Source organism: Anopheles nili, chromosome 2 (assembly GCF_943737925.1).
Source record: "Anopheles nili chromosome 2, idAnoNiliSN_F5_01, whole genome shotgun sequence".
Taxonomy (NCBI): domain Eukaryota; kingdom Metazoa; phylum Arthropoda; class Insecta; order Diptera; family Culicidae; genus Anopheles; species Anopheles nili.
In genome coordinates, this window is record NC_071291.1 from 68047115 (window position 1) to 68191293 (window position 144179).

General features: G+C 46.4%; 5 protein-coding genes across 5 annotated transcripts; 4 read left to right on the top strand and 1 right to left on the bottom strand.

The window, feature by feature from the left end:
* The first annotated feature begins 2447 nt into the window (after positions 1–2447).
* Positions 2448–7727, top strand: LOC128721271 (unconventional myosin IC). Its single transcript, XM_053815006.1, has 8 exons — positions 2448–2573; positions 3010–3125; positions 3279–3741; positions 3837–4043; positions 4111–5847; positions 5950–6260; positions 6341–6440; positions 6519–7727. The coding sequence occupies exons 1-8, from the start codon at positions 2448–2450 to the stop codon at positions 6531–6533; spliced, it is 3075 nt and encodes a 1024-aa protein (XP_053670981.1). The 3' UTR covers positions 6534–7727.
* An 18117-nt stretch (positions 7728–25844) lies between these two features.
* LOC128720798 (uncharacterized) lies at positions 25845–30764 on the top strand. The gene has a single exon (XM_053814493.1). The coding sequence runs from the start codon at positions 25845–25847 to the stop codon at positions 30762–30764; it is 4920 nt and encodes a 1639-aa protein (XP_053670468.1).
* Positions 30765–34844: 4080 nt separating this feature from the next.
* On the bottom strand, positions 34845–36429 carry LOC128720138 (mannose-1-phosphate guanyltransferase alpha-A). The gene is made up of 4 exons (XM_053813785.1): positions 36343–36429; positions 35403–36277; positions 35215–35335; positions 34845–35141 (listed from the first exon to the last, which is right to left on the bottom strand). Exons 1-4 carry the CDS (start codon positions 36380–36382, stop codon positions 34897–34899), a joined length of 1281 nt encoding a protein of 426 aa, XP_053669760.1. The 5' UTR covers positions 36383–36429; the 3' UTR covers positions 34845–34896.
* A 3863-nt stretch (positions 36430–40292) lies between these two features.
* LOC128728996 (RNA-binding protein fusilli) lies at positions 40293–94185 on the top strand. Its single transcript, XM_053822649.1, has 12 exons — positions 40293–40404; positions 46270–46469; positions 69408–69719; positions 79531–79816; positions 83654–83746; positions 83886–83940; positions 91001–91111; positions 91698–91830; positions 91924–92061; positions 92131–92346; positions 92589–92831; positions 93025–94185. The coding sequence occupies exons 1-12, from the start codon at positions 40293–40295 to the stop codon at positions 94183–94185; spliced, it is 3060 nt and encodes a 1019-aa protein (XP_053678624.1).
* Positions 94186–103244: 9059 nt separating this feature from the next.
* Positions 103245–104664, top strand: LOC128729008 (uncharacterized). The gene is made up of 2 exons (XM_053822660.1): positions 103245–103409; positions 103471–104664. Exons 1-2 carry the CDS (start codon positions 103245–103247, stop codon positions 104662–104664), a joined length of 1359 nt encoding a protein of 452 aa, XP_053678635.1.
* The last annotated feature ends 39515 nt before the right edge of the window (positions 104665–144179 follow it).

Genomic DNA, 144179 nt, shown 5'->3' on the forward strand with positions numbered 1-144179 from the left:
CGTGACAATTATATCACGTTGCATCTTATCTTTACTTACGATAGTTGACCGTGTGCTGTTCGCTCAAATGCTAGTCTCTACGTCTTGAGCACATTTCTTGGGAAAAACAGCTTGAAGGTCGATCATTGGGGGAAAAAAATACTCTCACTCGATGGGCAGTGAGGTGAGAATTCATGTTCGAATATTTATGCTTCGCTCAAACCATCTCACTTGCCGTATCATAACGGGCGTCGTATTAACTTTACAATGAGATTTATACTCCCGTGCGGGCTCGAAAGGGACAGTCCCATTGTCCGTGAAAGCGAAACCTCTTTGCGTCTTGCGGTGGGAGCCTTTATTGCACATGCACCCGAAGCCGGTGCATCGCTCCATAAACCGACGTCATAAAGAGAGATTTGTCGAAGCGTTTTTTTTTAGATCTCTGTTTCGCTTTGAGGTGTGAAATGATCGAACAGGCATGATCTGGCAACCGGCCCGGAACTATTAGATACGCCTCGTTTATGGGCTACCCGTTGTGCAGTAAATAAAATGCATTACACGCATCATGGCGCTCTCTCGTTTTATCTGCCGGAACAGTGTAGGGCATTCTCGTGAGAACAGAAATGTAATCATGGGAAAATGCATTTCTTATCAGAATGTTTTGTACTGTTGCGGAGGATCACTGCTAGGCTCAATTATACATACAAACAATGGAATTAGTTTATAATCTTATATGCAAAGAATTGTATTATAACTCGTTTCGTGATGACTTAATCTGCAATTTAGACACTCTGTTTTATAATTTTAAAAATATCTGATATTGCTGTTTTAAGAGTATGTTTAAAATTTCATAAAGCAGGTCTTGTTTGTTTAAACTCATACTCATCACGCCACCAGCTACCACGTGCGGAACGGTGCCGTCATCTATCGTACCATGTAACCTACCAATTAGTATGTCCGCGTAAATTAACGTCCTTCTTTCGTAGTGAGGGTTCACTATTTTTGTCGACATTACCGTAAACATATGACATACCGTTTTCTTTCCGTTCTGCTAAAATCTCTCGATTACGCTACGTTTTGACATTTGTCTAATTATTTTGATATTTTTAAGTTTACGGAAGGCGTTTTAAGTGTGTCAACGTTGCTTTTTATTTTCTTTCTTTTTCCCCGTGCATTGACAGTCATTGTCGTGCAGGAGGCACTGTTTACTAGATTTGGAAAGCAAACAACCACGTTAGTTATTGTTCATTGCGCTTGCGCGAGTGTAATAAAACGAGAAATAATCCAGTCTCATCGGACGGGGTCCTGTTGTGAAGACGATTATCGCATTAAAAAACTCAGTGCGGCGCTAACAACGTGCCGAGATAATAGGTCCAATAATATTCGTATGCCCAGTTGGCGATCAATTGAACGTGGAAAATATGATGGGGTACGATCATTATGCACACATTTACGTGTTCTCTTGTTGGGGTCCTCTGCGAGGGATGAAAAATGATTGTGAACCTGAAACTCCGATCCGAAAAATGTGCCATGGACTTTTGTGGTTAATGTCGCCTTTACCTGTCCCACGACTTGCTCGAAGGGTCGTATATTCCAAGCATACGTGCATGTAAGGGGCGTTCATGAAACTAATCACGTGACTGCAATTTGTGGCGTTCGCAAGGAATATGGCCATCCATAATTTTGGATTAGATTTATTACCGTCTCGTTTGGGGTTGGTTGTGGAAGCTACTTATCCGTCGCTGAACACTCCCCGATTCAAGGCATAACAAAGTGCAACCAAATTGGTACCCTGCTGAACATTTCGAAGTTACGGTAGAATAATTTTTTTTTGCTCATACTTGATGGGTCACATTACACATTACTTGATAGACTCCATTAACATGATTAATTTTATAATTGTATTCCCTTTAGACCAGCTTGTGTTGATAAGAAAAATAGGCTACCGCATAAAGGACACCATCATAACAAACTAGGATGGTTCTCAACTACGTTTGTTCAATTTTAATAGTATAAATGTTTCATCCTGAAACGGGTCGTATTCCCATCAAACAACCATTAGGCCTGCGCGACACTTTCATGTTATCAAGAAAATCATTAAACCATTTGAAGTGCTTATTCAACAAGTGCTAGCTGATAAGGTCCACGCGTGATCAATGACGGGCGGAAAAGAACTGCTTTTCTTGTTGCCTCCTGTGTCCGCTGTTTAGTTCCAAAGAGTCACTGATAACGACCGGGTTCCTCCGTCAACACCTGAATACCGAGTGACATAATCTGTCCCCGATCGGGTGCATGGTTGATGGTGCTCGATTATTCCTCGGTCTTCGTTTATGGAGAGCAATCGTGTTGGATTGATTGATTTTTTGAACTGATAATAGAATGAAAAGTACCCTTTTATTGATTGTTCATTTCGACACATTCTTTCGTCCAACAGAACACTAAGCTGCCAGCAGTGGATCGAAATCATAATGGAGCGAGGACTACACGATCGTGATCGGGTAGGTCTGCAGGATCAAGTGCTGCTAGAGAATTACCAGAGCGAGGATGCGTTCATCGATAACCTGCGAAAACGGTTTCAAGAGAATCTAATTTATGTAAGTATTTCTTTTACGTTGCTATATTCGTCTCTCTTATTTCCATTATTTTACATCAACGCTAAACAAGATTTATATTAATGTTTCGCTTAAATTGATTAAAAGAAACCTTGGATAAGAGCTACATTCTAAACAACCCACCCTATTGTTCGTTAATATCGATTTCATTTCGGAAGGGTAGTGCTTGCACTTTGCTCGTACATTTATTGCACCCTCCACATATCTACCGTTCAGTCACATTAAAAAGGGGAAAATGTGTCCGAAATCTGATATTTTAAGCTTTTTTTGAAACAAAAAAGGCTGGAAAGCAATACCGAATTGAACTTTTGCCATCTCTTCTTGAGCGATCAAATTACCATCATGCAATGTTACACGAGGACGTCCGTCTAAGATGCGTTACGATTCATGTGCGTAATATGTGTCTGTTTCATTTTAGACCTACATTGGCCATGTCCTGATATCGGTAAACCCATACAAGGAGCTCCCGATCTACACCGAGGACGACGTCAAAGAGTACCGGAAGCGACACTTTTTCGAGGCCCCGCCGCATGTGTAAGTGTCAACGAACCTGGCTTGCATGTTGCAACACTTGTCAAGTGCAATCCACGAGACAGTATGGCGACGCGGGCATTTTCGCCGAAGGTTACACTTGGCTGCAAAAATAAACTTACGAGTCGCGCATCGATGCTTTCTTTTTTTTTCTAGCTTCGCTCTCAGCGACAACGCGTACCGCTCGCTGACGGAGGAAAACCGAGGACAGTGTATTTTAATCTCTGGCGAAAGTGGCTCTGGGAAAACGGAAGCCTCGAAGAAGGTGCTACAGTTCATAGCGGCTGCCACCGGTCACACGCACAATGTCGAAGGGGTCAAGGATAAGCTGCTGCAGAGCAACCCGGTCCTGGAGGCGTTCGGAAATGCAAAGACGAACCGCAATGATAACTCATCGCGTTTTGGCAAGTACATGGACGTGCAGTTCGACTTTGCTGGTGTTCCTGAGGGCGGCAACATTTTGAACTATCTGTTAGAGAAATCACGCGTCGTGCATCAGAGTGGTGGAGAGCGAAATTTCCACATCTTCTACCAGTTGCTTGCTGGCGCTGACGATAATCTGCTGCGTGAGCTGCATTTGAAGCGTAATTTGGACACGTTCTACTATCTGAGTGATGGGGTAAGGGAGGCAAAAATCTGAAGGAAACGAAACTGAAACGAGATGATCACAAATTTATTATATTCGGTTATTTTTATCTTCACCTTCACATTAAGGCCAACGGTAACGTTCCCAACATTCGCGATGCTGACAATTTCCGAGTAGTTCAGAAGGCGATGACCGTTATTGAGATTTTGGAGCAGGAGCAGCGACAAATTCTTGACATCGTGGCCGCCGTCCTTCACATGGGCAACGTTGGTTTCACGGAGGAGGAAGGCAAAGCAAAAATCCTAAAGCCGGAATCGGTAACGGCGATTGCGAAGGTATTTTCTGCAACATTAATGTTTAACAAACCGGCATGTGTATTTAATTGTATCCTTTCAATTGCAGCTTTTAGGATGCAACGAGGAGCAACTGACGAATGCATTTACCCATCGCACGATTGAGGCTCGAGGTGAGATAGTAACGAGTCCGTTAAACCGCGATCTTGCGATATACGCTCGCGATGCCTTGGCCAAGGCGGTGTACGATCGCTTGTTCTCGTGGTTGGTGTCGCGTATCAACACCTCGTTGCACGCGGCCAATCTCGCGAAGAAAAACAGCGTAATGGGCATACTGGATATCTATGGTTTCGAAATATTCAAGAAGAACAGTTTCGAGCAGTTTTGCATCAACTTCTGCAACGAAAAGCTGCAGCAGCTGTTTATCGAGTTGACGCTGAAGCAGGAGCAGGAGGAATACTTGCGAGAGGGTATCGAATGGGTACCAGTCGAGTACTTTGACAATAAGGTGATCTGTAATCTGATCGAAGAGAAGCACAAAGGTATCGTGGCACTTATGGACGAAGAGTGCCTGCGACCGGGAGATCCGACGGATCTGAGCTTCTTGTCCAAAATGAACGATAATCTTGGTTCGCACCAGCATTACATCTGTCATAGTCGCGCCTCAACCACAGTACAGAAGACGATGGGCCGCGATGAGTTCCGACTGGTGCACTACGCCGGTGACGTAACGTACAGCGTGCACGGGTTCCTGGACAAGAACAACGATCTGCTATTTCGCGACTTGAAAGAAGCAATGTCCGAGTGCAGTAATGGCATCATCAAAAGCTGTTTCCCAACCTCGGATATCGGCAACAAACGTCGTCCTGAGACGGCCGTGACGCAGTTCAAAAACTCGCTCAACAACCTAATGGAAATATTGATGTGCAAGGAACCGTCGTACATCCGGTGCATCAAACCGAACGACCTGCAAACACACAGTCAGTTTGATGTGGAGCTGGTACGGCACCAGGTGAAATATCTCGGGTTGATGGAGAATCTGCGTGTCCGGCGGGCAGGTTTCGCCTATCGGCGCACGTACGAGTTGTTCCTGCAGCGCTACAAGTGTCTTAGTCGGCAAACCTGGCCGCACTATCACGGTCCCGCTAAGGATGGTGTGCAGATACTGGCGAACGAGCTGGGTTACGAGAAGGAAGATTATCGGATGGGCAAGACAAAGATCTTCATCCGGTTCCCAAAGACACTCTTCGACACGGAAGACGCATTCCAAGCAAAGAAGCATTACCTTGCCTCGATCATACAGGCTCGGTGGAAGGGTCGCCGCCAGCGGCACGCCTATCTTGCGATCCGTGCAAAAATTATCGTCGGGCAGACGTATATCAGACGGTACCTGGCGATGCAGGAGTTGAAACGGCGCCGAGAAGCCGCCGCCAAAATACGGTTCTTCATAAAGGGATTCATCACACGCCACGATGCACCGAACGAATGCAACCGATCGTTCATTCAACTCACCAAGCGTCACTGGTTAGTGAAGCTGTCTAAGAGCCTGCCGAAGACCTTCATGGATCACACATGGATTGGCGCGCCCAAACACTGCCAGGAAGCGTCGGTGATACTACGTCGGATGCATAAGCTCCACCTCGCTCGATGCTATCGTGTCGGGCTGAACGCAGAGAAGAAACGGCAGCTAGACCTGAAAGTCCTTTGCGAAGCTGTGTTCAAGAACCATAAACGCAACTACCCGGAAAGTGTGGGTCCATGGTTTGTGGACGATCGCATATCGAAGCAGCACGCGACGCAGATCTCCAACTTTACCGTCACGCAAATGAATGGGGAAAAACTGCATGTAAGTTGGGAATGGATAAAGATAGATGAAAAGGAAACCATACTTTCGCTATTTTCTCTCGTGCATGTATAATGAATCATTTTCGATTCCGCTTTTCCGTAGTATTCCACTCCTGTCGTCAAATATGATCGGCGGGGCTACAAACCGCGCGAGCGGTTCTTCCTGCTGTCCAACAAGGCGGTCTATCTGCTGGATGGAAAAACGTACAAGCAAAAACATCGGCTACCGCTGGATAAGATAGACTTTTGTATCACCAACGAACGGGATGGCATAATGCTAATTCGTATTCCGCTCGAGCTGAAAAAGGATAAGGGCGATCTTATACTGGACATTCCAGATATTATCGAGTGCTGCATATGGATTCTGGACGTAACTAAGAATCGCAGCATCGTTAACATCGTTGACACAGGATCGTAAGTTGATATAATAAAACGTGCAACAGCATGAAATGTACTGGATATAAAGGCATTAATTCTTAATCGTTCTTTTCCAGGCTATCCCACAACCTAGTCAGAGGAAAGACTGGCGTCATCGAAATACAGACAGGTCCCCAGCCAAGCATAACGCGTGCCAAGAGTGGCAATTTGTTGGTGGTAAGTGGACAAATGTTAACATGACAAAAATAATGATATGCAAAACATATGTAATGCCCCGCATTTTTTTGCTCTCAGATTGCTGGCCAATAATCAAACGGCTGTTCCGCGGGATGCGGTACAACTAGAAAAGGCAGGTACTTAGATACGGAAGTAAGTTATAGATTTGAATCGCGTAAGGAATGATTTTTGAACGGCGATGATTGGGAACAAGTACGCTCATACCATACCCTGCTACGGACGGGCGGTGCACATATGCACCATTGTACTGTAGTAAACCTACAACAGCACGCAAGCCGTAACGGGGTAACTAATTTATACTGAGAAGCACCACTGTGCTGTGATGTGATTAGGTTGCAGTTTTAACCCTAAAAATGAACGAAATTTAACGAAAAAATTCAAATCGGCACGAGATTGCTAGAAGTGTTTAAAAAAAGGGTCGTTTATTTTCTAGCAAACGCAAGGGCGAGAGAACTAGGGGAACTGGGATCCCTAATTTTGCACATAACGCATGTCACTCTTTCCCTATAACTAAGGACCAAGTAAATTTCGCAAGGGAAATTTGAAAACGTAAAAAAACGTCCCATAACCAAACACATCGAGGCAACAAGGGAGGGAACAGAAACTAGGTCGACGCCCTCATATGCTTTGTTAGGGAAGGGAGAAAAAACACACGCAAGGATACATGTGCGTATGTACGTTACGCATTTGGAACTGATGGATAAATTCGCGAAAGGATAAGAATGAGCAAGAATAATAGCGCCTTGTCCATGTAAAATAGAAAAGTGCCATTAGCATTAGGTTTTTGTCTGAGAGAGAGAGAGAGAGAGAGAGAGAGAGAGAAAGAAAAATAGAAAGATATACAAAGAAGGTAAACGTCGAAGATGCTCCGTGCGATCCATCCTTTCTGACTTGGGCGTGAGGAGAATTATCATACACTTTTGCACAGAAAAGCAGCTACTATTGGGCGCAAGTGATTCTTATATTAGGTAGCGTTATCTATAGCGCAGGGGAGAAAATTCAGACGGTAAGTAATAATCTATGTTTAACGATGTAATCGATTGAAGTTAATTAATTACAAAATGGCATGTACAATACTTTGGCACCAAGCAGATAGGTCAAATTGTAGACAGTTTGGCCAGGATGATCGTTTGTTTTCTGGAGTTAGTTGATTCTTTTGTTTTACTATTGCGATCACCCTCGGAGGACGAAGGAAACCGGTAGGAGCAGAGACAGTTTCAATTAATTTCCCATTTTCGTTTTATTATTACATTTTTATTTCTAAGACGTTCCTTTTCATACTTCATTTCGTGGCAATATCCGAACACAAAATACAGTGTTTTCTCAAATAAACAAGGACAGGGCTCATTCTCGCATATTCGAGGCATGTAAACTAACACAATACGAACGCGTGCCCTTGCCGTCTTCTCCCCTAGCGTGGCTGTGCTAGATTTGATTTTCTAATACGTCTGCAGACGCAAAATCTTCTAGAAGATAAGGTGTGAGCGCGCCTGCCATGTGCAGCTGCGGCTACAAAGCGTGCCTGGTGTGCGTGTATGTGGAAGGATTTGTCCTGCCTAAACTAAGCACATGAGCTACAGGGGTATCCGCTTTTTAATGACGCGCACGAGCCAAGTATGTGCTTTTTTATTACATTTTTTACGGCCCCGGGCTCGTCCTGACGTGCGTGGAAAACAGCGGTACCATTGGCCTTCGACAACTAAAATCAAATATTCGAGGGAATATCCATCGTCTCTATTTCGCTCCCGTTGGGCCATCATACACATCCGCCAACCGGAGCAACGTAAGGGAAGCAATGAGAGAAAACCTATATTTCCTATCAATAAATTTTCCTTCGTACTCCCCTAATCTAGCGCACTGTGGCCATACACTTTGAGTTTTGTGCTGGGTGGCGACAATGATCGCGGTGAGATAGGCTTATGAGGCCTGGACGCGCCCGGCTTAGACACGGCTCTATGTACCGAGTGTCCTTTTTCCCAATTTTTTATTAGTCCCTATACCCGAGGGAACCTTACGGCACACACATTTTCAGCACGTCCTGGCTGTGTGATGAACCATAACAACCATTAATTATTGTGCGATGCTTTTATTTCGCCGTTTGCTCCCGCCGTTCGGTTTCCTGTGCATCCTAATGTCCTGTGTCCCCTTCGCACAATTATGCTCTAACTGGTAGGTTGCGGAAGACCATCGGAGGCAATGTGCAGCTTCCAAAGCTTTTTAATAACTTCCATCAGCACAAATTACTGAACAACTCAGTCTCTAGGTTGCATAAAAAAATTAAACGTTTCTCCTTCAGGTTTGGTCCGATGGTTTGCAAATGGCTATATTGTTTCATTTTATACAGAAAACCGGTTTTTCTTCCACTTCCCATCCTGATCCTTTCGAGTTGGTGCGTTGAAGTATGCTTCAAATTCTTGTACTTATATCCTGTGCGCGCTCCGCTCGTCGCCTAGTCCATCTTTGTCGTCGAATGATTTGTAAACAAAAAGCGATGTAACGAAACGAACGGAAAGGATATTTACCAACCACCAGCCCAGCTAGCAAAGCGAACCATGAAGCGGAAACATGATGGATGATGGATAACGTTGATGAACGAAACCCGGGAAGACAATGGCGAAGCTATGGGAAAGCGGAAAGCAGAACGGATGGACGGAAAACGGGACCGAAAGGACACTCTCAATGGAATGGTTTAAAATTTACACCAAATGATCATTTCTTGTTGCCAGAACCACACGAACAGGGGTACGAAAGGTGCCAAAAAAGAAGGAAAACAGATACGGTAGACGTGCTGTTTCATTATGTACCCTTTGTTAAAGCATTAATTATAAAAAAGAATCTAAAATCCAGTCCCGATGGATTCATTGGGAAGGCTATTCCTGAATTCAGCGTTTGAGAATGCTACTACATTTTATAAGCATTTCCTACCGCAACACGTTTTGGAATCTACTTTTGAAAAGGATACGACGAATCCCGCCATGGGACTCGTTTTGGGCTCTATACATTCAGCTGGTTGGCCGTGTGACAACATTCGTATTTCTACAGCCATTTATATTCTGGAGGAAATAAAGTTGCCTATTTCATATGTTATAGAGGAGTTTTATTGTGCAATGAAACATCGTTAAAAATTCATGTAAAATTAGCCCTGCACGCAGAGAGAAATGTGCTTCGTTATGTGTCAAGAATATTGCACACTATCTTTGGCTGTCAAATCCGTCAGCCGTTGAGATGCGAACCCTGCATTACACACTCTGATTCAGTACGTTCCAATGATCAATTTTGCGTAAATTTTTAGTGCATACTAAAAATGTAATCCTTCTGTTTTTTACAATCGATCGGTGTTGCAATAACCATAACCATAAATTGTTTACAAATGTTATTTTGTTTGATGTTTGCCATCTAAAACAAATCTGTGAATTAATAAAATTTGGTGAATAATTATTGAGATTTACACGACCGCAGGTAAGTTGATAATTAGTATTTTCAACAGCTTTTCATCTGTTTTTGAGCCAAAAACCTTGGAGATTGCAACTAAACAACGTTTGTTTTGAAAATGCTGCACGAAAAATGCGCTCATGCCTTCCACACGTCGGTCAAGCAGCAACACTACTACACTCTCAGCGTACGCATCCGCTCCGTCTGTCGCTCTCAGCCGCGCTCCGAAAGAGAAAACGAGCGAGAGCGGCTGGCAGCTTTCTCGCTCCCACCAACACGCGCTACCAGAAGCGACTCAGAACGGAGTGCACGGATGCCATCTTCAAGCCCGGCTTGTCTCTCTCTCTTTTTCATTCTCTTTCTAACGGTCGCTCGGGAAGGGCGCGCTTGCGAGCCGGACCGCGTCTGTCGCCTCACGATCGCTGTGCTGTTTTTGTTTCCCCGTTCGCATTTCCGGTGCGTTACCGTCTAACGGTGTGTGATGTTAGCCGTGTGCGAAAATTAGCCACACAAAAAAACGGCACGCCACGGACGCGAGTGACAGGAAGAAGTAAAGGTGCTCTCCAGTGTGTGGCGGCATCAATCAACTTGCGGTTTCCTCCCAACCCCGAAGTGTTGTTTGCGCAAAGATCCGAACGGGGCAAATTATCCAAATTGATGCGTGTTGATTCGGGGCCGCTGCTGCCACACGGGCGCTGGGTGACGTACGGTGAATAGGCGCCAAAGGTGAATGTGTGCAAAAGATTAACAATTTCCGGGCTGCTCGACTGTCACGATGGTGTGAGAAAAGCAACCCTTCCTTGTAATCGGACACGGACGGACATCGCAGTGTGCGAGGGCGCGTGTGATCCTCGTTCGAACGAGCAAAAGTCCCTTCGCGTCTTTGGTTGCAGCAAGAACCGAACCAACGGCGGCAGCCCTTTGGTGTGCGGGTGTTGTGCGGAATCGAAAATCAAGGTGAATATTGAGTACGTGCTTGCGTGGGGGTTTGCGAAAAAAAGAAGGGAGCGTAAGTAAATCGGGAGAAAATGAAAAGAATGGTACCAGCCACACACACCCAGGATTTATTCGCTGGAACCGCGGGTGTGCCACGGCCACGGGAGGAGCGGATAAATTCCTTGCCGTTGTTTTATGTGCCCATTGAAAGTTTTCTTTGAGGAGTGCGTGAATAGAGCATGAAAAAAAAAGATTGCCGAAGGAGAAGAAGAACCAGAAGGCCCGTTCGGCATCTTGGATTTACGTTTCGCGCAAGGATGTACCGAATGAAACGGCGCGAGTAGCTCGCTTGCTCGCTCATTCACTGCTTGTGGGAAAGAGAGCAACACATTCGTTGCCACACTCGCACTCTCTCGCGCGCTCGGCATCCCTTTTGTTTCTCGCTCTGCTCGGTTGCGTGAGGTCCCGGCTTTGCTTTCTCGCTCTCACCCCATCCTGTTTCATCTGTGAGCTGTGAGTTTTTTTTTCTATATCCGCTGTCTCTTTTTAGGGTTGTTATTCTTCTCCGTGCCAAAGTGCAAGTGTAGCGCAAGCCGAGAAACATCGGTTCGCCTGTTTTAAGTGCACGTGCGTGTGAGTATGTGTGTGGCGTGAACGTGTGTGTGCGCGCGCGTGTGGAGAGAATGCAGAAAGTGCAGTGAATTGAATGGCGGTGATGAAAAACGAAAAAAAAAACAACTCGTAAAAAGGAGAAGTATGCAATTTTCTGCCAACGAAGGCACGAGAGAGAATAGAAGAGAGTAAGAGAGAGATAGCAGGAGATGCGAGGATATAACTCACGCATTACGCGAACCAAGTGCGAATTAAACAAAAAAAAACACATTTCGGTTCATTATCATCCGTCTGCCTTTGCGTCTGCTTCATGTTTGAGTGTCTCTCGCTTGCTCCCTTTTTTGCCCTTTTTTGTTCGTCTCTTTCTTCCAAACAATCCTGGTGCATCACCGCCGGGCCCACGAGATGCATTATGAGAAATGCGTGCATCTGTAGGAAATGAGCACAAAATTCAGTGAAACATTGTAAAACAGTGCTCAAAAAATAATAACCCCACATAAAAGGGTCCTCCGTTGGTTGCCTAAGGGGCAGCTTTCTTACCTTAAAATAATGCCAAAAAATCACGCAACAGTATGTGTGCATTTTTTACAGCCAAAAAAATGAAGAATGGTTCTATTTGCACTTTTTTTATATTATAATTTCCACTCGCCCATTCGCGCGAAATGTGCGCAAAACAGCACGCGCGCGAGTGTACGTGCGGAAACGAGACTTCCATAAATCGTCTTCGACATAAACCGTCGCGCTCGTTCCATCTTCATACCCCCATGCGCGCCCATTTTTTTTTATTCCATTTGCCCTTTGCTTCCCCGAGCAGGACGATATTTTTGTGTCGAATATAACCGCGTGTATGCTCATGGGTGCCCCGAAAAAAAAGGGGTTATGTTTGCGTATCTCCTCGCCGCGCCGACTTCGATTATGCTGCGATGTGCGATTTCGCAAGGAACCACGGTGCAGTTAGGGTTGCTTTGATGAGAGTGTGAGAGAGAGAGAGAGAGAGAGAGAGAGAGAAAGCGAAAGACAGATGAGAAAAGGGCGAACAAGGGCTGGTGTTTGCGAACGCGCGTGTGTGTGTGTGTGTTTGAAAAGGAAGAAAGGAAGTGGAAACCGAGAAGGAAGTGCGTCCCTTGATACTTCTGTTATCCGCCGCCGAACCCGGTGAAAACGCAAGCGAAAGGTGTTCCGCGATTTCCACACGCGCGCGAGCCCTTCGCGGAAACTCCTCCTACACCTTCAACGACCCTCCCCGAGCGTAGGGAATTATCATACGTGTGTTTGCGCGCGCGCGCCCGTACGTGTGTGCAAGAGGATGATGATATTTGGGAATATGCATACCGTGTGTGCTTTTTTTTTTATTTGCGCCGACCGCTTTCTTTCGCGCGGGGAAGAAAAACTTCACCCCTTAACGTGGGGGAGAAAGATGTCGATCGCGTCCGGTGGCCCGGTGTGTGTGTGTGTGTGTGTGTGCGCGAGAGCAGCACAGCAAGAGGCTCACGTGAGCGAGATGGCCTTAGCCTAGGGGTGGCAGGAGTTTTTTTATGCAAACACACTCGCAAAGGGGTTGCTGCTTGGGTGGGGTGGGGAAAGGTGGGGCGGGTTTTGGCCACGGGAAAAGGGAAAAGGGTGTATTGATTGACAATATCGAGAAAATACATCGTTACTGATTGAGAGGCGAAAGGTTCTTGGCAACGGGAAAGAATGGGGCCCGAGTGTCGAAGCAGTACGAAAAAGCATAAAGAGACAATTTAGAGAGATCTCTCGTGCGTACGCGCCTCCGTGTGTGTGTGTGTGTGTGTGTGGTTGGTGTCCCGCGAGGGTGTGCTAGAGAGAAACAGCGAAAGAAGAGAGAGAGAGAGAGAGAGCGAGAAGGAAATTGAGCAAAAGCTGGGTTTTTTTTTTCTTCTCCTCCTTCTGCTGTTAGTCTGTCGTCCCCGGGACCTTATTTTAATGTTATTCTTTTCCCCGTCCTTCTCACGTCCACGTCCCGCGACACCCCCGCGCATTCTGCCCCGTCTCCCTCGCTCCATCTCTCCCACCCATTCGCGTTCTGCCACCCCCTTTCACAGCGGACGGATATTTTTCGATTGTTGTCTCATCGTGATCCCCGCCACCCACCCACAACATCCCCTTTACTTCGGGGGCTGATCGCGGCGTCCTTCTCCGTCCTTCCTCCTCCCAAAGGCTCGCGTTCTCTTCTCGTCAATATTCATTCGAAGATTTCTTTGCGTATTCCGTTCGTTCCTGCTGCCGTCGCTTTATGCTGCCACTTTTAGCTTCTTCCTGTTCTTTTTCTTCTTCTCCCTCCTCATCCGTACATAAATGTGTATATCGTTATAAAGTTTTACCGTTTCCCACACACCCACACTTCGTGTGCGGGGGTTGTATGAGATAAAAGCCACCCCTAGCAATGCACAGGAGAGGGTGTGAACCAGCGGGACGGAGTGAGTTCCGCGGGCCGCGGCTTTATTGACTGGATATTTTAATTTAAATTAGTTCTCCACACCTTCATGCTGATTTACAAGGAAGAAGCAGTGAAAAAAAAATACACACATACACGCGCGTTCAAAGGATGGGCCGGGAAGGGACAAAACGCGCCCGTTGGTGACATCGAGGGTGGAGAAACTCTGCTTGCGAGGGTGGAGGATGGTGGAAACGGGGGCGGGAATCATTTTAAAATGAATATTTTATGCTCGCGGCAGATTGGGCCTCGCGGCACAACGGGAAAGGGCTCGTCGTGCCCTTCGATCGGTTGCCGGAAAGATGGTGCATTAATTGCGATCGGAAAAGGGGGAAAAAACGGTTTTTGCTCATTTTTCGTTTTGTTTGTTTCAAACACACCCCTTCCTTTCGGTGGTGGTGCCTATTCAAAAGCTTTTGGTCCGAGAAGGTGCATTTTATGCTGCTTCGGTGGTCCGATTGCACGCACGCGTAACCTGATAGGATGCATAATGTTAGCCATGTTTAAAACGTCAGTTCGCACTCATCACAAATCACACAAATCTCGTCCGGCAGTAGCGCCGAGTTTTACCGTTAAAATTGCTCCCAACGACAACGGCAACGGCGCAGATGGAAGTAATAATTTTAATAGGTGTCAAATAGCGTTCCCCATTGCCGTGACAATCGTTTTGATTAGGGCCTGTGAACGCGATCACGCGCCGTTTTGGGCGTGGAAGAGGTGGTCCCCCGGGGTGGTTGCTTCCATTTAATTCATTTAATTTGCAAGCCACCCTCCCCTCCGCCATCCCAATTGCCTCGCGCGACATCCAGCAGATTAGAGGGTGGTGAAGAAAGAGGAGGTTGTTGGAAAGCGCCGAAGGAAGGACCGGAAGGGCAGGGCAATCTTCGGTGAAATGCCATTCGACGGCGGGAGTAGCGAAGCATAAAAAAAACGTGCACACACATACATACACGTTCCACAAAATAGGAACAAAAATGAGCTCAAGAACGAAATGGATTGACACACATGGCTGGGGATGATGATTTTGTTTTCGGTTGAATTGTGTGCCTGAACAAACGGCCACAACCGTTTGTTGCATGCCCTAGAGCAGCCCTCCCACCTACCAAACCGACTACTGGCCCTTTTGTGGTGGCGGAAGGGAATTAAATTCCTGCTTCCTCACGCCCAATCCCCACCACTGACGTCCTATTCGATCGTATGCACACGTGCACACCGATCACGATGACGGTTAGAAGAGCTTTGCGATAGCAATTATTTAAAGAACACGAAGCGAAGGGGTTTTGGGAGGGGGTGGAGATAATTGTGCCCGCGTACCGTCGCATGTGTGCGACAATCCCATCCCCATTTGGTTTCTTGCATGTTCTTCTCGTGTACGTACATTGTTGTGTAATTTAGTGAAACAATCACGAGCATTGGCCGTAACAAACCACCGATCATTCGGTAGAAGTGCATGATGTTATGTCAGTGAAGAAGGTGACCAACTTTCCATTAGGGCAGTTGTTGGAAGCTTGTCTTCGGGGCTGGCTGTTCGGAAAGCTTCATTTTGTTCTGATTTTGAGTTTTTTTACTGTAAAAGAAATTCTCAAAGAGGATGTCTAGCGGATTGTTAACCAACATATGAGGTTTTGTATTTTTTTTCTTTTTAAAATAAGAAAAGTGTAATTTTTGAGATTTTATTTCGCTACTAATGCTACTAGAATCAAAACCAAGATAACATATATTTTACCAGTCACGTGTCGTAGATCTACGTGTACTTTTTTATGTTCAAGGATATGCATACTGAATGAATAATGCATACATTTATCTACTTTTTTTAAATGCAAATGGTGTCCGATCACTGCACTTAAGAAACAGAATGAAGGTTCTACGATGTTTTAGAAATTTGCATAAACCATTTACTAATCAAAGTAGGAAGCTTTTGAAAATTCTTAAATGACTATGCTCCTGTTCTTGAGCCATTAAATGGAGCTGAAGGCAATTGCTTTAAGGCTGATTAACAATTAGAATAAATTGCAATGGAGAGAAGAGACATTTTTAATGCGAAAATGAACATTATTTTTAAATCCCCATCGACCCGGTGGCGTTGTCAGCTGGCAAACCATCGATGGCAGACGACGATCCATCGAACACACGTTCTAAAGGGCCGTTCCCATTTAAAGCAAGCACAGCCATTTTCTCGCTCCGTTTCCGCGGCTGTTATATGCTCCATGTCGTTCGTAAATCATAACGATTTAAACCCCAACATGACACCGTAAGATGAGCTAAATTAACGTTGAGCAAACAACCGTCCCGGTGGAAGCTCGTTGCCAGCAGTTCATTCACATTCCGTTCGCTTAGAGCAGGCGAGAGTGTGTTTCATAAATATCTAACTAACGCTCAAACGGTGCGCCTGAAGCCGGTCCTTACGGGAGACGGAGTCCATAAATTAGCAATCAATTTGCAAAAATTACGTTTCCAACAGCAAAGGTGTGTAAAAACATTCGACAGGCCACCCGTTTCGGTTCGTTCTCAGTCTTGCTTCCGGTTGGATTTCAGGCCACCGAATGCAACAACGCCTGACGCACGTTGTTTCGAGTTGTTTCGAGTAAAAATCGGACAATTTTCCACCACAATCGCGTCACCAAACGTGAGTCCGGAGGCATCGAACAATTACCATATCCGGGGGAACGCTCTCGTGGACCGTAAATGACGATGATGGGCTCCTCCGCGGGGTTGTATATGCTGGTGCCTGAATGCAGGAACGTGCCACACCCTTCGGGTGCAGTGTGTGTTCAAAGAAAAAGAAGGAAAAAGGCCCACACAAACACGCACCAGAGGGCACACATTGTTTGTGGGGTGTCCCAGCATGTTTGTGCGTCCGTTTCGAGCGACCAAAACTGAAATCACTTCACACGCGCACAATCTTTAATTAACATCAGCGACGGTTTAGCGAGAATATGGCCCTCTCAGGGGGTTGAAAAAAAAATGGGGCAATGACGCACTCTGGCAAGTACTTCAGCGGTTCCGGCGTGAAAGGAAATCCCGTCCTAAGGGGAGGGAAGCGAGCCGACGAGCGAGAGTGTGTGTTAATTATCATAATTTGATCAGTTAATGAACGACATCCGTTTTGCTTGGGTCGAATCGTCGAAAGTGCCATAGAAATGGTGTGTGGAATATGAGCGTTATTTCACACTTGGTTGCAATGTGCGACCCGCACTCGTAGTGTGATGCCCGTGGACGGGTGTGAGAGCGAGACGGTGAATTTTTGGGACCCGCGAGAGCAGCCCGTGTGTGCTAGTTAAAAGTCGCGTGAACGCAATTATTTGGGACGCCATTTTGGGCGACAGTGTGGCTCGATCGTACACAAAGGCCTACTGAGACTCGTCAGCAGTTAGCCCAAGTAACAGTGATTTTAAATATTTATCCTTTTTTTCTTTCTCTCTCTCCTTTCTTTCCCACCACTCACCAGCATCTAGGCCAGTAGTCGTCCAAATGCGCCCCAATTGAGCCATTAAAAAAAAGAACGGGAAAACGCAACGACACCTCGATTCACGCGCAAACACGCACACGTGGGGGATCGCGCTGTCCGGAAGGTGCTTCAAACGTCGGCGATCTGTCTCTCACCTGCATCGCCAGCACCTTACGATTAATCTCGCGACACGATCGGACTGGCGTGTGCCTCAGCAGCAGCAGCAGCAGCAATTCCGGACCGGGGATAAAAGGCGAATACAGCGATAGGCGGCCCTCCTCGTTTACAACGGTGACGCGTCGTCCTTGCGCGAGCGCGCGCTCCGGTCGAAGGTAAGAAATCATCGCCTACTGCCACTGGAAAATTGGAAAACCTGATCCCTCCAGACCCTTGTGTGTCGCTCACGGCATCCCAACAGCCCCGATGGTAGCATATTATCGCGTGAGGCCGGCTCGGGATGCTATAAATTTATGTTTTATGCTTCTTTCCCACCGCGCGTCCCATTCGGTTTGCGGTTTGAGATAGTGCCCGTGCCCTTCCGTGTGTATGTGCGCTGGTAGTTGACAGCTCGAAAGTAAACAAAACCCTCACGCTATCTCACCTCGTAAAGGTGTACGAAGCAGACAGGCAGAATTAAAAGAAAAAAAAAGGAAACACTCTTCACACATCACCTTACCGGAGAGGATCCTTAGACACCCAGCAGGAAAGGAGCAAACCTCCGTTTCGGATTTCGGTTCCATCCGTGTGCGTGTTTGTGTGGTGCATTTTTTTATCGTTCGCTTTTTTTTTGTTTCTCTCCCCCACCCCATTTCACTTCGTCTAGCTTCTGCTGCTCTTTCCTCGGTTCCTTCGCTTTGCTCCTTTTCCTTCGGTTGGGCCTCCCTAGTTCCATCTGTTCCCCAGGATACGCTTGCCAAGGCACACCAGCGTCGTTCTCTAGCTCCTTCTCCTGCCGGACGCTTGTTACCTTCCAACACTTGCGCTTCGACGTTAGGGTTTTTTTTCTCTCCTCCCAACGCTGGAGTCCCCTCTCACCTTTCCTCGTCTTCTCTTTGTTTCACTTTCCCTCATTCCTGGTACATTCAAGCGATGCGTTTTCTTCGATTTCATTCCGCTGTGTTTTGATGTGTATTGCTCTTCTTTTTTTTTTTTTGCTCTCTCCTGTATGTATATCCTCGTTTTCTGTTGATTTGTCGATATCCTTTCGCACCCTCCCCCGGATCCGGGCCCTTCCGCCGGCCAACTCTCCGAATGCCACCTTGATGGGTAGGCTCTCGATTCAGGTTTATGCCTCACCATAATCGTATTTTTGTGGGCACGGATGTAGCCCCGGTGGTGTGGCGGACGACGGTGTGTTTGTAACAAAGCGAAGGAAATATAATTTATGGCCTGCCCGTTGTCATCGGGACTCCTGAGGTGAGGTCCGTCCCGGCGGGTTCTGTCGTGCTGCATTCTGGGAAGAATTTTCGAGCGAACGACACCGTGGAAGGTAGAGCCAAAAAGGAGACACATACAGTCGACTAATTGATTATTTGCTCACGGTGAACGGCACAGTGGACGTGGTACTAAATGGTGAAAGGAACCCAAACCCAGGGGGTGAGAGGATCTGCGCCAGTACGGGGAAACTGAGGCAGAAGGAAGGATGTGCCGGAAGGCGACAGATGCGCTACCGAAGGGCGAAACACACCCTGTGGCAGGCGAACTTTTGGTGTGTTGTTACCCATTTGGTGTCTTGAGACCCGCCCGCTAGCTTGGGACCATAAAAAGACGATAATTTTTCCGAAAAAAACGGACCGGCCTGGTAACAGTTGCAATTCGAAGGATGTTAGACCGTTTGTTTGCGATTAAAACAACGAACACCTAGTGCCGGAGTTGGAGCTGAATGAACCGTTATTGCGAACAGGAACAGGATGGTTCGAAGTGCCTTTTTATCGTCCTTTGCACAAGAACCATCCTTCTTCTCGTCCGCAATTCGACCTGTGTTCGATTATTTAGAAGCGTTTAACTCCACTCGCTAAAACGAAGCCTCGAACAACGCTGCGCAAATGACGCAATGGCCTTCGTCCTTTTTTTGCAACGTCACACGCGCAGAATACACGTTTCGAACGTTGACATTGTGGTCGCGGTTTTCTTCGGCACGGGATGCAAAGTAAGGATGTACGAAAAAAGGAAAGATTCGCTTAAGATCACGACTCACCGAACACGTCGGTGCGTTGGTGGTGGTATCGTTTTAATGCGTTTGCATAAAACACGCACATGTGAGCGGCGAAACCACACACGCGCCGCACACAATCGATCCGGCCCGTCTCGTATGTGTGCGAGGAAAATTCCATCCTAGCACCCCGTGCTCTCGAAGGACGCTTGGAACCCGGGGGGAAAATGGGAAAACAAATTTAAAAAATGGAAATAAATCATGGCCGAGAGCATTGTGCGCCGCACACACACACACAACCACCCACAGCCTCCCACCCATCCACGCACACGCGCTTCGATTGTGAGAAGGCGCGCTGGAAGCAAGCGAAATCCACTTTCTTCGCCTTTTCGTCCTGCAGCGTTCTGTCCTTGTCACCACGCGCGCGGCTTGCTTTGATGGAAATCCAAGGAACTGTGTTTGAACGTCCCCCCCCCCCACCCTCCTCTCTTCTCTACCCACGTGCCACAGCAGGAGCAAGAAAAAACCTCCCCCGGGGAAGGAAAATCGCAAAAAATTTCCCTTATCACCCGTGTCGCGCGCGTTGGATTTATTGGCCGGCGAGCGGCGCGAAGTAAGAAAAGGAAAAAAAACCCTCCCACTGTAAGGAAAAACGCTGGAGAAAAAGTACACCCTGTTTGGGTTGGAGGGTGGAGTAAAAGAAGGAGGTGGCACTCCTCCATCCGGTTGTCCCTTTGCGCGAGCCGCACCGCTCGGCGGCGTCGATACGCTAACGAGCAGCAAGGACGATGTCCTTTTGGGACGCGATGCTGTGGGTGCCGGGAACTGCGGAATACAGCTCGACCAGGGATGTGTGTGTGTGTGTATGTGGAAGTTGATTTTTATTTTTTCGCGTTTCCTTCGGCGTCTTTAGCTGAGAGACAAGCGGGCGGGGGAGAATTGGGGGTGTGGGAAGGGAGGGAACCGTGGCACTGTAATAAGATTGGCTCATTTTTGGGTGGCAAGGAAGGCGTAGGAGAAAAGCCGGAGCAGCAGTGGTAGAGAATGGCACCAAAGGATGCTGCGCGCAAAAAGGACCCTACCAGGAGCCGGAAGGGGATGAAAGATAGAGAGCGAAAGTAAATTTAAATTGGATACGAAATACTTGAAAGTTTCCGCAACTGGCGGGTGTGCAGGAGGAGAGAAAGCGGGGGCGGTTTGTGACGCCGAGAGGGAAATGCTTCGGTAGAATGAAAAACCTCGAAGATAGAAAAGCGAGTGAGCGAGAGAGATGGGCGATGCCGTGGGTTGGAAAATACGGAATGGAGAGGAAGACGAAGAAAAAAACGTGGTAGGGAAAATAAGATTTTCCCACCCCCCCCCCCCCCCTCTTATGCGCGAGGTGAAAGAGGATATTCATGTATTCGCAGACATTCAAACAGGATCTGTCACACACCCTCATGCGCGCCCGGGGGACGTTAAGGACTAACTATGGCTATGGAAGTGCGCCTCAAGCGTCGAAGAGGGTCGATGTAAAACGCGCAGCTCAAGCATTTCCCGTGCATGCAAGCGAACGAATGAAAGAAAAAAGACGAACTTTGTCGGGCACCATTTCCCAACAGTAGAGCTTTCTCTCTTTCTCCTTTCTCGATTCCGCCAGGTGATGAAGAAAATAAAGGACGAAGGAAAGCGCAGCTTCATAATTTAAAATTTAAATTTCTCCAATCGTTCGCACTTCAAAAAGGCATTTCGGCGAGGTTTAAAAATTGTCTTAAGCATTAAAATTTTATGCGCCAATTTTGTGCACCCTCTCGCCGACAGCATCCATTTATCACTGCTTCCCGGTTTGGCCATCCGTTCCCCGGGATATGGTGGGTTTTGTTTCACGTTCTCACACCGCCAACAGCTGGCGTGTCCTGGGGAGTGATTATTTTCCCAATAAGAAAACGACTGTGCTTCCGGTGGAAGATGGCAGCGAAAAGTCCTCGCGCCAACCACCAAGAAGACGACGACGACGCCGTGAAGGCATCGTGATTCTGCGCAATCGCAACCAAACCATCCCGGTAGCGGTCAGAGTAGCCTTTGCTGTTTCTTTTTTTTCTCTCGGTTTGTTTAATTACTTCCGTCAAAAGGCAGGATTTAGTAGCTGCAATCGCAGCAGGCCGGTCAGTGTGCGTCGTCCTATTTGTTGCTCGTGGGAAAGCTGTGGAAAAGCTGTGCGTGTCCGTGCCGAGTCCGCGTTTCGCGAGAAAACACCATCGAGTTTGTGCGACAATTGGAATAATTCGAATTAATTCGGTGAGTTGTCAAACGTCGTGTACCCGTGGTTTCTTATTTTCCACCCCCATTGGGGGTGGTTTTTTCTCTTCCATTTCTTCTCCCACTAATCGACGCGATCCGTGTCGAGCAATATTCAAATCCCGTCCACCCCGTCCAACACCGGCAAAGCTCGAACCCGATGATCTGCGCGTGTGAAATGACGCCGTTTAATGCTAATTTCGAAAACGGCGTGGCGGACATTGAGCATTTTTAAACGAGTCTCTCTCTCTCTCTCCCACCCCCAAGTGGGCCTTAACTGGCACCCCAACCACCCCGAAGAGCCGGAGCGGGAGGTCTCGAATGGGAGGTTCGAATGGAATACGGAGAAGAAAGAAGCATCATGTGGAAACACGTTTGGTTACGGGGCTTAACGCGCGATCCGTGCGCCTTTGGAGGTGGTCGATCCTCGCCTTGCATTCTAATTACCCTGCGGGAGAGCTCGTGAAGGAGGGCCACTGGGGCAGGGGTGGAGGGTTGGATCCGTTAATGGGGAGTTTGTGCCTGTTTGAAGCCCAAGCAAGCATCGGAATGCGCCGTAATGAAACTTCATCAATATCCAAAAAGGTGCGATGGGTCGGGAGGGAGTTCTCGATCTCTAAGAGCACAACCCCCATTCGCTTCTTGAGGCTTTTCTTCGGTCGAATAGAGGAAGATGTTGGATGGGGTAAGAGCCCACAGGCCGGGGGATCACGAGCCGCGAGAAGCACCGACAGCACCCATAACCTTAATACACCACCGCCGAGCCACCATTTTCACCCAAACGCGCCCGCGCCCGCACACTCTGGTGAGAGATCTGGTTACGGGCATCATTTTTCAATTTCATCGCGCTAATGAATTAGTAAAACCAATAATCCGTGCTCGAGGTGGGTGAGAAATTGAGGCGAAAGACGCGCTAGAAGTGAGGAACCTTGTGGCTCTGGTCAGTAAAACCATGCTTGACTGGTGGGAGTTTGAAAGTATTGGTGCGAGCCACCGCGAGGGTGCAGTTAGCGCGGATGATGATGAGTGCTTTCTTTCACCGACTCCTCCGAAGACGGATTAGGTGTACTTGCGAGCACCCGGATGACTTCGGTAGGTTGGTCCCGGGGGTCTTCTGAGGTACCACGACGGCATCAAGCGAAGGGTTGAAGCTTTCTTGTTCAATAATCCGGTAGGAAAAGCACAACGGAGTTGAACAACCCCTGCAGTATGTGTCATATCTGTTGGCGATATAAACACGAGTGAGATGAGATGTTACGGGCGGCTTAGAGGAGGAAATTGAAGGAACCTTTTTGGGACTCTTGGGAGAGCATAAGCCGTGAGATTTCTTAGTGGGTGAAGCTTTTTAAACTGCATCCTATCTGTCTAGATGAAGGGATGAAGAAATGATGTCCTCGAAACAACTCCAATCTCAGAACAAGCGCTTGTGGGTAACGTTGACTCGAAAGTACGTTTGTGCGGAATCACATAAAAAGATGCAATAATAACGCCTTCTGGCCATGGTTTAGTTGAGTGGAATTATAAACTGTGCAGGCGGTGTCGTAAAATTGCGATACTTTTTTATTTTAATAGTTTTATTAAACACCTTCAACCGAGATCTCTGGATGTCGCTTACGATTCGGTCATATTGTTTATTACCGTTGACCCGCGCCAAGGTTTACCGTCCGCTTTCTGGGTCGACAGAAGGGGGAGGGCTCGTGTAATTTCCCTATCCAGATCATGACCACAAGGCGCACGGAGAAACGGAGAATATAAAGCGCATCGGAATCCTCAATCATTACACACCATAATCGGCACTCAAGCGAAGGCTACAATTTGATGGCTCATCGTGGCAGGCGAGTGTGGAACCAAAAGCAACGGCACCATCGGATCAGGCCCCGGATTGTGGGACGTCGTGTGATCCCGCGGGACAGAGACAGGCGTCCTTCCGAGCCATTTTAATTCAATCTTTCACCCATTCTGCTGCGGCCAGCTCTCGGGCACACGCGGGCTTAAACGAATCATCGATGCAAACAAGTTTAAATCATTTCAGTGTGCCTTCTTTCGGGCGCGCTTATCCGCTTGGATTGGAGACGAGAAGTGTCTGTGGCTGTGTCCGTCGAAGCTGGAGGAGTTTTTCTTCAACCCCCAGCGTGCCATCGATGAGCCGGTAGGGTGGTTTGTCCCTTAGTGTGTGCCTTCACCTTTTTTCCATCCCAGAACACCTTTCCACCCCGATGGCTAGGCGACGGTCTTCACCTCAATGTGTGTCCACCCTTCGAGCGAAACGAGTTTGTAATGCGGTCCCTCTCATTATCGGACATACCACAGTGCCTCAGAATTGCTGGGCATGGCTTGGGTGTGGGTTCTGTGTTGTTTTTTTTTGCTTCCCTCCCTACACCTACATACGGTACCCGAGCGAAGGGCGCGCATCCCAGCGACAGGCCACTTTCGAAACGCGAGCGATCACGCGGGACTCCGCGTTGCTTGCGTGCGTTTATTTGTCTATGCTATTAATATTTCCGTATGATTTATAAGTCCCGTGAGTTTGCATCTTTCGTTTGCATATCGTTTCTTCGCGTTCGATTTTTCCACTCCCCGTCGTATCGGTTTACCAATTAGCCTTTCTCTCTCTCTCTCTCTCGCTCTCTCTTTTTCCTGTCACGTCGTTACAACGGCACGACGATGACGGCGTTCCAACGCTCATTTTATCGTACATTTACACCCGTTTTCCAATCATGGGCGCAAAAGGCGCTCCAAAACAGACCAACCCATTTATGAAGGCTCGCTTGTCTGAGCTGCTTTTTTTCTTATTTCCTTTTTCTCGAGCCCCGGTAACCATCCGCGTTAGACACTGTGGCCGGTTGGGAAGCGCTCGGGAGGGTCGGCTCGTTCCGATGCACAGTTTATTTGATTTAGCACTATTTATTAACAACACCAGCGGTCGGGAAGTTCTTCGATTTTCTCTCAAACTCTCCCTTTCTCATTCCCCGTTTGGCGTGCCGTTTCATTTACGGTTTTCTAACGCGTATGTTTCTCTCGAATTTTAGATAACGCCGCTAACCAACCGAAACCCCGAAGAGCAGCACAACCAGGCAAGGATTCAACGGTGTGGCACAAATTAAACACCCGCCGGCCGGTGGAAAGGGGTCCGAGAATGCGTCTCGCACCGACCGTTAATGCTTCCGAACCGTTTGTGGCCGAGATACCGTGTGACGCAGGGTCAGACTAATTTTTATTGAACGCTCCTCCGTGGACGGCAAGTAAACACGCGGTGTTGCGCGCCATTTCCAGTGCAGCTTTCGGGTTAAGGCGCAAACAAACACAACCATCTTCGGGAGGGCTACAGCCTAACGCCATTTCGAGTTCTCGAACAGATAGCACCGAAAGGCTAATCGCTGCTGACCGGAAAAGGGAGCGCCCGTCATTGAGAAGACTGCACATTTTTGAGAGACAAAGTGTCAGATATGACGCATCATTCGGAAATATAAGGATAAACGCACGTTTCACCTAGAAACCACGTCATCAAATCGTCATTGTGCGCGAGGTGTTTGATGCTATGTGAACTGCGAGACTGCGAGAAGAAAACGATAAGGCTCCATGGCAGCACTTCCGGTGGGCCCAAACAACCATGGCCGTTGCAGCATTATTGACGTCGCAAGCGCGAACGGTGTCCTTTCGGTAAAGCAATGGATTCAGCTATACTACGCCGTCAGCAGCAGTAATCGAAAACGAGAGCGAGGCGGTAGCTTTTATCATCACCACGAAGTAAGCGGCGCAGAAAATGGCCAGCAGGAAATACTCGTTACAGATGCGCATCGTCTTCACCTGGTATAGCTGACCGGATGCGGCTATCGCGTCGTGTCGTTCCGCTCACATGTGAACCATTAGAACCACCGAGGTGGAATGATTTAAATTTGCCAATTTCTCGTGCGCCGACACATTCCAGTTCACATGTGATACGAGTGAGAACAAAAGTAACAAAATTGCCGAATTTGCGCTCTGGAAGGCTTTTGCGGCTTCTGAGTGACAGCGAGAAAACAAGACACAAAAAGTGAGCGCTATTAGCAAACAGGGAGAAGTAGTAAAAGAATGACTCAGCCGAGTTACTATGTCAGCAAATATGCCGGTGAATTCTGCAAACTGGTGGTCGAAGGTGACATCGGAAAGGTTAAATCGAAGTTCAAGGAGTTCGTGCTGGATTACCAGACCCCGGAGGACCTCAACACGCCGCTGCACCTTTCGATCATTGCTCAGCAGAACCGCAATGAAATCATCCAGTTTTTGGTGGAGTCGGGAGCGGACTGCGACCTGCGCAACTCCATGAACTTAACCGCCTCGGAGCTGGCGATCAACTTGAACTTCATCGATGTGACGAAGTTCATGCTGGCGGTTGAGTTCCGCAACCTTACGGACTATCGATGCTTCTACCGATTGATACGGCGCGGTTCGGTGCCGCTGCTGCAGCTCTTCCTCGAGCTGAAGTCGTTCGACATCCACCAGCAGATCGGGTACGTTTCGAGCGTGTGGCACGAGCTGTACGTGAAGAATGTGCCACTGACGAAAAGCATGGAGAACTTCCTCGAGTACCAGCTGCTGAATTACAGCTACGCCTACCATCATCCGCCGGCGCACCGATCGGACCGGCCAAAGTTTGACAAAGAGCTCGAACAGCGGATCGATCTGATCGTGGAGTACACGCGCTACCTGACTAAGCACTATGGCGCGACGGACAATCTGAACGACTTCGATGACAAGTTCCTGCTGGCCATCAAGATCGTGTACGACAATCTGTTCTTTGTGCGGGAAAAGCGTGAGCTGGTTAGCCCGGTTCCGGTGGACGAAACCTGCCGCTTGTTAGCGGTGTTCCTGGCGATCTTCAAAAAGGCGCCCCACTACGAGGTGTACAAGTTGATTTTGAACAAGCGCACGGTGTTGCGGTTTCTCGCCGCCGTGAGCGATGAGCTGGAGCGGATCAAGTGCGATTTGCTCGAGAATCGCGGCCAGTCGAGATGGACGAACGAGCTGTTCATGTACCTCGTGTGGTGTATCCGTGACGCTGCCCCGGCCAAGTCGACCAAGGCAATCAACGCACAGTGGCGCAAAAAGTACGCCCTGAAGAAGAAGCTCATCTACTACGTGAAAGCGCGGTTGAAGGCGAATCCGGAATTAAACGCGATCCAGGCGCGCTATGTGAACAATCTTTCGAAACCAGAACTGGAGGTGCTTCGGCAGGAGCTGAGAATGAAGGAATTTGTAGCGCTGACGCGTACCGTAGGGCGCAAGAATCGTGTCGTGTTCGGACAGGTGCGCAAAACCCATGATCACGTAACGCAACTGTACGCGATCAAGAAGATCTTGCGCTACTTGGATGGCATAGCGCGGGTTCAGCTGCCTCAATACCAGGTGTCGGGAATGTTGGCCATTAAGCGCACGCTGCAGGTGCTTGCGGAAACGATCGCGAGCACACGCTACTGTCCGGCGATTGCGCGAAAGCTGGAGAACGTAGTGCATAAGATACTCCCACTGAACCTCGACGTGGACGTGCGAGATTTCTACCAACCGAATGTGTCGCTGTACAAGCTGTGCTCCGATAAACTCGAGAACGGACGATTGCTCCCGTTCGCGGAGGTGCAGTGTAGTTTGAAATCTGTTCGACGGTACTTCGCTTATGTGCATGATCTGAAAATGCTGGAGGCGTACAAATGCTACCTGGGTAACGTACATCAGCTGAAGAATCACCGTCAGGTTGCAAGCTACAACCAGTACGTGGGCGATGCGAATCGCTTGTACTTTGAAAATCACACCCTAGATGACTTGTACTTCGAGCTGGAGGATTGTATCCGCGTCGTCGAAGAGCTACAGGAAACGTTTAGCCAACAGCAGGATGAGAAGATAAGCGATCTGTTGCGGTGCGTGTATAGGCCACTCGCGCAGCGCTTCGAATCGCTTACGAAGGGCGAAGGAAGTGACCGTGCTGCGCTGGCGTCAATCAGTGCCAACTTTAGCACCGTGATGCAGCTCTGCGGGACGGAGATCGCAATGGCAAAGGTACGCCGTATAGTGGGCTCGTTCTTGGCCGAAAGCTACCCCAAGTATGATATCTGCAACGACGAACAGCTGCTTCTGCTAAATCCCATCATGCAGGAGCTGTTGCATCTGTTCACGAACTATCTGTATCAGTACCAGATGGATGAGCGGGTAACGAAAAACTTTGTGACGATGATTGAGGTGCTGCACGTTAGCAGGTACATCGCGGTCGATCATTTTCTGCCGGAACGAACGAAGCCGTTCGATAACTTGATGCACCAGAACTACACGAACGATATACTGAAGAAGTTCAATCTGCAAAATTTGAGCTCGATTGAGTTTGCGGTGCTGCATGAGCAGCTCTCGCAGAGTTACTACGACAATTGCTACAACCTGGACAAGAAGTACGCAGTGCTGACGATGTTCTTTAAGTCCACCAACCGGCAGGTGAATGACGCAATCCTAAAACGCAACAAGCGCATGGACCGCGAAGAGTTCCAGTCGTTTCTGGATGGGAAGCTGAAATTTATTGGACAGTTTTTGCCTTGTAACGACTTCAACGAGGTGACGCAGTTTATCAATGAGGCCGCTCCGCACGTGGAGTATGCCCTGGAGTACTGTCTGTTAGAGTTGTGTGAGGTGCTGACCGATCTCGGAATCTTCCAGGATAATCAGTACGTGTTGAAGTTGCAGTCGGCTAATGTGAGTGGACGCAACCTGCATGACTACTTGCGGCAGGACACGCTGGAGTACGACATGCTGACGCTGACGCACAGCACCAAGGTGAAGGTATTTTTGAACGGGTTGATTTTTAAGAGCAACGATTTCAAGTTGTACCAACCGCTTAGCGGCCAGAAAGCGAACGCAGACGAGCTACTGGCCATCAACGAGAATCTGACAAACAACTACAAGATGCGCTGGAGCTGGGTGGAGCAGCAGGAGCGACTGTTCAAATCAGTTGAAACAATCGATCTGAAGTTGCTACAGGCGCTTACGCCCGACTACGCGGACATTCGGGGCATGCGGTTAGGTGTGCTGTGCGACGGAACTCCTTCTACGGAGTATGAGATCATCGATCACACGATACGGAACAACCTGAAGCAGATGGTCGACTACTTGTCGGAGGAACTGCAAGCGATATCGTACGAGAAAAAGCAGTTCTTCCAGTACGTCCTGGTGCGAAGCTCAAACTCACTGTTCATCGATGCGCACTTTAGTCTAACCACGGTGCAGGAGCGACAAGCCACGATCCTGTTTATGGCGCTATACTTTCGCGCCTACGACGTGTTCCTCGAGTGCGTCAAGCGCTTTGAACTGACGGTGAACCTCGGCAAAATCATCAAGTACCTCAACCTCGAGTTCATCGAGAAGATCGCCAAACAGATGAAGGACATTAGCTGGAATTGCCAGGACGGCAACGGTACGACAGTGTTGGACCAGTGCGTGCAGAAAGGTGACCTGGCGGCCGTGAAGAAACTGCTCAAGCTGGGTGTGGACATTTGCTCCCAAACAGCCGACGGTACTTCTGCGCTGCATCGAGCGTGTTGTCTGGGTCACACGGAGATCGCTCGGCTCTTAGTGAAACAGCACGTTCCGCTAACCACGTTGAGTGGCACGGATCGGTTGCCGTTGCACTACGCGATCCAGTACCACGAGAACGAGCTCCTGCCAGTGCTCTGCAGTGACGATATCGACGTCGATTCCGAAAGCCACCGGTTGGTGAAGCGCACGATAAAGTACGGCAATTTCGAAGCGCTCAAATTCCTGGTCGACACACGACAGGCGAAGCTGTGTTTCGTGGATAAGCAGAAGAACACTGTTCTGCATTTGTGCGCGAAATACGGGCGGTTGGAAATGTTGCACTATCTCTTCGATAACCATCAGGCGGTCATCATGGACGGGGACCTACTGAATCGGCGCAATGTCAACTCGAAGACAGTTCTTCACCTTGCCGTACAGAACCGCCAGACGGCGATGGTCACGTTACTGTTGGCGCAGGGTGTAGATCCTTCTCCGGCAGATGATACCGGTCGTTCGGCGTACGAGTGGGCCGTGCAGCAGAACAGCATGGGCATCATGAAGGCATTCGTGAAGCATAATCCGTCCCAACGATCGTTCCTTTCAACAGCCGGCGGGAACAGCGCATCACACCCGTTGACAATCGCGATCGAGCAACGAAACGTGCGCGTGCTAAAGTTCCTGCTTCGCAACGGATGCAGCTTGACGGGAGAGTCTCTTTGTCTGATGAAGGCGGTGTACACGCGATCGCTGGAATTGGTGCGTTTTATCGTGGAACAGTGCAAAGCGGTGGTGCAGTACCGAGATCCTTACGATAGCACCGCTCTGCATGTGGCGATCGCAATTGAGTGTAACGAGATCGCAGCTTATCTGATTGAATCGGGTGCGGACATCAACGCCATTAGCAAGTTTGGTGACACACCGCTGCACATTGCCGCACGCCACGGTAACATTGTGGCCGCTCGTATGCTTCTTCTCAAGTATGCTACCATCGACGAACGAAATGCGTCAGGCCTGACGCCACTGATGCAGGCCATGTACACGCGCAATCTGGACATCATGAAGCTGCTGATAGGGGCAGGCGCCAATATAGACCTACTGAAGCTACACCTGGTAGAGATCGAACAGCTCGCCAAGCTGCCTGCCATTCATATGTTTGTGGATCACTATGGGCTATTAGAGTTTATGATCCTGCAGTTGCAGTACGATCCGAGCGTGCGCGATGCTCGCAATCAGCAGAGCCTGTTGCACAAAGCGTGCTACACGAACAATCTGCAGGTCGTGCAGTTTCTAGTCGACTGGTGCCGGTTGCAGACGGAACAGCAGGACGCGAACGGCCGCACGCCACTGGCTGTTGCGAACGAATGCAAGAACTACGAGGTGGCCGAGTTTCTGCGAAGCAAGAAGCGGAAAAAATCTCAAATCGCCCCTCAGCGGTACTTCGATCCGGCGAGCATGATGTAAGGACACATCTGGTCCTTGTGAATGAAATCATATTTTCAGTGGAAGTGGTTCATGACCGCAAATTAAACCAGTGATTATTTACATCGCCAGCGCGCGCAGGACAGACGAAATGCCTCCATCGCTTTACTTCGACGTCAAGGGAAAGCAGTGTTTATGGATGGATGTGTTGGATGCAATGGATTACGGTGTCTGAAAATGAGAAACAAATATGCAACACACTCCGGACCATATATGGTATTTGAGTGATAACAATTGCTCAGATCTCGAAAATAACTCACTTTCCGAATCCCGAAGTGAAACGGTGGCTATGCATTTCTGATCTCCCTCTGCTGCGCGTCGTGGATGGTGCTAGAGTTTGGAAGACTGCCCAACAAAGTTCCTCTTGTCCCAACGTGTTTTGCACGCAGAAAATGGCACATGAAACGTAGATATGTTGAAGATGCACGATAAATCCACACGGTAACAACCGTAACACTAGCGAAACAAAACTCTAAAGCCACAACTCAGCCAAGCTCGAGTCTCTACCACATCCTAAAGGTCTTTTCGGAATTAATACGTTCAAAGTGGCCCTTTTCCAGCACGCCTACACATAGCTGCTATCCGTATCTGCAAACGTGATGTGATCCGTCGGTTTAAATTTGCTGTTCTAGTCAGTGTGTTACTTTTGGTACGGCTTCAATGAACGATTGGAAACAGCTGCCGAACTCAGGCGAATTCTGTACACTATCAAAACTTTGGATTCTACGGGCAGGCGGAAGGCTTTTCGTCTTTTAAAAAGATGAACATTTGGTTATGAATTTATTTTGTCGCTTCCACACGGCCCTTTGGCGATAGACTCGACTGGCATGGATGCTATGATTTGCTGACTCTGTTTGATACACAGCACTGCTGGCAGGTTCACGACTTTATGGGATGATGGCACGTGTTTTAATAGCGGTAGTCTGCATTGATTGGAATCGGCTAGGAACGAGATATGTGGCGAAATTTTCTTTTTTTTCGTGATTTTAGACATAACGGAAGGTGAGTGATTTTACCCATTCTAACAAGAGACCGGCGGGAGGAAATGGAGAAATATCTACATTGGTGGCCGGATGATCAGGATCGCATTAACCTTAACTAAACAACCATATGGTATTGTATGTGTGTGTTTACGTAATTGAATGTGTAACTTTGATGTCTGTTTAAGTAGAATGTACGAGTAAGAACGATAAGCAAGGACTATCAAAGGTTCTAGCAGTGTGTGCTAGAATATAAGAGGTTGCGATGTGAAGCTCGTGAAGCAGAAAGCAGCTCGCAGGGATCATCACAAAGATGAGATATGAAATAGCGTAAAGGAGAGAGAGAGAGAGTAGAGCTCTATCTGTAGGGGAAAGACTCATAGTCACACGCGCAAACACGCATGGACATTCCTAGAAGAGTAAGATGAAATCTTTTACTGTACCTTTTTAAGTAACGAAACCTCGCATATACCTTCTCCTGGACGCATGCGTTCGTTTGCTGCCGTTCGTCCCGTGGACTTTGTTTGAATGTAGTAGGGGCTTGCGTGTCGATGGAAGCGAAAAAAAAACACCATCCAACTCCGGAACGATTCATGGGATGGGGCTTTATTAGTAATTGGGTTTTGTAGGACGTGAAAAGAAACTAATAACCTCGCATTTATTACACGATTACAAACTACCATTAAAACTCTATATATATATTATATATATACAAATTGAACGAAACGCCTATTGCTATTAAACGCCACATCCACCGTGGGTTTCGTGCTAAGTCCCATCCCATTGCTCCGTCTGTCCTCGGCGAAGAACGCAAGCTAATTTGGCGTCGGCTGATTGTTGATGAACAATACGTCACCACCAACAGAGAAAGGAGTCACGGCGAACGCTGTAAGCGAGACGTGTGCGAACGGGTTTGAAGCAAATATTAAACAACTAAACTTAGCCGGTAAGGAAGGAGGAGGCGTGAACCGTAACGACAGCTCAGAATGAGAACGTAAATTATTTATTAGGTAGACACTCGTTATGCATGCACCAAATTTAATATAATATATTAAATGGCAATGCAGCAGAGAATAGCGAATGTATCGTGGGCATAACGATGAAAAAGGGGAAATAAACAGCACAAAACGAGAAGGTCCTTGGATGGTTCGAGTGTCCTTTGTATGCCGAGAGAGCAACAGAGAGAGAGAGAGAGAGAGAGAGACGAGTGGTGGTGATTGATTTGTTAGGAAAAATGTTTTAGTTGTACGCTACGCTAGTGCTACGGATAATCTTAACTGTAACCGCTCCCAAACAGGGATGCACTCTGAACCTCGCATGGTTTGTGAAACGTAAGAAGACGCTAGGACGTAAGCAGAACGGTATAGAAAAAACCATACAAATGGGTGTGTGAATACTCGCAAATCACACAAAAGTCGCCATCCCTCGCATAGGATATAAGGAAAGCATGGAAAAAGGTCGCTGAAGAAAGCATTGTAATGAAATACTAGCCAGTAAGGTGAAGCCAGCATCAAATGATATCAAAAAACCCGAACAGGAAGAAGGGAGTAGAAATGCAACCAAACGATTTGTATCTGTTTAATGTCTAAAACCACACTAACAAAGCGGAGAGAGTTGTGTAAAAAAGAAAAGGCCAATAAGGGAGAATGCCCGTGGAAACAAATTTTAACTTACATCATGAACGAGTGCGAATACTTTGCAATGGATACGAAACCACGTGGTGAAACGGAACACGCGCTCCATCTTCTAACGCGCAACAGTGGTGTTCGTTTGGAATGATTCAAATCACTATTGGTGTCAAAATTGTGTCAAATGAGCCAGCTCATAATGGGTATGGATACGCATTTCTCTTGGGAAAAGGATTTAACTTCTTGCACCGGAAAAAAAGGAAGTAGCACGTGGAACGGCTCGTCAAATGAAGTAGAACGACACTGCCTTATGGACGAGCGGTTCCCTCGGCGCGGCCTGCCTTGCAAGCCCGTGTGCTACCTTCCTTCTCAATACAAACCATTTTAAAAGGCGCTCTTGTTTTTTGAGACGTTCTTTTTTCGCTTTTTGATTGTTTTGAAATGGTTACGCGATCGAAAAACCGCACAAACTTTCTTTGTTTTTTTTTTGTTTAATCTATTTCCGGTTCCGTTCGATAAGCGTGGATTGTAGCAAATTCAATTTATCTTCCAACTACATAACTATTACATTCCTAACCTGTAGTAAGATAAGACCAGTGAGATTCCTGAGCGGAACGACGTCGAGTGAGCGTCTGAGTATCCGAAATTCGTTCCTTGTATACGACACATCTTGGTTTCGTTTTTTTTTTGATTTCGTTTTAACCGTAACCTTGTCAACCTCGAAGACGAACCCCCACAAAACAAAAAGACAGATCAGCCACAACGTGAGAATAAGCCCTCATTTCTTTTGCAATATGAACGAAAACACTAAAGTGCGACGCTACACACTGATGTCAGATTATTTTGTTAACAAAATAAAATGAATTGATTTTTGGAGAAACAATCATCATTTGCTTATTGTGTTCAGTCAGCTAGCTGGACTTCGACGTCCATATCACAGAATGGTGAATAGTATAAATATATATATATATGTTTAGTTGTCTCGTGTCACCGTCAATTTTGTGTTTGTCTCGTTGATCTTTAACCCACGTGTGGCGTACCAATACACCGTATAACAGTTATGAACTATATGGAGTTTCCTGCGGCCAGCTTAATCTTGTCGTATGCTTCTGCCAGGTAACTGAGACGCGAACCATCTCATGGTTATCTCATCAGTGTATGCTTGGATCTGGATTGATTTGCAGTACCATGTACTCATAGCGACGTAAAAGGATATCATGGATAAGGCGAATTACCGTGGATGACAAAAAAAACATGCTGCTTTCCATCAATCTTCTTCATTAATCGGTTACACGATGTTTAAGTAAGTATGGCTTCAAGTTTTATTGAATTAGATATATCACTTACTTCACGTGGTAGGATAAAAAAATTAACGACCGAGCGCGCGTGTTGCGTTCTTCAGTTCGCATCTCCCTCTTTTGTTCATATTATTCGTGTCCTACACAACTGTGGCTTTGTCGGACGGGCTATCACTTGCGAACTATCGGTATCGTAACACGCTGCGAGTTATAGAATGATTTCGTTTTTGAAACTCCGACTTAGTTCTTTGTGCGGCAATACGATCGAGTTCAGGACGATCATCTCCGGCGGTACGTTGACCGCGTACCCTAGTATAGTTATCGATGGGTTCAGCCGCCCGTCCGTATTGAACAGGGGTGGATTTTCCATTTTGGCGAACGGCTTATTCGGATCGGGATCACTCGGGGTACCTTCAACTCGTGCCCACATGCCCACCTGTGAGCCACGGCCAACTGGAAGAGAAAAAAGTAGGTTAATAGCCATTTCGTATATGGAACATTTTTGCTGCGGCAATCAAACGCTTACCGATGCTGTGAAGAATAAGGGAATGGTCTTTGATGACGGCATTTTCAAGAATGATGGACTCGCGGACACGAACGCCTGGACCAATTTCAACTCCCGAACCAATCGATACGTTGGGTCCGAGCTGAAATAAGAAATAAAAACGTCATGATGAATGAATTAAAGGCTTCGGAGGACTCCGACCAACTAACCATAGCCGTAGGATGTACGGATGCCGTGGGATGAATGTGCACGTCTGGGATAATGTTGCAAACGGCGTTTGCGTTGCCGTTGTCCGACGAAGTCGCACTGGCTAATCGGTCCGGATGGGCCTTTTTGTACAGTGCCAAATAGTGTCGGTTGGCGTAGATGGCAGATCCGGCGGTTTTTATCTGGGACCACCAGTTGTTCACTGGCAGTGCGAAGAGCTTGCCCGTGCCGGCCAGAGGCGTGAGGATTTCCTGCTCCCACTGGATGTGACCGCGGTCCTTACCGTTGCCATTATTCAGGAGGCTGTAGTCTTGCTGCTTCGAATGAAAAACTGCCCCCATCTTGGAGAAGATGTCCATCGAACACACATACACGCCGCAGTTGATCAACGTGGAAAGGTATCCCCGGGGCTTCTCCACGTAGTGCGTCACCTCTTCGTCCTTCCCCAGCACCAGACAACCGTAATGTACCGCCTGTTGGCGAGTTGCCTCCGTGCCCATGATCGACACGAGTGCCTTGTTCTTGCCGCGATGGAAATCATACAGCTCTTGCAGCGGAAAGTCGGCACAAACGTCCCCATTCAATACGAAGAAGGCGGTCGGGTTGCCGGAGCGGATCTGGTCGCGAAAGTGATACATTCCGCCGGCCGTACCCAAAGCCGTGAATTCCTGCAAGTATCGAATGTTCACGTCGTATAAGGTCTGCATGTTGCTCACGAACTGCTGCATCTGGCTGGCCGGGTAGAAGCCAAGGATGAGGATTTCTTTGAGCTCCTTGATGCGTACGCACGATTCAACATGGTGCTGGATGATGGGTTTTCCCGCCACCGGGAACAATGGTTTCGGTATGTCGAGTGAAAGGGGCCGAAATCGAGTGCCTGAAAATAGACAGCAACGGGCCGGATGATAAAGAATTCGTACGCAATGTCATAGCTCAACATACCCTTTTCGGGACCACCGATCAAGATCACCGCCTTCAACATGTTGCGAGTATGCGGCTGAATGCGATAGCTATGGAATGGAGCCAAAATCGCCTGTTGCTATTTTTTGTAGCCTACTCACGATGTAAATTGAAACACTAACACTTTCTGGGTGGTCTGAAGGTATAATACTATTTTCTGTATATCCGAATAGCTTGAGTCATGTGCCAGAGTAACGTTTCAGCGGGTTTACGTTTTTCTTGGCTACGTATTCATTGTTGACATTCGTGTTTTGTAAACATCTCCAATTCTCACTAGCTCCGGGTCGGGCCATGGTTGACATCATGCCTAAACGCAAGCAAATTACTGAAATTTATATTGAAAATCGCATGTAGTATAATCGGAATAGTTATGATCATAATAAGTAAATATCGCTATTAATCCTAACCAACCAAAATTAAAATATATATTATTATTTGAATGGATTGAGCTGGATCTGTCAATGATGCACCAGGCTGCCATGCTGTGAGTGCTGTCAGTAATGGCTGCGTCCTGAGTTCTGTTTTCAGAGCGCCTTAATACTAAATTTACTGGTAAACTGTACATGTCAAGCTCTTAAATTGAAGGAAATCTTGAAATATGAGAGTAACATATATGAATCAACGTACAATTTCTGATTATTTTTCCTTGAAGATTCATGATCCTCAGTTATTTCGCCATTTCTGTCGTATAAAACGTGTTTGTCATATTTTACGTAGATATCTTCGGCACAGTATGTGGATTTCTTCGGCGCAGTATATCGTTTTTGTTCCAAATCACACAGAAATCAGCCATGTAGGAGTAATGCTATCTGACAATCAAGCTTGAAGCTGTTAGTAAATCAGCCGGGCTCGATGCCGTCTCGCTACGCCATTCCTGTACAGTACCTGTCTCAGGCGAGATGCCATTTTCCGTCTCGCTGTCAAAGTCGATGTGTGTAGAGGCACCTGCATCGCACCTGGATTACTTTTCCTCAGGTCGCGCTGTTTTGAGCTTACTTCTTTCGTTGAAAACATCTCAAGCGGTTTTCGTCGAACGGAGGAGTTGAGCAAACGCGCTTCGAAAGATTGCGTATGGTGCCTTTTATCAGCGTATAGTTTTATCAAAATAAGTTTTTTTGATTGTCGAATTGCGGTCGTGAATACGTTTCGCCCGTTGTCGTTTCATATCGGTGAATCGCCGTTTTTGGAGGTTTTTTTTTCTTTTCAATTATATTTAACACGTTCGGTTAAATTAGCTCGAGTGTCGCTAATTTTCAGTTGAGATCGCTGCGAAGAAAGTGCGTATCGTTTGTTGTCGAATTGGAAATTGTTTCATGCCGTTATCCCGCTTCATGGACGACGTCGAACGAGCCACACCTGTGGATGTGGGACATTTTCGAAGCAGTGTACCGCGAAGCTGCTAACAGTGCGTACGGGACGTGGCTCTGGTGAGAAGCGTGTGGTGTGTGTACTGTGAGCACAACAGTGAGACAGAGTCCACGGTGCGAACGGCATTTTTTCATTCTTGTTGCTTCCCTAAGTTACTAAAGTACGAAGGATTATATGTGCGCCGCGTGCTATCCTTACGACCGTCCTTTGATCCTGACGATTTGCGCCGTCGTACCAGTGTGTAAGTGAACAATCGCGTCGCCCGTTGAAGGGCTGAACTGAGCAGTTGTTAGCCGGAAGGAAGGCACATATCCTCACATTCCAGCAGAGGAAAAGAGAGAGAAAGCTCAGTGGCACATTTTGGTGACGACTGTTTAATCGTGAATGCGTCGCGTACATGCCCCTTGCCGTCTATTGGATATCAGGCAGATTCAGGAAAAACGGTGAGTAAACTGTCAAACGATTAGCAGATCCGGGAAGTGATTGAGCGTAGCGTAATGGAAAAAATATATTCGATAAAACGCGTTCGCCACATCGAAGTAGGCTTGTGTGTGCTTCTCACGGCAGATTCCTATCAATCTGTAAAGTTCCGGGTGAGGTTTGAGTGCATAGTGATGCTAGGGGGAACCGTTTTCCTCCCTGCAAAACATTCCGATAACGTGGTCCGCTTGCTCAAGAAACCTGGTTCCGAGTGATTTGTGTCTAGCGAAGCATCGGTATCGGATGGCGATTGTGTTTGTTGGCATCGGAGGATTGTTTTGCTTTCGTAGCTCTCGAACGAGTGATCCATATTTCTCATCTCACGCCCGTGGTCGATCATTCTCACCTGGTCGCTATTTACTCACCTGGAACGAAACATCGAACGAACGAACGCTGCAGTTTTTTTTCTTTACACTTTCAACCAGCGTTCCGGCTCCTAAGTGCGTGATTTGTAATTTTCATCCATTTTGTGAGCCGATTGTGGCCGCTTCGCACGATTGGCGACTCAAGCCAAATCGCGATGCTTCGCGTGCCAGGTGTGTGGCGAGGTGCGCGCGTGCGCTGGTGTTGGTGAGCACGCAAAATGTCTCATCTCACGCGGAGCTATGTGTTTTCACCGCGTGAGGGCGCCGCGCGGCTCAGCTCACGCACTGCAACTTGTTGAAGGTTTGGGATGGAATTTTATTTTTTTTCTCCTTCCTCTGCCCCGTATTCGGACCCCGTAAAGCCCACGGGCTTGCCTGTCGATGCACCTGCACGGCCCGATAACCGTGCGCAGGGGGCGTACGCGTGTGTATGCGTGCGAGCATGCAGCCCGCTGCAGGGCCGGTCAACAGGAGGGAAAGATCTCGCCCCGCTAGGCGAGGAAGCGAAAGAGCGCGTTACGGGAGCGACGTAACTTTGCCTCATTATTATCAGAGTTTTTACCCCTACAGCATGAAACGTCATATTGTGGCCGTGCCAAAGGTAGTTTTTATGACAGGGGGGATTACCTACCTGCGAAGGTTGTCTCGCTCGCTCGTTCGGTTATAGCGGTTGCAAACTCGAATTCGCCTGGCGACATGTGAAATTATGCTGCTCCGTGAAAAGCGGACTTTGGCCTGCTGACTTCACAAATTGTCGCTTCCTCGTTTGGTCAGCGTTTTGCATCAATTTTTATGCTCCGGTGCTGCAAGGACGCATTCCTGCTAGAACATCATTACCGCTGTCTCGCGCAAAGTCCGAAAAGCTGATTGCGTTTCAAGATTCCATCACCACAAACCGTCTGGAGTCAGATAATTAACACATTAGTCGATTACGGACTAATCCATTCGGTGAGCAGCGGGTCTCTTCTGGTCCCCGTGATGGCTCCTCCCGGTAGCCGTTGAGTTTTTGTATTCCATGCAGAAACTCGAAGGTGAGGTTTATGTGAATTTTTATTACCATATACCCTAAAGCAAACCGCTTCCGAGGAACGTGTACTTGAGGACGTTTCGTACTTGCTTCGAGTTGCGCGCCGATGTTTCGAGGGGGTTTGAGCCTGACCGCGTCCTTTTCAGGCCCGTATGTGGTTTTGTGAGCGAATGGAAGCGCTTTATTGATCGCCAATGATTCAGCAGTTTCATTCGCTTTGCGCTACGTCAACTTTATCTTAGATGTTTTTTTGCTTCTCTCTCTCTCTCTCTGTTCAAATTTAGTTTGTATTTGAAATTAAATGTCAGCCCGTGCGCACGGTGGTACGCGAGGACATGTTTGCCCGGCTCTGAAAACCCACTCATGCATATTATGCTAATGTTTGGCCATAATGAAACCACCCCCCCAGTTCTCCCTTGTGCATGCGTATGAAAATGTATGTTACGATGCACTGGTTTGGAGGGATTTGTGGCAGGGCGTGGTGCGTTTATATCCCTCGCTAACTAACTGCAGTTCGCCGAGCTGTGTTCGGACCATCAAGTCACGCATCATACGCGAGGGTTCAATTAGCGTCAGGGAGGTATCTTCAAGTGGTACGATCGAATCTCCTTCCCCCTTGGCAGGGAGATTGAGATAGCTTGGTCGTCTGAAAGAAATGGCACAAACCGATCGCTATGTGGCCTTGCCGTTCCATGGCGGCGAAGGATCGTCGCGAGGTGTGGGATAAAAGTGAAATTCCTGCCATGGCTGGCAGGTTTGTGATCGCCATTCCTAGCACAGGGGTAGCGCTGGATAGGCAAGTGGGTAAGAGGGTGATCGTCGATTCACGATTGAGACTTCCGTCCTTTGATACGGTGGTGAATCATTGATTTCTTATTGCGTTTCTCATGCTGAGGACAGTGTCATTTACGCTTAATAATGTGTGTTCCCTGAGGTGGTGTTTATGTACCTTTTGTAGCTTTTTTCCTCGATTGGCTAGGTTAATAGTTATTGGCTAACATAAGAAGGAAAAATCAGCATAAATACCAAATACGAATGGCACACTTGTTGAACCTATTGGCCTCATTTGAACGTATATTTTTTTAAATACATTCTCACGCGTGTTTACTTTCCTTCGAAAGTAGCATCAAACCAATCCGAACACCTGACTAATGTGTTACAAATTCCTTTACTTCCTTTACGAGCGACCGTGATAGAGCAGAAATTAATTCGATTCCACTCGAAAATGCTTTCCTTTCCCTTTGATCTGCTACCCGGCAGCAGCGCGCTTCGAAGCTCTAAAGTGATATCTCTAGTAGGTTTAAATTGATAATACCTGTCCAAGAATCGTTTATTCATCGAGCTAATGCAACAGGTGTTGCTGGGAGGTTTTGGGTGAAATTAAAAAAAAAACACCGTTGCGTGGTGTTACGTGTGAACCACGGTGGGATTACTTTACGTATACATATTTATAGCGTGCCTTTTTTGTCCCATTCGTACGCAGCTCACAAATAAGAAATTTACGTTTCACTGCAGAGTTGAGGGCTTCAGCTAAATCTGTTTTCAAAAAATGCCAAAATCCTCAACATAATACCCCACATTTGGTGTATTTGTTCTGCTCTTGGCTCCGCGGGAGAATATCAGCAGCCTTTTTGGCCATGCTGTGATAGCGAAGTAGACAACGGGGAGATGAAAGCCTGTGGTGGTGTCACCATGGATACTACCCTTAAGGAATGTTGCTGTATGGTGGGGAAGGAGGGAGGCTTTCATCGTGGTTGACTTGTTTTGATTTCGCTGCGATCCGCGCTCCCTATGGCAACAGGTGACAATGTTGCGCGAAAGGAGTCAGGAGAAAAGTGTGCAAGCGAGATAGCAATCAAGCAGGCGAACGAGCGAACGAGAGAGTTAGAGAGGATGGGCAGGAGCGAGAGAAATGCGTGGAATGCAAAACAGAAAGATAAACCCCCGGCCATGTTTAGGGGGAGAGTGCATAAATGGGTAAGCGGGCGGCAACAACAGGTTGCCGAGAGGGGTGGTAACATTTGGAGGGTGGCTCAACCGGACGGGGGTGAGAGTGAACAAAAGTATGTAATTCGTATGTTGGTGAGGCTAAATGTTTGGCCAGAAAATGCCCCGTTGAGATGCAGCATTTTTCCCACAGTTTCTCGCACACTCGGGCTTTTTCGGTTACCCCAGGTTGCGATCGCGTACTAATGGGTGGGCACCCTTTTTTCTTGCGGGTTCTCATGGTGTGCGAGTCTCAGTGCTGTTTGAACCATATATATTGACCGACTGGACATTATGACGCTTGGGAAAAAAAGAAATGTCGCTCTCTGTTTGACGAACGATTCGTGGCAGAAATTTCCCTCGACTAGGTTTTATAATTAAATTTATTCTGCTAACATTGGATTAACACCACTACTAGTTTGCGCATCAATTGCAGTTGAGTACGTTTTCAAACGCATATTGGTTGGATATCGTGTACCGATCGAAGCGGTTTTCCGTGAGAATGATAGTCCCAGAAATCGGACAGGTGATTAATGCCGGCTCATTGAGGGTAATAAATTCTTCTCGAAAGTAGAACCGACCCGAAAGCCATGCCCAAATGACGTGGAAGCCACCGTTTTCCCGGGGGTTTTGGAAACGGGAAAAACCACCGATACAGCTTCCCGCCGTTTTCTTAATGGCATTCGGATTAGAGCGGACAAGTTGATAGAAAATTGATACCGTGTTGGGAGAGGGGTAGCGGTAGATGGATAATTCAGACACGCAACGGCTACGATATCTGATCGAATATTGAACTGGTTGGGAGCAAAAAAAAAATAATGTAATCAAGTGTAATTAATTTCCAAGCCCCGGTGGATAAACTGGTTCCCTTATGTGTCATCTCGGAGGCACATGGGCTAATGCATGTTTATTGCTTGCGCCAAATGTGTCACTTACTGTTATTTTGGGTAAATTAATCTATGTCAGGAGCCGTACAGGGAGAAGAACATTTAAAGTGCGCATTAGTATATAGAATTGGTGGGGTTTATGAAATTCTCGAAGCATTTTTGATTGAAAGATTCTAGAAGTCCCAGACATTGATTCTATATTTTGAAAAATAAAATTGAAGGGAATTTTTCTCAAGAACCAATTAAAGTTACTTACCTACGCCATTCCCTAGAAAGGGTCTTGTCCTTCCGCCATTTCGCAATAACCTTCTGGGGGGTGGAGTGAAATGAATTCTAAACGGGCCGAGACGTCTAGGTTTGTTACGCCCAATTAGCTTCGTGTAAGTCGATCTCAACGCAAGGTAAAGCAATGAACCTGTTGTTGGGTTTCAAAATTTGTCCTGTTCTTCAACGCCGAAAGAACACCGATGGAGGTTTAGTTTAGCTGCAAGAGTGACCTTTTCACAAGTTCCTTTGAAGGTCGCGCGCTTGCATTGCGGTGAATTTTTTTTACTACTTTCGTGTTCCTTTAGTCCAACGATCGCTAGATGCGCTCTTAAACGAACGATCGTGCAGTCTGTCCTTGTTTCTCGCGCTAGATCGGTGGGAAGCTGGAGCAGCTAATGGGTTGGGGAACCCCTTCCCCCTCGCCTCCGCACGATGGGCCACGTTTGATTAGACAACATAAAAAAAAACAAAAGAAAAGAAAAAAGAAATGAAACAGCCGCCGAGGGAATCAATTAGCTTTATGAGCTCTCCCATTTGGTGCACTCGCCGTGATGGCAGACAAGGAAAGCTATACACAACAGACGATCGTCGTGAGGCGGAGTGCGAGCGAGAAAAAGAGAGTGCTGATGCGATCAAGTGTACACCAAAGGGCGAAAATAGCAGTGCGTGGAAGGGCAGCGACGACGGCGAATCAACAAATGCCCGACAGACGTAACGATCGCGCTCGGTTTATGCGTGCGCGTTTAAGCGTTGTGTTCTGTTGCTTTGTTTTTTTTTTGCACCGATAGACACCTGTTTTGACGTCCACACGATGGATGGATCGATCGGACGTTTGACGCACTCAATGAGGCCAATTGCTTCGATGCCACCGGCGCGATGTGCGTGCGAGTGTGCGTGCGCAAATGATAGACCTAGACGATAGGGCAAGAAAAACGGCGTCTCGTCTAGGGCACATTGGATGCCTCCGAAAATGGCGACGCAAGCCGTTGGCCCGACTGCTAATGGGCTTGGTCGGCATTCCAAAGTGTTCATCCTCCCGAAAAACCTGTTGCAGGTGGTCTCCGAGTGCGTCCCCGTCCGAGAGCGTCCAGATTCATCCGCGAGGCTCGGATTTTGGGGGCGAACGGTGGCAAATTTGAATCGCGCCCCGATCGCGTCTTTCTGCTGTGTGCGTTTGATATCAAACGTGTGTGTTTGGGCTTTGGAATCGCGCGTTGTGCGGTTTCGCGAGTCCGATGGACGCCAAAAACCCGTCTCCGGGTTCGTGTCATTTGACACGTGTACTTGTTCTCTCCTGCTTTGTCGCCCTCCCGGTAGCCAGCACGTTGCCTCTCTCTCACTCTCTCTCTCACGCCAGTGCTCCCAGTTCAGTCAGGACGGCTGGAGGATGATAATGATGACTCTCGAGTCCGCGAACCGGTCTTCGCCCGTTCAAGGGTCCGGTTTGTGGACGGATACATTCCGTTCGTTGCGTGTGTGTGTGTGTGTGTGTGGGTATGGGTGACGATGGTCATCACTGGGTGCCCCTTTCCACCCGACACACAACGCACGGCATTCCCTTTCCCTCTCTTTGACGGTATTGTCCTCCCCGCGCCCGGTGATCGCGCATTGGTCCTGTAATTCATTCTTTAGCGGTTTCCACGATCGGACCACATATTCCGTTGACCCTCCGGTAGAGGGTGTGTTTCCGTTCTTGCGAGAGTCGCCTGTTTGCGTGAGTGCACTTTCTTTTTTTTTTTGGAGAATAACGGATCGGCAGGATAATGCAGCCAAAAGGGTGAGTCGCAGGTCAATGTGATTTCGGTGCGCTGGAAGGATCGGTTGGTGCGTGTGGTTTACATTCGTTTGTTAACTTTTCGCGGGTTCGGACATCAGACACGGTAAAGCCTCGTGGCTGTTACGCTCGTTCAGTTTATTTGGGCTTCATTTCTACACCTCTCGCGTAGTGATCGAATAAATGTTCCTGCAGTCGATTGAAAATGAAATTGTACAGCCCTCCTCCACCCGAGTGGCACGGAAAAACGCTTCCACAGCTCCTCATATCGTACGATACAGTGACGTGATCACACTCGGTTCGGTTTTGGTTGGTTTCATATTTTCGCCGTCTCTTTCGCCTGGACGATGGGAGAAAGTTTTCTGACCAACCGCGCTTGGCAGCACGCACCTGAAGATCCGTCCGTACGCACACAACCGCACGATGGTTTTCGGTGTTGTGTTGGCTGGCTGTTTGATGCTTTTCGAGCGAGGAGGGGAGCTTGTTTTTCCGGCTCTACCACCTCCGGTACCGACACTCCGGTACCGATCTCGTTGGCCATCTTCACTTCACCATCCATAAACATCCGCCGCTTCTCGCATCGGTGGGCTTTCTGTCTCAGCGTACCGCCGGGTTTTGGGCTTGTTTGGCTTAAAGTTGTTCCTTTTTGGTGGGGTTTCCGAAGGGTCCCTCGCGGTCATTTGGCTGCTCATCTTCGGCGTCCTTTGGCCACACGCTTTTTGGCTGATGATGATGCTCTTTCTCTCGCTCTCGCGGGACCGAGGAAGATCGAGTGATCAGTTTTACGTTTTTCTCGCCTCTTTCTTCGACTCAGGTGTGAGGTTCCGTTAGTTTAGCGATGTTGCAAAACGTTTCGCGAGTGTGTGAAGCTGTTTATGATGCGTCTCCAGTTTGTTTGTTTCTCTAAAATTCGTCGAAGGGCCTAGCAAGAAGGGACTGTTTTTCGTAGGTGATGCCTTCGCTTATCTATCATTTGAACACCTGCTCGGAGGTGTTTGATCTCCGGAGATCGTCAAATATATCAATTTCAAGTTTGCTTTAAGGGTCTTTTAAAGAAGAAAATACTTAATGCGATTTGGGTCGTTCATTTGAGTCAACAATATGAAATCAATTGAGCTTTTAGTAACGACTTCTTTTCTTGCTTTTTCTCTTTTTTATAGTGTGACGCAATCATCGATGAGAAACTAGACTCGCCTAATTGAAACTATTCATCATTCGAAGGCTGCTCGCAATCATCATTGTTTCTTCTGGAATCTAATGCTCACTGACCCCTATTTTTGGGTACCAGTGCGAAATGAAACAAAAATCTGCTTAAGGAACGTAGTACGCGTTACTCGCTGGGACCAGTGGTCATGTTCCAAAAGTCCTCGTTGTGCGAACGAAATAACAATACAAAACTTTGCTTGCGGAATCATACCCCATTCCGTTCGTTTGTGTCCCGCTAAATAGTGCCCGTGGCCGTAATTTGTGTATAAATTTTCCCGTTGATCGATAGTAAAGATCGAGCAGAAAAGACAACAGCTTCTTCCTCGTGCTGGTTCACGGGAAGGGCAAATTTCTGTAAGCTGTGTAACATTGAAGCAACAAAGTGTACACCGGAATTCTGGTGAGAAACGTAGTGATAGTTCTGTCAAAGTAAAGCGTACTTTGGAGTGTGTGCGTGTGCGTGTGTGTGTTTGGCATAAGGAGCAACTTGAGGTGAACGAAGAACTCAGCACTTGGCGTACGAGGGTTTCTGGGACGATCCTCAAAAAGACGATCGCTTGGACCAGCGTGTTCTCATCCATACCTCTACGTCTTCCCTGTCGCCGCTGAACACTAAGAAGATGTTGCTTCCGGGCCATGTAGTGGCACTGCATGTGACGACATGCGGTCAGAGCGGAGCTGGGCTCGGCTCGGACGAGAAGGAGACCGTGTTGCTGATTTACGTAATCATTGACGTACAGACAAATAATGTGAGTACGGGTAGCGAGACGTTTGCAATTAGTGAAGTAAAAAAAGAACCTACAAGCAGCATGTTTCCATCCAAAAAAGATCCCGTTCCTCACGTCACAACCCCCGGTACATGGCGAGATTTTTTTTTGTAGTCTCTTTCGTAGTTCACATCTCTCGACATGTTTACCCAAATCGACATAAACCCAATGCCAGCATTATGGCGTAGCGTTATGTACAGCATTTTGGGAAACATTCATAATGATGTATGTTCTCCATGAATTGGCAATGCAAAGTAAAATTTAACCAAAACAGAGGGAAAACTTTTAATCTTACCAGATGAGAAGTTTTATGAAGAAGATTGACACACCTTGATTTTGAATCACAGCATTTTTTGCTGCTTAAAAGTATGCAAGTTTTTTTTATTAACCTCAAAGGTGTTAAGCTTTTTAATCATTTTAAGGTGTGTTGTTTAGATAAGGCATCAATTGAATATTTCTACAACAGGGCGCTCTAGCGCAAACCATGGATGAAAGAGTTAAACTTGACCATGAATAATTGATGCCAATATTACCGAGTGGAATGTGTATTTTAAACGTATTGTGCAAACATATCCAGTTTGGATAGATTTGCATGTGTGCTTACATTTTATATTGCGTGATATCAAACTTAGTTTGTGATACAAATTAACGAAAATTGCTTTTAATGATCAACATTTCTTCACCAATCCTTCGATTTGCATAGGAGATCTTTTTAGTTAAGAATAGTGTTTATCTTCGCAGAAGCTTTAAGAGGGGGATGTACAGTTGTAATTTCCAGCACGAGCTGTATGGCATCCGTTTCTAGTTAAATCCAAACACCAGCCATAGACTATGACCTGCATTACAATGCCCACCGACGAAAGCTCCGTAGGGCCTCCGTTCGGTGATCTAGTTTCGTTTGCAATCGCAGTAAATTGCCTCCCATTGTCGCCTTTGTCGGTTGGTAAGCAGGTGAAGCCAAGATCGCGGTTAAATAATATCCGATCCGATCCCGCGGGGAAGTCCGTTTATTTGATTTACGGTTGTGGATCCTTTTATTCGCGAGCGCGCGCGGATGCCTTTGAAGCCGGGTCCGGTGTTTGATCACCGCCGAATCTTTGTGTGCTCGTGTCGATCGATCAATCTGCGTTACGTTTTGGGGAGGATAAAAAATGGGAAACCCCCAAAAAAAGTACAGAAATAGCTTAATGTTTGTTCGTCAAACGGTATGGAAGCCGGGGGGGTATTCTCCTCTCCTTGATGGTGTTTTCTTTTCATTGATCGATTTCCCAACCCTCCCTGGGCTCGAGAAGTCGTACGACGAGAATCCCGCTCGTCAGAGCGACCTGTTTCTGCACTACGCCTAGGTCAACTCTATCAACCCTCGCTATCTCTCGCACACATATTCTCACACCCCGAGGTGGAAATGAATGCAATGCCGCCACCACACCGCGGTGGTGCTGGTGGAGCGTGATGGTCATTTAAAGTAATAAATTATTTTGATGAACAGCACGGATTGAATTGTTATTTTCCACTCGGCGGCAGTTCCAGTGGCGGCGCGCCCTCTCTTTCTCTCGCCCGTGTGTGTGTTTTTACCGTTCCTTTTTCCGATTCACGCAAGCAAAGGACGACGTGCTTTGGGAAGCTGGGAGGCTGGCTGATTAAGTTTTGTGATAAATGTGCATTTAGAGCGCCATGAAGAGAGTGTGGCCGGCGCACGCAGCGTGATGGTTCGCTTGGTTTTGAAAGCACCATGAAAAGGCGGGAACCGTTTCTCGCTTTTTCGACGATTTACGAAACACCGAAGTTGATTGAATTCTTCGACTGGTTCGCACACTTATCGATGCTGCTGTAACGGTGCTTCTGCCGTGGGGGTACATTAAGCAGCTTTGTTTCGAAAAAAAAAATGCTATCTCAGCAAGTGATCGAAGTGCGGTAATATTTCACATTATTCTACAGCGGAGCACATTTTTTTTTCTTTAAGAATTATCTCTCAGATCGGGCGTGAATTGATTTCTTTGGCGTACCCATTGAGCGTTAATTTGAAGGAATAAAATGCATCCGATGTCAACCAAAAGCCGAAGCCGGAAAGGGAAAATCGAAAAAAAAGAAAAGGGTGGAATAATGCATAACATATCCGATTTTCGATTTCCGGTTCACCGTTCGCCGTCGGTTATTGTCCTGCGTTGGGTCACAACCCCACGAAAACGGGTCAACCCCGACATATAGCTGCGGGGTGCGGATGACTTGTGCTCTTTGTTATCGGGCAATTCCGATCGAACTAGAACGATTGCGCACCCCGCAGCAGGGTCACATCCGGATGAACGGTGGTCGGTAACAAAGGCTGACACTATTCTAAGATATTGGCGTCGGCTAGCACGCTAGCCCTTTTCTTTGAGAACGCATTTCAAACGGTCAGTCTGAGAAGGAATTTTTGGACATCTCAAATATGGAACGGAAGTACACGGCTAGCATTTGAAGCACACCTAGAGGACATAAAATGGGCAGATAAGAATGTCTCGAGGCTCGGTTTGGAGTTCCCAGAGTGAACGCTCTTGAAGCCGCTGGTATTGGACTGATCAGATTGATCGATTGAGGTAGCTCGCTCGTGTGCGTTCAAGTTTGTTGCATCATGTAAAATTCATGATCTTCATCGCCAGTCCGTCGTCGTCGGGGTCGGGGACTATGGCTGACCCTGCACCACACGGCGTACGGGGTCTTGCTAACGTTGGTCCGTTCCCGGACGTTACCGCGATGCAAGCCACCGCTCAGCGCTCCACTTTGAGGTCAACAGGCTCGACTGAAGCACCCCTTTCTGAAGCCCTTGTTCCGAGGTGACGTGATGTGGGACTAAACTGCGGTGTTGTTGCAAAATGCCATGGTATAATGACATGAAAGTTCGGCAATATATTTGTCCTAGCTTTTTTGGCAAACGTGCGAATTTAAGTGAACTAAATTTTGTTGTTAAAAATACTCAGCCCTCTGCTCAAAATACAAAAAAGCTGTTTCGAAACGGATGCAACATTGCACCCGCATGGTGCTTAATTTGAGGGCATTAGTATTTGCGCATACGCAAAACGTGCATATTGATCTGGTGCTCGTGCTTCCGTTTTAGGTACGGCTCGAAGCCGATTTCCAAGAAGCGGAAAACCGCCACTGTCACTCAAGAAGTCAGCCGGGGTTGCTGCTCGTCGAAAAGGAAATTACCGTTTGACACCAAGGTCAAGTTGTGGTCGCGATCGTTGCGCATCGATCGTCTTCGCGTGTGGCTTCAAACGATCGGGGCTGTCGCTAGCGAAGGGAAAACCCCCACAAACAGGCATCGCCGACCGCCCTAGGGTCCTTAATTGTATGTAGATTTATGTTGCCGCGGGTTTACCGTGCGTTCGAAACCCTTCCATGCCATGTGAGAGAGCCTCCCTCTTTTGGTTGGGGTTTTTTGTGAAAGCCGAGTTGCATGGAGCTTTGCTTTTTTGGTTTTTAGAACAATCGTCTTAAAAATCTTGATAAAATTTATGTGAGATAAGGAAGGATGTGATGCGATAGCATGCTGTCATGAATATTAGTTGTTGGTCGTTGGATCTCCATGGGCATTCGTTGGGGTGAATTTTGTGTTTTAAAGGAATAACATTCGAAACACATGCTTCTGCAGTGGTGGTGAATTGATTAAGATTTCTATCGGCCCATGGACCTTGCACTGCGGAAAATGAATAGCCCGCTGGAAATGGCGACTGAGAATGTATTGCGCGTAGTTCTTTGCTGGTGTGACGTGCACCATGGAGAGCTGTTGTCAAAGTTTGAGCGAAGGAAAAAACCTGATATCTCTAATATTCACGCCACCTGCGTAAAAGCCGCAGTTCAACACAGCATGACCAGCAAATCATCAGCTAAGCCGACCCGACGTGTACATCAACATTTTCCGATCATATTTCATCCACTCTGACCGCTTGGAGCGAGCCTCCCTAGCAGCTACCCGTCGTGGGGGGCTATGATTTGGCGATTATGGGTTGCTTTTAACGAATCATTTTCATTTTTCGCCCCCTATCCAAGCTCTCGCTCGGCCGTCCTGCTGTCGCCGCTGTGGCGATTTTCCCCCTTTGAGAGATAAGGTTCATTTTTAAAACGGTAAAAAAACGTTGCCATTTTTCCTCGACTATCCACCTAACCACAAACACTCACGCACACATGTCCGGAAGCGGGGTCCTGGTGAAAAGCACATATTTCAGATCACCGAGCTAATTCATGCTTTCTTGTGATATGGGTGGTGAGATGGTGGTCGCAAATCAAATTGGACGCCGTTTATAGTGAGGGGTGCAAAAAGGGGTGAGAGAGCAACACACAAAAAACACCCCTAAAACAAGCAGTACGTTGAATAACGGATGATGAAACGATTTCGGCGCTTGTCGGATGGAGGTTGATAAGCCTAGGCGTACATTGCGCCCCACTGTTGCTTCTCGTCCACCGAAACGCCGGTTTATCTTATCAGGCGCATATTTTCTGATACCCCCTACTGGTCCTCTCCGTACACCCCGAAGTCGCACTGTTCCGTTGAGTGGTTTATCTGCCTTCATGGGGCGCTTTTTTTTTTGGGTACAATGACGCTTAGTTCGTCTTTGGAATTGCATGCAATTGTTGGCTCTCGTGCCGGCGGCCGTATGCACTTCATCCATAATCCAAGAGTTAGTGTGCGTTGATATGGTGGAGATAGTACGTGGCATCAAACCTCTAGACAGGGGCTTTTATCTCCGTGCGAACTCTGATCGTCGCATGCGTTATCCTCTACCGTATAGTGCTGGCCCTTTCCCAAGCCATTTCAAATGCTGTTGGTAAAAGCATGCAGTGGTTTCAGCTTAATCTCAGTAAAAAGGATTGCATACAGCTGTCGGTCTTGGTACATATGCTGGAAATCGAGAAAGCCTCCTACAGTGGTAGCTAATAAATAATTTAATAATGATGCTAACCAAAGCAAAATCATTTGACATCCATCAGAGAGGCTTGGGTATTGCCTTTCGACTGCTTGACGAAAGCCTTACACAGTAGCGTAGACAATGCAATTGCATTTTAAGCTATGGACATTTTGTCTGATAGTGAAGGGGTTGACCAAAGGCTGGGGTTCCTTTCCCATTTTATACTTCAATTTATTGCGCTTCTGCGGTGGAGATAATTTAATCCATCTGTGTGCTAGTGCTTTAAGGATTTTTTTTCCATTCACCTATCGATGCGCGGGAGTAACGAATGTGTTATTCATCACAGCTTTATTTCTCCCTAATATCCATACTGCAAGTGCGGTGGATATGTGGCTGTGGGGATTTGATTTGAAAATTTATTTGATACATTTCCATGCGGCAACTATTAGCATTTTGTGGGCAATTAAACGATGCAAGAGTCGTGTATGAAGACTAATTAATGGTGTGGTGCAGGAAGTCGGTTGTTGGTCTGCATCTTAATCGTTTTCACCGGGGAAATGCGAACATAGCCTAAGATGCACCGTTAGGAAATGCAAAATTTATGTTAATTCTTTCGCATGTCGGTGTGGATAGGGCAGAGATATGAACATCTCTAAGAATTTTGGTCGTTTTAGTTTGTGTTTTATCGCCAAATGATTTGTCGAGCATTTTCTTCGTCTTTCGAGGAACCGTCCCGGTCAGGGCCGAAAACAAACTGTTGCTCGCTACGGTTGAGCTGTGCCCGCATTATCTGCAGAGTTCATTTCAGATAGCAGCTCTCTTAAATCTACCGAGAAGCATCACGTACTCCTATCAGCGCGGGTACGCAACACACAACACGCCATGCTGTTTTAATCCGAGCTCCGAAAAAGCTCTGCTAATTGCTCCATTTCGTACAGAATAAATCCCCCGGAAGGAGCAGAGATACCAGACCTCCTAAGGTGGGCGTGCTCCGTTTGTTCTGATGAACTGTTTCGCAGATTTGAGGTCTAAGAACCCGCCGATGGCGTCACCTGGAGCGTGGCTAGGAACGGCGACCGAAAGCGTAAAGACGCCAATTAGCTGCGCCCGTTCGCACTGTAACTAGCGCAAGTTTGTTCCGTTCTAAGCAACGACTCGGAGTGCTCCACAAAACCCATCCGCTGATGGTTTTTTTGCGTAGATTTTTTTACCTGAAACGTAACGCCAGGAGAACCCACCGGAAGGAGTGGTTCCGGTTGAAGCTAGCAAAACTAGGTTTGAGACCGGATAACGACACCCTTGCGAAACGTTTGAACCATGTCAGTGTGCAGACACATCGCACCTAACCTCAATCGTAAGTCTTGATAAAGAACTTCTAGTTATCAAGCAGTGCAGTTAACAGTAATGGTAATGTTTCAAGAAAAAGTATCTTTCCGGACAACAAAATGCCGCCCCAAAATGCACTACAATAGTATTTAATGTCACGTTTCCTTTTGGCGAACAACGGGATGTACACGCCACTGGTAAAGGAAAACTGCGATTAACGAAAGTATATACGTGCGTTTTTCTGAAACCGGTGTATATCCGTAGTTCCTAGCTAGTTTTCCTTCAGCAAAAAAGGAAGTAGCGCAAACAGCTAATTATAGTCCCCAAGTGGTTGTATTTTGTACGAGAATAGTAGCATAAAAGAAACACAGTACTTGCTCACTCCCGGCATAGTTCGCCTTGGAACCCAATGTCTGTGCTTGAGAAGAAAATCGAATAAATTCTACAGCTTATAGCTGACAACAACAATGTATACAATGATGTAGATGCAGTAGCCATAATATATCTGAGATTATGCTGCCGCGTACATCCTGTTGAGCTATGTTGGATGCGAAGAGAGGAATGCTTGGGGAGCTTGCGCGCTTTCTTAAATCCAGTCGAGATCTGATGTCGCCGCTCGCAGGGCCACTGCCTCCTCTGGTCGGTGAAATCTGTAGCCTTGGTTGGTATTGATGTCAACAGGTGGATTGCAGCGCAGCACTAGCTGGTTGCTGCTCCTAAGTTGATTTGCCATACGTAAGTATGCGCTGTTTAAAGATTTGCACTTTCGCTAGAGCAGCTATATGGGCTTTCTATGGTTTGTGGAATGAACAAAATAACCACTCTGCTTTATACTATCGCCTGACCTGAATGTGTGGGGCGATCTTTAAGGGGAGATTTAAATGCTACTTATGTTAGCCATGATCGTATTTCATTATCTTTTCTGCTAGCTTTTGGGTTTGTGCTATTTCGTCTATTTTCCATTGCGATTAAACCTTAGGTTGGCTTATCCAGCTTAGCTCCACATGCTGCCGTTTATAATGCGCATATCTGGGCGGCAGATTGAACGGAAATTGTGTTTTTTCGCTCTGCCGATGTATCGTTTAGATATTTAATCAGCCGAAGCGCAAATGATTGACAGGTGGTGCCAAAAAAATCGAGTTTGGAGGGCTTTGGACGGCGCAGGTTGAAATGAAAACAAAAATTAATATAATCAAAACCACCTCAGATTTGCGCAGTTGTGAGGTTAATTACTTTTTCCAAATTAATTTGAGTGTTGTTGTTTCCTTTTTGTTTTTTGGTTGTAATAAACGTGCATCCGGTGACTTCACAGTTTTTGTTCGGTGTTGAAATTATTATTTGCCGCAGCAACTGCATGAGCAGTCTGAGACTGCAACACACCACAAGACGACGAGATCCCTCTGCGAGAGGTGAAGCCCACCCAGATGGTCGTGGTTTGTGGTTGGCTTGTGCTGAAAAAAATGCTCTTCCAGTGACCTTGCCGGGGCTACGTTTCTGTCAGTGGATGAAGAGATTTAACGTGTTTGTAAGTTTGGGAAATTCCGCAAGTACGACGGCGTGCGATTTTCTTCGGCCATTCGGTGGTCCGAAAATGCTAATCATGCTGATGGAAAATAGTTCTCGATTTCATTAGCCGGCTCCCATTTCGGGCATCTTTTGCCGCCCGTCACCGTCACGAGCAGCCAGTAGTGTTGGCGAGCAAAAATTGAACGGCGTTACGCACATTAGAGCCGGCTCATTTAAATATCAGACCACTTTGCTCGTTGGTGGCGCGAAGTGCATTTTGAGAGCGTTTTTGCAAAAGAAAAAAAAAGGGTTCACCAAAAATAACTCGGTTACGGCGTTAGACATCGCTTCGCAAATGGCGCACGGCAAGGACACTTCATTAAATTACGATTAATCCTTGTCTGGGCTGCGTCGTCGAGTACCTGCGGCGCCGGTGGCTGCCGGTTTGTACACACAGATACATTAAAGTCGCGCCATTTTCGCGCCAACAGCCAATTGCGGTCGTCGAAGCCGTCGTGGTTTTTGCCGCCGGTGATGATGGGCCCGTGACGCTGGAACCGTAAATGATGCAGAATTATCCACGGTACCCGAAATTACTGGCCCCGTTGGTGTTTTTGGTGCTTGTGAGCACTTGATTACCATACGCCCGACGTCTGACCGAAACCGAAACGCAGGCAGGACACAGCGAATCACAATGGTGACCCTCGGACGAACTAGTTTGTGTGGCCCATGGCGGTGAGGTTTTGTTGTCTGCTGAAGAGTCAACTCTAATAGACGCTTTATTACGGATTGTTCATCGAAGACGTTACATGGCGCTGCTTATAATTTTGAAAGTGAGAGCTCATTAGAATAAATTATTTGCATATTGCTACACAGCATACTGGGGAATGCAAGAAAAAAAGATGGCTATCGAGGATGGATCTTCAGATGAACCGCCGCTTGTTCCGATATTTATGGGTGATTTAATTTTCAATCAACGATCAATTGTCTCACCATTCCTTTTGAATCACTTTTCCTTTGGTTGATGATTGATTTGATTTTACTGTTGATAATATTCGATCCATCATGCTCGCCCTGAATGAAGAACACATTCAGCTTTGTGGATGTATTCTTTTCTAGTGGCTCTTGAATGTAAGACGCATTTTGTGATGGTAGCTTTTAGTGAACGCACAAAGCTGCATTCGTTTCGAGTTTATAGGTTTTTTTTTCTTCATAAAAATGCCCTGTTGTATATTTGCCTTCTTCGTGCGCGTTGGCTAATGGTGACACTAAAGGTGTTGGCCATGGCGGCGTCTCGCAAGACATGGCGTTGCGTTGTGGTGGTTCTACCCGTTTTTTTGCACTCCGTAAGAAATAAGAATTTTACTTAATGCTTGAGTGGTCTCGAGAGTGCTTATTTCTCGAAGGCTTTAGTGTTTATTTTAGAGAGAAGCGGTGGATCCGCACGTCGACGCTCGCGCGCCATTCGATTTTCGATGTTTTTTAGATGGTGGAGTAGCTTGAATGAAAGAAAAACATAAACGAATCTGCTTCTCGATCTTTTGGACGTTTTCCACTTGGGAGTGATTCAGAACGCGAGAACCCAGCCGTGTAGCCGTGTGGGAATGAGAACGAATAAAAAAACATTCTAGAAACCCTCCCGTCTATGGCCATCATTTCGTGCAACATTAGCACTACGCTACTGCGCACGGGTTGTTTTTTTACCCCTTCAGCAGCATTTTCAATGCCCTGAAGCCTGCCTGCTGCAGTACGATGAACGCAATTAATGAACAACAGTAAAAATTAGCTTTTAAACTATGAATTATCATTACATACTTGGCTATTATCAGATAGCAAATAGCTTCTCTTTAGCAATAAAAATGCCTTTGTTGGAAGATGTGAATTATTATGGTGGTAAATGCATTAATTGTTTTTTATTGTTCCATCGTTCTTCTCTCTCCGAGAAAATATTGTAATTGAATTCCTAACTTTTTGTTGTGCAATATCAATTTGCCAATTCTATATTTATGTAGTTTTTCTACTCGAATAATTCATATAGGCCATTTGATGCCATTTTGTGCTACTAAATTGTTGCCTTGGAATGAACACCGCATGTTTGCGTGATGTGCAGTTGCATTGCTGCAGGTTTTCCTTCCATATACCCCCAAGGTGGCGCCCCATATTATTATGCATCCACCCTCCCGAGGCGTATTTGTGCGGCGGGACAAAAACCCAATATTGGTATTTCCGTTTCGCATTTCTTTTGCTGGTTTTCCCCATTGAGGCCCGTTCACCTAAGGCGCTGCTGCTCACTGTTGCCGGTGTGTTGCATAGGTTTTCTTTCCTATTTCCGGGGTGCGTCTGTTCGAGGGAGTTGGCATGTTTCTATTTCATCCACGCTTCTCTTTCTCTTTCTTTTTTCGTGCGTGTACACACACGCCCGGGTGCAGGTTCAATGCGGTTGCATAAATCGATCGAATAACAAGTAAACGCATTGCTTGGGCGGCTCCGTCATGGCAGCGGATACAACACACTATCCGTGTTGGGATGGTGGGGAAGGATTTTGGGTGCTTTTTTCTTGCCTTTACATTCTTGGTCGAATTATCATTGTTGTTATTGCGATTTGTTTCAAGGGGTTTGAGAAGGTTGAATAGCTTTAGCTAAGCCTAAACCTTCTATCATGTTAGCTGAATGTTGCCGCCCAAAATAGAGCCTTCAAATGCGAACCTTCGAAGAAGCAAACCTTCACGATCGTGCGTCTTGGTCAGCTGTGTGTTTCATTACCCCGCCCAATCTGACAGCGCTAATCTATTAGCGCATTAATTTACAGCCAGTCGAGCTGGAAAACCCTCCCACTATGGGTCACGCACACTCACACACCCTGCGCCCAGTGAAAGCGAATGCTAGAACTGTTGAGTGCGTAGCGTTCTAATTCGCTCTTGTTCTCTTGCTCTTTCTGTGGTTGTCTCGTTCTCGCTACCGTTGCAACAAACCAAAGTGCAATGTAAGCCGAGGTTAGGTGATTTGAACGATCGCGTGTACACAAACCTAGCAAATGAACCGTTTGTTGCGAGCAGCAAGGGGGCTGTTGCATTATTAGCCGCCATTAGCCTCAAAGTTATTTCCGATTATTTTTCCACCATTTCGAGTGTCTGTTTTGTGCAACACTTTTCTACTTGGAAGGGTTTGTTAGTGACTTTCAATATATTCTTTTTTGTAAAACAAAGAACTCTAAGGTTTAAGTCAACGAAAAATGTTACAAAAAAATCTTCTCTCCTGGAAAACTACATTGTTTTTCCGTTGTTTCGTCATACGTACACGTCTACGCAACTATGAGATACGTCGTCATTTAGAGGCTTTCATTAGTATCTCGTGAGTAATAATAGATATGGAATTTTTTCACCAACATCAAGACAACGCAAAGGTTAGCTGGTAGATTGCTGTGCAACCTTAGACCTCGCATCAATTCTCCACGGGGATGTTCTGCTGCTGCACAATTCACAATTCTCGCTACTTCTCGCGCGCTGCATCTTCTCGATTGATCCCCACCATATTGCGTCCTATGATCGAGCATGATGCAGATGCACTAACGCTGATTTATCGCATCGGTGTGAGCGAGCAGTGATGGATGATTTGGATGCAACTGGTAATTTGTTTTGTACAGCCGTTTTGTGTTTTAAAGAGAAACGAATGAGATTGTGCGGATAAGCTGGCTGCCCCTTAGGCTGGTTGTTTTTGTGCTCCGGGGAAGGTTAGATTTGATTGGATGGTTTGCTTGCGGCACTCGTCTCGTCTCGCGTTTGATCGTCACAACATATTTTTCTGGGGTAACAGGCTACAGTGAGCGGTAAAACCATTTCCACTCTTTTTTTTTCATTGTGAAATAGTTATGAAAGAACCGTAAAGCAAAGGCTCGAAAACAAAGAAGTAAAACATACAAATTTTCCACCACTTTTCACGGCTAGTTTTGGGAAACGGTGCTTTTGGTGGGTTGCATCGATGGCCATGTTTAATGAATTGCCGCCATCGATTAACGGAATGTAACCCTGCGCCACGGCACGGCAGGCACACACTCGCTATAGCCGTTGGATTGGCATGGTGTGCTACGTTTTTTTTTGTTGGCAGGCGATTTCATGGTTGATGCAATTTTCGCCCCTTTTCCGTGGCCCTCGATCCGTGCCGTATCATACACGCTCATAATTGCACCGCTCGGTGGGGAACTCGATGCATTCGGTGGCAAATGCAAGGTGTAACAAATACGCCAAAAAGGAAAACAAAGTCAAACCCCTTCGGCCTAGCGTAGCGGGGGAAGTGCTCTAGCTCGTTTGCTGGCGATTTTAACCATTGAAAATGAAAAAGAAAACTGTGGAAAAAATCGCCCGAGATCGATGAAAACACCGTGGCGTGTGAGTGTGTGCGTGGGGTTTTCCTTCCTTTTTTTGTCGTGCTCTTAGCCACTTCGTTCGTGATTTCTTTTCTCCATTTGGCGCTGTGTTGTGCAATCGTTAATTTTGGCACAGTTAAATTAACTTTCGGCACGTGTTCCGCGTGACTCCTGGAGGGGCCTCCATTTTGCGCGCCTTGTGTGAGCAATGTGGATTATTTCCCCTCCTGGTGGGTATTTGTTAGGCGTCCGATAGAAGCGATCGCGTTTCGCCGATTTTCCGATACCCTCTCCGGTTTTCCTTGGCTTGGTTACGAGTTTACGGTGCCTCGCATTCATCGTAAACTTCCCGCGTCGATTTCGCAGCTCTGCCTATTTGTTGTGTGTGCGGATCGATTTTTCCTCCCCGTCGTGTGTGATGCCATTTTGCCATCGAGGTACGCTTGGTGTTGTGGCATAATGCAAACGCACGGACACTGGGAAGGAAAACTAGCGGCGCATAGATAGGAAGAAACACGAATTCGGAAGAACAAAAGACAACTTTCTCATTTGGCAACGCGAGATGAGCGCTTGAGTGTCGAAGAAAACGTACGCAATCTGCGGCCTCTGTGTGAATGTGAAGTGCAGCCTGGCCGGACGAAGTTGGTGTTGGTTGGAGGTAAACTAAATTATTCAGTTTTGTTTTGCTATTATTTTCCTTCCACTGCTATGCTCATTTACGTGTAGAAAGCGAGTTGATTTGTCTATTCTGTTTTTTTTTCTTGCATGCTAATGCTTTTTTTTTTTGGGAAACGCAGCAAAAGAGCTTCTTTGGCAGTTTTTTGTAGGCTTATTATTTGCTGAACTGGATTCATTTAAAACGCCTAACGATATGCTCCATATATTAGCCGATGCAGTGCGAAGCTAATTTTTCCCTTTTTTCCATGGCTTATAAAACTTTATCCGTAGTAATTTATCGATGTCGTTTGGTTTGGCCTGCATTCGACGGCATAATGGGGATGAACGAGCCGATAAGACCTGTTCTTCATTGCCGCAATTTTTCATCCATTTGACAACACGGTTCATTGTTAGCCACTTAGTGACGAAGAGGGACGTTGAAAAATAGCCCCCCACAAACGTGGACCTGAGGCTGCAACAATCACTTTCGGTTCTTGCCACCGAATCCAGTTTTGTATAACCTTTATGTTGGTTTAAAGAAACACATAGAAAAACACACACTCGCGCACCTAGCGGTGAGCGGTGGCGAAGGAAAATGGTTAATTTGCCTATTTTATACTCGTCTTGCCTTCATGGCAGCTGCTTTGACGAAGGAACCCCTACCGATCCTCCGCAAGCATCCGAATGGTCTTGTAACGCGCGAGCAGGGATTAAAAATTATTGCTTCGCCTTGTAGCAAACAATAGCGGAGCAATTGACCTAAGCCTAAACCAATCTCCCCGCAGCCAACGGGCAGCGACCAGTGATTGTTCATTGAAGCGGAGTCCTTCGATGGCCAGTGGGGATGGGGACGATAAAAAGTAGAAGATGCAAAAACGATCCTCAATTCATCACTCTAACGGCGACGACGAGCGCACCGAAACACGGAGCATTGCACTGTCTTAATTTATATCCTCTACACTCTACCTGCCAGCAGTGAAAGTTCCCGAGTGAAGTGAAATAAAGCTCGCATTGAGTGTTTGAGTCCAGTGGTCGATTGTCTGTTTGCAGGCTGTCTGTACCAGTTCGTTCGATTTTCATTAGGAAATGAAAAATGACTCGTACCGACGTGCCTGGCGCAGGGAATGATTTAATAACCCATTTAAAAAGGGAGATATAATGGGCAGGTTATGTTGAGGACTTTATTAAACATGCACTCGTGTCCCGGATGAAGGAGCAATTGGTGTCGCCTGATGGGGGTTTTGCCAGGAGCGTTGCTTACCTACCCGGGTGGGTACCCCATTGGAAGCAGTAATGATGCCGATGGCAAAAGAAAAGCCCGTCTCGGGCCTTACCTCACGGGAGGATAAATTAGCAATGATGGGAAAATTGGTCCAGTTGGCAGTTTCAAACGCAGCCTGTAACCGATGCCTTAGATGCGTAGAGATTCAGAGAGAGAGAGAGAGAGTTTGTTCATCCCCGAAAGCGTCGAAGAAAATTGTTCTCATTTCAAGCCCGATAGCCCTCCGATGCAGCCGTCATATTTCGTTGCATCGTTTACAATCGATGGCGTAATCGCAGCTCGAGCGCGACCCGCCTATGTGAGGTGATATACCACCCTCCCAGTAAAGCCTTATCTTTGAGGACAAGAAACAATTAAAAAAACACTTTCTCCTCGCTGGCTGCTGTCTCGAGGAAGCCGATGGATACTGTTTTTTTACTGTGCAGCCCTTTGGGAGGAGCTCGCTGTGGAAATGTACGCACCACATGGCAGGTGCTATGGCTCTAATTTCATTTTCGTTCCATCCATTTCGTGGCCTCTCGACATCGATTCCTGCGTTTCTGAGCGGACACAATCGCTGCTAGCCGTGTGCGGTGTGTTATTTTACCCCCGAAGCTTTGTTACTGTTCTCTCGAGCTGGTGCTGTTTTCCTTCGCAATGTTGTGATGGAAAGCCAAACCGAGAGGAGGCTGTGCGTTTCCATGACATGGCCTGTCAATGTGTCGGTGCAGAGAAATGGATAGATTATCCGTAGCATCTCCGCTGATGCGATTGCGTAATGCACACCACGGCGCCATGTTGCTGTGTTGTATGCTGCATTGGCTACGAGTGAATGCAATGGCCTAGCAGCAACGGCAGCAACGAATGAAAATGCAAAGTAATAACGCACATCACGGCTTGATCGCGGCAGTCGGTCGTCGGTTTGCTTGCAAGCGAATGATAGCCATTTCGATGGGGAAGAGAAAAGCAACGATGGTTTGGCTTGGTGTTGAAATGAAAATGTAAAGAAATGGCAAGTGTGGAAGCAAATGACTCACTCCGGTGGCATATGTAGTTTTTGACGTGTGGCGTGGTTCGTTTCATGAAGATAGGCTCATTTTTAGAGAGCTTTTACTGAAACATCATCACTTTGATCCATGGAACGGAATGCAAGGTTGCTAAATTTACTCAATTTAATTCGATACATATGAGTGATAGTTATGGAGCGGATTCAAGAAGAAAAAAAGCGTCCATGCGTATGTCATTTGAGTTTAGATAATGTTAATCATTAGTTTATATCAATGCGTTTGTTGAATGATTGCATCACTTTGCGTGCCAGTTGGTGCAGGTATGGGCGACAGGCAGCTTCACATTTCGATCCATGGCGTAAGGGCATCGTGAGCATATTTCTTATTTCAATTTGTTGCAACTTTCCACACTCCATCACTCAGCTCATTCCAATGACTACCGTTGAGCGCATTGCTTGCCATTGCATCAGAGGACCCGTCATGCTTATGTCCATTAGTGCTTGGCTACGGAATTGAGCCATAAAACGCCAAATGGGAGGTTTGTTTTAATTGACATACACTACCGAGCATTGCCGATGTGTGATACTTCCCCTACTTACTGATGTTTTGATTGATTTTTTTCTTTTCTTTAGTTTTTGAGATTTAAATGAGCTTATATTGTTACACTTGCACTCGATTCTGTGAAATATCTGGGCATGTTACCGTCCTCGATAAACGCTAGGTGGTTCTATAAATACAATAATTGCCGGTATCACCGGGTATTAAAGGATTCTGTAGAAACCGACCAACAAAACATGCCGAGCTCGATTGGCGATTTGAGAAGGTGGCGTGGAGTTCCTGCTAGGCGAGAAATAATCACAAGTTTCGCGAAGCGGGCCCCATCGAAGTCGGTTCTGCAACCGGTGATAATGACGTACCGGAAGTGCGCTGCAGTTGAACCTGCAATTTAAATCCCAGCCTTGTAATGGCTGCTGGCAACATCGCTGTGTGGAACTAGTACGATCATGAATTGTCATACATGCGATTGAACGATGCGATTCTCAGCTGAACATGCTGTCTGATGCTGAGCTTTTCGAAAAAACTTCGTTCAAGAGTTTGGGTACAAGATGTTTCGTTCAAAAGTGTAGTTTTTTTCAATTCATGACACCTTGGAACAAATCAATTCACATGAGAAGCATCGTAAATAACCTCTATGTCCTTGTAGATTTCCTGTATGCATTATGTATTGTCTAAAATCATGTTTTATGATAATTCAATAATGTGGAGTTATCGCCATTGCACTTAATCCTAAGTTAGATTAGTATATTTGAAAATATTATGATTTCCAATAATGCACCTGGCTGACTCGACGATGCGAGATTCTTCCTCCGATGATTTCTTAGCTAAAGATTGCTTCACAACGCATTTCTGGGACGCAAGCGATCGGTACCCCGACCGTGTAACCTTTTCTAGAGGACTATCCGGGTCCATGCGGTGCGTAATTATCTCCCCACGACACCGTTTACCTCGCCTCGAATCTCAACGGGCTCTTTCGGATAATTTTTGTGGACAAGTGTGCACTTCATCGGTGGGCTTATGCACGTACGGTTGAATGTTTCCAACGTCGCAGTTGACTTCGCGATGGCGTGCTGCTGTGGAAGCTCAAAAGCCATACCTGTAGAACGTGAAGAGGTTGATTTTTGTTTATGTTACGTTTGGGAGGGAAACCCCACCGCCACACCGTTCTTGGTTCGGATCCACCCGATGGATCGCCCGCTTGATCATCCTCTCATCATTAGCATCGAATGGGTTTTGGGTTCTGGGAGTGGATGCTGCACCGACGGCTAATGGATGTGCAAATAATGATTTAACTTGAGGATCAGCAATCCACACGCGAGTGGAAACAACGGCTGCAGCGCAGATGTGAAACCTGTGCGCCACTCGAATGCATTTCACTTTGCAAGGGAATCACGGTTTTCATGCATTGTGGTTCTTAATAGTCGGCCAATGCTTCGCGTTTCCTCCCAAGTATCGTGCAAAATATCTTTGAGATGCGCTTTTTTCTGTGATGCAGAAAAACAAAAACCCCGGAGTCCGTGTGAGCATGAGATATTTTTCAGATGACCATTAGACAAATACGGTTTGTGTGTGTGCGCGCGCGCCCATTACAGACGAAGGTTTCTTGCCAGTTGGTGCACGTCAACGGACGAACTGAGCGCGAGCACTCGAGTGAAACGAGCTTCTCGTTCGCGATTCCGTGCGAAGCTTCCCGTTTGGCCACTAAACAATGTTTGCAATCAACGTTTTCGCGATGTCAAGGGTCCATCATCGATGCTGGAGCCGGTTTGCGCGAGCAGAGCATGTCCTCTCCCAAGCGAACGTCGTGGTTCGTCGCTTGTTTGCGCATCGTGTCACTTTGGCCCTAGAGTCCACAAGAAGCTGAACAGATCGCGATCCTCATTGTTGAAGAGGGAGATGGTTTTGATGATAAGTTTCCCATACTGGGATTCTATTTTTCACGTCCTAATTTATAAGGAACGGCAAATAATACATACAAATCATAAATTTATAATGGCAAAAAGAGACGTTCTATTTCTAACAAACGCAAAATATTCCACTGAATAAACGATAACAATTTATTCGATTGTCATAAAAGTAGTACTACTGCTGGCGCTAGCAGCACTCCCTTGGCAATCAGTTACATATTAATTGTTGTCCCAACCAGATCCAAACGAGGTGCATATTACGCACCGGCGCATGTCGAAGGAATTCAATCGTAAACTCGTCATAACAGAAAAAGGTGTCAGGCCATTAGCTGTCAGCACCACCATCATTGGGTGGCGGATGGCAGTAATATTCAACCGTGCGCTCTATTCTCTTCGCACAAGGTGTGAGGAGGAGTGTATGTTGCCCTCTTGCAGGGCCGGTTTTGCGTTTGATGTATAATTACGGGCAAATTGCGAGTTCTGGTTGCGCTAATCGCAAGGTCGCCGAGGGTGAAAAAAGGTCGCCCGTGGTGTCGAGAAGAATGCCGTTCTCGTAGGCATCTTGGCCAGAGCAAAATCCTCAATTAAAAATGAGATTTTGCATGCTAGCAAACGAAATAGGAATATGTTGGCTAGTTCGCTTTGAATTGCACTGGAAAGAGGAATCGTTTTTCTTATCTCATCTGCATCCGGGATGTAATTTAGAATGCGTGGTGCATAAAAAAAATCTGGAACAAAACCGAAGCATTTAGAAGAAGTCGATTATTTTCCTGGTTTAGCTTTTTCTGTCATCGTTGTTTTGCACCAGCCACGTGCAGTAATGATCCCGACCGAAGCAATGATCATTTTTTCCTCGTCCGATTGTTCATCAAACGGTAGAGGTTGCACACAGGACAGGTGAAAAAACTGCAATATTGATCATCATCGTGTGGCGCTGCTTGGGACCTAGGTTTCGAGATTCATCATTTTTAATAGGAATGCGATTATTTGTGGGCACTTGCTGCTTGCATGCTAGGGCCTTTTTTCACCTCCAGTTTGATCTGCTTTTTTGTCTGTCGATTGCACCCGGAATAGCGCTCTCATACATCGGGAGCGCTGCAGGTTGTAAAAACGGGTGCAACTGTACGGCGCCGTCCACTACAACCGGAAGACGCGATTTGTGGTCCTGGAGCGGAGAAACCAATCAGACCTTTGGCTTGCGGGGAGACGGTCGCGATATGTTCCATTTTCATCCACCGTAATGTGCATACGAGTGCAGGCAGTGGTTGAGCGTCCGAGATTGCGCTTCCTTGAGGCGAGCTTTTTTTTTTCTTTCTTGCTCGCACCCTTACCCCGTTAGGTTTCTAAGCTGATCAATCCATGTTTTTATTAGATGATATTGCATAAATAGAGAGCAGTAAGAAATGGGATTTCGAACACTGTCTTCCCCGGATGGGTGCATTTGATCGGTAAAAAGTAATTACCACCATCCAATCCGGCGCGAGCCGTAATCTCGGATCCGACCGTCAAAGCCAGCAATTACACGATCATCTTCGATGTGGCAGATGAGGACGATCATGAGGCGATTGATTGGCTACTGCGTGGTTTGTGTGCCGCGGGACGTGATGGCTAATTTGAGTGTAGCTGCCTTTTTTTTTGTAGCCATTTGGTAGCTCCTTACGAAAGGTTACCGGGCTGAAGGAGGTTCCGATGTGTGTCAAAATACGCCATAAAAAGGGGGGAGGCTGCACGTGTGATGTTATGACGCTAATCGACACAGTTGAAGCACAAACTGCCATGAAACGTGTGCATCTGGTGGCATCAGGAACGTTCGAGATCAAAAAAAAAACCACTTCAGTGCACCATCTCCAGATGACACTCGGATGCGGTTGTCGGAATCCGGGCTTTTGGAAATCATGCCGAAGCCGTGGGGAAGCTTTTAACGGGCTTAGGTGAGCGGAAAACACAGCAGGAAAAAAAAGCACACCCCAAACGGAAGAAGCGCTACCGAGCAGGTGAAGATGCTCATTTGCCAGCCGCCACCTCATCGCCCCATAATCAATGTGCGCGCTACAACTATTATATACCGCGCGTCGTCCGTGCAAACGGCAATTAGACCGCGGCATGATTAAGGCGCCACCGGGTTCCGGGGAAGACGGCTCAGAGAATATCGCTCGCCGGCGGTGTGGAGCTCGAGAAAAAAGGGGTCCTAATGTCTTTTTAACCATATCCATGAGGGCGCGTTTAGGGATGCGCGCTGGTTCATCGTAATTGCTAATTATGTGTGCGAGCGCTGCCGGTTCCACAATCGCTGATCGGATCGGCATGCCGAAATGACGAGAATTGTAAGCAAGAGAGAGAGAGAGACAGAAAGAGAGTGTCAAGTGGAATCTCTGACTTCCGCCGGTGTGATGTGTGGGCAAAGAAATATGCGTCTAATTTTGCTGCAACAACTTTTGAGCGTCTCGTACCGTTTTCTGCTCTGTTTCCTTACGTAGACTCGGTGGTAGATGAGTTACGTAGTGCTTTTTTAATTTATCTGGCAACTTTCTTCCAGCGTGTGTTGTCCGACAAATCGGCGGCAACAATGGCATAGGGCAAATTTCTAATATTCTATGAGGTTAATCTGTAAATAACTTCTACCGACACGTGCTGTCAAGATGGCGAAGTATGCTTTTTGAGAAGCCAAGCTAAGTGCCTTCGTGTGCCCTAGAGGTCAAGTAATACACCTTTCATTAGTGTGTGCGACTTGCAACCCCAGATTAGAGAAGCCCCCTAGATGGACACACACTACATAGGAGCGAGAGAGAGAGAGAGAGAGAGAGAGAGAGAGAGAGAAAGAGAGAGAGAGAGACAGAGAGAAGGCTAGGGTTACGCTTATATGCGATGGTAATTATCGGTAGCTTCTGAGCTGAACCTGGTCGGTGCAGTTAGTACTTAAAAGCGGCAAAATGAACGCGCAGAAGCTTATCGTGGCTGCGCCCAAGATAAGTGGAAGCCTCCCTAATCACGCACGAGAAGCGCCCGTTTGCACGCGTCTGCCGTTTCGCATCGCGTTTTGCGTTTTCAGACGCTTCACCTGCGAAGAGGAGACCCTGGCGTGGGGTTCTGAGCGGGAAAACATCTACCAGACGAGTGCATAAGTCACGTGGTTTGCGTGTCTCATTTGTTGTAACATTAGAACCTGGCTGCTTATTTCTTCGCAATTTTCGTCTCCACCGTGGAGGCATGCCGATCATGCAGAGGAGTTTCATTTTTGTTGCTTATCTGCCGCTCATTCCAAACGCGCTTCCACATGGTTTAGGTCGGCTCTCTTCATCACGCAAAACTAAAGAACCTAAAACTATGTGCCGTTGTCGGATTACTAACTGCATGATCACGGGAATATGTCCAGTGGCGCGGCCGTGAGATGTTCTGAGACAGCCTGAACGTGAAGGGGTTGCGTTATTTTCGCACAACAATGGGCCATAAACAGTGTCTTGCCATTTCGCCTCCGAACGCAATGGGCTATAAAGATTATCGTGCATGATGCTCTTGTTTGAACAAGATTTTCATGGGTTGTGTTGAAGCTTTAGCTTTACATCTCCAGCTGTCACAGGACTTCCAAGGTACGGAACATTAATAGCCGGTGATGCAGGACAGACACCACCTCGGTAGTAGGTATTGAGCAGGGTTGGCTTTGGCAGTCGTACACGTACCAATAAGATAATCTGTTGAAAAGCGATTAAGAATTCTCAAAGTGTGTAACATAGTTGATCATTTTACGAGAACTACTCAACTGCTAGTTGACATACTGAGCTGAGCACATGTAAGCTGAGATGTTGAAATTAATCGATATATCTCTCTATTTCAATTGATGAACAAAATAAAAAAAACATTTTTGATTCAAGCATTATTGTTCATAAACATAGTTTGCGTTGTAATCTTTCAAGAATCATTTTTATAATTGTTCAAAGTGTTGTAAAAGTATACGAATGTTAAGGGTCGCTGTTAAATATAGCACATCATACATATTTCACCATCTATTGTTTCCAAACAAATAACATTTACAGTAGGACTAGGAAATATGAGGTGCGAATTGCTGGAGATCATACCATTTCATCGATCCGTAGAGGATCCGTTCTTTTAATTTATTCTTAACAAATATTCACACATTCGACAGACGCTTGTGCTCAGTTGCAACATAGTTGTCTTTTTTATGGTACGTGGCATTAAACAGGAATGAAGAAAGGAATGTAACCACAAACAACAAACCTCAGCCATCAAATTGTGTTGTCAAATTTACGAAAGGATGAATTTCAAATACCCTCCATGTAAATTTGCTGCTCGAAACGATCACGAAGGGCAAACTGCATCTACTGTGCACACATCGCCGCTAGCCGATGGTGCGTTGTTTGTGGACGTGTGTGCGAAAATCTCTCAATGTCGTGAGAATTTTCCGTTCGCATTTGAGGCGTGCTGCTATCGTTTGTTTGATTTTAATAGAACTGGCGTTAACGAAGCCCCGGTGTTCGATCAAACGCGCAACCTTTGGGTTGATGAAGTTTCCCATTAGAGACGCAATCGAAAGCAAACCGATTGCATGAAGCAACGGGGAACATTATAACGATAAATGCACAAGCAGTACACGCAGATAATGCACTATTCTTTTAGGCATCAATGTTGAAGGGAATGATTCCATAGTATTTACATTTTTTACGATGGTTACACAACAGCCGGGGGCGGCTTTTAAAAGTTAGCCATTCAACACAACTTTTTACATTGTATTTTATGGGTTTCTTTTGTAAACACAGAGCTGCATACCTAGCAATGTTACTATGAACGTTTAAAAGGTTTTTACTTTGCGTTTTCCGATAAAATTTGCTCATCGCCGGTCGATAGAATGCAAATACTTAGAGGATCGTTCGAATGAAGATTATTTAGAAAATGCTTGGAATGTAACATGTTTTGTAAAATATGTAGAAATGCGAATCGAATGACTAATCGTGATGAACAAATGCATTCCTAGATACGAAGCGTAATCAATATTCCGATTATTTACCTTTACTAGCATGCGATAACGTACAATAGCAGTTTGTTTCTGCAGTTGTTAAAAGGCCTGTAATTACTCCCAAATTCAACCTCCCAGATACCTATCCGATCATATCCTCCATAACATCCACGTTACGCGCTCAAGTCGTTGTAGTTAGCTGGTTTAAGTACTTCTTTACATCGAAGCCGCTAACAAGCGCACACGTTTTGCGCGTTGTGCAACAATCCAACACGCAGCGCGGGCAAAACGCGGATGCAGCGGCTTCCCACTGCAGCCAATTGCGTGTGCTACATCAACTGATAGCTCGTATGATTAGCATACGAGGAGGACTCCACCACCAACTCAACTCCAACTCCAGCGTCCCTACGCACGCGCGGCTTATCTCGGTGTTGCTTCCAGCAGTGATTTGATGGCGTGTTTCTTCTCGCTTCCTTGCAGATAATTGGCGTGAAGCAGTATCTAGTCCGGCCAACGAATTCGACATTCCGCACCGAGTCGTCCGGCAGCAGCACCAATGTCAGCGCCATCGGTGCCCTGCCCAGCAGCCTCGCCGGCAGCAACAGCAACATCGCGACCAGTGCCACCGGCAGCGCGATGGAGCCCGGTACGATTGCGATACCGGGCGGTTCTGCATCCCCGGGCGCCATCGGGGCGTCATCACCGCCGGAATGTGCAATATCGCAGGAGATACCGGCCATCGAGTCGCTGGTGCAGACCAACGGGCGTCCCCTGGAGGAGGTCCTCCAACAGGTAAGTCGTCTTGTGATTTTTAATCCTCCAGAAAAGAAAAACTGACGCGCAACGCGGGAGCGCTTTGAGCCGTGGGCTTTCGGTTGGGCAAAAGGCTGGATCGAATTAGCTTGGCGCGCGCGTGCCTTGAAGGACTTTCGGTGACTTTGTTCCTCGGTTTGCCGCGGTGACTTCAACGGGCGAGAGATCTCCGTGAAATGACGCGATCGGTTTCGCTGGAACGGCAGCGCAACGGTTCCAGATAAGTAGCGACTGATTGCTGCTGCTGCTGCTGCTGCTGCTACTGCCAGGGCTGCGAAAACTGCGAAAAAGTTGCAACCGCGCGATTAGTCCAATTATGCACGGGGACGGGGACCTACTTGTGGACGAACGCGCGCACCACCCGAAGGGGTACAGTGGCCTGAGAGAACGCGCACGAGGGTACGGCAAGGTTTTCCGCTGCACTTTGGACTTGTCCATTCGCGTGTGTGTCAGCACCGAACAGCATGATGATGCTGCGCCCCTAGTGATTCGCGCAACTTTCACAATATCCCTCTCCATGGGTTCGCGGCGTGTGCCGTCGAGGGTGAGAGACATCGCGACAGGTTTCCATGTTTTAGAGGTGCCTTTTTTTTCTCCATTGCATCGATTAATGCATCGCGAGATGAGACCGCACCGTCCGGTTGGTGGCGGTTGTTTGCTGGCAAGACACGCGAAGGAGCTATCCTCTGTCCATTCTGTGGCGGTGCCGTTTGCATCCCGTCCCGTTAGAATGGCCGGTTTTTCGGGGAGCTGACGAGTTTAGCATATCTGCTTCGGAAGTCCATATGTTTCTCCGCTTCTTGAGCTGCGAATCTAGGAAGACCCTGTTTCAAATTCGATCGAATCGTATCATTGCGAAAGGTTTAGTGGGCCGATAACTGGTTGGATTTCCTGTCAGACCAAGGTTCTGCTGGTAGTTAGCATACGAAGATAACATTAATGATGTGAAAATCTCTTTGAGATGAGGCGATTTGTTGCATGGTCCTTTTCCACACGTCGATATGCAGGACAGTTTGGTTGATCGAAGCAGCAATTGAAAAATCCGACAAAGCTTTGGTTAAATGGAATTTATAGCTGTTGGTGATCATGAAATATTCAATTTCTATCACTTTAAACTGATCAGACAAGTTACCCTGTTCTATCATGCCGACTAATAGCGGAACGTGTACGTCGATTGGAACTAAGTTTGCGAATGCGGTTGATAGGTTCGATTAGACTACGGATTAGCTGCCAGCCGAGAGTAGGTTTAAGCTGACAGCTTTTTCTTGAATTGATTCGTTTTTCCTTTGCCGAAAGGAAACTCCATCGAGTTTCGATTCGAATCGGTGCCGATTGGAGGAAAGCTTGCGCTACATCGGATCGTATCTGAATACACGTAGCTCTTTTACGTACCTCCAAGTGCGTGTTGCGATATCAGCTCAAGCTTCGGGGTTCGATCGATCAATCGCGTTACGCTCTCGATCCGTCCAACATCTCGCACCTGTCCGAGCGGGTTTGTGTCAACGCCAAGTGCAACCAAGAGGCTTCACTGCACCTAGAAAGGCTCACCTTCTTCGCGTCAGGCCATCATGGAGTGCGACGTATGCAAGTTGCCTCATTTGCTGATTTTATTATTATTTAATCGATACAACAACCAGCGATGGCGATGACGGGTTGTGTGTGGCTACATCTCGTTTCCTTCTCTGCGATCCGGTTGTCTGATCAAGCGAGTGCTATGGAGAGGCCGCTGGGAACTGCTGCAGTCCATCGAGAATAACTGGGTCTCTCAATTAATCTAGTTTGAAAACTCGTTGCTCCGATCCGGCCGTCATTGGTGCCGCAGGATCGGCGATCTAACATTCTCCGCTTGGTGCTTTGGATCGATGTTTAGCGATCGCGATACTACCTGCTGTCGAACGTTCAAGAAGGCATGCGCAGCAGCACGGTGTGGTACGCAATGGTACTGCGGGACATTGTTAATTCATTGAGATCCGCTACGGTTTGTCGCATGGTTGGGTTTTCCTTTGGTGATCCGCCCGTTGGACGATATTCGATTAAGATGGAACGTTTTACGGTTGATTTGCGTCGTTAAGCATGCCCGAATGAACCGTCGGTTTGTCGGGCAAGTCAATAAAAGGAAGATTATACGACGCGACGATCTGAACGTGATGTTGCAAATGCTTCCTGAAGGACGATTAAGGCACATTGGATTGAGTTTGAGGCATGCCATAGAGATAGCAGAACATTTGTAAGGTGTATGTGATGACTCTGAGGAATCTGAGTAAACGATGAGTTAAAGAAAATATTTCACCTCATATTTCATCCATTGTACGATCGCGGTCGTCCTTGATTTTCTTTTCAATTTCTTCACGAAGCTGCGCAGTGCTTTCATTTTCGAGCAACTCCCGAGAAAGATTTCACGGGCAACACTACCACGAAAACCGCTTAGCGCCGATTTCACTCTCTCCGTTGGGGTGATTTTCCACCAATGGAAAGGTCGGCCAACGAGAGAGATGAAGTTTTTCTTATGAAAATCCCGGAGCTTGTTTCCCAACGCCCGCCAAAGGCACGAGGGGCCGCAATTTCATCGATCACCGATCGAGGAGCCTCTGAATCACCACCAGAGTCTCGGAAAACGTTGTCGCTTTTTTTCTCTCTTTCCCCGTTCCGGTGCCTAAACCTCGGCGCTCGTGGTCTTTCCCTCGGTTGAGGCCGCCCTGCGAACGATGGAGCGCAATGTGGAGCGCCACGAGTGATGAGCATGCGATCCGATTGATGGATACGTCCCGGTTACGGTTCGAGGATTTACCGGCAGCTCTTACCGTCGGAACCCTCTGCCTCGCCCGATTCGTCCTCCACCGGTAGCGGCGCCCGTCGGAGCTTCATTTTTCGTATCGCTGTTGTACGGAAACCCAATCAATCCTTGGCTTAATTTATGATTTATCCGATCCGAGCGAACGCAAAAGGCTGGTTGCAGAGAGCAAAGGTGCTGGTTATGAGAAATCACAACAGCACTTCGCTCCGGCCGCCTGGACGCGCGGTTTGTGCAGCAGGGCGTTAATTAATGCTCATTAAGATGCCAGCCTTTGGCCTCTTTCGCGAGGGGGTTCTTTGAGTGGCGTTAGGTTATGTGTGTTCACCTGTTGCCTGCGCTTTCTGACGCCTCCGTGATTACTGCGCACGGCTTTTTTTTGCGCCCTCATCTGCTGCCCAACACCGACGTCGTTGTTGTGCCTGGTAGGGTTGGTGTGAGTTCTAAAGCCTTGATTGTATCGCGATCGTGATCGTACTCAGGAGGCGGTACCACGATTTCAACGGGTTGCCCAAAAGCAAGAGCGAGATGGTGTGCGCCTTAAAGGTATGCAAGGTGCGCAACACTCGGTCAATTATGAATCCGATGGCTCACAAATGGCACCATCTCGTAAGTAGAACAAACGTACAAAGATCATTGTCATATTGTGCGCTCGGCGCCGAGGGACTCTTCAAATGGCGCATTTCGATTTCGTCTCGAGATTTGTCGGGGCCCTTATTGGATACAGTGCTCGTTGCTGCTAGAAAATTGTTGACCTCACCCCGAGCGAGACCTTTCACCGTCCCAGACTCCACGCGATACCGATCGAAAGCCCCTTTGCGATGGCTTTCACATGAGCGCGCGCGTGTAGGTACGCTGGATGCATAATTCTAGTGATTTGCGCAGGTCTTGGCGACGAACCTCCTCCGCTCATATGGCATCATTTTGGCCAAGGCGACTAGGGGCAGCTGTGCAAATGTCTTCTAAATGTATGCGCTTATAATCATAGTTTTGATGGCTTATTTCATCAATACACAGTTTGCTTTTTCTTCACTGAAATCCGCTTCATTGCCCCTCTGCCCAGTTGCGTTTAATTATAAATACAGTGTCATGTATACGATGTGCAATTTTTCTCTCTTTTGTTTCGTGCATTTCGAAAGTACTCTTTTACACCAATGCCAAGCAATCCTTGGCATTGATGTCGTTTCCATGCTTATCCTTCGCATTGATTCTAGCCAGAGCTCAGCACGTAAAGATTTTCTCCGACGGCACGTTACTGTTCCATTTTTGTCTTGTATTATCTTTACCTTTCGTGCGATCTCTTCGCATCCTCATAATACCTTTTGGTGACCTTCCTGTCGAAGGAGCAAATTGATGGATTTGGTGGTACGGATATTTTAATATCCCGACTTCCCGACGCCCTTCAAGAAGGGCGGGGACAACATAATTAAAGCAACATGTGTGTATGCATTGCAAAAGTGAAAGGTAATCTCTGCTCCGGACATCCCGTACCAATTCGCTCGCCAGCAACGAGTTTGTATTGTTTGGGTTAATTTTTAGTGCCTTGAAAAAGCACGCAGGTGTTTTCCTGAGTGCAGCATTGTCATCTTTTTTGACACTCGAAAACAAGAGCCCACATTCAGAAAACGTAATGTTGTTTTACTAAAAAGGCGTGAATTTTTAGTCGTCTTTTTCCTCAGCCACATTTTTATGTGAGACTTTATTGTGGTAGAAGTTCAGGGCCAAAGAGCTGGAGTAAAGTGCAAAGTGTGACATTACGTTAAAGTGTCTGAAATATAGTATGATCCTGTTTGAGTCATGAAAGTAATATATTTTCATGTTTTCTGCATTTTCAAGATATAGTTTTTTTTACTTTAAATCCAAAACTTAGATATGTGCTTATGTTTTTTCCTTCCTCATTTTCCCTGCCTCATGCAATCATCTTACATTAACGATGTAGCTCGGTCGGTAAGTGCTCGTTACGTGCAGAGTAGATGCAAACGATGCTGCCTGTTTTTTTTTTTGTACCGTTTCTTCGCTCGATGCCTTTCGGGCGTCCTATCTGGCGACCGGAAATTCCACACATCGTAGCGGCGAAGGGGCTGCAGGTGGTGAAGCATTTCTTAAAAATTAGACTATCCTCGGTATCCATCAACCCACCACGACCGGGCTCTCGGGCTGGGGGATATTTCATTTAAGACCGCTCATTAAATAATTGTTGCGGTACAATAAAGAAATGACGGTAAAAAACAACAGCAAAAAAACATGTAAAAGAAAGCGAAAACAACTTCCTCGACACTTTATGGTCGGACAAAAATGTATGTACCGAAATGTTGGCGTTTTTTTTGGTTCAATGGTGAATTCATTTTCCCCTTTTTTGCTGTATGCATTAAACGCAGAAAAACGTACGACTAAAAGCAAAATTAAATCCTTATTTTCACAATAAGCAGAGCCCAACGTAGTGTCGTAAAACCTTCTGTAAGACAAAGTGTTGGCTTAAATTCAATTCCGTTTTGAATTCTAAAACTGTTAACTAAACTAAACGTTTTGAATTCTAAATTCACTGTTTCATATCAATTGAACTACCTTTAATCAAATGCAGCTATGAACTGCTTCTTGAGACGGTATACACATTATTTGGATAATATATTTTACCTTGCTAAACCGATTTCACTAGAATGAATGAACCATTAAATACAATATTGATCATTAGCATTGAAATCATTGCAGCATTGTATAATCTGCCAATCTTGAACTGCAACCTTCACAATTGGGAATTCCTGAGCGTTGATTGAAGAATGAAAATGTGTATCAGTGTGCCTCGATAATGGCGCAGATCATGCGGATGCAAACTAAACTCGATCCGATCTCGGCGTCCGCGATCACAGAGCCCACTGATCATAGCGAAGACAGTAATTTCCGATAATTTCTCAGGAAAAGCCGTGTGCACGGTAGCCGTACGCTGCCGGAGGCGCAAATGACGCTAAATTGTACCGACATAGCTGGCCTGGTCTGCCTGGTCGGTTGTTTCGAGAACAACTTTTACAAAACGCAGCAATCGCCTCACCGGAATCCCGCAGACTCGGGATCGTTACAATGGATATGATCCAGTCGTCCTTAGAGAATAGTATCTGTCGCTAATGCTGCTCAGAAATAGTTTTACATCCTTTCCGTTATGGAGCCAAATCGGCCCGCTGGATGCTTTGGCCGGTGTTGTAATGATAGGCTGTAACTTGTAGCCGTGTGGCGCATGATAATGACAGGAAGAGCTTAGTTTAAGTAATTGGCATGTGTGCAAGGAATGATGCGGCGAAGTAGAGTCTAGATTTGCTCTAATGAAACACGTTGTTGTTGTATCAAAATATACCTTCTAACAAGCGAATGAAGCTCTCGATTGAACAAAATCCATCAAATGAAGCACACCTTTGATGTTATTTGATGGAGTTTTAATACCTTAATCATAGCTAGTTCTTATAGTGTTCTTCATCTACATTTTTTATGTCTGATTCATACACGTTTTTGAACTCTGAATTGCAATTTGAGATGTATTGCGCATTTCGCAAGATAGCTATCCGGTTCGGGATGGCTTGTGTCGTCATTAGTAGCAATCGTTGATTGAGGCGAAAAGATGACATTTTTTATCTTCTAAATTTGTGAAAATATAAGCTTCAGCTATTTAAATACCGTGGAATAGTTCGAACGGGATCTACCTGCGAATGTGTATGATCGGGACGATGAAGATAAAACGCAACATGAAATATATATGTATCTCCTGCTCGTTTCCATAACATAGATATTGCTAATTTATTTATTTTCTACCCGGCGATATATGCTTATGATTAGGAGTTGTTCTCTTTCTGTCTTTGGGGACCTTTCTCTTGTCGCTTGTTTATTCCGCCGCGGGAATTGGGGTATCACGGCGAATAAGCATAACAAACCTGACTCACTTACCTTTCGGAAGGTCGAATTTGCAATTCCACAACGGGTTTTTTGGCAGGTTGAAATTTGCCTATCTGCGGTGGGCGCTGAGTCCCGCTTCTCTCCTGTCTCGTACTTGTGCCAACTTTCCCGTGAGTCAGTCATTTTGTGCGGACCCAAATGGACGTCATTACAGCATCACGGGAAAGGATGAGCATGCTTCCTGTGTGAGGGTTTTGATGAGTGTATGGCGCAATTCGTTGAGCTTGCAAAAGGAAGGCTACGGGTTGAGAATATATGAAGCTGCGCAAGAGGAGATAGAAACCTCAGGAACCATAAACCAATCCTCCTGCCAGTAGTACACCGTACGGGCCGAGTTCATTAGCATGTTGTCAATTATGAAATTAGCTGCGTAACTGTCGTCTCATCAGCTTTCCATGCATGGCCACACAATCGAGGTCGTTGTCCATCGGGATGTCGAAAAAGACCCTACATGGACTATTGTTTCTAGATGTCACATTCCATTGACGTCGGACGTGCGGACAAAAATGGGCTTCCGAAGGGCTTGCGAGCAGTTGCACAAATATTGATCAATAAAATGTGCAAAATTCATCGATTCGCGAGACGAACGTTCCGGAATGCAGCATTGTACAAATTGCGATTGTTAGTACACACTTCTCCATCACTTGCAGCATTGCCAGATGTCAAGGAGCAATGATGAATCTTGGCAATTCGTCTTGATCGTCGGTAGCACGCAGGGTCCATGCATGTGAAATGGAGAAAATGAGTACCGCAAAGTAAAACGGATTGGTTGCATCCCTGCTATTTGCTGTGTGGAAGTATTGTGCAAATCCATTTGTATGTACTTTGTAATTCAAAAGTGTGTCCCGCGTGTGCCTAAGCGCCGTGTCAGAGATAGAAAAGGGCTGACAAAAAAAAAGCCCCAGGAAGAGAGTAGCAACAGTTGTAAAGATTGCATCCGCGATTTGTGTTTGCTTGCGCTCATTCCACCGCAAGTCCGCGCTGCTCGCAGTAATGGCATTTGTTTAGTTTTATAGGATCTATTACATGACGCGGTGACTGTTCGGTGTGAATGGGCAAAAAATGAGTCGAAAAGAAACACGTCTCAAAAATGGTCTCCGTTTTGCGTTGTTTCAAGCAGGGAAGTCCGGTGCGCTAAACCCTCCGAAATGGTGCTAGTTGAGCTGGAAGGCACTTTTTTCCTCGCTTGGCCCAAAACAGCCAGCCCCACAGGTGAGCTTGGAAAGTGTTTCACAATTCTTTCGTCACCGCCGTTGCTTCGTTTCTCGGCTCGCCACCGAACCCATGCCGGTGAAATCGTAAACTTTCATCAGCGTCACTTTTCCCTCGCCTGCATTGGTTGGCCTCCGGCAGGTGGGTGATAAATCACGCGAGAGCCGCGTTGACAGTTTTAAATCAAAGGCACCGAAAATTAGGTTCGCAAGAAATGGTGATGATGGCGGACGCAATTTAGAGCAGCGGTTTTGTGCGTTCTGTCTCTCGTGCTGCATATGATCTACTTCTGATCGTGTAAAGAAACGCTCCATTTGCCTAGGAGCGAAGATTAATAGACCGTAAATCAGGTTCACTTAGGGATCGTGCAACCCTTAAACAAAATGTTTCCATTCGTTTGTGAGCCTTGTTGTGTTATGTGAGGACAATAAAATGGATGAAGGTAGGTAGATGGGATGTCATTTTTTTCAGTGAAATTTGATACTCACAAACGGAAGTCGATCGTCATTCGTTGAGAGATACTAAGTGATAATGCCTGATGTCACACTCTTGTGTTAAAGGGGTTCTCGGAAGGCATTTAAAAGCCCTGCGATCGAGAATGTCGTAGGATGTGTAAAACTCAAAACCTTTGGAGAACAGAATTGATTTTGATTTGTCAAACTGACGACACAGAATGAACCATAGAATGAATTACAGATATAATAGAACTGAAGGAAGTAACTATTTTGTCATACCACGATTGCGTTGTAACATTGCTAAAACTCGCATTGTCATAATAACAAATATGAATTGTCGAAGAGAGTAGATTAAGCATAGTTATCTTTTGCTTTCAATTAAAACATCGCTTTGCAGTACATCCTGTATCGCAGCATGTATCACATTCTCAAAAATGTTGCGAAAGCGTGAGCTCGATCGAGCTATTTATCTATTAGCTACGGTTTGAGATATGTCTTTCCCACCAAACTATGAAATATTTTGTCGATTTGAAGCTCGTTTCGATCGATAAGCGTGTTGTCGCAGTATGTGTACGTGAAATCACCAAATTGCACCTAAAATCGAGACCGATTTATCAAAACGGCTTTAAGGGCATATTTGTTTCATTTCGGCTTTAAAGGCACATTTGTTCTCTATCTTGGAATGACATTTTTGTCTCCGCCTGTGTCGCGCTTACCGTCTAGCAACGTGGCTCTCGTATCAAAGGTAATAAATTTTCAAAATCTCTATCAATACAACCCTTTCCAATCAGCAGTTGATAAAACATCGCAAAGGTATGCCATTGGGTACAAGTGAATGTTTTTTTCTGCTTTTCACTCAAGCCCAGCGGCTGTTGTCGTTTTGCAGAGTAGCAACTTGCAGTTTTAGCTCCGAGGAGCCTCTTTACTCCGTTTGTGTGTTGAACTGAACAATGGTTGAGATAAGCAGAGGCACCAAGCGCCGCTTGAAGTGATTGTGGTCATTCTGCTGCTAGCAGCGCCAGCTTCGCTTGTGTGATTATATACGTGAAGCCTTGCATCGGCAGTCAAGAGGGCACAAAGTTCAAATAATCCGCGATGAAAACTGCGAAAATGTATGTTTGCTTCGTCGCTGGTGTCGTCATCGTTATTGTAAGTGGTTCAAAGGTTCCCGGGTCTTGAGATGACGTAGGGTGGCATTCCCGCAGTTACCTGCAAGCTCTCGTTCGTTATCTTTTCGATGTTTAAGATTCACCTTGCACGGTTGCTTATCGGCAGATTGTGCATTTTGTTTTCGCGAGTTAAGAAAATGGTAGGACCTCCTACAGAGAAGTTGATGTATGTGATAAGCGAAGCGATCGTTAACGAATATTATTTTTGCCCTTCTCTTCCACAGTTCGATGAATACACGAAATCACTCAACCTGGACCCGCACAGTCCCAACTTTCGGCTAGTGACTGACGGTCAGCTACCTCTCCGGCAATGCCTCCATCCTGAAGCAAGTGCCAAAGACATCGACCTGCCACAGTACTACTGGCGGTTTTGCGACCTGCGCAAGGAGTTTGTACGATTCCGGGCTGGTGACCTGTCGCGCGCTCTCGTTCCAGTCGCCGACGCACCGAAGCTTCATTCCATGCCAAATCTGCCGCCGACTCCGACCTCCATCGCCGAAATCATCAAAGGTAGGTGGTTTATCTGGAAATTGTTCACGAATTCGCACTTGTTTCGGTTCTGTTCATCTTTCTGCACTGACTCTGCACTTGCTGGAGTAGCAGTTGATAGTACTAGTGCATGTCACTGTGATAAGGGATCCTTAAATATTGCTACTCAGGTTTTGTGCTTTTCACGTTTAGCTCGATTAAATGAGTCAGCATTTTTTATTCTTGTTCTTGTTGCTGTTATAATAAATCGGCGGTGTTTCGCAAACGCTACGTTTGAAGTTGAAGCTCTTAACTTTATTTTTATTTTTCGTGCTTATGCTACTTTTTAGTGTTTTCTTGTATATTTGTTGTTGCACGTGTTTCACGTAAATTGTTGTTTACATCACTGGACGTTTAGGAATGGTTTGTTAAGCGGGATTGATAAGATTAGAATATTGTTCGCTACCTCGGTATTATATTTTATTGCGACTGTGTTACGATGATGATAATCTGTGTATCATTAGGTAAAAGTATAGGCATGACTTTGATTTTTTGCCATGGGTGGAGCATTTGCTTAACCTTTCAATTGTTTATTTTTAGAGTAGAGCCATAAATCTTACATGTTACATAAAAAAGTCAGCATTCAATAACATTTGCATCGTTAAATGTGATCTGATCTTTGCGATTGCTTAAAAAAAGCGCCATTGGCATTGGTGTTATTGCTTTTGTTATTGGTATCTTTATGTACAGCAATGTAAAAAATCTGTTGTCTTTTTTTGTGGAATATCTCATCAGAAGTTATCGTTTCTCATGTTTTTTCCTGCATTCGAATACACTTGTCATTTAAAGAATCACACTGAAGAAAGGCTCTTGGCATATGTCAAAACTGACATACAATCGACTAATTCGTTGTTTCCAGTTAAAAGGAGTAAGGGCACAAAAGAACATTTAAAGCAAGTAGAGGCAAACCTCGGCGAAATTGATTGATGGACTGATTGAGTGAGTGACCGAGCCGGGTGCGCGAGTAATTTACGCCAGCAAAATGCCATTGGCCTCATTTGCTTACGTCCACGGGCCAAGGTACGATGGGTCGGCAGGGAAAAACTTCATTTCTGCTTAAATTTGTAAGGAATCGAAGATTGAAAATTGTCTTAAGGACAAGCGCTGTGTCTAGCGCGTTTTTTTACTAATTCTCTTCATACGATCCTACATTTGTCCTTCGATCGGTGGTTTGAACTTACGTTAGGCTTATATGGTGTGAAAAAAATTGGAAAATATTTCGAAAATCATCGTAAGCGTTCGCACAAAATAAAAAAGATTACGCTTATCGACGGTGATTGGTGTCAGCAATGGGAAGACAAAAATAATGATTCTTTGGCATGGATGGTACATGGCACGTTTGCAAGGGCAAAAGGGTAAAAAAGGATATTAACGCTGCGAAACATTAGCATGTTCACAGTGGTTGATTGCTGCCCAAGGAAGGCAAAGTAATATGCTACGCAAGGGACGAACATTTGAGCATGAAGAAAATGATCTTTTACCTCATCTACTGTTCACTGCAGTTGACAATGACTACAATCATGTCGGTGATGCTGACTTGCTGATGATCGTACCAACGAGCATGATGATGAAAAAGCTCGTTGATACTTATTGCTACCAAATTTGACGCCGCAATTTTGCCTAGCATTAAACGTAGTCGTTGCTGTGTTTTGTGATCGTGCATGTCGATCTTTTCGTTGTTTTACGACATGGAAAATCGAAAACCTGCCCCGTGTACCATTTGCTCGTTCAAGGCATTTTGTACATGTGCATTACTAGGATTGTTGAATTCACGCTACTCCATTTAGCAGTTTTCATTTTCATTTCAAACAACTGTTTGTGGCCTAAGCATTCACAGGTAGTTTTATTTAAAAATCAATCAATTTTAGCATCATCAACTTCTGTCAAATTTAAAATCCATCGTCTATAACTTTTTCATGAAGTATCGAGGACAAATAAGAAAAAAATGTTCTGTATGATGTAGTTACCAATCCCACCGTTATTGCTTGTTGCGCAGTTGGAGTACCGACCGCTGTCACTCATAATGGCGCTAGTGTGCCTTCTCGGGTCAGGTGCTTCTGCAGCTGTATCGACAGCACTTCGTGAAGGAAAGATTATTATCATTTCCAGTACAGTGTAGATCAAAGCAATTGCTGATTTTAAATAAAATAATATGTCCTAACATATGTACCGATATTTGATATTCGGAGTTGTTATGAGTATTAATGAAATTGTAAATGATCTTCAAAATTAACTCTTAAATACATCACATTGACAATCCATTTACAGAATCTTATCTGTACTAATCAGAAATTAGATAACGTCATCAGATATTTTGTAAAGTGTAAAGAAAAAAAAAACATTTTTCATGTCGATCATGACATTTCAAAAACATTCATGTCGATTTTATGGCTGTAAATAAACAATACGGAGTTCTACGATATTTTATTGGGTCCGCTAGCACAGATGTATGCCTCTGCTAATGGTCTGCGGCCTGCATAGTCTGGGGCACTTGAAGTTTTGCAATTATGCTGCACCAACATTGCCATGGAACTTATATTTAAACCCAGCCCTCATATGGCATTGCTTTCTGGTCCCACCGAGAGCGTTGGTGGATGTGTACGCATTCTGATTTGTTGTTAAAGACCGTGTAGGGATTAATCGCTCGAAAATGAGTTGAACAAACGTACGGATTGTTGCGCCGGTTCTCTCGGGTGTTGCATGTCAGCTGACCGGCCCGAGCAAATGCACTCTTCACCCAAATACCATGTTTTAGTGATCGAGGAGAGGTGTAGAAAGGGGACGAGTGGCGTTTGCGAGACGAGTATTACCATCATCGGGTGACACTAGAAATCCGTGCCCGGAGGCGTTCAATGTGTGCTCGATTAAGTAGCGATTACAGAAGCTTGTAACATGCACTAGCTAACCTTTGATGGACAAATTGTATTTATTACAGTTGTATTTTATTGCATCAATTCGTCAAATTAAATTAATGCAGTAATTAAACCAGTTTCAACGATCGACGATCGATCATAACGATTGACACAATCAGCTCAATTTTACTTAAAGATGTCGAAAATAGTTATTCTTGTATGCCCCTTGAAGGGTTAAGCTAAAAGAAAACCGCTCCGATGTCATGCAAGCAGAACCGGATCATTTCCTATTGGTATCGCATTTATCTTGCTGCCTTCTTTGGGTGAAACCTCAACCGATCGCCATCGCCCCAGCTTATCCATTTGAGCAACAAGAGCAACAAGTGGTTTTATGTATCATTTCTTTGCTTGACGCAATTTCCCCAGACTAGACGAGACACCCGAGTTTCTCTTCTTTTTTTCTCTCTCCGTCGGCAATTACGCGCTCTTTTTGGTGTGCGGCTGCAAGCCCTTTAGACGCGGGCTGGTTGTACGTGCGTCTAGCCGATGGAAGGGTCAATTTGTCAATGTGATGCATACTAACGAACGCCGACGAAAGTTGTCGGCGACGAAAGCGACCACGCGTGTCATTCCAACGCATGTTAGACGATCGAATGCATCGCTCTACATTGAACCTTCGTGTAATGAAATCACGTGCACTTGTGGTGTGTGCACTTTTGACTCTCTCGATTCGTAGCATAATTTCCTATCGATAGATACGAGGGCAAACTTGTTGGGGGGGCTTCGAGAGTGCACAAATTTGTAGCCCCGAGATGGATGGTTAAATTTGAGTTGACAACGCTTCTTGCGATACCGTTTGTGAAAGAAGCAATCTTTAGTTCTTTTAATCATTATTAACTTCAACTTTGATGGTGGATAAACAAAACTTCATTTAGTAATAGATGGTATTTTTGTATTCCAATTTCAGATCTGGAACTGCAAGCTTGCCAGGACAACAATGAATTCTACGTCAAGGAAGCACGCGATATGGTGACAATCGTAAAGCATTTGATCACGCTAGGTATGTACTTATATGATTCTTTGCATCATCTTCCTGATTATCAATAATAAATTTTCCTGAGAGTGAGATGAGATTTATAGTATTGTTTAATTAGAATCTCTCGTGTGTGATCTTAATGTGATCTTTTTTCCTATTTTAGGACATAAATTTGAAGCGAACGAAGTAATAAATCTAAATCTTGAGCCCGGCATATGGTAAGTGTTAATGGTTCTACCACATAGCGTTCATGAAAGCTTGTCACGCATTCAGAGATGCGCATGGAAAAATGTATGCGTTCTATATGGGAAATGCATGTTCATGTGAAACGGCTGTCGGGTTTTCTACTTGACTGATGAACGTAACTCTGTTTTGGTGGGGAAAAGAAATGAATGGGCGATTGCCTTCTCAATGCAATATGTCATATCAGTAAAATATTTACTATGCAATCCAGCCAGTCATATCAGGTACCGGTATCAATTGATGTGATTGTTCAGAAAGGACTGTTTTATGGAAAAATGTTCTTGCACACTTGAAGATGTTTGATTTAATACTGTGATAAACGGCACAGACCTTCTTGATACCAGTGACACCTTTTCAATAGTTTGTGTTGATTGAAGCACCAATAGCTTTTATTACTTCAGGGCTTTGAGTTCAAACGCCAATATCCTTAGATTTTCCAAGGCCAGTTATTCGTTCAGTATTATAATCCCAACATGCTTTCCCGGGGTTCTGCCGGGTATAGTGAATTGTTTTTTTTTATGCAAACCCGAAAATACAACGCGCGAATGAGTATGGGTTAAAGAACCCCCGTTAAATGACTCCCGTTGTGCAGCTTCTCATAAATTCTCCCGAGGGGCTTTTCTTAACCAACGCCAACCATTTCGCACGAACAACGATGTGCCGACATTTTCATTAATGGAGTCTGCCTCCCATAGCAGCACGCTTGACGAAGCAGCAAGCTTATCAGTAAGCGCACATTTTTTAGCCTAGCAAAACATTCGGAAGGTTTTTCACGTACTAGTATCATAGCTGTTGCGGCGGCGAGAAAAAAGCTCTCGTAGAATGGATGGATCAGAAAATTAATTGACCCATAAATGTTAATTTTATGCTGTTTGCGCTCTCCCGCGCTTAGTTTGCCTCCAGCAGCATTTCCCGTTTCATACACATTTATTTTGTAAATGCCATTTGCCTGTTACGGGTGCCGTTTTGTGCCAGAATTGGGAAGAAATGATAATGCATCGCGTACATAATCTTCCGATGCTCAGTCGGGTTAGTGCGAGTTGAATTAACAAATGGTACAACTCACAGCGCACAGTTACAAAGCAGGAAGTGATTTACCTTTTAGTTTCTACACTCAAAACAACCTCTATCAGATGTGTTGAACATCTGGGGGCTAATTCGTTTATCTTATTCCGTCCACCTGCCGACGGGAGCTTGTTGGGAGGCGCATATTAATGCCGAAATATCCGCGGAAATAAGTCATACATATGCAAAAAATTCACATGAGGACGGGAAAACATTCACACAAGCACGCCGAGCGCGGTTGGTAGTAGTCTTGATTGCCCAAAATCTGTCATCGGAGCGTTACTGTCGGTTATTTCAGCATCACGGGCGTTTAGGTATGGAAATCGCTCACAGCCCGCGGGAGATTTAGGAGCGCGCGATTAGAGTGCGCAAGGTTCATATATTAGTGCACGCGCTCGCACTACACGGCAAGGGCGGCGCAAATGGTAAAAATGGCTTTCTAAGAGTCGTTAATCGTTTTCGAAATGGTGTAGAACAAATTGCAGCGATGATCATGGTCGGGATTGCTCGGTTTAGCCCGTTGAGGGGAAGCCCATTAAGCGAGCGGTTTGAGGGCTCAGGTAGATGAGATGGTCATCAAACGGATCGGAGATGACGGAAACGCAAAATACGGCATGCAGTGCGGAGTGAGGAGTTGGTAGAGTTTGTGGTTGGAGAATGCAAACGAACCGTAAACATAAAATCATCCAGCTTTGTCGAACTCTCGATGGTAGCAGCACCAAAATGTGCTCCAGGAAGAATGCAGCACCTTTATGAGATGTGTTTTGGGGGTTTTCATACATTTTATACTCTTCTGATACTTGTGCCTTACGATTTTCATATGAATATTACACGCAACACGTACAATGATGCATCGTTTTGTTTTCTAAGCGATGGTCAATAAAAATGACCCACTCCGATCAACAACCAGCAGCCAGTTATGAGGTTGAATTCATGCTTGTGTTGTTGCAACGTGTACTGCCTTCTTCTGTTATGGTTACGTTGTTTGAACTCATTTTCATTGCACCATGTTATTTAAAGCGTAAAATAAATATAAAAACGAAAGATTAACTCATAATGACCAACTGATGTGGAAAAACGCTGTATTATCTTTGACCTTCAACGAACGGTGCAACAGTGCTGTACCGATGGGTGTGTATCCTTATCATCTTAATCTGTTTAAACCGCAATCGTGTTTCGGCGGACGATAAATTGTAATTTATTGCTTGCATCGCCTCTTTTTCCACCACCTTTGATGACGTTGCATGACGTTGCGTGATGGTAGTGAATGTTAATACATGAAAAATGACATGCCGCCAATGTTGGCTGCACATTTTCATAAACATCGTTAGCGGGGTACGATCGCTATATTAACCATTTCTCACAGATCCTCTCTCCATACCGTTGGGTTTTATCACATGCATTGTATCGCTCTTGTCTCTGGCGAAGTACTGAGTGCATTTTCCTTCCTGCAGGAGAGATCACAACCAATCGCAGGGAAAATGTGTTCACTTCCCTATCATCGCGGGACATTTTCCTATCAAACATTCGATCGTGATCGTGCGTATGCGAGAGCCAACTCGATCGGAAATTACCCACGATGGCGCCCTACATGTCCCCTTTTCCGACCTCACACGCCGCCATCATCACTGCGTTGGAGCGGCTGGGAGTGTTGGTGCGACATACGAGCCACAACCCCCTCGATGGTCGCACTCGCGCCTCATACCCGTGCACTGCTGTTTGCGTGCTGCTCCACTGCGTTTGAAGTACTTGTCGTTGGGAAGTGATAGGGCCTCTCAGTACACAAACGAGAGCGTGATAGAGTGAACGACGGTGGTGTGCACACGTACGGTTTTCATTTCCAGTTGCGCTCGCTCTAGAACCGGAGTTTTTCCCGATCGATTCTTCAGTAGAAGCTGGGGTTTTCATCGATCCTTGGGTATATCTCGTCATAAAACGTTCCTTCAGCTTCCTCAACTGCTGCTCAGTGCTAACCTAGGTTTGTTATTTTTACATCACACAATCAGTAGCACAAAGTCCAAAGTCTCTTCTATGTGCCGGAGTTAGATGAGATTCGAACGTGACTGAAGTGGAGTTTACTTTCTTAGTGATCGATGACCGCGGATCCTCAGAAATCGTCTTGTGAGTGTTGAGAAGAGGACTGTTAAAAAGGGTCATTGTCACTACTCTACACATGGGTTTTATTTTTGCAACCCTCTTGTTGATGTGATGATTGTCATGTTCCTTTTCCCGCGAGACCATAGCACGATCATCAAACCTGACGGGGGTCTAAGCCCTTTGGCATGTTGACGACCGTTGCTATTTGATGCCTCGCGGCGTGGAAGTAATTCGATGACACAACGTGTTCAATAAGCGATGTCAACGTTTTTTTGTCGTCATCGCTACTGTGGACGGGCGTGCATTGGTTTCTTGACTTCGACTTTGGGAACTCAGCCGGATACCGGACTCCGGTCGAAGAGGTTGTAGCGCACAACTACCCTCGATCGTGGTGTGCATGCGTGTATTTGTGCGTGGTATGTGCGACTTAGTGTGTTGTGGAAGTTGTTGTGCATAAAATACGTCCAAAATGTATCCTCACAGACTGTAGAACCTTAGAATTGCGAACGTTGCGAAAGTGCCCTGTGTCATGCAGTAGCGATAGTTCAGTGTACTGTTTGGTTTCGGTTAAATAAAATTGTCGCTTTATTGTTGGAAGCCTGTAAATTCCACACTGCATTTGTAGAGCTCGCAAAATACCTCAGCAACCATCGGTGCGTTGCGGAGCTCAAGAGTATCTCGCCCATTCAGAGATCAATCCGGTCAAGGGGTCACAGTCGGTGGCTCTCCGTCGCCAGCAGTGTAATAAGCCTTATCGACGTGGCATTAAAGCCTTCGGGGAGGGACTTGAAGAAAAAGGAGGGCAGCGTGCGATCGGAGCGCGCAGTGTAAGCAATCTTCTAACGCCACTTGACCGTGTGGTGGTAATGGTTAGTGCAGTGTTTCTTCAAGTATCGTTCACGCGCAAGTGGTTGGAAAGTGTATGAAGTTGGTATATTATTTTTAAATTTGTTTTCCTGGTTTTGTTCGCCTCGTGATTGCTGATTAGCTTCCGTCGATCGGTAGTATTCATCGAATGGTATGCGATAGAGAGCGAGCATAAGAGATTGAAGCTGCACTGCCACACGAGCTGGGATCGTCTGATAGTGGCATTCGCTTTGTACGAATTGTAAACCTGCCTGGGGGGGACAGCCTTAGTAAAAGAGGGCATTGATGACGCTCGCCGCATGGTTTTTAATTCGACTCGGTTGCTCGATTTCTTGTTCTAATCCACTATAAACGATTGATAAAGTGCGTCGATTTTTCGTTAGCGTGTTTGAGTCCGTGCTATCGTCGAGATAAGAGATTAGAACGGCCTAATCAATGGCTGGGTGTGCGTGGTGTTAAGCAACCAATGTAGAGCTTCTAAAGGCAACCGGATATTCTAACTACTGGTGTGCCTAAAGTCTATCAAAAGCTAGCGAACCGATTGCACCTGCCCGTATCGCGTCAAAATGGATTACTACGGTTTGCGATAGTATCTTACCAATACTCCCAGACCCGGCAAATGTGGCTCTTTATAATGGCTAGCTCCGCGGGAGGTATCGATAAGAAAAAGGCTAAGCTATACTGGCTGGTACCGGTGTGCTCAACAGGTCATTCGTTCCGTGATGGATTGGACAAGCTGCTTTGTAAATGACCTTAACACGATGGAGTTGCATCTGTATGCACCTGCTGTGCATCCACGTCGCACCACCATCTCGCGTGTTCAGTGCAGTAGATTTTCCCACTTGCTGCCCGTTGACAGAGCACCGATCATGACTTATTGGCGAACGATCTGAGCAGCTCCACACCCGAGGGCATCTGGACGAAATTGCGGTCGGGGGTTGCATGCGAGAATCAACATCACCCTACATTTCTGTCTCGGTTGATGTCGAACGCGTGCGATGAACGCGAACTTCGGTGCCAAGGAGCCATCCAACAGCTACAGAATCATAGATTAATTACACCAGCCAGTAAGAGCGTTAGACGAGGCAGAGAAGCTGTAAATAATTATACCAGCACTGGAGAGCAACACACACACACACCATTGCCCGTGTGCATGAAAAATCAATTTCTCAACGGCTTTGGTGTTGAGCGTACGAATGTCGCGGGTGGCAAATAAGTCCACAATCAAACCGATTTACCTAGACCTAAACACGATGCTGCGGCGCTTGATATGCACGTTGAGCAATTTGTCGTATCGAACTGCATGCGCTGCAATGCCGAAGGGGTGCATGTTACAGCCATAAGAGAACAAGTGAAGAAGATGAGAGAATGAGGACACCATGTGGTTGAGCGTTTCGAGTCACGGTGAAACCGTAAGAAGAGTAGCTAAAAGTTAAGACGTTGTGATAAGAAAATGTGGTTTGAACACCGACCGTTTGTCCTTCATGTGAAATGTTTCCAAAACTTTCCCAAAACTCTTTGAAGGGAACATCGCGTTACTTCGCAAACTACCCAAAGTCCTTGGAACCAAGGTGGTGTTGTAGCGAAATGTTGCATTTTATAAAAAAGCCACTACTGCTACATTTTATCTGGTGTTAACGAGCGTTAACATATATGCATAATATTTTTTTTTCCAATAAGAAACTACAGTGACTTGCGCCGTGTTTGGGTGCTGGACTTTTTCCAGCATCGTTAAAGCTGGTAATTTACAGTGTTGAGCTGTTGCTGAACTGTGCAAGGCTGATAAAACACACAATGTGGTATGTTAGTACTGGCAGTTCGTGCCTTTTTCGCCTTTTGTCGAGCGAACGGGCTAATCTCGTGGCACACGGCGGTGTGTGAGAAAATGTCTTTCATGGCTCAATCGGATTGTTTGCTTTGCTATCGTTTGAGTGATTTTTGACAAAGCTGTCTTTTTATATGCTGATTAGAATGAACATATAAGTGATCGTTCTTCCGTTTTTTAACAAAAAATATTCTAAACCGCACAAAATTCCATCCGGAGATCAAAATCGTGCAGCGGAAGACCATAAATGTATCTATGGCTTTATTCGTTTTACCACGAAGAGCCTCTCCAACGGTGGTTATTTGCTTGCCGGTTCGATGGCGACACGCTAGACAGGAAAGCATGCTGAAATAACATACACGCCAGATTGCATGACACAGAAGCCGAGTTGTCGCCGACTACACATCCGTTGATGCGATGGGATGGGTTGTGTGTATGGCTTCAGCAGACCTTTCGCTGGTGAGACTGGTGGCTTGTTAAAACAAGAGGAGATAGATGATCGAACCTGTTCAAATAACTGCTATCGTCTTACTTCGTCCACCCTACCATTACTCATCACCGGTATGAGATTCAGTTTTCGTGGGGTTTACTATTTTTTAGCTTTCACGCACATTTTATATAGACGTGTTACTTGCGCATCAGCATATCCGAGAATAGCATCAGATTTGGACGGTCCTTAGCCTAATAGATTTAATCCAGGTTAATGTATGCCACTTGATTATATGAAGCGGTTTTACATACTTCTCGTATCAGGGAAAGTTCTCGCGCTAGCACGAAATGATGAGCCATTCAGTGGAAACTGTTGCCCTATCGATAACTCCCGGAAATCAGTAGAAACAACAAACAATGGCGTTTCATCGACGAGAATATACCGCCGCGATGGCGCTGCTATTTGTTAGCATAAGTGCCATAAGAGATTACAAGTGTTTATAACCGAGGTCGTGTTCGTTGTCAATAACATGCACTGGCGCCACGTACGTGGTCATCATTACCTTATTGATGGCTAAAGGCTAATTTTGGCAAAATGTTTTTAATATTGAAATTGTGAATAGAACCTTGAACAAACGTTTTTTTTTTTGTAAACAGTGTCCGCACGTGATTGTTTTACTAAATTATGTATAATTAGCCATAGACCTAGCAGCTGACTCTAATTGTGTTATTTTAATGTTCTCTCTCCACAGCTCAATCGATGACGAAATAGATGGGACGTGCATAGTGCGTGCCCGTGGACTGCCCTGGCAGAGCAGCGACCAGGATATTGCCAAGTTCTTCCGCGGTTTGAATGTGGCAAAGTGAGTATGTTTTTCTGTTATGTTCACCGTAAACATAAACACTCCTACGGTGCGCGCGACCCAATTAACAATCGGTTTGCAAAACGAGTGATGCACTTCCCTGGTAGCACAATTGTTGCTGGTAGTGTTGTTTTACTTTTTCTAGTTAGGGCACACGGATACTTGGCAACCGTTTCGCGTTCACACGATGGACGGATTATTTAAAATCAGGCTATATTCCCACAATCAGCTCGAAAGGTAACGCTCCGCCGGTCTCCGTCGATGCCGAGCCATGGAAGAAAAACAGTTGATTAATAATGACCTTTTCGACATTGAGTGATGTCGTTTGCGTCGCTTAAACCACGGCTGTTTGTGCGGTCGCTGGAAAATTGCAGATTGTTAACTATGCCGATAATGGTAGAACAGCAACTATACATGGTGGTAGTTGTTTTTGGGAAAAAAGCGATCGTGGTTCGACGTAAAACTTGAACGATTTTCGATCAAATTCACTTCTCTGTAAAGCTGTTACGTCGCACACGAAAGCGATAAAATCATGAATATGCCTTTGATCGGGGAGAGCTAACTGTTTTCACTTTCTATTTTCCAGGGGCGGAGTAGCTCTGTGTTTATCACCACAAGGACGCCGTAACGGCGAAGCATTAGTGCGATTTGTATCACAAGAACACCGCGATATGGCGCTGAAACGACATAAGCATCACATTGGCAATCGATACATTGAGGTACGTTCCCGTTTCTAGATCAACTGCCTTGTTTATCGAATCTCTTAAAGCACGTGACGAAAGTCTAATCGGTTTTGCATCCCCCTTTTCTAGGTGTATCGAGCCAACGGGGAGGATTTCTTGGCTGTAGCCGGCGGAGCATCGAACGAAGCGCAAGCCTTTTTGTCGAAGGGAGCTCAGGTTATCATTCGGATGCGAGGCCTACCGTACGATTGCACTGCCAAGCAAGTGGTAAGTCGAAGAAATGATTTGCCTCCGTGCTTGCCTATTGTTCACTCACAATTGTGCTGTATGTTCTAGCTTGATTTTTTCGCCAACGGTGAGAACAGCTGCAACGTACTGGATGGCTCGGATGGCATACTGTTCGTGAAGAAGCCGGACGGACGGGCGACCGGTGATGCGTTTGTCTTATTCGAGCAAGATTCAGATGCATCGAAAGCCTTATCGAAACATCGGGAATCGATTGGACAACGTTACATTGAACTATTCCGCTCGACAACGGCAGAAGTACAGCAGGTTTGTACGATAAAGGACGAACCCGTATTTCCAGTCATGATCGTTAAGGGGTTACATAATTTATCCTAAAATACTAACGTTAAGATCAATTTACTCTGTATGCTAACATATAAAAATTGGAACAGTGGTAAGACACTAACTGCAGGATCCCAAAATAGTCCAATTGTTGCCGCGCTGATGCCTTCTTTTCCTGAGTGTTGAGGGTTACATTATAATGATTGCGCTTACTTTACCTGCCGCAGGTGTTGAACCGGTCGATGGATCCTAAGACCTACGAGCCACCGCAACCACCACTGATCGCTCAGTTACCGCAGGTGCAGATGCAGCTTCTGCCCCAGCACGTTATCACCAGTGGAATCGAGAAGAACTGCATTCGGTTACGGGGGCTTCCGTACGAGGCCAAGGTGGAGCATATCCTGCACTTCCTGGATGACTTTGCGAATCATATCGTCTACCAGGGAGTGCATCTGGTGTACAACGCACAGGTAAGTGAGCAACCTCCGATGGCCGTTGTTGCTTTTCGTATGTTTTTTTTTAGTTTTGACACATATTGCTACCACATTATTTGGCCATTTCCTTCACTTAAATGAGCCTTGCCATCCTTCCTATCTATGGCTGAGTGGGGTTCATTTTAAACGGATATTCGACAACATATCGTTTGGCTTTTTTCATTCGTAGGGTCAATTCAACGGCGAAGCCTTCATCCAGATGGATTCCGAGGCGGCAGCGTACCAGTCCGCCCAACAGAAACACCACAAGAACATGATGTTCGGCAAGAAGCAGCGCTACATCGAGGTGTTCCAGTGCTCCGGAGACGATATGAACATGGTGCTGAACGGTGGCTTCCAGCAGCCATCCAGCCTCTCGAAACCTTCGCTCCTCTCACCGGGTATGTTACCGACAGCGGCCACACAGCCACAGACACAGTCCCCCCAATCGCTCTCCCTCTCCCAAATACCATTACCGATCCCGCCTCCCATGGGTCTCTCAGTGCCGCCGCCAAATCATCAGTTGTTAGCACAGCAGCAAGCCCAGTACATAGCGCAGCAAAGTCTTCTCGCCCGTCAGGCTGCCGCTGCACAGCACCAGCAGGAGCAGCTAATGCTGCAGAATCTGGGCGTGTATGCGGCAGGTCCTCAAACCAGTGTTGCTACGTCACTGAGTGCGTCTCAACCGGGTGGAGCGGTGGGTGGCACACCGACGTATGCTACGGCTGGCAGCGGATTGCCACCCTCGGTGACCGGTGGTAATGGCGGAAGTCTTGCTTTCGGCCACGGATCGGCCAGTTTAGCCGGTTTAGGTGCAGCGGCGTCCGGAGCTGCCGGTTTGCCACCACACCTAGCCGCGGCCCATCCGGCCTCACTCGGGGCTCAGTATTCCCCGTTGTACTATATGCACCGTCACATGCTCGCATCTAATGGCGGTCTGCCTATGGGGCTGATGGCGGCCCAGTCACACCACGCTGCGAATTTTAATCAACTGCATCACTACGGGGCCGGTGTTGGGCAGGCGGGTGCCGGTGGCACTGGAGCGGCAGGATCACTGTCGCATCATCCGTCTGCCGCCCTGGTGCATCATCCTTCACAGCATCATGCGATGCAAGCGATGGCAGCTGCGGCCGCTTCCCAGTCTGCTGCCGTCGGAATGATTCCTTCCAGTATCAAGCGATCATACGATAGTGCTTTTCGGGGTGACCAATCGGCCCTCGCGAGTAGTCCTGGTAGCAAGCGAGCCTTCCATGGTACGCCTTCACAAGGCGCGGCAGCAGCTGCAGCTGCAGCAGCGGCAGCCGCTTCCGTTGCCCTTTACGCACCGTACTACCACCATCCGCACATGTAAATCAGAAGAAGAAGCTTGTGCTTTTTTTTTCTCTTTGCAAATCGTACGAGAGAGTTTTCCTACATCGCTGAATATGTTTGAGACTGCCAGGCAGGCTATTTTATCGTAAGGTGTTTCTTCCTTAAATCAAGCAGAATGATTTATTTTATTGTTGTTGCAACAAAATCATACGAAACAATTTTTCCCCACTTGAAGTACAGTTGGTATAGTGTGCCTTTACGGTTATAAACTACATTTTTTTTACATTCCTGAATACTTAAACCCGATGTGTTTAATCGTACTTACTGTTTAAATGTTTAATTAGTCGTGATCAAGAATTTTCCCACAACGATAGATAGCTGCTGCTGTTGCTATCAACCGTTGAGTTGGCGTGCTGCAGGCGAGACAAGATTTCGCAAAAAAAACGTCTGATTGGAGAAGTGGAGAAAAATGTCTAAAACTCCGTGTAGAAATCTTTATCTTTTCGTGCTTTATCGTTATGCAAGTTTTCTTCTCTCGTACACCTGCTCTTGTGTTCGTCTCTTTTAGGTCGTTTTTATGCATTAATTTTCCACCTCTTCAAATCTATATCTTTCGAGACTTTTTCTCACTCATATTGATTTTTTATGTTGTATTTGGGTGAAACGAAATAGATTGGATGCTAAGTTTCTATGAGTTAGCCAAGCATACACGTATACTACGACGGTAGTACACGAATGTATAACTCCATAAAGCTTTCCCATAACTACCCCATGAACCACCCATCCAATGCTACACTATTCCTACTTCATTCGCCCAAACACACAAAGTGACGCCTACACTAAGTCTAAATAAGGACGCATTTTGATTCACTTATACCACCACCACCTACACCTTTTCCATCCAATCCCCACACGGGCTCAAGAGTGCAAAAAACAAGCTGTTGTTGTGTAAACTACTAGGCTAATATTGTGTATGTGCGCAGTGGTGTGCGATTTGAACGTGTAGCAAGAAAAGGGGGGAAAATCAGGATACGGAAGTACAGGTACGGGTAAAAATGGTGTTGGGTCGGTGCAGCCACCAGTACGTCCCTCTTGTTTAACATTACACTTTTACATATTATGTGTGCGTTTACGTGTGATATATGGCAATCAGTAGTTAAAGCGACCCCCCCTATAGACCCAATTAGACCCCATAAGCGATGGAAAACAGAGCTAAACATTCCAGCTGACCGACCAAATGAGCGACATAAAAACGGGCTTTTTAGGACATACGAGCTTCAGAACATGATGCATTAGGAGTACAATTCTTGTGTGTGGTACGTGTAGTAGTTGCGACAATAGAAACGTTTTGCAGGTCGTTCATCCTGTGTCGGTATAGATTATTAAACGCTTGTTTTTAGCATTTGTGGTACTAGAAAAAAGAATGAATTATTTCCTGTGTCACCATTTGGAAATGTTTCAGAGGTCCTTTTAAAAGCTGATAATATTCCCATGCGCACAAAGAATGTGCAAACAAAACCTTTACATATAAATTTTCTATTTTTAAATGATCAGTTAGTTAGCTAGTGTTCAATTTAACCATTATATACTGAAGATACCTTCCGTCGCTCGTTGTTAAGGTAATGTGAGGCAGCAGCATAAATAGAATGTGAAATACCATGTGCGAGAATAACTGCATTACGCTGTGATTGCTTTTGACACCTATAGTGGGAGCACACGGATTAACTCATTTTCGAACGGCGATTAATAATATAATTCATTCCATTTAGCGAGAGACTCGGGTTTGAGTGGAAACTGCAGCGCACAGCGTCACTTCGTTGTGCGCGAATGGCATTTGGTGCATTCGTTTTAATCAAATATCATCATGATTGCATTAACACCGTAAGCAAGTTGAATTCCTTTTTGTTTTCGAAACGTCCATTAGGCATGCTAATTACCCTAGATTTAAGTCTAATTTTTAGACATATTTGCTAATGTTACTCTTACATAGTTGAAATATTACTAGAGATTAAATCGCTCCGTTGGACGGGGTCTCTGTCGCCAGTAGGTACCCCAGAATGATAGGCATCATTTATTGGTTGATTTGTGCTACATGTAATTTATGAAAACATAATGGTGTGTTGTGCGATGTTCGAAACAAGCTAATACTTCCATGTGTTCGCGCATACCGTCACCCAATGAGCTAAGGAAGCGAAGAGCAATGAATCGTTTATGTACAGTTCTGTATCGAAGCTTGTCTTTTGGGGTAAACGTTTGGTTATGTCTAGTGCACTTGGGCTATTTCATGAGTCGTCGCCTGGAACTTTGTTACCTATAGTTGCGAAATAATGGATGCACTTTACGCGGGTGAAATCGTTGAATGTGCTTAGCTATAAATATATATATTCTAATAGTCTGCGGTGGCAATGTAACTGGAACTTCAAGCCAACCAATAACGATCGGCAATCGTTCGACAACTATTCCTTTCTCGTATGTGGGCGTCATTTTGCACAAACAGCTTAATCAAACACCAGTTCACACTAAAAATCGAAAAAAAAAACAAACAAACAATCAAAATAAATGCACGCCGGAGCAATGCTCACAGAGAACGATAGATATAATTAATACATAGTTGGTATTTGTTGAGATGAACACACGATTAATATGCCTAGCTTAAGATCATCGACAATAATATAAGAGATATATACATATATTATTTTGGTAAAAGCTCTAATAGTGGTCTTATAACTTCGTTACTACCATTTAGTGTAGGAGTCTGTCTTTATCTTTTATCTTTTTTTTTTCTTTTTACTTGTTTTCATTTACATTATACAATTTTACCTTATGTTCCTATCGCACTCTGTACTCTACCTTTCTACGCCTTTCTTCGGTTCCGTAATCTATCTTTTGGCATCTTTTTTTTTTCATGAACATATTCATGTGTAATCCAATTTTTTTCACGGGTGGTCATTCATACCGAGTTTCGTTTGTTTTGTATATTTTTCGAGCATATTGCACCCATCGCTCCACAAGCTGGATGTTTGAAGAGTTTTTTTTATGAAACATTATATGGATGTAATTTATGTGTTCAACATTCACAAGAAACATTTTTTTGGTATCTAGGTGGCAAACTATTTGATACTTACACATTTTGTGTTGAAACACAACATTATTAGTTTCAGTGTTCGCTGCATAACAAAAATGCTTTTCACTCGATTCATGTATGCTCATAACATTGTAGATATATTCTTTAAACGTTTAAATTTGTTGATTGCCATCCATTTTCATTACCATTAAATTTGAAAAAGATACACAATTGGTAAAAATTAAAAGTAGAAATTTGCTTAAAGTACACAAACCACCGAATTGAAGCTAATTCAATCACCCTTTACACATGAATAGTTCATGAACTTGGTAGCTGGATGTGTTTCATAACTACTTGACGATGTGTTTTGTCCGAAATCGGGTCTACAGCTCTTTCCTTTGCTTAGTCTATTGTTTTATTATTTTTCCATGTTCGTGTTTGAATTGTTATTTGAATACATTCAACTAATGCAGGATTGTGGTACCATAAGTTGCGTATAATGTGATATGGAACACTTATCTGTGTTACCTTATAAGCAAGTAAACAAATGTCGCGCTTTCACGTTGAAATATGAATGTTTATGGAACAAAAGGACTCTCTAATCATCTGTTGCCTGGGGGTGTAGTAGTGTTGTATCGTCTAGTTGAAAAGTTCTCTTCTTAGTAGCGAGGCAGAGTGCGTTATGGTTTCATACGGCAAGTGCACTTGGTCTCGTGATCGGGACTCCGATGTTGCGGTTTTGTTATTTTGGACTATTTTGGAAAACGTTTGGCTATCTCTGTCGATATTATTCTCCCTGCCGTTGTCTTTATGCCTTTGTCTGTGTAGTTTCGCTAGCCTGCTTCTTGGCTACCGGCGAGTTGAATCCTGTGGCCGGTGTGACGCTAATTCACATTTGAGCGATCGATTAAATAATGTGTATCGGTATGCGGGTATCATCAACGCTAGGCTCTGTAACCAACACGCATTTTAATCATAGCGCTGGAACATACGCGAATATACGCTCAATGAAGTCACTGGAGGAAGCTTGTCAAAAAAAAGGGTTGTCACTCGTAACATAACACGCAATTGTCTTGCAGTCTTCTAACCCTAATCCACCTGTGATCGCGTGTTGTGTTGAAAAATGGTCGTAAGCGGCTCGCACCTTCTCTATTGTACCTATCTTGCTGGGGCTGTTGTCGATCGGAAATAGGTTACTGTGTAGTATTGTCACGTCCTGCTCCTCTCTTTCGATCGTCCTATACGTGTACTTGGTGGAAACAACGGAAAAGGGTACGCTGTGTGGGAATCTATTCTTCTATATCTGTCTTCCTCTGTGTTCTGCTCCATGCATCCTCTAATCTGCGGAAACTGGGTGTCCAACGGAAAGTATGTGCTGTGTCCGAATGGTATAACAGGAGTATGGAGGCGAACATGCGTACAATAGCGAAAACAAAAAAAAACCCATCCTACAGCATCTCTCACATGGCAAGCGGCGGTGTTGTTGCCTCGTGGTGTGGCATGACTGGCGGGAAGCACTAGAGAAACGCCGATGTTGACGCGCTATACTACTCCTTACATATTATTCGTTGGTGGTTTGTGGTGGGTACACTGTGTACGGAGCAGGCATTACTTAAGCTCATTAAGATCGGTAATCATATCTTTTCAAATGTACCTTTTGCATTTCTTTATACGGTGAGTGTTACGATATCAGTTTATTTTACATGTTTATTTAGTTTGCTACTAATTCCCACCTACATCTGTCCATACGGCAACTAACCCAAGCCACTGTGTTGTGATTTGTTTTTTTTTTTTCATTTCATCTTTGTGCCAACCTTTTTGTATTTAAAGGTCATTTATGTTTTAATCTTTTTTTATTTATTATTTCTTTTATTTTTTCGCATGTTTGATTTTCAAACTGTACATTTGATTTGTGTTGTAGCTCTAGTTGTTATTATGTACCCTTTCCAATACGAAAGTTAAATTCAACCAAATAATTTGTTTAGTCAATGTTTCAATTCAAGACTGTGACAAGAAATCATTCAATTTTGCTAAAAATTAACAGCTTCATAAAGATATGGTCAAGTTAAGAGTAACATGTAACAAAACAACCCTTTTACCCTACTAACTGTTAACGATGAGAGCAATGAACAATTTCCACGTTAGGTGTTTCAATCGAACAGTTTTGGACCAACACATGACGTATTGACTATCCTGTACGATCTGTGCATCCTTGTGTTTATTTTATTATTTTATTTATGATTTATTTTTCGTTTTAGTTGCTAAATTAGTTTCTGTTAAGCTCAAGTACCCTATATCTTATCGTTTGTTAACCTCTCTCTATCTCTTGTTTACTATTCGAAACGCGCGTGATATAATGTGTCCAATATGCTCTCTTTTCCTCAGGCGGTACAATCGTTGGCGGACCGTTCGGTGGGTATGCACCTTTCGGCCATCCCCCAACAGCCGTGTTGCCGCCAGCACGACATGCTGCCTTTTACCCACAGCCCATTCTATACTGGGGCTATCCAAGCCCGCCGGTGTCACCGACAACGTACTACAGCACCGCACCAGCCGGTCCACCACATCATCTGGGCCCGTCTCATCAAGCCGCCGGAATTGCAGCCCATAGTCATGCGCAGCCGACAATGGTATGTCCTTTTTCTCAGGTCCATTCACTATGAAAATCCGCATTTTAAAACATTACGTTCACTGTGTTTCATCCTTTTCTTTTGCCTTTTAGCTTGCATTTAGTCCCGATCAGCGAGGCCAACAGCGAAACAATTCATCAATATCGCTTGTAACGGTTACACCAAGGACAGCTGGTACGGCGGGTTCCTCCAGCGGTGAGTCCACTACATCCCAATCATCATCTCCGCCGCTGCTCTCACCCACCGGGTCTGTTGCGACATCCGGTGGTTCCAGTTCCGGTTCCGTAACAGGTTCGTCTTCCGGCACACAGCAACGCCACGTGCAAGGCGGCACCGCTAACACCACTGGAGCAGCGATTCGTACTTCTCCACCACCGTTGCTAAGCTTGCCCCTTGCCGCCTCCGCTTCTCAACCGCTGGCGATTCCGGCAGTGACGACACCCACCGGGGGGCTTACGGGGACCTTCCATGGATCACAACTCTCACCCATCCAGACCATCCCACCGCCTTCGGTTCATTATCCGCACGCTCCACTGATGGGAACGGCTAGTCCTCCAGGAGCCACTGCGGCATTCTATGAGTCCCATCCTCATCTACCACACCATCCTCCTCACCACCATCCACATCATCCGCACCATATTAGCCACCATCACCACCACGAAAAGCTGGTCACTACGGCACCCAGCATCCTGACACCGTCACTTATCCCAAGCCAGTGCCAGTACGTGGAACTGTTCATAGTTTGAATGGAGAAAGCGATTCGTCGATTTTCCACTTCAAACCCAGGCATAAAGAAAAGCAGTTTGGTGTTGCTTGTACTCGAAACAAACATTAATTGGTTATCAACAACTGATTGAACGAGAGCTAACACCAAGCGAGTTTTTTTGCGTCTCTCGAAACAAACATCATTAGATATTGCTATTTTTTGTTTAGATGCTAGCACATTTAATGAGAGAGCTATACTTACGAACAGACAGAGTCTTGGCAGAACGACACACGGTTCATTTTTACGTAAGGAAGATAGGAAAATCAAAGTTAGAGACGTAAGTTAGTGACATAGTGCTATAAGTATCATACTGCTGAAACTAGCTGCAATCGTATCATATCATGTATGATGCCGTTTATCCTTAGTTTAGCTGTGTATTTTACACTTGGTTGCGGTACGCTGTAACCGTGTACCCCCACCGACGTTTGGAACGTTGGTTTTGTTAGCTAAATTTTAGTAGTTTTGAAAGCGTTTTGAATATGTCCCGACCGAAAACCATCAATCCTATTAACCATTTCGCCCAAAATTGCGCTCAAAGAGAATTAAGACAAGGCTGATTGTGTCGTGCAAGGGCAGTTGTGTGTATCGAATGGTTGTCTGCTTAAGATAGGAAATGATATTTGGAAGGAATGTAGTGCAAAGGCAGGAATGCGTGAACACGTTCCGCCTTGTTGAATGAGGACTAATGCACATGGTGCACGAGTGCAAGATGATATTTCGAATGCATTCAGCGAATGGAACCGCTAACGAATGCATCTGCAGTGGTAAATTTTTGTATAGTGATAGGTATATTTTATAATTTATTTGTTAACGTTTGTGTTTGTGTATGTTAATGTTTTCATCATTATGCTTAGCGTGACTGCGGTGTTTGCTGGAAGTTACGATATTACCATTAGTAGATTTGTCACTGTTAAGACGTTATTGTTATCGTCATATTATCTCAGCTATACATCGTGTTTAACATTCCTAGAGCTGCCCATCAGGATATTACCGTGCGATATAACTCTGCATTGCTAGACTAGATGTATCGTTGAAACAATTTGCACCAGCATGCGTAGGTAAACATACTATTGTTCACAAACTGATCACCTCCTAGCCGTTCAGATTAAAAGACGAGATGTTTTGTTTGAGTAATTAATTCGTAGTGATAATGCTGTCGATTGGATTGTGGATTGTTTTGTGCAAAGTTTGCAGCGAGTTTAAATTGGCATATCGCGAAATATGTTGCCCGTTGCAGGCCTAGCTTGAGCATTCTAATAGTTAGATAATCGCACATACATTGTTTATCCGTTAGAAATTGAGTGCAATTGTTAATCAATGCTCGGATTGCTACTTACCAAGCCCGCAGAAAGCAATAATGTTTCTATGTTATAGACGAATGTTGATATCGCTTTGGCTTTACGGAAGCGCAGCAATTTAATAGTATCCTACTCTTAATTATCATGTCATCGAAAAGAAATTTCGCATGTCTTCCAATTGTTCCTTTGCAAATGAGATCAGCTATTAAATCATATGCAGAGGATTGCTAGCGAGCATTTATTGATATTGATAACTACGTTTGTCGTAATGAAAATATACACACTTTTCTAATCAGTTAGTATGTATAAATCACATGTTTTGAGGAATGGAATAAGATACAAAAGTAGATCAACAACTGTCGTTCATGTACGTATCGAGTGATCGTAAAGAGTTATCCTGAACCATCCTAATCTGAACATATGCTCAAACACGTTCAATTAAAAGATCTATTGGTGTAGTTTTAACCGCAGCTTGAGCAGGTACAAGTAGAAAATGTTGAAGTAGCAATTGAAAAAAAAACATAAACGAACAACGTTGGCTTTGTGCGATAAATTGAAACGATTAGGATTTCAAAGTGTTCAAAAAGGAATGTTGCATATATAAATGCTCTCGACTAAATGAAGTGTGATTAACAGTAACAGAAATAGGATCGGGCAAAACTGTGCATTCCGGAATTTAGTATATAAAGTATGTTGAAGATTCTTCAAATTTCAATAAACGAACCATTACATTGTAATCAGACGTAATATGCCATTGGCCTGGGGCATATTGGATGAACAATTCAGAACCATTTGAAAACGAGCTCCGATTATTGAATTCAAATAAACACTGGAAATAACGCCTGCAATAGAGTGCAATAATGTGGTGCTCCTTCATGCATCTAACCGAATTGAGCACATGCAATAAAATTTTCGTCTCTCGTAGTATAAACAGAGCTCCGTCGCAACCGCGGGAAAACGAAGGTTCAAAAGTTTGAGTTTGAATCCATATTTTACCATATTACGATATCGATGATTAACTATTGTAATGTATATTGCAACCGTGGAATTCCTTGATTGAGAAATAAAGCATGAAACTATTGTTATAACGATATATATGTGATTTAAATGCCCATGTGCGTGGTTTGAAAATCTATTTGAATAGAAACCACCTGGCTGTCACAACTGACAGCTGTCACGTGGAATTGTGCATGTGTGTATGTTCATTGTTGTTTTGTTCTAGGTTAAGGAAGGTATAATACTTACCAAAATTCTTTTTTAAGTTAAAGTACGTATAATCCTTGGCTGTGGGGTGCTGTATTTCATTCCTCGTTGTTCCCAGCACCTAATTCTACTGTGAAAATGGAGGGTGCAGGTTGTATGGATTCGCTGTGTCGAGTTTGCTCCAATCCCGGTTCACACAGCATTTTCGCACGCATACCGGCGTATTGCCACGAGCACTACCGGGAGTATGCACGCTGGAAACAGCCCATATTTTTACTTATAGCGGAAGTTACAGGCGTCGAGGTATGTATTCTAAACCAACATGCAAAGAGAAATGCTCCTTATAAACTGCTTGTGTTTACAGATAAAGGAAAACGATGGCCTGCCCAAGAAGATATGCGTTCTGTGCATATCCTATCTCAAGCACGCATACACCTTTCGCCGGCAGGCGTTGGACAATATAGCCGGACTGCTCACCGCCAAGTACCTGTCAGATCTGCGGCCCGAAAGTAAAAAACCATTGTTAGATGATCACCCTGTAAACCAAGATCGAATAATATCGACCTGCGACGGGGGCGTGTATCGATCGGTGAATCTCTCCGAAACGGCCAACGACCGGAGCGCGGTGAAAAAACCAACCAAAAAAGCACCCGTCATGCATCGGTTCATAGAAAAACCACCAGACAACAATGTGGAAGAAGACGTGGACAATCTGTTCGATGGTCTGGATGAGCCAAGCAGCGGATTGTTCGGGTACCGCGAGAAGGAGTTCGTGGAGGACGACGTGATGGATCTGGATGGATTGCAGGAGCACGGTGTTACCTTCACGCTGCCCGAGGATTATAAGGAAAAGAAATGTTTCGCCTGCCGCAAGCGATTTATGTTCTCTGAGACCTACTCGCAACACCTGACCGAGTGCCTGATGTACAAACTAACCGAAGCGATTCGGGCGCTCTACCACATAATGTACCTGCGTGAGCAAAGCGCAATTTCCGCGTTTGAGTTCATCCGACGAGCCGTGTTTACGGTGCGCAAAAGCTACCACTTGGTGCTCTCGTACGACGGTGAGCTGGATGGAGAAGACATTGTCGGTGATACGGAGGAAAATACGAATGAAATCGACGAGTCGCAGCTGGATGCGGGATCTCGCAGTTCGTCAGGAGAGCTCATTCCGAGACACACATTCGGAGGTCACGAGCTGGATTCCCTCAACAAAAACGACCCGTTCGCTACCCCAAAATCGAAACATCTTCCGGAGGCGTACGATTCCGCAGGGGGGATGAATAACCGCACCCAACCGCTGGTGATGGTGGGGAGCGCTTTTACACACCCGGTCACACAGCGTCCAGTGTCCGGCACGATTGCTACCGCGATGGCTCTCCATTCGAATGTGGACATTATAAAAAATCGTCTCACGAAAACGGGCCCGGAAGAGGTGAACGAGAGCAATGCGAACGATCGCTACAAGACGATCAAATGCAAGCAGTGCGAGGCTCGGTTCTACACCATCTCCCATCTGGACGAGCACACGATAAAGGTGCACCAGCGGCGGGTGTGAAATGGTCCTATCGCTTCCAGCCACCCTGCGTAGGGTGAATTTATGACTATCTGAAAAGATATACAGAGGTGCATGGCGAAGTTACAACCAGATATCGTTAAGCGAATTGAGGAGGAGACAAGATCTTGTTAAAAGGCAGACTAGGTTTGGCAGAGTTTCTTAATTGTTTGACCCATCTTTTACTGTTTTAAGTTGTTTTGTTTTTAACTTGTATTTTTATATCATGAATATTTATTTTGTCATTTTCAAATCGCAATGACGCTGCCAAACAAAGAGTTTCGCATAGAAATGTGTATTATCTGTACTAACTGACTGATATAAGCGTTCCATCGCTAGGAACTGAGAACGCACAAACTAAACTGAGCGCTCAAAGCCTGCCCCACGGATAGGATACCGCAGAGATGAAGGGTCACCCTAGGACGGAATCGTGGAATTGCTGAACGTTGATAATGTTTAGACAATTTGGTCTCATTATGGTATTTTCTAAATGTGATTAGAATAAAACAAAAATGTATCAAATTAACTTAAGGATGCGATAGTTCTCAGAGCAATAGTTGTTCTAAGAGCATTAACAATCACCAGGAAGGGTTTAAAGGAAGAGAAATAGCTCAAAACATACAGGGTCTGGAGAGTTGAAAGTTGGCAGCAACGTCTCGTAAATATTTGCACGTAGCTTTCAGTTTAATGTTTGTAAAATTTCCAATCCCAACCCGAAGGACAAACAAACAGCGCGGAATGGGAACGGATCGAATGGGGCAACTTTTTGCTCGTCCATCACGCTGCGGCTGAGGGAGGAAGCAAAAGTTTTCCAGTTCATTTCATCGACCTTTGCCGGATTTTCCGGGTCAGCCCTGCGATTATACATATTCATCGCGTAATCGCGGAAGTTTCGTGGCGCAAAAAAAAACTCTTCTTGCTAGGAAGTACTGGAGGGCTTTAAACGTACGATAGGCTCCGGCTCTCGTGGAGAACCTCGGGAATGTGGGTGAGTGGCGTGAAAAGAAAATCCACGGCTCCTCGTTTCGCTTTTCCTCGGTTCCTAATTCACTTTGGGTGCGTGTCAATGCCGCGGAAAAAAAAAACGGTTCATCCGGCTCTGGAAGGCTGCAGGAATGGGGCGCACAAATCGGAAAGTAACCCCGGGGGTCCAACCCCACAGAAAAAAAATCACCATCATCGCACGCTGATCATCGATGTAGCGCTTTTCCTCTTAATTTATACACTGCGCATGCAAGGCAGCAATAAACCCAACCCCTGTGAGGGGAAAATGAAAGAACAAAAAAGGAACACTAATGGCGAACCATTTTTTTCCCACCCGTTTTTCCGGTGTTTGGGGTTTGTTTGTTTCTTCGTTTTATCCGAAAGGCCTCGTTCCGTTTTCCCGCGCGTATTGGGCAAAAAGGGACACAGGACAGACGGTCGGTGTGATGAGATATCCTGCATGTTTACCTTCGTCACGGTCACCATCCCTGTGTCCCTTGGTTCGAGGGTGTAACGAAAATTTAAAGTTACACACCACACGGGGGTCACAATTTTTCCTCCCGGTTTTTTTTCCACTTCCCACGTTCGTTTTCCTCTGGTTGCATCGGTAAGCCGTGGTAAGTTTCCTTTTAAACGCTTAAATACTGCTGAAAGAACACAGAATTAAATTGCATTCCATCCAAACAGCGGAAAATGCAACGAGTTTCAAATATCATCTGTATCGGCAAAAGAGCGCTCGAGCTCGCGCGCGCGCGGTTTGACGCGGCGGTTCTCGATTTGCCAACCCCGAAAAACTGTTTTCAGCGAAAAAATTTCAACACCCGTTTGGATGCTGCAAATTTGTGCTAGTACCAGGAGAACATGATTTTGAGCAGGTTACTTATGCTGCGCTCTCTTCAGACTCACGCGCACCACCTGACCAGAGCGAGAGAGCGGCTACGAGTAACCGGCGCCACGCTGATACCGGCACACTAGCGTAATCGGTTTGTCTCTTCACACAGACGCACACCACTTGACCAGCCAGAGGGCCGCTACGGGTAACAGGCGGCACACTGTAGCAGCGCGCTAGCGTCATCGGTTTGTCTCTTTCGCGCGGCGCAGGCCTTCACTCATGCACGGCGCAGGCCTGGTGATCTCTTTCGTGCGGTGCTGATCGGTCTCGCTCTCACATGCGTTCATTTTTTGCTCAACCAGCGCGAGTGCCTCTTTGCCAACGATGAATGGTGGTACCTGCTAGTGTTCCTGCGACCCTGTTACTTTCGCTAACTGTTATTTTGCTGTCGAGAAGGAATTCTGCGCACAAAATTCATTATGCTTTTTATGATTTCTGATGAATATAATGTTTAAATATTATGATTTTAGCTGTTTTATTTACTTGGAATTAATTAATGTAAGCAATCGGTTACTTTTGCACCCCTTTTAGGCCCACAAATCCATTTTTACCTTTTTGTTTTCTAAAAATCTTTCCGACTAACTATGAATTCCTGTTTTAATCTCATTCTGTTAAGCTTGAATGAGCCTTTTTGATGCCGTACCTCGCAAATATTCATTTTTATACCGTAGCTCCCGCCAATGAGAACAAATTGCGTGCCGTTGTGCATCTCCATCACTCTCGTCGAGGCGCATCTCGTACCGACGACGTCAACCACCCCCCTACTGCAGCTTGTTCCAGTGAAATTGAATCCTTTAGACCTGTGTTTACCGAGCTTACCGGAGGGAGCGAGCGCATCGACAAGCTCCAACCACGGCTGCCAACTTTCTCCATCACCGACGACGACCAACGGCTGGCTCGAGAGTGGCTTATAAGGAACGGCGAGACCACCCGATTTTCGTATGCACACGTGAGCAACCGAAAACCGACCCCCAAACCCCCGCTCGGTGGCCGCTTTTCCCGGAACAACCAGCGAGTGGAAAGAAAAGCAACGTTACAGCACAAAGCGCCGGCGGCCAAACCCACGTCGGAACGGGGGGCCAGGGTCCGGTGCGTCGGTGGAAGCTTATCCGTCGAACGGTTGCAACGGCAAAAAGGACACGCTTCCATTAAGCGAACGGGTGCGAAGCGTGCAGCGTGTGGAGGAGGAAAAACCGGCGGGTGGGTGGGTTGTGTTTATGTTTACTTATGTAACACAAACTAGATTATTTCTCGCTTTGTTTCCCGACCGGAGCGAAGACGGTTCTGGCAGGGGAGGTGCCGCCATTATTTGAGCTGCCATTTTTCCTCCCCTCTCCCACCTAGAGAGGGAGTTCCCCTTTTTCTTCACCATGGCAACCGGACACGTGTGTGAGTGTGTAGGGGGTGGAAAATCGAGCCGAGAACCCACAGCTTCTCCTGCACGTCGTGGTAGTTTATTAGGGAGCGAAATGCAACGATGGTGTCCCGGGGTGCGAGGAAAAAGTGGGGTTAAACTGGCGCGCTGGGAAACTGGTGCAGATAAATAAAATGGGAAAATTTCTGCAACATGTGTCAACTGTCGGTTCGATCACAGCAACAGTTGCGCACGGAAACGAACCCGGCGCTGTGGTTGCTTTGACGTTTCTAGGGCAGTTTCTGTTTGGAAAAACCATGCAACCATGCTTGATTAAACACGACTCGAAGTGCATGTGTGACATGGGGCTTTTGCTGTATTTTCCATGTCCTTGCGATTGGAAATAAATTCATCAAAACCTGCCACAATTCTCAAAACACCAGCAGAACGTTTATTTCACGCGCAGACGATATCGCATCTCATTTCGTCCTGGCATTTGCTCCCTACTGCAAACCCACGAACGCCATGACTGCGTAAATCTGCTCCCGGAAAATGCATCTCCATCCTCCCCTGTGACGGGGAAAACTCGCCCCCAAGCCATCAGCGGGAGTCGCCTGTAATTAGAGGTCCGAATCTGCAACTACCGCACGCGAGCGGCACCCCAGTGGGCACGCCACTGCGATGGCAAATGGAAATTATACTCACATTTGTGGTTTTTGTGGCATGCTGCTGATGTTGCTCTCTGGTGCGGTGACGGACACGATCCGCAACCAACCGATGGCTTGCTGCGTTAAGCGGATTCCAGCTCGGGAGGTTTCAGGTCCCACGACGAGTGGGCACACGGCTTCGAGATGCACTTTGCGGTTCCGAGCGCCCCGGATGGTCCGGTCCGAGACAGACGATAAACAGGCCGGCCAAGCTATGGGTTGCATTTTTCGTTTCGGTAACTGCTTGCGGTTGGGTAGCTTCGGTGGTCATTCCCGGGGCCATTCCTTTTGGAAGGAGTGTGGCGTTGGAATGGAGCTTGCGTGTGGAGCTTTGCTTACTTGCGATGGTGTGGATTAGCTGCGAACAGCGTTAGTGTTGTGGCGTGGTTTTGGTGTTTGATTAATCCGCTTCCATACCTGTGACTTGGTGCGATTTAATTGGCTGAGGTTAGGTTTCTTCGCAGGGAACCGAGGCGCATTTTTACCACGCGTATATCATACATTTTATGTTGTTTAATAAAGTTTTTTAATTCATTACATTTTTATGTGATGAACACCAAACTGTACGACTTATCCATCGCTAAAGAATTGCCTCGTTAGCCTCGAAACTTCGCCAGAGGTGTTCTTCTGATGAGCGTCAGGTACGACGTCAAGCATTAAACAAGCACTGTGACACGAGTTTTCCCACTCGACAGCTTGTTTCCACTTCCGGGTGGAAGCCGTAAGTGCGTGTGTACACCTTCGTCAAGCTCAACCGTTTATCTGCCATCGTTCCGCTTTTTTTTCTGTTTGAAGACCCACACACTCTCTCTCTCTCTCGTTTGAAGCTAACCTCATTTGGCCCACGGGCACCTCGAGAAGTGATGCATATCTTTATCTGCACTGCCGCCAGATTTATCATCTCCATTTCCTCGACCGAGTCCTGCCTTCCGAAAGGTAGCTTTACCTTTCGAAGCGCTTTACCACCTGACCCGGAGGCTGTGATGTAACAGATATCGAGGGTGTTCATCCACGGCCAACGCCATCATATCTGCTTGCCGACGGCTGTCTACTTCAAAGGAAGGCATCGTCACGGCACGACGTGCTGACGATCCCCAGGACGAGGATCATTTGGTAAGTGGATTAAAATTGATGCTGTTTCTGCAAGGGCTGAGGGCCATAAGCCAGAGGGCTGGCGTCCATGGAAAGCAAACAGGGAAAACGGGAACCAGCGCTTCTGTGAGGCTTGAATACTTTGGACACACCTTTAGCCACCCTGCTGAAGCATCGTATCGAGACACGATCGAGAGGATTACGTGGAATGTAATCAACGTTTACGGTGCAACACACACGAAAGAAGAAAGGACGTATTCTTGTGCTGGTTTTGTTATTAAAACTGAGCATTATAATTCATTACCTCACAAAAGGTAACGCTTCTTTTCCGTAATTATAGAGTAAAATTGGCTCATTTTATCCGATTCGTTCAGGCATTTCGTACTGTTTTGCCATCTCTGGTACCGTTTTTAATTACAAAGTGTGTCGAACAGTGCCGTCGACTGCCATCCGTCTTAATTGTTGTTGATCACACCATCTTATGGCTTTCGGAGATAAACGTCCGTAAAGGAATGGAACACAAAACTCCTGCCACAAACGTGCATGGTGCGGGGTTGCTGTGAATGAAACGACCCATCCCCATCGTTGGGGTTTTGTGCAATTGCGCTGGAAATGGGTTTGCCTTTGCTTCGGAATTCCCACGCGCTTTCAGCTCTTCCGCTTTGCACAATCGGTTGCATTGTCGGTTGCAGCGACGTGCGCCTTGGCATGGAACCGCTTCGAATGGTGGTAATGAGCGCTCAAGGTTTCCTTTCTTTTGTGTTCTTTGCGTGGTTTTCCGGTTGCGATTGGAAATTCCTTTCGCACGATTGGCTCCACCGATAATGAGCTGAAGATGGGTTGATGTGGTGCGATGGGAAGGAATGAAGAAAGGAACAACGCCATGTAGCGGAATCATTCGATCGTCCTCTCAAACCAGCCCATTTGGATTCATTTGGAGTTCAATTTACGGCTAGCAATTGCAGCGAGAAATAAACGATGGTGGGCCAGAGATGGATGCTGGTTTTTCATCATCCACTGATCTCAAGGAATAGAAGGATTTTGAGGTAGCTTATTTACAGCGCTTGTAGTGGAAGGAAAATGAAAGCTCAATCTCACCATTTACACAAAACGGCACCATCTCGTTGGGGTACCATGCAAGAGCAGCTGATTAACCTCGCGGTTTATTCAGCTACTCGCGACTACATTGTCGCAATCCCCCAAAACACCCTCATTTAGAGCGAACCGAGGCCGTACGCAAGATCTACGAGCCGTTGTTTCAATTATCCCATTCGTTCCGAGTAAATTCCCGCCCGAAAGCTCCTTAAAAGGACTCGCTCCTAGCCGCGGCATGCAGGTGAAGAAGCCAACACACAGGCCAGCAAAAAGCAAACAAAAAGCAACGTGCAGAGAAGAAAAGCCACCGCAACCTTTGACTTACGGGTACGTTATACTTCTCTTTTTTTTTTATGTTCGCTTTGTTGAGCTCCCACTCCCCTTTGATAATATGGCACTAATTAGAAAACTTACTCACCCACCACGCCCGGGGTTTGCTTGTGTGCGGTTGCTTAGGAAGCGAGCTGCCGGAACCACATTTGCGATACATCGGGGTCCTTCCCATCCCGCTCGGAAGCGTGTCTAACAAAACAGGACGACTTCTAGGCGGTCGCATCCTTCGGCACATCCTTCGGTTGTCGCAGCGCTCACCGCATGGTGTAACGCCTTCCCAAAGGCGCACTAACTACCATTTTCAGCCCTATTTCCTGCTTATCATCATCATCATCATCGTCGTCGTCAGTGGCATCATCTTGCGGGTGCCTGCTTGAGCACCGAGAAAAAGGACCCCTGTCCTTGTCAAAGCCAAGCAAAGAAAGCATCCACGAAAAAAAAAACAAGAAAAACCCGCGCGCCCTTATGTGTGACGGGGGTGGGACTTTTTTTTGTCCTTTTGGTGTGTGCCGCTTTTATCCCGCAAACTGCGAAAGTGAGCGAAAAAGCGACCCTGTCTGGCTGCAACGGTGCGTTTATTGAATGGAATGCAGCAAAACAAGTTGACAAGGCGCTCGCCGTGCCGTGCCATAAAGGAAGTCGTGGGAAGTCATCCCGTGTTTGTGGAGTCACACAACGTGGCGTGGAAATGGCGCAGAGAAGTGACGCCAAGGCTATCTGCTTTGGCTGGTGGTGTGTGCGCTACAAAAAAGCTAATACGATGCAGGCTTCCACTCGGTGGCGCGTTTTGCTTGACACCGGCGGAAAAGTGCACGAGGTCCCAAAGGGCGCCTTTGGGAGGAAAACCACCACCAGCACCACGCGAGGGCGAAAGCGTTATGAGTACATTAAGCAGCGACACAGGAAGGCGACGGAAAAGAATCCTTTCGCCCGCAAGCGAGGATCAACCGGGGAATGGCGAACGATCGTTACCGGTTGGTGGAGAGTCGGAAAGGCAAGCGAAGCTTTAAAGGATCGTGGGAATGTGCAAAGAAAGAAAAAAAAAACCCCGATGTGTCTGTGTTAAAATGCAATAAAAAAACGGGGTGCTTTTTTGCAATAAAAAAACGAAACGAAGGACTTTTTGGCGAGAAACGCAACTGCAGTACTACAGGGTGATGTCGGTGTTTGTCGCCGATTAGCTCAAGCTCCTGGCTAAGCCGCTCTGCAAGCGGTTTCATTTCACCGTAAAGCTCACTCGCCTTAGTAACTCCACACACAGCGTGGGTTAAGGACTCGGACGAATTTTGCAGCTCGTTTTACACAACGCACCGAACACCGATACACCCTGTGTGTGTGTGTGTGTCGTGGGGAGGTTTTCGATATTCGCGTGTAAGTTTACACCCCACCTAGGGGTTGACCCAGTTTGAGCCGGGGTCGGGTTCTTAGACCGAGTGTCAGCTGAGCTAACGTGGCAACCCCAGTGCCTAATACACCTTCGAAAGGGGCCACAAGGACACGAGGCATGCTTTCGCGCGTGCTTCTGTTTTTTTGCTCTCTCTCTCTCTCTCTCTCTCTCTCTCTCTCTCTTCTCGTGCACAATATTAGCACCATCAACGAAGCGAACGTGGGAGGATGGTGGGATCGTCGAGTGGCGTGCTGCTGGAAGATATATTAAATTCCTTCCGTCTCCAGATGACATCAGTATTTTATGCTTGTTTGCCATCTGGCTTTTGCCGGGACGGTCCGGAGTGAGTGGGTGGTGATAGCGCGCCCGGGAATGTGTCCTCGGTCGTTTTAAAGCACGTAAAGTGTGAAAATGTTCGGCTCGTGGTTGTGGCTTTTCCTGTTTTTCTCTCTCTCTATCTCGCTCGCTCGCACTCTTTATTGTGAAAGGAAATTTTCCTCTCCGTTTAGCTTGAAATGTGAGGGAAAAATGCAAGGGAAAAAAGCCTACCAAAACGGGAATGACATACTGGACAGCTTTTTAGTGGGTGCCTTATCAACAAATTACTCGCAGGCTTTTTTTCCTCCCTCCCCGAGAGCAAGAGCCCAAGGGGTGGGATTTGCATTTTATTGGTGCGCATCATCGCGTGGCTGGTGAGGGACGTGTTTTTAGCGCTAACGTGCGCACGGCCGGCGGTGGATGGTAAGAACTGTGAGTTAAAAGTTTTACGAGTAACCAGGCGCCTCCATCAAAGCTCCACGGAAGAGCCAGGAAGCGATTTTGCACATCCAGTGGGCGTTGTGGGGCTTTAATTTACATGCCAACCTTCAAGTGTGTATTCCAACAAGCATGTAATGAAATGCTATGTAATGCTTATGAGTACCGCGCAAAGTTACATCCCCGTGCAAGTTCATTTGCGCTGCATTTATTTGCTTGTGGATTTTTTGCTCTTGTTTTTCAACGATCACATGCACGAAACCATAAACTAAAGCCTAAGTTTAGGGGTTCTCCTACGCACACACACCCACACACACCCACAAGCCGTACACTTGAAGCGAACCCATGTGCGGAAAGAAAACCCCAGCTTCAAGCCAAGTGGGTGGAATTTCCCTGGCCCAAAACCACGTCTCGAGGCGGCTTAAAGGAAACCGGAATTTTGCTTGCATCCCTTCCCGAGCTTCCCAAGTGATCCGCCACATATAATGTGGCGCTACGGGCGTAAGTTTGGCGGTCGGTCGTCAGAGCCATTTGCCGCCGCCGCCACCGCCGTCGGTGCCACCATCGACCGCATTACAGCGTCGGAGCCGGCGCTATTTACATCAAAATTTATTGTACGTACAACTTTAAGCCGATTATTATAATTTTGCTGCACAATTTTCGAGGGGATTATTAATTTCCATGCGCACACATAGACACACACACACACACACACTCACTCAAACACCCACACGACGCTTGGCCAGTTTTCGATGCTAGTTTTCGATCCACGCCGCAAGGATCGTCGCTTTCGTCAGCACGTCTCCAGCACGGTGGGCACCATTTTGTGGTGGAAATACACGTACATCTCGAGACCGGAAGGCTATTGCGGTGTTATTTCGCAAACCACTTCAAAATTAATAATCGGATTTTGGGCCAAGGTGGAATGTGCAGCCCGGTGCGAGGCGATCGTTCGTGCGCAAAAGGATTTGCCGAATTGCGAACTGTGCATTCTCGCTCAAGCGTTTACGCTTGTGGTTTGAGAGGTTGTGAATGTGCTTTTTTCGTGACGTCAGCGGTGGTTTTGAGGAATGGGGACTCAGAAGAAAATCAAACCACATAAACACCCCGGCCATTGGCCAACAGCAGCAGGCGTAAAATTCACACGCCCAAGTTTCTTATCATACTTATGTTTCGTAAATTAGGTTTACGTTTCTCGTGGTTTTTGGGTCATCACATCGCCCCGAGCCGGCAAACTCAAACTCGACCGGAATTGATCGAACGATTCCAGTAAATGCATCAATGTGCCATCGACACCACCAGGGGGCTTCGGGATAAAGTTTGCTCCCGAGAACAGGCGGAATCGAATTCGAAGCAATCACCAGCTGGGTAAAGTAATTTCAGCGTTTCGCGCTTTCCTTTCCTGCGAACCCGCCAGCGAGTTCGAGATAGTTTTTGACGGGTTCAATAAAGACGATACGATCTCTCGGAGGAAGAGAGAGAGAGAGCGCAAGCTATCGTAAGAACCGAAGAGATAAGAATTCTAATCCGATTGCTGCTTAAGACCATCGCCCACGGTGTTGGGATGTTGTATTCAGGAAAGTTTTCATTTCCACGTGATAGTTGTTTCTGTGGGAAGCAACTTGAGCGCGCTGCCGAATGCTGATTAATGAGAATTCCTCACCGAAGCAAAGCGGGAAAACGAAAATAAGTTTGAATCGATTCAATTCCGGGTTTGTAGTTGGTCATGTTATCGAACCAGGAAATAGATCCTTTCGTCGATCAGGATGTAAGAAAATAATTCTACTCGCTTCTGCCGTCGTCCTTTACAAAAAAGAGAGACAAATGACGGAATAGCACAGTGGATTATTGAATAAAAAACCACTTTCTACGTAAAGTACAACCACCATCAGCTGGGGCTGGTGCGTGTAATCAGCAGAACAAAGCTGTTGACTCCCAAACCGATCCAAGCAAGCGGTTGTTGAACGCAAAATCCCACATCTCCCCACCCGATGCCCGAGGCCTACCACGATAAATCACCCCGAGCAACGGTTACTGTGGGCATAAATTCCGATTCAGCGCAAATTTTAATTGGGAAATATGAAACACCACCAGCTTTGGGGCCGCTGGCAATCGGCTTACCAGAGGCAAAAGGATATGCAGGGGGACGGGAGCGCTTAATCGTTAATTCGCTTCACAGGCTCTCGAGGGTGGAATGGAACTCCGGGCGCTGAAAATGCGTAACGAACGCACGGCCAACCCGGGGGCGAGCGTTCGTGGGAGTATCGAATGCTAATGAATGTGAATACGGCCTGCGTGGAGGTCCTTCGGGAACCCAACCATTGGCAGCCAGCGATCGAGCCATCTGTGATATAATGTCCTGTCAGGTTCGCACGGAATGCAAATGTATCGGTGTGTAAGCTCCCATAATTGAATTTTATGAGATCGGTTGGCCACGATGCACCGAAGAGCAGCGGGTTGCGATTTTCCGCCCCAAACCCATGTCGAGGCAATCACGAGCTAAAGGAGGAACGATTTTAAGCGGCGATTCAGCGCATCGCTCATCACTTGATGTTAAGCCCATAATCAAGGGCTAATTGAGCGGAGGAAAGCGTTCGATAAATTGAGCGTCCGGTTGAAAGGGTTGCTTTATTGGTGCGCTCGTTTGGCATTTCGTGGTGTTGATTTCAATTTCGACGCCGGCACATTTACATCCTTTCGGGCGGAAAGTAGCGACCATCTCCGACTGAGAAAGGGCCACTTTGACGACGAAACCGAAACGATACCACGCTGAATGAGGAATTAGCTCGTACACGTGCACTAATTGTGATTTTATGGCCCCCGTCTGGCTCGAGGCACGACTTTAGAACGCTCGTAAAAAACGGCACCTTCAGCTCGGGATTACCGTTTAATTTGTTAAGGCAAACCGCTCGAACCGAGCCAGCGTCGGCTCCTTCAGCGAGCGCATCCTTTTCGAAGGATTCCCGGCACAAGAAAAGGTAAATACAGTTGTAAAAATTTAAGTAACTACCTGGAACAGATTTTATGGCGCCATTTGGGGGCGAAATTTATGCGTCTCGTGTTAATATAAACAACTTTATCATAAAGTGAAAACAGCCCCCATGTCTCCCATGCGAAGCGCCTTCGCGGCTGGGCAAGGATCAAATCGTGGGTAGGAGTTGGGCGTTTGGTCCGAATACTTTTCCTTCCCGGCAACGGTTCCGATAGGCCGAGAAGCTACCGGGAGCTTAAGGTGCGTGAACAAACACAAACACACACGCGCACGCTCACACCCTCTTTTTCCTGAGACCGGGATCGTTTCCTATTTCCAGGAATGCTTCCGCCGGGATTTGAGAGGATTTCCTTTGGGGCATGCATCCTTCAGGGACACACCTTTTTTGGGTTTGGGGTTTTCTTTCGTTACCTTCACCAACACAAGCTCACGCTGTAGAGTGACTTTTGTCTGAGCCAGATAGAGCGATTATTTATTGCATTTTTGGTTCCCAAAGTTCACGGAGGTTGATATGTTGGAATTCATCTCTCAGCAGGCAAAAGAGTTATTTACCAGAACCGGACAAAAAGTTCATTAGAAACCAGCCATCAACTGTCTTGAGTTTCCCAGTTACATTCCTTTCGCCCAATTCACGTGCTGGGGAGTTTCGTTTTCGGTTATCAAGGTTTCTTATGCACCGTCTCAAACCGAAGGCGCCTGGGGAGTGGTACGTGAGACGAATGGCACCGCAAGTAACTCGTCCCGCAGTACGTCCCGATGGGGGTTTTTGGGTGAGTAGTTTCTTCATCGGCAAGCCGCTTCCGGCACACACCGTCTTGAGCGAACCACTTCCCATTGATTGCGGCCCCCGAGAAAGGTCCTGTGGGGCCGGACTCGTTTCCGTACGCCATTTATAGGCCTTCCCATCGGAAGCACCACCCTGAAGGACGGGAAAGGAAAACCCTCGGCGAAACGGCGAAGATCCTCGAGGATGCGTTGTGGGTTTTATTTCCTGCCATTCATCAGTTCCAGGACCCGTTCACGGTGTCTGGTTGATTGCTTCCACGAGGCGAAGGTTGGTGTATCTTTCCCAATAAACATACAAAGCACCTTACACACACGCGTTTGGTCTTTTTTTTTTTATGGGTCCTTCGTCCTTCTGCTCCCTCACACGGCACGCACATGTGGTGGTGGGCTTCATTCGCACTCCCAGGATCATGGGTATTATTTGCACGCCTTGCCGGGATAATGGCACCTCGTAATTCTTCGTTGATGTTGTTTGCATAATTTGATGTGCCATTATTTTGGGGTGTAATTTTTCTCGCGTCCCTTTCCCATCCATGGTGTGTGTGTGTGTGTGGAGCGTTACAAAGGATCCCCCGGGTTCGGCAGGGTGCTAGTTTTTATTGGGTGCTAATGATGCGAGCGAAAATCCGATCTTCGAACGAAGCAAGCGCAGGGTTTTGGCGGGTCCGCCCAGCTCATCCGTTTATATTGCACGCTTCACGCGTCGAAAAAGGGGTTTCCGCTAATTGGGACGATTTGTCGACGGCAGCCGATAGCAGCCGGTGTGGTTGCGGTTATATTTCAATGCCACCCCCGGGATGGCACATTTCCATTTCCACGAAAATGTTCAGCTTTTTCAAGCCTGCCCTTGCAGTTACAAAACGCATCGCTCAAAGGATAAGGTAGTGCTCGAAATGTGAATCCTGACCCGCAGCAACCAAAAGCCTCTCCCAGGACATGCGCGCATTATCATGCCACGGCAGCACGAGGCGCATCAAGTGACGGCAGTTTATCAGCCATTCACATCATGTCGCGTTACATTCAACAACATTTCACTTCTCTACCGATGCCAGTGGGCCTTCCAGGATGGTAGGCACCCAGACAGGCAGGCAAGGAGTATCATTTCAATTGGATAATTTGTATAATCACTCCAATCAGGGGAGGTTTGATTGCAGCAGCCTTCCAGGCACCGGGTGGCGTTGTTTTTGTAGCCATACTGAAATGCCAGGCACGCTTAATGAACTGACAGCTTGTGAGCGTCATCACCAACCCCCGGCAGTCTGAGTCCTTGCTGGCTATTATGTGACACGGCACCGTACGGTACCCTTGCGGATGCACCGATGGCACCGTTACGATGGTCTCCGCCAGCGCCTGGTGACAGTTTTGCATTCGTTATCCGTAATGATAACTTGCACAACTTATTAGGCTTAAGCACACGGACGCCCGCGAGGTTTTCCGAGAGAAAGGAACCATGGGAGAATGTGTGTGTGTGTGTGTGTGAGTGGTGTTATCCTTTCGGTTCGGTGCTGCCGGCAAAATGGCGTCCAGCTATGGCGTATCAAATCAACCCGTTGGACCGTGTTTGTGTGGTTTGGCTCTCGAATTACTCGACGGGTTTGGTGTCGCCAGCAGCTGGTCGATTGATTAGTGCAGGTTGGGTCGCATCCTGTGGGCTTACGATAAGCTTGATGTTATAATATTTCAAGCCTGGAAGGTTATTAGCCAGAGGGGGAGTGATCTTTCATGGCCGGTTACGATTTCTGGTGCTGAATTTCAAACACGATGCTAAAAGAGATGTTTCAGTGGGTCTTTTGAAGATTGAATATTTGTTTTGGGCTTTTGCAGACTCAGCTATTTGCTCACCCAAAGTAAAGTGAAGAATAAACCACTCCATCCTTTAAAAAGGACATGGTTTGGGTCAATGTTGGGTCCAATGATCGCTTCACTAACAGCAAACATCTCGTGAAATAAACACACTTGATTTTGATTTTTAAACAACACGCTTTTATTCACATTTACGACCTTCTGGTGAGGCACATTCTCCACCGAACGGACAGAATCTAAACTAACCTAACATTTACACCTCCTTGGGGGTCTTCTGCTTCATCTGAGCAATACGCTGAGCCACACGTTCCATGGCCTGCTGCTTGATCGCCTCCCTGTGAGCCGAGTTCATGCGCGTGTCATCGATCTTGTTCTTAAACGCTTCCAGGGCCTGACGGAACTTCTCGAGCCGCTCCTTCGACAGCCCTTCGACGGATTCCAACTGCTTGAAGTCCACCGCCAGAGGAGCTTTCGGTGCGACGATGGCACCCACTGGGGCTTCAGCGGCACGACCTTCCACGAGGCAAACGGCGGCAACGAGCACTAGCAGCAAGGCAACGGTCTTCATGTTTGAAATGTTTGTGCTTTTTTGTGTGTCACTTCAGTCGCAAACTGGTTTTCGAAATATGGAGCACCCTCGGTTGGACCGCCTATTTATGAGCACGCTATCGATCTCCGACTCAGGAATATCTTATCCAAGCAGCTCCATAAAACCTGCCAGCACATGGCACGTTTCGATCGCACCGAAGCTAGGAACTAAGATTCCCGTGATTAGATTAGATATCTGTCCGGCATGATGCAAGCGAACGTGTTGCGGCTCGTCATGCAAACACCACGTCAGCGGATTCCGGCGGCTTCCGGACTCTCGTGGTTGGCTTATCGAGGCCACCCAAAACATTGCGTTTTATTGTGCGGTGATCGTCTGGTCACCGTTTTATGGCATTTTTTTCAAGGAAATCGATTATTGAGCAATTGTGACTTTGAAGGAGTACGTTTCGGTTTGTTTCTGGAAATATGCTCACTTATGATATCAACGATAAATAGAATATTCTTATGGGCCTACTAAAATGAAGCTTAATAATTACAGAATTAAGTTTATTGGCTGGAAAAATGCCGCTAATTTACATACATCATTTGTAGTTAGCTGTAGACTTCTAGTATGGAATAACCTTTCGTACTAGTCCTTGCCATGATGTGACTGGTTTAAATATGCTCCCACTGATCGCACACCCCCTAATCTATGCTTATCGATCGATATCGGAGCGCGAAAGGGCCCTTCAAAACCCTCCCACGTCTAATGAATCATCGAAGCAGGGAAAGCCACACAAAAAAAAGGATTATGAAACGAAAAACGTATGTAAAACAGGCACAAATCTACAGGTGAGATTACGAGCCAGCCCGGATGGATAAATCTATTCCCACAAAAACCACAAAGCGCTCGAAAACCATCCTCTCCCCCACCCACTGGGGGCATCATTTTTAAACCAGCACACCGTTCCGCGCCAACTGTTCCCGTGCCCTTCGAAGGACAATCATAAAACATGGATTACCCTTGTTACGATAACGATTGCATCCCAGCGACCGGTGTCAGCTGGCCGAACACACATGCACCCGGGCGGGTTCCGAGCTGCAGTTTGTGGTTTCGGAATGGTTTATGGTTGCCGGCGTTTTGGGAATTCGAACTCGTGCACAAATGTGACCACTCGAAGCACGGCAGTGTACCGGTAATGGCGTGGGAGAGCAGGAGAACTGGAACCCCCAGGAGATATATATCGACGATTTTTCCCCCGCCCGTTCCAGTTTTGGGTCATTTTCGGGAGTGGGCGCAAGGATATGCAGATGCAAGAGGTCAAACGATGATAATTGGAAGAGTTTAAGTGCGGGAAAAGGGCCGTGTACGTGTGCCTGGTTTCTCGTGCAATCGCCAGCAACGTCGAGCAAATGAGTTCGATATTGAATTTCTTACTCTCCGTCGATTGCTGTTTCCTATCGGCACCATCTTCGCAATCGGCAATGGAACGCAAATTGAAAAACTGTGGAAAACTGTTCACCGGGCTGTAAATCAACGTGGCAATTTGTCTGCCGTTGGCGTTGAGTTGCTATGCCCTCCGTCCCGAAAGTGTGACTCGCTTTGTTAAAGAAAGCTTCCCCCCGACATAAACAAGCCAAAAAATGGACCTTTTTTAAAGAGCAGAAGTGCCACCGCATGACGAAGTCCTGGTCCGCATTGGGCTAATCCTGCCGTCACAAAACACAACCTGGTGGCCGGTATTATAGCCCTAAGTCAACGTTTGACAAGTTCCCAACCACCCAGGGCCGAAAATGTTGGAGTCAAAACTGTCAATTTAGAGAACGGTTGTGGGCTTGGCATCGTGGCGTTCTTTGCCAGGTGCTACGGTGCTCGTGTAGCCTTTAGGGCTTTCGGAGGCTTCCGTACCGGTGGCTTCCCAGGTTGTACGGGATCCTTCGGGTCGTCACGCAAACCTCGAAATGCTAATTGAGGCCGTCTCGCTTTTTTTTCTTCTTTTGTTCACTCTCTTTCCTACACGACACGGGAGCGTTTTTTCCCCATCCACCGGGCGAGCGAAACCTCAAGGATTTGGGAGGATTAATTTCGGTCAGTTCTGGGACGTTGGCAGCCGCGCCAACTGACAACTCGTTCGGGGGCTCGTTTTTCCATTCATTCATCACAACACCAGCCCAGTGCTGGAGTGCTGGATTGTGAGCTTTTGCCTTGCTTTCATGGCGCGTGTGAAACAAGCAATGTCAACTAGATCGACATCGAGCGCATAATTGGATTGTTTCTGCAACGGTATTTTCTCTTATTGTAGTAGAGCTTTTTGAGCTTTTATTCCCCTTTAAATTAGAACATTCGGGGAGCTTTTTCAGGCGTCTTCCAGCTCAATAATTTATCGCTGGCATGTTATTTCTGCCATCAATTTCCGGCCCAGGGAAAACCGGGGAAGCCCGTATGCATATTTATCGATAACTTTTCCCTCGAAGCGCATTAGCAAAACGACCATTTTGGGAGCGGCTCTTACCGACTCTGCCGCGGGGATCGCTTCTCGTTTCAGTTCCGTTGCCCACCGTTGAACCGAGGAAAATTGGATAAATATTTGCACACATTTTGCCGGGGCTTCGTTTTCGGTAGGGCACCTGCACAAGGGGTGAAAAGGCACAGCAAGGCTTCTGACGAGGCTTTCGCTTGTTGGCTTTATTTTTCCCGCAACCGGAGGTAATCGATACTTTTAGTTGCCCGATCGTTGATGCGGCCTGGTGCCTCGTTTGCCGCAGCTCGACGAGATGGAGCCACGTGATAGATTACGCCCGGTTGGGAAGGATCGGTATAAATCAAGCCACCGCAATTGCCCTCAAGACGATCGTTGAACGTTGCTTGCTATCGCTCGGCATGACGAGCAGTCGTTGTGGTTAATTGTTTGTAGAGCAGCGTAACGAGAGAGTACCTAAGTTCCCTTTGTTTGGGCGGTAAGAAAATGCGTTGTTTCGTGGAATAAGAATCAATTTGCAGCTCAGCTACACTTGATTATTGGTGCGCATTATTTCAACGCATCTTTCCTACGACCCACTTACGATCGGGTTTCTTTATCAACTAGAATGCTCTGTTTTCTGCTCGTTCTGTCGCAAAGTTTGAAACATGTTCTCGCCGATAAATTTTTTACACTTCTCCCTAATATATTACATCACGATCGCGCCTTCTTGTGCGCTTTTCCCCCATCGTTTTCGTTTGATGTAGCGCACGGTTGCGCCAACGGAAAAGTGAGGGAGGGTTAGCAAAAGTTTTCTCCCGCCTGTACTCGAAAACCCGCGTCAGCTGCAGCACTAAATCCTTGCGCTTTCGCGTTAGTTTCGCCACCGACAGCTGGCGTGTTCAGCTGGTGCGGAATCACACCGGCAACAAATTACAGGCGTAAAGTTTTCAATCTCTCGCGCGCGCGTTCGTGAAGTTGTGCGCGAGTTTTTCCCCGGGCTGGGGGGTGGTTGCTTTTGGGGGTGCGCTTTGGCTGCTGGCGTGTGCAGATAAAATGTTGCCCGCGAGATGAAGTTTCGCTGACATGTGCTTGTTGATAAGTTTGCCTGCCAGATCGTAGCATGGAGCACGGAGGGCAGATCCCATATGACTTCGGTTGTACTGTTTTATTTACATGGACGTTTGCAGGTGAACTCGGCAGTAAGTAATTGTCAATGGAAGGAAGGTCGGTTGGAAATGAAATAAAAGTTTTCAGCTTCGTGCTTTGGGTAGTGACAAAAAGGAGAGAAAATCAATCACCTTGAGTGACACTCCTGGACGCGAGGACGACAGGCAGTCTCTCACCTGATAAAACGTCCTAGCACAGTCAGGAAAGGGTTGGCTTGACATTTTATATCCCCTTTAAATTCTACTCCCAAAGATGAGCAGCTAAAAGACATTCAATGGGCATAATCTAGTGGCTGGTGGGCGTTTGGCAATTGAATTTAATTTTTTTGTTCCATGAACTCAATGAAATGGGGACGGAAAAACTCCTTCGAGAGGTTGTTCACTTCCGCAAAGAGCTACTCTCACGCTCGCTCGAAAATGGTCACGTTCGGACTACGTCTAGTGTTTTAACTTTATGAATGTCAAACGAGCGCCCTATCATATCCCTCGCACCAGAGCACGGCATTATCATGCGGAAGCATCGGGCAATGAAAAAGAATAAAAAGGGAACCGGCTCGGGCTCTTCTAAAGGAACGAACATCCGGTTTAGGGCGAAGCACGTACCACTATCGTGTTTTAATTGATCACGTTTTTTTTCACCTCTCAAGCAGCCTTACGCCACCCGATGAAATCCTCCTGAGGGAGACTAAGGGACTACCATCTTCCGTCCTAGAGGGCGCTTAACGGCTACTTAAATGAAGTTTTTAAGTGATTAACGACCGCCCCGAGGGAAACTTATGCAAATTAGCACGCTCCCCGTAGACGATTGCAGCGATTTTTATGAGCAGCTCATGTCTCGAGCTAATTAGCTATCGATTAACATTGTCGGTCTATTAAATGAAGGCGAATTGTGGCTGATTGGGCAAAAAATTAAAGTGTTTTTAAAAATAAGAGCTTCTTCCTGCAAAAAAGAATCATGTCTCAATGAAGCCTAAAGTACACCAAAAACAAGCAACTAAGGCGGCATAATTCGATTGGTCCGGTTTCACCTTTAGGTTTATATTTACCCCGACTATCTCAGCCGGACCTTAACGCGCTGGCAATGGCAAAAATAAGCAGCGCAATAAAGATAATGTTGCTTAATCCGATTAAATTCTATTTACTTCCTTGCCAGATAAGCTGGGCAGTTGTCTGGCACGAGTGCGCCGTTCGAAATCTACTCCAGGAGCGCCGGAAACCCAGCGGGAAAGCAGGAAATTGTTCGACCATGCGATCGCCTAATTTGGATAGCCGAATTACGGCCATTAATATCCATTTGTGTGTCTGCAGGCGAGGTTGGCTCTAATCGCAGAATTAAGGCAAATTATGGCACCTGCATCGAAGCGACAATCGAACCGTTTTCCATTCACCCGCAAGTACCGGGAATGTAGGTTGTGTGGGAGGTACTTTACTAGCACGAATTCCAGGCAAGGAATTCAAAGGCTCAACCGGCAAGCCGAAAGGACACATTCAGCGCAGCTCTGTTTGTGCCGTTTTCGGTCGGTTTTGTTTGGTGCGTGCTTGAAAAATTGCCACTTCACTCCACGACACGCTAGACAAATTGAGCAAATTACTAATGAACGCAGGCATAATTCATGGCCACCGGAACTCATCTCCCCAGTTGACCTCATACTTTAACGGCATTATCTCAATTATTCAATCGCTCCCACCGGCCGGTTCGGTCTCCGGTGGCTGCTGGCTCAATTATTGCATCATCAAGAATCCGCGGTCCCGTGGAAGCATGGGAAAAACAAACAACAGTGAACCTCCCACTCTCCACATTAAGATGCGTCTAATTTCGTTATGATAAATTATGGTAATAATTCACTGCAGGCGATCCGAGCCGGGCTCGGCGAGCCTGTCTGTGGGCTCGTGGGTTGTTGTTTGTTTCAGTTACGTTTTTTTTTGCACGAATTTTCCTTACCTACTGGAAGTACCTTCCGTCGGTAAAGTACTGCTTTATTGCGGTGTTTTTGGTGCATGCAAACCAGCAAGACAGCAAGCCCTTACTTTGGTGCTCGTCTGAAGGAGCTTTTGTGTTTAATTAAAGTCACGTTTCCTCAAAAGACGATGCTCACCGCAACTAGTTTTACGATTGCGAATTATTTCTGTAATTGTCACCACTCTTCCACTCGGTGGGCTCTCTAAAGTCCCACCTACAAGCTGTCACACAGCACAATCACACCCACACAAACACCCTGAAAAGGACTCTACGGGGACATGTTTATCGCCTTCAGCCATCTTCCAGCACGGCACACACACACACGGCTTGCGAAATACGGTTTGTCTCATAATCGTAAGTGTCGTATTTTCACTTGTCCCTGACACATGTCTCCCGCAAACGGGGTTGAATATCGGGAGGTTGAAGCTGAAGGCACACATTTGCCTAGCTCACATCGCCTAGCAACGCGCACGGGAATGGAGGCGCCTACTTGAGCTGCCGCTCCTGCTGGTGGTGGCCTTTCTTTTCGCGTTGCTAACCACACGTGGTGGAACATCTGGATATGTTGCCATGGGCACGTTTCGGCTCGAGGAGTGCTGCACTCCTGGGAGGATGAAGTCGTTTTTATCGCTTCCGGATGTGGGTCAAGTGGAGATTTGAGAAAGAATTTTAAATAACAACACGATCCGGCTGCGTGTTGCAGCCAAACACAGCATTTCAAGGAACAAAACAACAGACTCTTCTCAACTTTAATGCTTGGTGAAAAGGACTAACCATTTCAGAAAAGCTCACAAAGCTGATTCAAGATTCACTGCTTCAATCCTTTTTCAATTTTATTACGATGAAATGTCGTTCGATACCGCACATGAGAGCATCTCTCGCCTTCATGATGATGGGTATGAACATAACATATCAAAGCTCTGAAGGACGATTACATCAGAAAAGCTGGATCAAATGGATCGCTCCAAGCAGCGAGGGCAAAGGTCTCAAACCTCAGATCCTGGTGCAATATAGCTCGAAGCGTTCGCTTTGCAGTGATGCTCAACTTGATGTCCTCAGCAAATGAGTGAAAGGATTCACCCGAGTGCCGGATATGTGTGGCCCGGTTGGGTTGTGAGGTCATCAAATTTAGTTTCCAGTGAGGGAAAACTGCACCTACCACCAGCACGGTCGGTTGCTTGAGGGCAATTTCGTCCATTTATTTGTTGTGCAATGTATTAAGCGTAATAAAACTCCATCGCTATGCGAGATCGTTGCCCATCGTGCGAAGGATAGAGTTAAACTAATGTGCCCTCCACATTCGCTCCTATCGATTTAATTGGTTTTTGCCAATGCTTCGCAGGCGTACGACGCCACATAGTTATTTATTTCCACTGCCATATGTCAGACAGCACGAGTAGAGAGCTGAGTCACGCCACGTAGGGATGGCGTCGGATCCAAAACGTCGGAACCACCCGGAGTGGGCGAACTATCGTACCGTGAGGATGAACCCAACACAGGACCGGCCTGTCAAGTCCTGTAATGTCTCGACTCAGCGAGTCCCGAGGCACGGTGGCCGGATCCGGACGCGAGCAAGACGGCCATTTAAAAGCGTTGCGGGCATGCGAGTGAGTGTAGGCAGGCGGAGTCCTTCGCCCCATGACCTCTGTGTCCCTTGCACCCACACCCTAGCGAGGTGGCTTTGTTTGCTTATCATTTATTTATTCAACCATTTTAGCTTTCGAACTTGCGTACGGATCTGCTGCGTGGCTGTAGGGCTCGAGGCGGCCCCAGCATAGGCGCATGTTGTCACTACACAGTACATGCATTTTTTTGTTGTTGCAGGCATTCTTCCTTCCGTTCTCGCTTTATGACCCGCTTTTTCGCTCTCTTTTCATCGTTGCGAGTGCAGTTTTGCATCGCGTTGATGCACAATTGCCACCAAGCGCTTGGAAGTCAACCGTTTGGCTTGAGCTTGTCAGTCTAGCGCCAGCTTTCGTGGCTAATTCGAAGCGAATGGTACGTTTGCTGGCTTTTGGGTGGCGCTTTTGAGCGTTCATTTTCGGGTGTGGGCAGCAATATAGGTTACTGTTTCGTTGTACTACCGAAGGCGATAACAAAAAACGCCGGAACTGCCTATTGTAGATGAAAGTTTTGTGACGCACGATTGATCGATTCACTTTAGGTTGCTTTTATTATGGTGGCTTTTTGTGTATTTGTTCCACTATTTGTTTGCTTTAAATCACTCCTAAAAGATCAATTTCCACGCGTGCGTGCTGCTTTAAGGCACTTGTTTTGGGGTTGGTGGCAAATTTACATAAGCACAACACAGCTCCTTCGTGTAGATCCGCCACACGGTCGACAGGACGAACGAAAGCTCCCCACATGGAAGGACCTGTGGGTTGTCGCCGAAATTTATGCATCGCTTAACTGGGTCTAATGTGCCAACTTTTCGGGTCGATCATTAGCATTCGGGTTCGATGTCGTTGCCCGAAACCCCACGCTGCTCGTATGATAACGATTGCTGCAAATTAATTCCAGCCGAAACTTTTAACATATTCGACCTGCTCGGGACCTGCACGACCGCCTGTCGTTGAGGTTAGGGGCGTTTTTCACTCCCGCAATAAGGCCAAAAGTTTTCCGATCTCGGGTTTTTTGGCAGCGTGATGGCTTGCGTTCAATCGGCGGTGGGCGAGATGCACACGTTGATTAATATTTTTTGTCATCGTGCTTGAGCCTATGGCAGGGAGCTGAAGTGATTGGCCGTCGTCTGGATGGGCTTAGCCGGCAAATTAGCCTTGCAAATCGTGCCCGACACAGATGCTTCATGTATGAAATTTAATTATCTTCATCGAAAGGAGCTTTTGAAGGGTGCTTCGAGTGAAAAAGAAGTGGAAAAGGCACTCAAATGGTTGCACAAAGGATCGGTTCAAGCTTTTGTGAAGGTACAAAGCACATACTACGGTAGAACCTTATGGTTTTTTTTTCTCTAAACGCTCCAAAAGAGACACATTTTGTGAGGGTTGGAAATGCGCATAATGGTTCCGCTTATTCCACCACACAAAAGGCACCATACCACCTTCGAATCAATTTAAATTCCACTGCAGCAATTGCTTCACGTTAACGCATTCTTCCTCGCCCGAATCGGGCACCGGAATGGTGCATTTGAAAGGAACGGGTCCCGTCAGGAAGCGAACAAGTGTAACACGAGCATCGCTCGTAATTCGTTACTCGTCCTTGCGAGCCACGCGATACATACCTAATGCCAGTTTTTGGAAGCCATTCGAGGCTGGGGCTGAGTTTTTATTCGACCAAAGTGCTGCTAAATCAACTACAGCCCGGTCGGTACGTGCCGGGAATGAATTTGTAGCACGTTTTTTTTTGTTATTGCACGAATGCTGCGAACCGGCGCAGTGCATAATCCGTTGCGATCGGTGGCGTTGGCGAGTGGTGTAGCAATTTGGATTGTTTTTCGATTGGCCCGATAATAGGTTGCTTCATTTGGTGCGTTACTTCCATTCGCTAGCAGCATTTCAGCCCGCAGTGGGACTGTGAAAGAGCGCAAAAGTTAAAGTTACATCACCGGATGGAAAAACGAAGTTTTCTGTTACCCTCCCTTAAATTCTCCTTTTTTTAACCTCTCTTAAATTCTCCCCTCCATCGCAAGTGTGGCCCGTTTTTCCCTTCCGGTGAATTAACAACCAATCCAGAAGCGCTTCAGCGACCACAGTGCCACAAAAAGCGAAACTTTCGCACGAGCAGGAAAAGAAAATCGTGACCCATCCGCCGGACGTTCGTGATCCCTTGGCCCAGAATAAACCCGGTCGGATAAACTCAATAGATTGCTAAACTTTAATCTTCAAAAATGTCCGTTTTTCCTGCTTTTCGATCAAAGTCGGTTGAAAATTTATTTTCGTCGAAGCGATGGAGAAATAGTTTTTTTTTCGGATTAAAAGAAACTAGATGCATTAACCGGAATGTGGCAATTACAACGCTTTTCTTCTCTGTTTTTGGAGTGCATACGTTTGAGTGGGAAGCACAACGCTAAGATAAGCCCAACCAGTGTTTATTTCAATTTTCCACCAGACACCACCAACGCTTCAAAACTTTGACGTTTTAAAGCCAGCGCCTCCTGCGATTGTTGAGATGACAAGTTTCTCGTGGGATGCACACTTTTCGATCAATTTTGAGTTCACTGGCGCCCTTTTTCCCTTTTGCTGTCATCCTCGACTGTTTGATCTCCCAAAGAAGCGTCGGTTGCGGGCGTCCAATTTCCTTCCCCCGCTTCAAAAACTTATCGCCGAGCGCCTTAATTTATCATTACCGACCCGCGTGCGCTACCGATAATGAGATGCGGCGGCTCCGGGCAACCCGAGAAAATGCGGTACACAATCTAATTTATGCTCCGACGCGATAATCATATTCAATCCGGCTTTTGTCGTCATAATTACATCACGAGAAAGGACATCGCTGGGAGCGGTGGAAGCGTTCGTCGCAATTACGATTTTCGGTCGTGATGGTACGGTACAAAAAAGCCCAAAGCTCGAGACATTTTCCCTCGTTTCCGGTCGTCGTCGTCGTCGTCGTCATCCGCAACCAGCCACTGGCCAAGGGCAGGGTTCCATCAATTTCGCAACGATAACAAGATCTCAGTGCCGGTGCCGATGGCCACCGGATGGATGCTTGATTCCCGTGCGCAGCCCGATCCGTCCTTCGGGATACGGTTCCCGGCAACGCCCTGAGCTTGTGGGCGAAAAGTTCGTTTAATTGGATATTTCGATGTTTTGACACTGGCACTGAGCTTATTAATTTGTTTAGCAACAATTCCGTCGGGTGCTCCGGCTCGCTTTTGCATTTTAATTTGACGGAGAGCAAAAGTTACCTTGGTGGCTTGGGGCGACTTGGGGTTTTCCCGAGTTTTGACCGGTGAGTTTCTTGTGTTCCATTGAGTTTTAAACAAAGTTTGCAAGATGGCACGGTTCGGTCTCCTGGCGCTCCCCGAAGGAATGGCAGTTTCCATTGAAACTCCGTTCCAGCAATGCCACCGCGGAGGTTTCATTTCACTAATTTGTCCACCTTGGACGAACACCGTGAGGGTTTTGAGAGGTTTTGTTCCTTTATGAGAAAAAAAAAAATCGCACAGCAAGTAATATTCTACCTCCACGTAAAAGCTGTTTGAGTGAGATGCAATCGCAATCAAAGCTACCAGCATTAACTTGGGTGAGAGTTCATCCCTTGCCACATGGAAGGACACGGAACAGCGACATGAGCACACGTTGGAGCAGAGAAAAAACAAAAAAAAAGAGAAGGTAAAAACAGACCGCTTCACACCGAGTAAGCGGATTAAACCGTACTTAGTGAAAGTCTGCGATGCGTCACCGGGAACGGTTCCAAACCGGAACCGAGGGTCGTAACGTGAGCGAAAAGTAATAAAGACCCGCCGGGCCTGGGTGACTGGGTCCGATGTCATAATTCATTTCTCGGGTGCATGTGCAAGGACGAAGCTCGGCACCCGTAACGAGAGAGGGATTGCGCTTTGACGATATGTGAACTTTTTCTTTCAGCTCTGAAAGGGATGGTGTTCCGTGTCTTTTTTTTTGCTTTTACGAGTCGACACTTCGAGAGCACTTTTTTTATGTCAGGGATTATTTTTAAAACATTTCAACCGTGTGCCTGTCATCGTTCGTTATTTTCTGTGTTAGAAGGTGTTGGCCAGAGGTTTTTGCTTAAAGGTCGGGTGCAAAGGTGTCGGATTTGCAGTTTTTGCTTTAACTAATGCCGTTTCTACCACGCATAATGTTTAGCGAACGCAACGAAACACGTGTTTCAACCACACGAAACTAAACTGATTATTAACAGTCTAGACGATTGCAATCTGTGAGTGAGTTTGCTCACGTAGTGCATTCGAACCAACACTACGTGATCGTTGTACACTAAAGATGAAAATTGTTTGCTTGCTGCCTAGAGGCATTTGCAGCTTGAATTGCTATAAGAAAATCGTTTTGATTTAAACGTTTTACTGCTGGAGTTTAGTTTGTTGCTGATAAGATCATTTTGAACGTACAAAACTGGCTTTTACTTACAAAGCGTGTCCTTATCAATACTTTGAGCTCATTTTCCCAATCATCACGCTAAATCCCAACAATAAAAATGCTACACTATTTGGCGCGATTCCATTTTATTACACTCAGGCTACCACGGTACCCACAGTTTGACAAAATGAACTGCAAACAGACAGTCCTGTTAATTTCGTGCTCGAAAACCCGCTGATACACTCGATGGGTTTGAGAAAAACGACACCCAGCGGTGCGCTGCGTGCCGGCCTCATTCGCCAGCAGGCAGTATTTATTTCCAATTTGTTTCGGCAAACAATAGAACGTTGTCACATTGTTTGAGCAGAGGGCGTCGGAAAACCTCTACCCCTTCCCAGGGGGATTAATACAATTCTGTCATTATGTTGTAAAATTTGCTCACCACCCGCCGCTCGGTGCATTCCTGGGTCCTTGGTGCAACGCACGACCGACGACACACGTTCCCCGAGAAAGCGCCACATCTCGAACACGTACGGACTGCCGAAAACCCACGTACGCCGGTGTTCCCTCGCGGGTCTTGGTGTATTTGTTTCTCATTTCGCGTGCGGAGAAAACGGGAAAAACTTTCCCCACGGAGCGAGCCCGAGTTTCGACGCGACGGTGGCATGCAATTGCGCCTGCAGTTCTTAGCTGACGTCGGCACGAAGCAAAAGTTGCACCGTACACGAGTTGGCCACGAGTGCTGGGAAACGGGCTGGGAATGGGAACATTTTCATAATCGTAAATTCAGTGCGAACGGTACACCCAGGGTGTTCTGGGTGCGCTCCGCAAGCGCATTCAACGGCAATTGAATGGATAATTATTCCTCGCAACAAGCCATCGGAGCCGTTTGGGTGTGTGGTGTATTTGGGAGTGGAACGTTGAAGTACTTCGTAGCGATTCCGCCTCCGCTAAGGATGTCGTTACGGGGTTTGCTTTGTTACGCGTAAGTTATGAGATGTCGGTTGCGGGGTTGGCGTTGAGATTCGATCCTTCCAACGCCGTTCGTGTTTTGCGGTGGTCTTAAGTAACGTTTTAAGACCCAACGTGGTGGTGATGGGAATTGAATCACGAATTCCGGCGTCAATGATTTATCGATGGCTATGTTCGATACGGGAAATAACCCGAACGTAGTAGGCACCGAAGCGAGTCGAACCAGGAAACGTAGCAACCCACCGAAAGACCCATTATCGAGGTTAATCATGATCATGCATAATTTACGTGAAGCTTTTTGCTTTCCCAACGAAAAACGGGCGGTGAAAGCTACGCTGGTATGGGCTAGTGAGCGGAAATCAACTTCCCGTATCAAAAACTGTCACTCGAGGGTACATCAATGTCACTGTCAATGCGTTTGAAAGGACGTCCATTTTTTGTTGTTGTTGTTGAAAACGTTAGCAAAGGTAGCAACTTCAAACGTACCTCCAGGCAACGCGTTACGGGGATGACTTGCGTTGAAATCGAACAAGCGAAGAGAATTTCTGCAGGATGAACAAGAACGCAGTCGAACGCAAAACGCTTCGACGTTGATCAAATCGTGACGTCTTCCGACAGACGGGGGCAAGATTGTCGATCACTTACGAGGACAGCGTGAAAAGGTAGCGAAACAGATTAGATTATAATTTCATGGCTCGAGGCGACGTCAGCGGACCGTTGAGAAGGATGCGAGAGGCCGAGGTTGTCAGTTCCGGTGATGCGTAAATAGCGGATGTAACAGGATGCAAACGAACGCAAAGCCCACGGAATGCTGAAGCATTCCCACAGCAGTTTTTAAAACATAATGAACACTTTTCCAACGTTTTCACACTCACAATTCAGTGCAGCGTTCATTATGATTCTTGTTCCGCAATGCTATTAAACGAAAAAACAACAGCTGGTTTGTTTATTCTGGAGCAAATAATTGAATTATCCAGCGCCGTCGAGCTTAAGTGGTTGTGCCCGTTGTTATCGTCGTTTGGTGGCCACTGCTGCTGGTGCGCGGTGGTGACCATCGAAGTGCAACAGCAAAAAATAGTGCAATTTCCGATAACGGAAGGACAGGAAGTGTCTTAATTAAATTTTGCGCTCCTCGCGCTGCCACACCTCGTAAAGAGATCATGGTGCAGGATGCAGCTCGTATGCGCCACGGTGTTGGCAGAAGCAGCAATAACCAACAGGGTCCTGTAAATGGAAGGGCATGCCAGGGTTGCTTTGTGCTTTGTTTTTGCACACCAGCTGGTGCCTGGTGGAGATGGCAGCCTGGGTCTGGGATTTTACGTAAAACTGTGCTGCATTTGTGCTGGGTTTCCTTTGTAACATGGATGAAACTATAATCGTTGATGTGTCTGCGGAAGGTGGTAGAATTTTAAACCATTACTTTACTGCTAAATTGTTTTGCTCAGGTATTAACATGCGAATGTGTACCGTTATTTTAGTTTCTTCATTATGGCGCATTTCAATGCAGATGTTATGCATACGGAGATTGGATGCATTACAAAATAAACATTAAAACCAAATGTTAAAATGACAGATCTTTACAATGTTTTGAACTGCATAAAGTTATGCAAATTACTGTGTGAAATTATGGGACATACCATTATTCTCCATATCTCAATTTCGTTTAACGATTTATTACTTATTATTCCCGAGAAAACATTACGGTTTTGTATTCATCGCAAACCGATCGATACCGGCTCAACTTGCGTGTTACTTGCACGTACATCAAAAACATCGTAATTGGTTGAAATCCACTAAGTTTGCTCAATTTGTCTCCATTCCGAAGCTGCCACGACGAAACGACGTCCTTCGGCGACCGCGCCATGGAGACGCCTGGTGGCTCGTACTTCTCAGAAGCGTCTCCTATAAGACCTTCGTTCCCGGGGCGACAAGGTGTAGCCCGGGTTCCTGGAAAACCTTCCCTTATTTGCCTCCGCGACGGGGGCGAGATTCCATTTCATGATGATTTGCGTCCTCGCTTTCGGTTATCAAGGCCATCTATCAAAACGGTCGCTTTGTTTGTTTCTTGTTTCCGCGTGTACCGTCGCTTCCATCCATTTTGTAATAAACGTCGCACGGTTTAAAGCTCCGACGAATTGTGCGAATTGCGCGACCCCACTGCGAGTGCCGTGCGTTTTTTTTTGTGGGTGAAATTTATTTTTATTATACCTTCGCTAACCATTTTTAACCATTGTGTCGTTTCGCAATTCCTCTAAGGCGGGTGCTTTTTTGAGCGAAATGACGCGAGGAGGGCCGGCATGAATAGCGAGACGCATTGTTCCGGTGGCATTGAACATTTTTATCAGACTCATTCTTATTCATTTGAGTGACACTAAGAGTGAAATAATTTGATAAGCCCGAGATGAAAACGGATGGTACGCCACTTTGTGCGATGTTCTTTTTGCCGAGCGTATCGCCTGGCCGTAAAGTTATTTAAAGAAATCATATTTTGTTCAGCTCATTAAAGCAAACGATTGAATGAGAGAACATATGCTAAAGATTGTCTATTCAAAAATCATTGCAATTTAGCGTGGACAACTACATTAGAGAGCCGTAGCACTTGGTTTGCTTTAATTTAATGCCTCTCGAATGAAACCTTGAACGGCTTAACTACCCTTCCGGGCGGGACAAGGGCAATAAAAAAGCATCTCCAGTTCTCCGTCTGGAGCAGGGTTGGGAAAAATGTCCCAAAAATAAACCGCGAGTAACACCTGCTACAACAGCTCCCAGAAGGACGCTTATGAATAATTCAACACACTACGAGCTGCCACACTGCAAGCGGATTGTAGTCCTAGACAAAGTTTGACCGTGCGACGATGGTGAGCCACGCTTTGTCCGCGGCTGGCGAAGAAGACATTAAAATTGTCACTCAATTTAATGGGTTTGGTTTAAAACTTAATTGATTCTGTTATAAAACAGGAATGGGTTTCAAATAAATTCATTCATATGTCGCTTGAGTGTTACTCGATGTTGGAAAACTGACCGTCTTCTTCTTTCATGCTGCGTTTATTGCATTGCAGTTCATTTATAGTAAATTTCCCATTTTAATGTACTCAAAATCATCAATTTCATAACTTCTACTGCAGCAATGGAAAAGCTTTAATCGAATTGAATGCGAAAATATGCTTCTTCCATCGATTATCGTCATAAGATTGGCTTCGTCGACATAAAAAAGGGATACCGTCATGTGATTTATGTTGCTTTCATTAAATGCAATTATCAACTCATAAAACATTTTTATGCTACGCTCGCCGCAGAGTGCACTCGATCCTTCCTCGAACAGCACCGATAGCATACGCGGGATAAGCAATTTTTCATATCCCATACCCGATCGGGAGGCTTCTTGTCTGACGTTTCTTTTTTTTTGATTTTATCCATCCTCCACCGAACGGTGTCCTTTAACCCGAACGCCACACGAGAGCCCCGGTGCCCGTGCACTAACGATGATGATAATCCTTTCCCTTTCCGACGATTATTTTACCGAAGCATTTTTCGGTCGCATGAAAGCATGCACCGGGCAGCGGCCGGGAAAATAATACGAGCAGCAGCATAAAGAGAGAGAGGCAGAGAGAAAAAAAGAAGCAGAACTGATTGAAGAGATCAGCGCAAGATTGGAAGCCGGGGCGGCAACGGCACCGACGAGCGAAGGCAACCCGGGGTTTGGCTTGGAGATGAAATTGTGATATGAAACGTGATGAGATTATCGGAAAGCAATCAGGGAAAAAATCGCTTTGCGTGCGCTTGCGACCACCGAAAATGGTGGCTTGGGTGTAGGGGTTTTTCCGAGGGTAAAAGCCCTTCATTTCGGTGGAGGACGATTTTCCCACACGCGACCCGGAAAAGGGCCCAAATTGACGCGCCGATGCAAAAGCATATCGCCGGGATTCCTCGAGCAAACATTTGAATATAGATGGGAAATGTTAGTGCATAAACAGTTATGGAGCCTGTGTGAGCCCAAAACGCCAACAATTGTGTCTGCTTAGCTGCACCAACTAGCCACGCAAACACGTGCGAGTGGGAGGAGAAAGGAATAAAAAAGGCGCCCCAAAAATTACTCGCTGCAATCCAAACAAAACCGCCATTATTTGCCAACCCGAATGGAAAACACGCGAGCTTTGTTGCGCTTCCGGTCAGCACGAGCGCGCGGGCCAATGTTTGCCAATCGAACAATGTTTTGTTGCCGTATTTATGTTGTTCCAGCCCATCCAGCTGGAAGTTGGCCATAAAATCGAGATAAATTAATTATCATTCGTAACACGCGCAAACAAGCGCCGCTCTTGATTAAGCAGCCAAGCGCGAGGGCCTTTATGATTATTGATTATTGATGATTACAATGTTTTGTGTGGCTCCGCAAAATGGACGATAGCAGTGGATGCTGATTTACACGGCATTTAAAATGCATTCAACCGTTTTCGGTGCATAATTACATGATGGGTTGAGATTCTTTCGCAATTTATGGGTACATTTTTCGTTGTACTGTTGTGAAAAAGGATGCTAGCTATTTTTTCTCTCTCTCTGACGTCACATCCACTGGCCATGAGTCATCCATATTCCATCCCGCAAAGCTTAGTGCGGAAGCTTTGATCATATCCACTTCATTGCCGTGGCGAGTGGTCACGCACGCCACGATTGCGAATGGATTTCCGGTTCGCAACGCACCCGGCGCGACTATTTGATTGCTTTCGGTGCCTTTCGGCTGCCCCAACGGGGAACGGTGACACGACAAAGTTATGGCCCGAAATTAGAAAAGGTGACCGTGCCGAACGCGTCCACCGGAAGCGGAAGTCCCGGTTCCCGGTTGAGCTCCGGGGTGGCTCGGGATCCGTGGATGATTCCTTGCGTGGCCGCTCGTGTGCATCATGCTCACGTACCGACGCCAGTGCCAATAAAATGGGTGACTGAACATAAACGGCTGGCCGGTATGTGGAGTGGAATGAAAATAGGAAAAAAACCCAAGAGGAGGAAAAAAACGATGGCCCCAAAAGTGCCCGCCAGCTCGCAACCACGGGCACAATCAGCTCGTGCAAACGATAAAGTGCTTGTGCTTTTGTTTGTCGAGAGTAGGACACACAAAAAAAAGAAGAACACAGAAACTGCGATCGAATCAGAACGAATCAACGCAGAGGCATGAGCGAATGTGTCAGCGTTTTCTGTTGGTTTTGTGACACACGGACGGCCACTCGAACGAGGACATCTAATTTAAATGTCGGCTAAAAACGATCCCATAAACAATGGCAAGCTGCTCGTACGTTCGGCCGATGATGGAGCTTAAACGTGTGAGTGCAATAAAACTAAATTAAAACACAAACTTCCCACAAAGCCTGATCAATAACCCCAACTATTCGCCTTGTTCGACCACTCATGGAACTTGTTGCAAAACCTGCCCAAGCGGCAGGATGGCATACGCCTCCCTGGTTTGGAGGTCCCCATAGTTTCGATTGCAACATAATGAAGTGCTTGTAGAGCATCCTGGAAGAGAGAGAGAGAGAGAGAGAGAGTGTAACATATTCGAACGAACAACCCACAATGGCTATCGGCGATCGGCGTAAAACTCCACCCAACCTGGAGGGCATAAAATTAAAGCACCACCAACATGGCTGGCTGGCACAAAAGCCCTCGAATGGGCGTGTAAATTAGTTCTATTACGTCGGATGTGGCGACGTGGTGGCTTCGAGCGTGGGAGGATGGTGATATTCGATCGCAGGTTCACGTGTTTTAATTACGATTATTTTTATGGTTTCTGGACAGCCAACGGCCATTCAAATTGCTATTTGGTGGTAAAGAGCATAAAGCTTTTGTGTGCGGAAAATTGCCGTAAAATTATGGAAGCGATGGTAAAATTTAAATTGCTCTTTTTTATCGATAAAGGGATAACAGTTTTAGCCGTTTGGTGGTGGGGAATTCTCTACCGGCATCGTTAATGAGGTCAAATGCGCCATCGATGGTTTCTACGTGTAGGCTTTTCATTTGAACTGAACCCACCGTAATCAGTAGTGCTTGTGAGGCTTGATCACGATCAAAACCCGCAATTTTCCTTCTCACTCTATTTGAGCCTCGGTGCCCTTTTTGTGCCTCTCACTCTCTCTCCCTCGCTCGTTTCCGTAGGCTAATCAGAACTGCAGCGGGTTCTGATTTATGTGTGATGACATATGTCGCGCTAAATCGAAACCACAAACATCCAGCCTACACTCGTGGGGCTGAGAGTTGCGCTTAGGTTGTCGCTGTTTGCATCGAAAAGCCCAATGTAACTGACATCCATGCTCGCGGTGCAGGCGGTTTTGCGGTCCGTGAGCCATCAAACGGGCTGGCAAATTGATTTTGAATGTCGGCGGCGAATGTGGCATGTGCGTTGTGCCCAAACAGGACGAAAGCTTGTCCCAAAATGGCAGTATTTTAATGCGCGAGGGTGTTGTTTTGTAGCGATGGGCATGAAAGTGTGGTGGAAATTGAAGCATTTTCGCAAATAGGAAGTAATTGGCATTCTTTCGAGTGCAAATTAAACAACGACAATAAACGGGTCGTTGGTGAAATTGTTTGTGAAAACAATATTTTACTATCTTCGGCATGTATTTTTCATATCTCAAATACCTGTAGTGTGATATGTGATGAATAAGTGATAAAAAATTTATTCCACGGATTATTTTCATAAAAACCCCATTTTCTGAATGTTTTTCCCCCGCCGCATGGTGGCTTTTTCCCCCCATCGCATTATTGCTTCACATTCGATTACGCTCCACCCACGCCCGAAGCCAAGAAACCGAGTCGATTTAATGTAAAACGTTAATTGATAAATTATTTATTTTCAATTAAACGGATAATTAAATTGTTCTCCAAGTAACAATCACAGCGAGCCAGTGAGCGGGAGAGAGAGAGAGAGAGAGAGAGTGATAGAGATAGAGAGAAATGGGCAGGAAAACCAGCGCTGTGTACGAGGAAATGAGATATTTTTATCCGTTTTCCACCGGGTCTTTTCCACCGAGATCGATTGCATGTGTGCTGTGCGGGTTTTTGTGGTGTTTTTCCTTCTCCCTCAGCGATGTTGCCAAACGGATCGATATCGAAAAATCGTCAATCGAACAGTCGAATTTCGAATGCGTTATCATCACTTCATTAAATATTAATCACGACCAGGGTTGTTGATCCAGCTGACTCCGGCGATTTTCGAGGCCGCTGCTCGGTTTGTGGGGTTTTGGCGTGTGCCGAGCCTATGAAGTTATGCAATTTACCGCACGAAATGCATCCGTTGCCAGATCAGGGACCAGCCTTACATCACCGGTGCGTGATAATGATGGTACAATTTATGGGCGTCGAGAAAACCCATAAAAATGTGGAATCGTTAAAGCTCGCTTTCCATGAACGCACACACAAAAAAACCCACTAAAGCCCTATGAACAGTTGGAAGCATTAATGAGGCTGCTGTTTTTTTGTTGTTGTTGTTTTGGTTGAAGCACATCCTGCCCGATCCACTTAGCTAAGCCCTTTTCGCCGTTCGCAGCATTTATTCGATATAAAAGGGTGTGCATTTTTTTCCGCTGCTGCCGCTGCTGCTGTTATTGCTGTTGATGCCGGGGCCGCAAAGTGGAAAAGGATTAATAACCTATGGAATTTACGGTCGCGTGAGCATAAACAGATTAATTCTAGCCACGTTTTGAGGTGGTACCGTTTGGAAACGGGGTGGATTTACATTGCAAGCCCATTTGTGTTTGCGCCAGGCGGGCGCAAATGGTGCAATTTTTTTTGTTTCCCTCGCTCGCTCAAAGCTGCACCGAAGTGCGCTTTCACAAAACAAAATTTACATTTATCAAAAGGCAAAAGTAGATTGAACATTGTGCCGTGGGTTTTTTTTTGTTTTGCACCTCACTCACCGTCTCCCACACCCGTCTTTTCTCACCGTTGTTTCCTGATCTGCATTTTGTTGCCGCAGCTAAAACCTGTCCCTCTACGCCGCCTGCATCCGCACACCATTTTCCCGGATGGAAAAATTTCCATCAGCAACACGCGGACGGGACGGGGAAACTAGTGCCCGGGTTTTTGTTTATCCGCCTCGCCTAGCTGGCCAAGTGGTGAGAGGTTCGAGTTATTTTTGTTTTCTTCGTCTCCGCGCACCGATAGTGAAGTGAAAATATTCCACAAATGGAACTGTCAACATTTGAGATTTTGTGTTTGTATTATTTTTTGGGTTCTCTATTTTTTTTTCCCCGAACGTGGTCCAGCGACGCGGTCCGTCGTTGTGGCGCATTTTGATTTGAGCGGTCGCCGGGACTTCGTTGGTGGACGAGCCAGGACATACTTATGCCGAGAGCTGCAGGAGCTGTTTATTCTCGAAAAGCCCGTAGAAAGAAGACAATCGCTGAATGGACTGGCAGCTCATTTTATTCCGTCCGTGGCGTCCTCCAGCCACACCAGCAGGGCTTCTTTCTATCTCTCTCGCTCTGTTTCGTTTTCCCACCGATTGTACTTGCACATTTCCTTCGGCTTGGCTACGAGCAGGCAAACCATCACCAGCGCCGTGTCCGCACGTCTCGGGAAAGCATAAACAATTCATGCATTATTTATTTCCGCTTACATTTTACGCTGCTCTGCTGCAGGCCACGACAGCACTTTCCCGATCCTTCGCCACGTCCTGCGACACCCGCTTCCATCCATAAAAGGGAATCGAGCTGAATGCGGAGCGTCGTTTCATTTCACTCTAGGATGCTGCGAAAGATGCCGTTGATGCGTCTTTACGTCCAAAGGCAGCGTGGGTGGTGTCGGAATTATTCGATCGTTCGCTACCCATCAGGATCATTTGGCCGATGAAGTTCGCTCGGTAAATACGCTTCATTCGTTCGCTTGCGCGGTTTCTTCTTTATTTGTTATCACTCACTCCACAGGGCTGATCTGAGCTCGATTGCTAAAAGTACCACTAACAGTGTGCGGATGATCACATTTCCGATGGCATCGAAAAGCTTAAAGCTTTCCAACGCCGGCGATCGGCGATGTAGCAAAGCCTGCTTGGATAGTGATCTAATCTTGCCTTCGGTACGGTACGTGGAGCAGAATATTCCCCACGGTTCCCAGCACGACGGTCGGCTCCGGGAACGGAAAGTGTAAAATTTATGCTCGCCGTTTGCCCCACGGCTTTCCATCGTTTGCTTTCCGTTCGTCGTTTTTTTTCCTCGCTCTTTTTTTCTTCTCCCCCACGTGCCAAAGCTCGCATGAACCGAAACGCTCGCGATGGTATCTCCCTTCCGGCAGGATGCCTTATTCCACGCGTTCGCACGTGAGATAATTTTTACCCCTCCCGTGACAATGCCCAGCGGGAAAATGGGGCGGTGTGAGACGAGGGACATCCTGCGGGGTGGCGTGGGTGGCAAAGGGCAGTAACGGGAGGTGGGGAGTGCGAAAATGTATCCAATTCTGGCTTCGAACCGAATCCAATCGCGAAACGATAGGCCCCCGCCCCGAAGGATGCCCGTGAGATGTGATTTATAACTTCATTGAATTTTCATATCCTCGAAAATTATTCAAGAAATTTATTCCGCCTCCTCGTTGTGGCGTGCGTTGGCGGGAAACTGGGTGCTGGGAGGAGCGGAAAATTTCTCGGATCGAATCCAACGGAACCGTCGTCAACGTTGGCGTTGGTCCCGCACGCAGGTTGATTCGACCTGTAACGAGCTGCTGAAGGTAATAAGCTCCGTGTAAGGATGCGGCATTTCCGCATAAGGCACTGCCTGCGTGGCCAAGGATGGATGAACTCCCGCGGGATTTGTGGCGCTTAGCCTCGTTAAAGCATCGTGCACGTGTGCGGGTGTTTTTTTCTAGGCCTTTTCTTTTATTTTCAGCACGAACCAACAAGCAGAAATGACGCCGTTTCATTACGCGACCATGATGGGGATGAATTATTCACATGGGTGTAAAATGTGGCTTTTTTGCTGTTCTAAATTAGACGCTTTACCTAACCATTACTAGGACCGGAAAGCTCGTTGTCGTTCATTCGCCTCGTTTACTACCGTGCTTTACAAATGCCACACAAATCATTTCCTGACAGTCAGCTTCCAACGAAGGAAGAAAAAAAACCCGCCAGTGTGTGTCTCAAAAATAAATCCCAATGCCGTTATCGATTTACATTTAATCTCGTTTGGACGGTTCGAGCACGTGTCGTGTGGCAGCTGCCAGCAACGGTTACCTTTCGCTCAACCTCATCCCTGTCAGCATTTGCGTGAACACAAAGCTCCCGCACTGGCATTGTGGAGACGGAGGCGTGTGCTTCACCGAAATTGGATACAGTTTTCCCGGAAGAAGCGTTTCTTTTGAGCGGTAAAGGCCAAAGAAAGAAAAAGTGAGCACGGCTCCCAAGAAACAAGCCCACGAGGAGGCTGTGATGTATTTTTAAACGAGCCCTTCCCACCGCAATGGTTCGACGAAACGAACCGTTTCATTTAATTGTAAGCACCGACGCAGGCAAAGGTCCTGCTTGGGTTCACGTTTGACGTTCGCCGAAGAAAAGCCGCCTGCTTCGATGCCGAGTATTATTGACAGATTTCGCCGAACGTGTCACTGACGGATGGGTGTTCTATCCGAGCTTTCTGAAGGGTGAATTTGAACAAAAGCACTGACTTTGCTTAGGCACGGTTCGAGCTATCGGGGGTGCGCTTCACCAGCACAACGAGCATATTTGCGCCGCCAAACGTGCTGTTTGTAATTAATCTAAATAAAGGCGATTGTTTGGCTGCGTCCTTCCGCCGGCGCTGGGTAAACTTAATAAAGCGAAACGAAGCAACAAAGAACTCGCCCCCGGCCTCAATCGCCGTCAAAGCGCGGAATGCAATTTTCCAAGGAACTTAATTTAAGTTTAATGAGACTTCTTCACCGTTGCGCGGGTGGTTGGGCCCGAGAAAAATAGGCACCGATACGAAGACAAAAACCGGCGTGTGGATAAGAGCCGGCTTTGGCTCCTGGTCCGGTGCACGATAAGTAAGCTTTTTGTAACGGAGCCAACCATTAGCTATCCGATTGCCACAACGTCTGGCACCGATACAATGGCCGGGTGCGGTTCGCTGAAGATTTGCTACTATTTGTTGCCGAGGGTAATTAAACCGTTGCAGGGCACCGGGTACCTTGGTGGGTTGGGTATCGAGTGCAGTATCTGTTTTGCCAAGCTTCCTTTTGTCCTGGGGATGGCTAAGCAAGATGAATTCTTGCTATCGCTCGCTGGCCAATATCCGGATGGACCCCTTCCGAGTGCGCTGGTTCCGTGGGAAACCAAACAAGGCGACGATAATACTGCACTGCACTTTATCAACGGTTGCTCAGTGAAGGCAAATTGTCGCTCATTAGCTGTCGCACGATAAAAGGACCGTCGCACCTCAAAGGACGAAAAGAGGATCTCCGCAAACAATTGCCAACCGCGTGACGCGACGTTCGAGCGCTATCCGGTGGCATCCTTCCTGTAAGCACGCGAGAGGATATCAAACGAAAAGATCAATCCGAAAAATTAAGCTCAACGACGTCCCCGCCGTCACGGAAGGCTTGTGTTAAATGCGATTTACGGACGCTGCCTGTGCGTTTGGTGGAAGGATTAGCGCTCCTTATTCGCCGCTTCTGCTCCGCTGCACAAATGGTGATCTTTTTCGCAAGCGGATTTTTGTTTCCCCGAGGCGGGGGTGCGTTTTTCCCGGGAACGATTGCTTTTGTTTTTGGGCAGCCATGAGCGACGGTCATTATTGAAATTGGATAATCCAGAGCGGTGGAGTCAGGGAACAATGTGGATTTATCTTGTAAAGAGCTTCTTTTGTCCGGGGCTGACGTAAGAAACGAGATACTATTTTTACATTGCACGTAGTATGAAGAGCAAAATTGCGCTGCAATAATATTAAGCTATCTCCAGATTAATGACGATTTTTCTTCTCTCGCCTTTAAAACCTATTTCAGAATGTGAAAGAGAGTTTAAATAAATATAATGGATAATATTACATTGGCCAAAAAGTGTCCAAAGTCTAAAGGCAATTGGAGCTTTATTACTTTTCTATGCATGCGAACGAAAGATTTTCTGTCTTTAGGCTAATAAAATACCCTGAAATCGGTAACAGCAAAAGAATTCATATCGAAAAGATGTGTTAAATGTTTCGAACCCACACTATACGCATAATATTAGTTCAAAAAGATGGCAAATTCTTCACCCAGACCGAAAAGTGTATCGAGTAGCGCGCGCACGCTT

Bases quoted from the DNA above. Each gene is read 5' to 3' on its own strand.
- LOC128720138 (XM_053813785.1), bottom strand. From the start codon at position 36,382: ATGTTGAAGGCGGTGATCTTGATCGGTGGTCCCGAAAAGG. The intron at 36,278-36,342 runs GTATGTTGAGCT...GTCTATTTTCAG, and splicing joins GATCGGTGGTCCCGAAAAGG to GCACTCGATTTCGGCCCCTT. The intron at 35,142-35,214 runs GTAAGCGTTTGA...TTTCTCTTCCAG, and splicing joins CCTTATTCTTCACAGCATCG to TTGGCCGTGGCTCACAGGTG.
- LOC128728996 (XM_053822649.1), top strand. From the start codon at position 40,293: ATGGCGGCGAAGGATCGTCGCGAGGTGTGGGATAAAAGTGAAATTCCT. The intron at 83,941-91,000 runs GTAAGTGTTAAT...CTCTCTCCACAG, and splicing joins AATCTTGAGCCCGGCATATG to CTCAATCGATGACGAAATAG. The intron at 91,831-91,923 runs GTACGTTCCCGT...CCCCTTTTCTAG, and splicing joins TTGGCAATCGATACATTGAG to GTGTATCGAGCCAACGGGGA.
- LOC128720798 (XM_053814493.1), top strand. From the start codon at position 25,845: ATGACTCAGCCGAGTTACTATGTCAGCAAATATGCCGGTGAATTCTGC.
- LOC128729008 (XM_053822660.1), top strand. From the start codon at position 103,245: ATGGAGGGTGCAGGTTGTATGGATTCGCTGTGTCGAGTTTGCTCCAAT. The intron at 103,410-103,470 runs GTATGTATTCTA...TTGTGTTTACAG, and splicing joins CGGAAGTTACAGGCGTCGAG to ATAAAGGAAAACGATGGCCT.
- LOC128721271 (XM_053815006.1), top strand. From the start codon at position 2,448: ATGGAGCGAGGACTACACGATCGTGATCGGGTAGGTCTGCAGGATCAA. The intron at 4,044-4,110 runs GTATTTTCTGCA...TTTCAATTGCAG, and splicing joins CGGTAACGGCGATTGCGAAG to CTTTTAGGATGCAACGAGGA. The intron at 6,261-6,340 runs GTAAGTTGATAT...GTTCTTTTCCAG, and splicing joins AACATCGTTGACACAGGATC to GCTATCCCACAACCTAGTCA.